Source organism: Brassica napus, chromosome C5 (assembly GCF_020379485.1).
Source record: "Brassica napus cultivar Da-Ae chromosome C5, Da-Ae, whole genome shotgun sequence".
NCBI classification, from domain to species: Eukaryota; Viridiplantae; Streptophyta; class Magnoliopsida; order Brassicales; family Brassicaceae; genus Brassica; species Brassica napus.
In genome coordinates, this window is record NC_063448.1 from 54,292,272 (window position 1) to 54,430,584 (window position 138,313).

At 32.5% G+C, this 138,313-nt stretch overlaps 23 protein-coding genes and 1 non-coding gene across 39 annotated transcripts in view; 14 read left to right on the plus strand and 10 right to left on the minus strand.

Moving 5' to 3' along the window:
* Positions 1–345, plus strand: part of LOC111206327 (long chain acyl-CoA synthetase 6, peroxisomal-like) — a 5,386-nt gene extending 5,041 nt beyond the window's left edge. The window contains exons 22-23 of the mRNA XM_022702929.2: positions 1–8; positions 121–345. The exon at positions 1–8 is cut by the window's left edge and continues 79 nt beyond it. Coding sequence (XP_022558650.2) covers positions 1–8; positions 121–210 — 98 coding nt within the window. The 3' untranslated portion in view covers positions 211–345. The remainder of the gene's footprint in view (positions 9–120) is intronic.
* Positions 346–767: 422 nt separating this feature from the next.
* LOC111206383 (sugar transport protein 6) lies at positions 768–4,115 on the plus strand. The gene is made up of 4 exons (XM_022703074.2): positions 768–1,920; positions 2,002–2,321; positions 2,737–3,363; positions 3,448–4,115. Exons 1-4 carry the CDS (start codon positions 1,791–1,793, stop codon positions 3,883–3,885), a joined length of 1,515 nt encoding a protein of 504 aa, XP_022558795.2. The 5' UTR covers positions 768–1,790; the 3' UTR covers positions 3,886–4,115.
* Positions 4,116–5,038: 923 nt separating this feature from the next.
* On the plus strand, positions 5,039–7,919 carry LOC106402116 (transmembrane protein 184A). 7 transcript variants are annotated; one of them, XM_048759418.1, is made up of 7 exons: positions 5,069–5,267; positions 5,359–5,491; positions 5,566–5,799; positions 5,864–6,013; positions 6,084–6,369; positions 6,447–6,680; positions 7,153–7,919. In XM_048759418.1, the coding sequence occupies exons 3-7, from the start codon at positions 5,567–5,569 to the stop codon at positions 7,522–7,524; spliced, it is 1,275 nt and encodes a 424-aa protein (XP_048615375.1). In that variant the 5' UTR covers positions 5,069–5,267; positions 5,359–5,491; position 5,566; the 3' UTR covers positions 7,525–7,919. The 7 variants fall into 7 exon arrangements, with proteins under 7 accessions (XP_013698233.2, XP_048615377.1, XP_048615375.1 ...); XM_013842782.3 differs by having other exon boundaries at positions 5,359–5,486; XM_022703642.2 differs by having other exon boundaries at positions 5,359–5,433.
* Positions 7,920–8,470: 551 nt separating this feature from the next.
* BNAC05G45890D lies at positions 8,471–9,266 on the plus strand. The gene has a single exon (XM_013840085.3). It carries the CDS (start codon positions 8,748–8,750, stop codon positions 9,066–9,068), a length of 321 nt encoding a protein of 106 aa, XP_013695539.1. The 5' UTR covers positions 8,471–8,747; the 3' UTR covers positions 9,069–9,266.
* A 591-nt stretch (positions 9,267–9,857) lies between these two features.
* On the minus strand, positions 9,858–10,748 carry LOC106399495 (germin-like protein subfamily 2 member 3). Its single transcript, XM_013839975.3, has 2 exons — positions 10,596–10,748; positions 9,858–10,507 (listed from the first exon to the last, which is right to left on the minus strand). The coding sequence occupies exons 1-2, from the start codon at positions 10,702–10,704 to the stop codon at positions 9,960–9,962; spliced, it is 657 nt and encodes a 218-aa protein (XP_013695429.1). The 5' UTR covers positions 10,705–10,748; the 3' UTR covers positions 9,858–9,959.
* A 2,544-nt stretch (positions 10,749–13,292) lies between these two features.
* LOC106400079 (heavy metal-associated isoprenylated plant protein 43) lies at positions 13,293–14,264 on the plus strand. Its single transcript, XM_048759421.1, has 3 exons — positions 13,293–13,454; positions 13,536–13,611; positions 13,746–14,264. Exons 1-3 carry the CDS (start codon positions 13,443–13,445, stop codon positions 14,066–14,068), a joined length of 411 nt encoding a protein of 136 aa, XP_048615378.1. The 5' UTR covers positions 13,293–13,442; the 3' UTR covers positions 14,069–14,264.
* Positions 14,265–15,871: 1,607 nt separating this feature from the next.
* Positions 15,872–18,734, plus strand: LOC106400606 (pectin acetylesterase 12). Its single transcript, XM_013840956.3, has 11 exons — positions 15,872–16,239; positions 16,673–16,755; positions 16,842–16,971; positions 17,062–17,135; positions 17,260–17,346; positions 17,436–17,560; positions 17,657–17,717; positions 17,805–17,858; positions 17,930–18,007; positions 18,087–18,338; positions 18,421–18,734. Exons 1-11 carry the CDS (start codon positions 16,050–16,052, stop codon positions 18,526–18,528), a joined length of 1,242 nt encoding a protein of 413 aa, XP_013696410.1. The 5' UTR covers positions 15,872–16,049; the 3' UTR covers positions 18,529–18,734.
* Positions 18,735–18,932: 198 nt separating this feature from the next.
* On the plus strand, positions 18,933–21,285 carry LOC106400605 (probable serine/threonine-protein kinase kinX). Its single transcript, XM_013840955.3, has 2 exons — positions 18,933–19,171; positions 19,628–21,285. Exons 1-2 carry the CDS (start codon positions 19,127–19,129, stop codon positions 21,200–21,202), a joined length of 1,620 nt encoding a protein of 539 aa, XP_013696409.2. The 5' UTR covers positions 18,933–19,126; the 3' UTR covers positions 21,203–21,285.
* A 4,168-nt stretch (positions 21,286–25,453) lies between these two features.
* LOC106397015 (hydrophobic protein RCI2A) lies at positions 25,454–28,219 on the plus strand. 3 transcript variants are annotated; one of them, XR_007324355.1, is made up of 4 exons: positions 25,454–25,641; positions 25,752–25,880; positions 26,216–26,224; positions 27,630–28,219. XR_007324355.1 is itself a non-coding variant. In XM_013837545.3 (3 exons), exons 1-2 carry the CDS (start codon positions 25,561–25,563, stop codon positions 25,833–25,835), a joined length of 165 nt encoding a protein of 54 aa, XP_013692999.1. In that variant the 5' UTR covers positions 25,465–25,560; the 3' UTR covers positions 25,836–25,880; positions 26,216–26,445. The 3 variants fall into 3 exon arrangements, 1 of the variants encoding a protein (XP_013692999.1); XR_002658473.2 differs by lacking the exon at positions 27,630–28,219 and adding an exon at positions 26,514–26,744; XM_013837545.3 differs by lacking the exon at positions 27,630–28,219 and having other exon boundaries at positions 25,465–25,641; positions 26,216–26,445.
* Positions 28,220–30,138: 1,919 nt separating this feature from the next.
* LOC106400110 (agamous-like MADS-box protein AGL80) lies at positions 30,139–33,074 on the plus strand. Its single transcript, XM_013840516.3, has one exon. It carries the CDS (start codon positions 31,924–31,926, stop codon positions 32,926–32,928), a length of 1,005 nt encoding a protein of 334 aa, XP_013695970.1. The 5' UTR covers positions 30,139–31,923; the 3' UTR covers positions 32,929–33,074.
* Positions 33,075–36,868: 3,794 nt separating this feature from the next.
* LOC106399108 (agamous-like MADS-box protein AGL80) lies at positions 36,869–38,785 on the plus strand. 2 transcript variants are annotated; one of them, XM_048759424.1, is made up of 2 exons: positions 36,872–38,386; positions 38,450–38,785. In XM_048759424.1, exons 1-2 carry the CDS (start codon positions 37,709–37,711, stop codon positions 38,615–38,617), a joined length of 846 nt encoding a protein of 281 aa, XP_048615381.1. In that variant the 5' UTR covers positions 36,872–37,708; the 3' UTR covers positions 38,618–38,785. The 2 variants fall into 2 exon arrangements, with proteins under 2 accessions (XP_048615380.1, XP_048615381.1); XM_048759423.1 differs by having other exon boundaries at positions 36,869–38,785.
* A 4,750-nt stretch (positions 38,786–43,535) lies between these two features.
* BNAC05G45990D lies at positions 43,536–44,371 on the minus strand. Its single transcript, XM_013840864.3, has one exon. It carries the CDS (start codon positions 44,042–44,044, stop codon positions 43,790–43,792), a length of 255 nt encoding a protein of 84 aa, XP_013696318.1. The 5' UTR covers positions 44,045–44,371; the 3' UTR covers positions 43,536–43,789.
* Positions 44,372–47,825: 3,454 nt separating this feature from the next.
* On the plus strand, positions 47,826–51,522 carry LOC125575222. 3 transcript variants are annotated; one of them, XM_048759427.1, is made up of 4 exons: positions 47,854–47,992; positions 48,082–48,131; positions 48,874–49,220; positions 49,376–51,522. In XM_048759427.1, the coding sequence occupies exons 3-4, from the start codon at positions 48,877–48,879 to the stop codon at positions 51,378–51,380; spliced, it is 2,349 nt and encodes a 782-aa protein (XP_048615384.1). In that variant the 5' UTR covers positions 47,854–47,992; positions 48,082–48,131; positions 48,874–48,876; the 3' UTR covers positions 51,381–51,522. The 3 variants fall into 3 exon arrangements, with proteins under 3 accessions (XP_048615382.1, XP_048615384.1, XP_048615383.1); XM_048759426.1 differs by having other exon boundaries at positions 47,856–47,992; positions 48,082–48,152; XM_048759425.1 differs by lacking the exon at positions 48,082–48,131 and having other exon boundaries at positions 47,826–47,992.
* A 2,397-nt stretch (positions 51,523–53,919) lies between these two features.
* Positions 53,920–57,060, minus strand: LOC106400130 (shaggy-related protein kinase gamma-like). 2 transcript variants are annotated; one of them, XM_048759428.1, is made up of 11 exons: positions 56,696–57,060; positions 56,042–56,233; positions 55,865–55,957; positions 55,719–55,778; positions 55,362–55,634; positions 55,157–55,288; positions 54,924–55,064; positions 54,687–54,833; positions 54,513–54,596; positions 54,315–54,417; positions 53,920–54,225 (listed from the first exon to the last, which is right to left on the minus strand). In XM_048759428.1, exons 2-11 carry the CDS (start codon positions 56,156–56,158, stop codon positions 54,143–54,145), a joined length of 1,233 nt encoding a protein of 410 aa, XP_048615385.1. In that variant the 5' UTR covers positions 56,159–56,233; positions 56,696–57,060; the 3' UTR covers positions 53,920–54,142. The 2 variants fall into 2 exon arrangements, with proteins under 2 accessions (XP_048615385.1, XP_048615386.1); XM_048759429.1 differs by having other exon boundaries at positions 56,042–56,160; positions 56,696–56,944.
* A 1,905-nt stretch (positions 57,061–58,965) lies between these two features.
* Positions 58,966–60,692, minus strand: LOC125587961 (nuclear envelope-associated protein 1-like). Its single transcript, XM_048759430.1, has 5 exons — positions 60,355–60,692; positions 60,109–60,216; positions 59,526–59,990; positions 59,352–59,453; positions 58,966–59,256 (listed from the first exon to the last, which is right to left on the minus strand). The coding sequence occupies exons 1-5, from the start codon at positions 60,520–60,522 to the stop codon at positions 59,089–59,091; spliced, it is 1,011 nt and encodes a 336-aa protein (XP_048615387.1). The 5' UTR covers positions 60,523–60,692; the 3' UTR covers positions 58,966–59,088.
* A 5,418-nt stretch (positions 60,693–66,110) lies between these two features.
* LOC125587963 (transcription factor bHLH150-like) lies at positions 66,111–67,101 on the minus strand. Its single transcript, XM_048759433.1, has one exon. The coding sequence runs from the start codon at positions 66,865–66,867 to the stop codon at positions 66,262–66,264; it is 606 nt and encodes a 201-aa protein (XP_048615390.1). The 5' UTR covers positions 66,868–67,101; the 3' UTR covers positions 66,111–66,261.
* A 4,994-nt stretch (positions 67,102–72,095) lies between these two features.
* Positions 72,096–74,900, plus strand: BNAC05G46040D. Its single transcript, XM_013840408.3, has 6 exons — positions 72,096–72,211; positions 72,547–72,633; positions 73,105–73,494; positions 73,596–73,708; positions 73,809–74,032; positions 74,293–74,900. Exons 1-6 carry the CDS (start codon positions 72,155–72,157, stop codon positions 74,679–74,681), a joined length of 1,260 nt encoding a protein of 419 aa, XP_013695862.3. The 5' UTR covers positions 72,096–72,154; the 3' UTR covers positions 74,682–74,900.
* A 206-nt stretch (positions 74,901–75,106) lies between these two features.
* Positions 75,107–77,291, minus strand: LOC125587962 (zinc finger matrin-type protein 2-like). The gene is made up of 10 exons (XM_048759432.1): positions 77,164–77,291; positions 77,007–77,087; positions 76,892–76,916; positions 76,734–76,816; positions 76,145–76,177; positions 75,958–76,036; positions 75,782–75,834; positions 75,633–75,693; positions 75,459–75,541; positions 75,107–75,332 (listed from the first exon to the last, which is right to left on the minus strand). Exons 1-10 carry the CDS (start codon positions 77,179–77,181, stop codon positions 75,240–75,242), a joined length of 609 nt encoding a protein of 202 aa, XP_048615389.1. The 5' UTR covers positions 77,182–77,291; the 3' UTR covers positions 75,107–75,239.
* An 18-nt stretch (positions 77,292–77,309) lies between these two features.
* TRNAP-CGG lies at positions 77,310–77,381 on the plus strand. Its single transcript has one exon. It is a non-coding gene; the product is annotated as a tRNA-Pro (tRNA).
* Positions 77,382–116,146: 38,765 nt separating this feature from the next.
* LOC106397104 lies at positions 116,147–119,481 on the minus strand. Its single transcript, XM_048759434.1, has 5 exons — positions 119,062–119,481; positions 118,742–118,870; positions 118,466–118,524; positions 116,882–118,384; positions 116,147–116,813 (listed from the first exon to the last, which is right to left on the minus strand). The coding sequence occupies exons 2-5, from the start codon at positions 118,866–118,868 to the stop codon at positions 116,214–116,216; spliced, it is 2,289 nt and encodes a 762-aa protein (XP_048615391.1). The 5' UTR covers positions 118,869–118,870; positions 119,062–119,481; the 3' UTR covers positions 116,147–116,213.
* Positions 119,482–120,735: 1,254 nt separating this feature from the next.
* Positions 120,736–124,465, minus strand: LOC106397655 (ATP-dependent DNA helicase Q-like 1). The gene is made up of 10 exons (XM_013838280.3): positions 124,273–124,465; positions 123,852–124,186; positions 123,072–123,323; positions 122,767–122,930; positions 122,539–122,635; positions 122,392–122,435; positions 121,909–122,023; positions 121,357–121,710; positions 121,054–121,278; positions 120,736–120,937 (listed from the first exon to the last, which is right to left on the minus strand). Exons 1-10 carry the CDS (start codon positions 124,385–124,387, stop codon positions 120,833–120,835), a joined length of 1,806 nt encoding a protein of 601 aa, XP_013693734.1. The 5' UTR covers positions 124,388–124,465; the 3' UTR covers positions 120,736–120,832.
* Positions 124,466–128,176: 3,711 nt separating this feature from the next.
* BNAA05G31540D lies at positions 128,177–129,961 on the minus strand. The gene is made up of 3 exons (XM_013840633.3): positions 129,680–129,961; positions 128,702–129,474; positions 128,177–128,613 (listed from the first exon to the last, which is right to left on the minus strand). The coding sequence occupies exons 1-2, from the start codon at positions 129,906–129,908 to the stop codon at positions 129,329–129,331; spliced, it is 375 nt and encodes a 124-aa protein (XP_013696087.1). The 5' UTR covers positions 129,909–129,961; the 3' UTR covers positions 128,177–128,613; positions 128,702–129,328.
* Positions 129,962–132,799: 2,838 nt separating this feature from the next.
* LOC106402295 (importin subunit alpha-7) lies at positions 132,800–136,716 on the plus strand. 4 transcript variants are annotated; one of them, XR_007324356.1, is made up of 12 exons: positions 132,800–133,094; positions 133,416–133,494; positions 133,600–133,694; positions 133,779–133,910; positions 134,138–134,323; positions 134,470–134,633; positions 134,708–134,786; positions 134,922–135,050; positions 135,149–135,276; positions 135,584–135,998; positions 136,275–136,335; positions 136,578–136,716. XR_007324356.1 is itself a non-coding variant. In XM_013843001.3 (11 exons), exons 1-10 carry the CDS (start codon positions 132,876–132,878, stop codon positions 135,993–135,995), a joined length of 1,623 nt encoding a protein of 540 aa, XP_013698455.1. In that variant the 5' UTR covers positions 132,800–132,875; the 3' UTR covers positions 135,996–135,998; positions 136,275–136,531. The 4 variants fall into 4 exon arrangements, 2 of the variants coding, with proteins under 2 accessions (XP_013698455.1, XP_013698456.1); XR_007324357.1 differs by having other exon boundaries at positions 136,280–136,335; positions 136,578–136,593; XM_013843001.3 differs by lacking the exon at positions 136,578–136,716 and having other exon boundaries at positions 136,275–136,531.
* The window catches only part of LOC106402296 (syntaxin-43), a 2,186-nt gene continuing 334 nt past the window's right edge, over positions 136,462–138,313 (minus strand). The window contains exons 1-8 of the mRNA XM_013843003.3: positions 138,167–138,313; positions 137,800–138,076; positions 137,629–137,718; positions 137,393–137,464; positions 137,247–137,324; positions 137,105–137,170; positions 136,943–137,023; positions 136,462–136,864 (exon numbers count right to left, since the gene is read on the minus strand). The exon at positions 138,167–138,313 is cut by the window's right edge and continues 334 nt beyond it. Of these exons, the coding sequence (XP_013698457.1) occupies positions 136,757–136,864; positions 136,943–137,023; positions 137,105–137,170; positions 137,247–137,324; positions 137,393–137,464; positions 137,629–137,718; positions 137,800–138,076; positions 138,167–138,313 (919 nt within the window). The 3' untranslated portion in view covers positions 136,462–136,756. The remainder of the gene's footprint in view (positions 136,865–136,942; positions 137,024–137,104; positions 137,171–137,246; positions 137,325–137,392; positions 137,465–137,628; positions 137,719–137,799; positions 138,077–138,166) is intronic.

The following is a 138,313-nucleotide window of genomic DNA, read 5'->3' on the forward strand; positions in this document are numbered from 1 at the left end:
CGTTAAAGGTAAGTAGATCAACAAGTTCCGAATTATATAATATACTTCGTTCAAACTTAGCTATTAAAGGTGAATTCAATTAGGAATGTGAAAATGAACTGATTGAAATGTTTGCTGCAGATTAAGAGACCACAAGCAAAGGAATATTTCGCAGAAGCAATAACAAACATGTACAAGGAGCTTGCTGCTTCTGATCCCACCCACCGCTAATAAAGCTTTGTGATTCCAGAGTGATTAATAACAACAAGTCCACCCAAACTGTATTCTTTTTCTTTTTTTATTCTTGCTACATATTTATTAAATGCTCGTTAACGTAATAAAGGTGCTACATTATATACATACTAATAAGTTTTTCTGTGTAATAAAGAAGGCAATGTTATAAGATAAACTTTGAAATGATCCTCCACCCCTTTACCAACTCAAGCACTATGATCATCTACTCATCAAGTACTATGATCATCTACTCATCAAGCACTATGATCACCCACTCATTTACCAAATCAAGCACCATCTTTGATATTTTATGCATTGTTGTTCACTATAAATACCATCACTCATCTCACTCTTTTGTACACCATAAACAAGAACAAGAGTTTATAAGAAAAGAACCATTACATCTTCTTCTTCTTACTTATAATAAACTCTCTCACTTATAGTAGTGTTATTTGCTTCCTACGGGTATTAAATTCTACTCTTATTTAAATTTCTCGATACTATAAATTATAAGTTATTTCATAACAGGCAAAACATTCTGAATTCGTTTTTTTTTATTGCAGATTCATCGAACCTATCACGAAACAACGTTCTTTATTAGCTTGCTATGTTTTGGGTCTTTTCTTTACCACAGAAACCGCTCAGAACAATGTAAAACGTTGTCTATAAGTGGATGTGATAGCAAATTAGTAAAGCCCAAATGATAATCTCTGCATCTAGTCATATCCAAATAAATCTGTTATGTAACAATACATCCAAAATCGATTGTGATTTTGGAGAATAGGCTCAGATTTACACGCAATGATGGTGCTAGTTTTTTTAGCTTTGGTAAATACTGTTATGCTGCTTTACTATTTTAAGAAATTTAAATGTTGTTTTATCTTAAGAAAGTTAAATTATCAAAGCCTAAATGCTGATCTCTGCATCTAGTCATATTCAAATATATCTGTTCACATCTGATATCCAAAATCGATTGTGATTTGGAGATTAGGCTCAGATTCACACGCAACAATAATACTAGTTTTTTTTAGTTTTTGAAAATACTGTTATGTTGCTTTACTATCTTAAGAAAGTTAAATGTTGTTTTAATTTCGGGTATAACAAAATAAAAACCGAAAAAAACAAATTTAGGATCCGGTTAAGCTTTGATATATGGTTATTGAGTGGATCGGTTCGGTTAACCGGGCTAGACATCCCTAATCTGATGGTAAATGAAGATTTGACTGTGTAATCCAAAAAAATAAGTTGGTAAAAGAGAAAATAAGATTATGATCTACAGTTACAACTTAAAAGCCATACGGTAACCGTGGAACTCGCATGTGCTATTTCGGAACCACGATCCCATTTTTAGACAAGACTGGATCACAGTTTGGTCTGTGATTTTGTCGTGTCCTATAAATACGTGATCTGCTTCATCCTCTATCCAACAGAGTCTGTCATTTCAAGCAGGGTCTCTGTCTCCTTCCTTCAGTTTCTTCATGTTTCATCTTTAGTTAACACACAAAAAAACTTTTGTATATATCTAACTTTACATATATACTTTTGAGTGGTGGTGTCTGATCGAGATTCACCAAACCATGGCTGTTGTTGTAACATCTAACGGGAACGCTCCGGCTTTCGAAGCCAAGCTGACTGTCTATGTCTTCATCTGCGTTGTCATTGCTGCTTTCGGCGGTTTGATCTTCGGTTACGACATCGGAATTTCCGGTTTGCTCTCTTTCTTGTGTCTCACGTTATCTAGATTTTCCTTTTTTTAGCTAATGTTAATGACATGTGATTTAAAAAAAGGTGGAGTGACGGCTATGGATGATTTCTTGAAAGAATTTTTCCCGGCTGTGTGGGAGAGGAAGAAGCACGCTCATGAGAACAATTACTGCAAGTATGATAACCAGTTCTTGCAGCTATTCACATCGTCTCTTTACCTAGCCGCGCTCGTGGCCAGCTTCTTCGCTTCAGCCGTTTGTTCTAAACTCGGAAGGAAGCCCACGATGCAGTTCGCTTCTATCTTCTTCTTGATCGGTGTGGGGCTAACCGCAGGAGCCGTTAACCTCATCATGTTGATCTTTGGAAGAATCTTGCTTGGCTTTGGTGTTGGCTTTGGTAACCAGGTACACATATAATGAACTCTCTGGGACATAGCCGTAGTGGAGCAGTTTAACAGGATTTATTAAAAAAAATTCAATTTTTTTTAAAAAAAAATTAAAGATATAAATTCGAATATTTTTTAATGCTGATTTATTATGATATTACAATTATGAGCAAAATTACAAAGACGATTACAATTAGAATTTAAAACTTTAAAAATTTTAGATATATTTTTAAATTTAAAACTTATAATTTTTTTTAAAAAAACTTTAAATACAAGTAGATGAGACTAATAACTTTTGAAAATACATCATTATTTTATCAAATATATTGTTATTATTTTTTCCTGAACATGGTCTAGAAATAATTTGAAACAAAACTGCTCTGATAGATCTCTACAATTGACTTAACGTTTTTGCATGCACCTTACATTTTCAGGCAGTGCCGCTTTTCTTGTCGGAGATTGCTCCAGCACAGCTCAGGGGAGGTCTCAACATTGTGTTCCAACTCATGGTCACAATAGGAATCCTAATAGCCAACCTCGTCAATTACTTCACTGCCAAGGTACACCCTTACGGTTGGCGTATTGCTCTCGGTGGAGCCGCGATTCCCGCCGTTTTCCTCCTCTTCGGTTCACTGATCATCTGCGAGACTCCCACGAGCCTCATCGAGCGCAACAAGAACGAAGAAGGCAAAGAGGCACTAAGGAAGATCAGAGGAGTTGAAGATATAAATGAAGAGTATGAATCTATCGTCCATGCTTGTGACATTGCGAGTCAAGTCAAGGACCCTTTCAGGAAACTGTTGAAGCCAGCGAGTCGCCCACCGTTCATCATCGGAATGCTTCTCCAGCTTTTCCAGCAGTTTACAGGAATCAATGCTATTATGTTCTACGCGCCTGTTCTGTTCCAGACAGTTGGTTTTGGAAGCGAAGCAGCTCTTCTCTCTGCGGTTATCACGGGAACCATCAACGTTCTGAGTACGTTCGTGGGGATCTACCTCGTCGACAAGACTGGTCGGAGATTCCTTCTTCTACAATCTTCCGTTCACATGCTCATTTGCCAGGTCTTTAAACCTATCTATTGTGTCTTCAGTATAGGTTGCGTGCGCCGCAAGTAATCGTCTAAAACTAACAATTTTGTAAAACAGTTGATAATTGGAATCATCCTAGCGAAAGACTTAGGCACGACAGGGACACTCGGGAAGCCACAAGCGCTAGTGGTTGTGATCTTTGTGTGCGTTTACGTGATGGGATTCGCGTGGTCATGGGGACCTTTAGGATGGCTGATTCCTAGCGAGACTTTCCCACTAGAGACACGAAGTGCAGGGTTCGCTGTTGCTGTCTCGTGCAACATGTTCTTCACGTTCGTGATCGCGCAGGCGTTCTTGTCGATGCTTTGCGGGATGAGATCGGGGATATTCTTCTTCTTCAGTGCTTGGATCGTTGTCATGGGACTGTTTGCGATGTTCTTCATACCGGAGACGAAAGGAGTGGCGATTGATGATATGAGGGAGAGTGTGTGGAAGCCGCATTGGTTCTGGAAAAGGTATATGCTTGATGAGGATGATGTGGAGAAGAGAAACTGATTGAAGTCAATATGTCTCTCTTGTGTGTTTTTTCCTTTTCCTTTTCATGTTTCTTGTTGATGTTTGTATAAGTCTTTCGTTGCTTGTGTTGTTTTCATGGGAACAAATAGTGTAATAATACCAACCTGTTGTTTCAGGTTAGGTGTTTTTATCAATGAAATTCCATGAAAATTTAACAATTTATGATAAGAATCCTATGTTTTAATAGTATAGGTTTCTTGCTGCACAAGTAAACCTCTAAAACTAACAAACCTGTTGATTCAGTTTGGTGTTTTTATCAATGAAAATTTCTTTAACAATTTATTATTTACTTATATATGTTTTTTTTCTTGAAGAATGTTAAATTTATTCACTCAAAAAAAGATGTTTTTACAACATGTGTTAACACGTGATTTAGTACTTTGAAATATAGAACTTTGCTTATACTATGTTTTGATAGTATAATTCTATGAAAGTAAATAAGATATATGTTTTGGTGGAGAGCAAAGATTTATAGTCAGGAAATATCTGCTCGTTGTCTGCATCTCCTTCTGTCTCAGTAGTAGGCTTTGAAGAAGGTCCAGCTCCAGGAGCTTGTTTCTTCTTGATACCACTAAACTATATCAATCCTCAAAAGCATACATGCCGCTTCAATCGCTGTCTTAAACGTCTGCGCCTTCACATTGTAAGCATCCCATATCTAATCACAAAGATTCCAAGTGTTAACAAAAGGTCACTAGATTCAAACCAGAAGAAATGGAGACTGGGCTAGTCCAGCCCAGGCCCATCATTATTTTTTTTTATGTTTTGCGTTAGCTCTGCGTTTTACCATAACCCTCAAACATTCATTTTTTTTTTCCTTAAACATGAATTAATTGTAGTAAAGGTGTGAAGTGGTGATTGTTCGTTGACAACAACAAAACATGTGAATTAATTGATTGTTCGTTGATAAGAAGCAAGCGAGATAGGTGTGGTGACCTACTATGACTTGATTGTTCAATTTTGGTCGTGGAGACTGGAGAGTTAGTTGTAACTTTTATGCCAAAATTACTAGTAATATACTAGTATTACTGATAAAATTTACTTATTAATGTTTCATATTGGATAATCAAATTATTGCTAACCTCTTTTTGGTTAGAAACATTATATAAACAATCATCATTGAATTGTGGTGGAAGGGAAGGGACAGTTGTATAACAAAAAAAAAAACTTTAAATTAATTTTATGGTTTGAACATCTCAGGCTGTATTAGGCTGATAAAATAAATAAACATTCCTTAATCTCTCCGCGTCTTCTTCTTCTTCTTCTTCTTCTTCTTCGCGTCGACTGCTTTATTCACTTGAGACAACAAATTTGAATTCCACAACATCCTCAAAGTTTCCTCCTTTCCTCTTCCCGATCAGGTATAGCGTAAAACCCAGATCTCAAAATTTTCGATCTTTGTCCTTAACCCATCTCTCTCGCTTTCTAATTGCGTCTACGATTCTCTTGAAGGTACGCCCTTGTTGATTGCGTTTCAATCACTCTCAGATTCAACAACAACCCCACTTAGCTCAAACCCTGATCAAAGTCTAAATCCTTGTTTCCTCTCTCTTTAAAGCTTCGATCTTTATCTCCTCTGGGCAGGGTTTTGGCTCTTGGCTCCTTCACCTTGTTTGAAGTTTGCTTTACTCTAAAGTGTCTCTCTTTTCTTGTTTGCAGAATGGCGGCGGATATGCTACCTGTCTACCTCATTATATTGGCGTTTATATGCACCGGCGGAGCCATTGCTTTGGCCTTGTTCCATATCTACAAGCACCTCTTGAACTACACGGAACCCATTTACCAGAGATATATAGTTCGCATTGTCTTCATGGTCCCTGTCTACGCCTTGATGTCTTTCTTGGCTCTCGTCTTGCCCAAAAGCTCCATTTACTTCAACTCTATCCGAGAAGTGTGAGTGCTTTTGTGCTTTGGTTTCAACAAATGCAGACCTGATAGGTTTATGTTTCTGTGGCAGTTACGAAGCGTGGGTGATTTATAACTTTCTTTCCTTGTGCTTGGCATGGGTTGGAGGACCAGGTTCAGTTGTAATAAGCTTAACTGGCCGCTCTTTGAAGCCTTCATGGCATCTCATGACTTGTTGCTTCCCACCTCTACCACTAGACGGGTTAGTTTTATATGACCATCTTCTTAGCTAATATGTGTTAGCTTATACGTGGTTATTGTATAATGTGTAGGCGTTTTATTCGACGGTGCAAGCAAGGTTGTCTGCAGTTTGTAATCCTGAAGCCAATCCTAGTTGCTGTCACACTTGTGCTCTACGCAAAAGGGAAGTACAAGGATGGAAACTTTAGCCCTAATCAATCCTATCTCTATCTTACCATCATCTACACGATCTCATACACAGTAGCTTTGTATGCGCTGGTTCTCTTTTACGTGGCTTGCAAAGATCTCCTGAAGCCGTTCAATCCAGTCCCCAAGTTTGTGATTATTAAGTCTGTTGTCTTTCTTACATATTGGCAGGTAATAAGGTCTCTTATCTTCCACAATTTTTTAACACATTTTTTTTCTGGTTATTGAACTTCTTTTTGGTGTTACAGGGTGTTCTAGTTTTCCTTTTTGCTAAATCTGGATTTATAAGGGATGAAGAAGAAGCAGCGCTGTTTCAAAACTTTATAATATGTGTGGAGATGCTTATTGCTGCAGCTGCACATTTCTATGCATTTCCTTACAAGGAATATGAAGGTGCCAATGTTGGAGGAGCACACAGTTTCTCAGCAAGTCTAGCACATGCTGTTCAGCTAAATGATTTCTACCATGATACTGTTCACCAGGTAAACTGATTGTTCGTTTGTAAAACAAAACAATTGGAATGGTTAAAAGTAGGCATGTGGGTTCGGTTAGCTTGGTTTATTTGGTTTGGGTAGTTTGGTTTTCAGTTAGTTCGGTTCAATATAAATCTTACCAAATTAATCCGAAATAAAGTTTGTTTCTGTATTGGGTTAGTTTGGTTTTTGAAAATCCTACCGAAGTTTTGATTCGTTTAGATTTTGGTTTAATTTTGTTAGAATTTTGGATAAATTTGGTTAAATTCGGTTCGAAATTTGGTTAGTTCGGTTCGGTCAGTTTAGTTCAAGTTTTTGGTATGGTTTGGTTATAATTTTAAAAGAAGAAATTCGATTTTTTTATAGAAAACTACCAAATAAAACGAAACTCTTAACTGAAATAATCAAAATTTCGGTTCGGTTCGGTTCAAAATCCTAGGTCTACTTAAAACTGTGTGTTGATGAGTTTGATTTCTTACAGTTTGCACCTGCGTATCACGATTATGTGCTCTACAACCACAATGATGGTGGTGAGGAAGGGACGACGAAGTATCGAGTACGAACATTTGTGCCAACTGGTCAGGAAATGGATGCTGTTAGAAAGAACAAACACATGTTTGGAAACAAGATAGAGGGTGTTTCACCCTCCAGTCACTCGTCCTCGGGAACAAGCACACCGAAAACTTCAGGTGCAACTTCTGATCCTGCACGCCCTGAGACCATGAAATCTTCGTTGCTGGTAGATGCCTCGGACTCTACTTCCACAATGTATGACATGTCCCTCATGGACATTGATATATCGAGCTACCCAAGTAAAGTACCTTCTGCAAATGTAAGTGGAGGGCCTAGATAGTGAGGAGGAAGATGATGATGTAGGATCCACCATTAACAGTGACAAGAGTGTTAGATTCAGGAGTTTCTCAAGTGTGTTGTTAAAACGGGAAAATATTAATTGGAGATTAAGATATAACTTGTTGTTCTTATGAGTCTTCCGCTGGACTCGACTCAGCTTAGTTCTCTTGTTCTTGCTTCCTTCACTATCTTTTAATTTGTAGATATAAAATGATTACACAATTTCAAAAGTTGTGAAACATTTGGTGTGCAATTAGAAAGAGTTAGATAATGTTTTGAGCTCTGTGTTTTGAGTTTGTATGGAGTTAGGCCATCTCTTTTTATGTTCCTTTCAGACCGCAGAATAATATTATCAACTCTTTTGTTTGTGTTATTATTATGATAACATTGTATTAATTCTGCCTTCGACCTAAACTTTTTGTTCTTTTTAGCATATGCTTATACAAAAACAAAATAAGTAGATTTTAAATATTGATACACCTAAGACCCTAGCAAACTATACACTATACAAAAATACATTTTACGATTAAAATGTCAATATCATTTTGTCATTCCAGTCTTTTTTTAATCAATCAACTAATTCTGCAAAAAGACGTAATTCCGATTGTCTTTATATTTGATGAATCCACATATCTTTATATTTTCCATTTCATATTAATTGTTGTTTTAAAATTTAAAATTTATTTTATTGAATTATTTTTCTGTTTTCAATGAATTTATTTAATTATTTTTTTTCCAATTTTGCATCTATTCTTTTATTTCATTAATTAACATAATCAAATAAACTTAATTTGTATGAAACTGAGTGAGTATAATTTTTTGTTTTGCCAAAGCCAGAACGTGAACTTTTATCCTTTTTATTGAATTTATACTAGTTGGGAAGTTAGATTAAAGTCCCACCTACATAAGTGTGTTTGATTTGACGAGAGACTTTTTTTTTTTATGTTAGTCCAAAAAAAACACAGAGACGACATTAAAAGCAGAGTAGTATAAATACGTCAAAAGTTGTAGAAAGCCAAAACCAAAAGACATATTTAAAGCAACAACGTGAAGCACTTGAAACGAGCACTTGATACGAAAACGTTATCAGCGTTTTACGACGCCGTTTTTCGGCGGCGGCTGAGTGTTTTAGTGTTTACAAGTTAACCAAACTAAACCTCTCCATCTACCCTTTTATATTCTCCACAACGCAAGAAACTTGATATCGCGTTTTCTCTTATCAAGATGAGCAGAAACGTCAGCAGCAGCGTCGGCGTTTGGCAGAGCAATAACGGCTACTATGGATATGGCTACGGAGGAGGATACGTGGAGAAGAGACAGCTGTTCCTCAAGAGCTACCAGTTCTCTAGAAAACAAAGCTTAACGGAGAAGATTAAGAGGTCTGTGAGGAGAGTGGTGAAGAAAGTTGTCTGGATGAAGTTGAAATCCGCTCGGCGGATGAAACGCGTCGTTTGGTCGCGTCTCAAAATGGCGTTCTTCTACCGCCGTAGACGCTTCTTTCGTCTCCTTCACCCGAACAAACCTTCCTCTTACTGCTTCTACTAAGTCTCTCTTTCTCTTTGTTTCTTTGTTTTGTGTGTGCATAGTTCGCTGCTTGCTTTAAGATTAATTATGTTGTTAATTCACTAAATGATCTTGTTATGGATGCTGGTTAGGCTTGTGTTTAACTTTATTGTGATAAAATCTTCGATATTATTTCATAGTTTCTGGAAAAGGGTTATATATCAAGATTTTGTTTTTAGATTTGAAAGAGACTTTCGGACACGAAAGATCATGCAGACAGAAAGCGTTAAGTCAGCGTCGATTCTGTTTCATGCTCGTTAATATTTTTTTATTATTTATGTCACATAACGTAAGCGAGTCAGGTTCCTCTTTTCTCGTCTCTTTCACAACAAGTCAGTGAAACGTTATCGTAAGCGAGTCCTTGTCTCACCAAATTTTCATCACTTTTTAAAATAACCCTATATTGGGCCTGATATGGGCCTAAATGTGGGTTCACAAAACGTAAGCGAGTCAGATTCTGAAAATTTTGAGCATGAGTTAAGGCGGAAGAAACACGACATGGTTAGTTCTAAACGCAGCTGATAGTTCAGCCTATATAACCTAGTTGAGACATGATTTGGCTCTATACACACGAATCTACTGCATCAATACATAACACCTAGAGACTGCTGCAGCAAGGTGGGTTTAAACAAGATTGGCAATGCATTCCATTATTTGTTTCAAAATGTCCAAAGATACATAGACTCCAGATATAGATTATTAATTAGAAGTCTAGTTGAAACTGGTCTTGTTGTAATCAATGGGCCAAAAATATACGAGTATCTACAACAATTAAAATAAAATAAAATGTACAAGTTTTCTTTGCTTTTGCTTAGTAATTTGCAGATTTTATGTTCATTATTTGTATTAATGTGTATGGTCTGAAACCTATGTTCATTTCTTGGGTTGGAACTTTCCCTTAATATTCTGAATATCATTTGTTCCAAGCGAGAACGCCTTGGCAAGCAAGTCATCAGGAATGGGAGGGTTAGCGCCAAACAGAGACGGTCCAACACTTTGCGTCCCAGGGTTCTGACTATCGAAAGCAGCGATCACCGAGGCAGGAGTTTTGTTAGGGTTCTGCTGGAAATGGAGGAGAGCTCTGGGGAATGCAAAGACGTCTCCTTTGTTGACGTGTTTGGAGATGAGTTTTCCAGAGGTGGTCAAGAAGCCGACGAAGAGGCTTCCTTCGAGGACGAATATGGCCTCTGAAGCTCGGGGGTGAAGATGCGGCGGGTTGAGTCCGCCTGGTGCGTAGTCGATACGAGACATGGAGGTACCCATCATGTTGAGGCCAGGGATTTTCTCAACGTTGCCTGCTGTGACGGCTGAGCCCATTGAGGTGTTGCTGGTGTCTGCAGCATTGGCTAAGCCCATGTAGTAGAAGTCCTCTGGTGTTACTTGTGATGGGTCTTTGCATGGGTATCCGTTGACTTTTGAACCTAATAAGAACGTGGTAAAAGTCAACGACATAAATATTGAAATATTTCAGAATATAAAATACTAGATCAAGAGATAGAGATGTGATACCCTTGAGATCAGCAACACACAAATCTTGAAGCATGTTTGTTTCTGCGAGGGCCGTGTGGGCGGCTAGAAGCATGATGGTAACAAAAAGATGAGTCATGGAAATTGCCATTGTTGGTTGTTGTTGATGAATTTGAGAACATCCTTTGACCTGTTTCTCAATTTATATATCTATGTTGAGAAGATCTAACCAATGGAAAAACCTATGAAGAAGAGATAAACATGGAGGGGTTGATTTTAAAATTTTGCCATAATTAAGTTTAGGTGTATCGTTGGTTAATATTTGGTGATTAAAAGTGGATTTGTTTGTTGGAGACATCGATTAGCCTATGGTTATAGAATGACACACACCATAAACACACATCGAACTCTAATTAATAATCACCAAACTCGAAATGATTAAAAGAAAGGATAATGATTTTGGTTGTTTATTGGTTCTAGTTCTAGAACTCAAGTGGTTTGTTTGGTTCAATTAAATACAAACCGGCCCTTCTGTTTTGATAACCCAAACCACAAATCGGCTAGAAGTGAACCAAAATCGAATTTCTCTATCCATATAATGTGAAGATTAGTTGGGGTGAAGTAAGTACAGATGATAATAGAATATGGACTAAACAAATTCATAAAATGCAGGAATATTTAACAAATTCGTTCTTCAATAATGTCACAAGTAGAGTCAATATATAAAATGATGGCTGAATACCAAACTTAGCAAATTCCCAAAAACCTCTATTTAATTATTCAGAATCTATCTTTATATATATAAAAAGTTTCCTTCTGTCATCCACATCAGATTCCATGTCACCAATTCGGAGTATGTAGTGACGATACGTGTCACGGTCAATCAAAAGTCAATGTTTCATTAATTCTTGAATTTAATGGGTTTTATGTGTTTACAACGGTCTAAATACATATTCTCTAAAAAACGGTATACGAAACTTAGAGAAAGTGCCGTCGAGCAACAATTCCCGTTCAGTCAATTGTCAATAGAAATCCAACGGTTTCACCGGTGACGAACGATTCCGATCAATGTCAGTCGGAAGCCGAATAGACTTCTTTAATCTGGAGCCGTTAAGGAAATTAACTTGGTTCATGCATCTTCATTAACATTCAAATTAATACCTACTATCTACTTCTCACACGTTCTCACATTCAATGAATCTCTTCATTCATTCCTTTGTGTTAATCCTCCATTATAAATATAAAGTTTTTCTTCTAAAAAAATTATCAGTTCATTTCTTTTAATAAACAACACAAAAAAGTGATGAAAAAAAATTTGTTAAGCTCATCGTTGTACCCGACGGATTGTGACAGAAAAATGATAAGAAACATAAAAAATGAGATGAGAAACATAATAAACAGAGAAGAAGAGAAAAGATGAAGACGATAGAAGAGGGGAGATAACTTTTTTTAGTGAACCTTTTTTTTAAAGATCTATCTATCTTTAGCTCATAATAATTTCCAACATCTTGGTGTTGATTTTTCATTATTGTGGCTCCCTAAAATGTTGTTGTCCCTGATCTCAAGGATACAACAGTTAGTACATACACTTATGGATATAGAATCATGTGTAAGTATGCATGATTGTGATTTGTGAGTATATTTCAATTACATCTTTTCCATACCGACTACTGGATTGTGAATTCTATTTAACTTGGCTGCTTCTGTGTCTCTAAAATTGGCTGAGTTTTGATATATACATAGAATGCATTTTTCTTATTATACTTCCAAGTTTGAGTCTGCATATATCACAATAAAATGAGGACGGTGGACAAATTAGCTGAGTGTGGAATACTAAAGATGTTCTTACATTAAATTGAAGCGTTGTAGTTTTGTCCAAACACTAACTTATGCCTTATTTAGAACACTCATTTCCGATAACATATGTACTTTATTCTCGACAAATGACACCTGCTAACCTAATAAAAAAACAATCACAGCGTTGACACATTTGAAAGAAAATTCGTCCAACCGCACCTCCTATTTCGGATAAAAACAACTAGAACTAATACGATATGAAAAACAATAGTTTCAAATATATATATATATATATATATATATATATATGAAAATGTTTCATTGGACATCAACTTAAAATAATATTTTAGCACATAATTAATAATATAATATTAACGACATAAATTTTAAAAATATTCATAAGAAAAAATATAATCTAAGATTTTTGTATTAAAAATTATTTTATTTATTATCAAAATTATCATAATCACAGTAGAATAAACAAAGAAAATATGTAAAACTATTATGTATTCACGAACATTTTAATATTAAGATGATCATGATTTATAACAAGAATAACAAAACATACACAATAAAAGTTAATATCACCTTAAATTTTAAGTAAGGTAAACATTTTGAAATACTCTTTAACTGATATATTTATGTATTTTTGGTTCACGATTTTTGGTTCCCGTAGCGTAGAGAGAGAGAGAGAGAGAGAGAGAGGGAAATTATGGTAATAGTAAAAAATAGTTTTTTTGTTAATTTTAAATTAAGAAAATAGTATATCTCATATACATCTCTTGCAAATGTAAAACTAAAACACAAACCACAAATCATATAAAAAAATAATAATCTTGATTACAAGTAAATTATATCCCGGCAGCGGGCGGAACCTAGTATATGTAATAAATATGCATCTAGAACGTAAATACTGTACTCTCTTGATTGTTTAATCGCCGATACTGACCAAAGACGACCTCAACTGCTTCACCACATTATTCCAACCTGTCATCTCTTGTCTTCACATGGTTTTAATAACCTTCTTCTCTTATTTCTTCATCCTCCAATATCCCACCGATAATCCATTTCTCTTTCTTGGATTAACCCATCATGACTGTTAAGGTATACATCACATTCTAGTACATTTTTTTTTCTCAAAATGATTCCATTTATGTTGTGTGTTTTCTATTTGGTTTTGAGCAGAAAGTTGAGATCAAGGTGGATATAAACTGTGGTAAATGCAATAACGCAATTTTGGAAGCAGTCACGGAGATAGAAGGTAATCATTTTTTTTTAATCATAAAAACAAACAAGTCTTAAAGTAATATGTTCATTAACATTTTTTTTGGATAAAATATGTTCATTAACATTTCCTACTATTACTAAAACATGAGTTTTGAATCTGTGATGCAGGTGTAAATCATATTTCACTAGATGAGGGGAAGAGCGTACTTACCGTGGTGGGGACAATGGATCCGGTCTGCGTTGCATCACGTCTTAGGAAGATTAAACAGAAACCTGTAATCATCAGCGTCGGACCACCACCTAAACCTCCTGAACCGCCAAAGCCTCCAGTAGTGCCTGAGCCACAAAAGCCTCCTCCACCAGCACCCGAACCACCAAAGCATGTATGCAAATGCAAGCCTATGTCTCCTTACCCACCTCCTTACTGCGCCAGATGCGATCTTGTATCTGTTACTACCTATGAAAGTGGAAGCGGCTGCACCATTGTTTGAGTCTTGTATTTCTTGCATTAGTCACCGCTACTTTTACGTACCATATATATAATATAGTCTTCATGTCAAGTCCTGTAATCTATATGTTAACCAGGACTACTTTCTTATATATGTATGTTGTTGTTTCTCCCTCCTCTGTTTCTTACTAGTAGCTCCTTTCATGTCTCGTAAACACTAAATCAATATGAATTTTGCATAAGCATGTGAAACATAAGATTCATAGACCTTTCCTGATCTTCAAACTGGAGCACACTACCCGAGGCTCACACTTGTTTGTCTGTGTCTTTTTCACATGATTAATTCAGGCCCATTAACTTTGTTGAGCCCATTTTAGTTTTGAGTAAATCCATAATATCGTACATTTGAAAGACTGGGGTTCTTATAGTATAGTGAAGGGACCAGTAAACAAAACAAAAATCGAAATAGAAACAAGTGGACGACCGCAGCGCATATATAATACATACATACACATACATGTATTTTAAGAAACTAGGAGCAAAAAACCCTCAATAAGACCATGATTATTGGGAAGTTCTGAGGGTGTAGTTCTTAACGGAATATAATAACCCGTCTCTTAACTTTTAACTAAAAAAAGCTAAGAACCGGTTCTTAAATAAAAGTTTTAAGAGCCGGTTCTTAACTTTTTTAGTTAAAAGTTAAGAGACGAGTTCTTATATTCCGCTAAGAACCTCACTCTAAAAACCTCCCGATAATCATGCTCTAAGGTTACTCTAAGATCAGCATGTGGTGATGTGCATGCGACCATGACCGCAGTTTCTCGTTCTCCCACACATCTTTGTTTTTGTTGCATCTCTTTAATGCGATAATATAAACCAACTTTTAGGCCTCTGTTATAGTTTATTAGAGCACCTCCAACTAAAGGTTCTTTCCATTGAAATTCTTAATATAGTAATTGTGGAGTCTATAATTGTGGTGGAACCCCGTAAATAAGAGTTCTTAAAGACGAAATCCATCAACATGAGCTATATAACTAACCATGAAGATGAACCTACTTAAATGAGTAAAACCTTCTTTTTTTTCTCTTACAAAAATCGTTAAATTCAATCATAGCAAGTATATCCTGTTTAAAATGGATGAGATCAATCCAAGCATATAGATGGTGTCTTAGACCTTACATAACATGTAAGTCTTTGACCTTACATAACATGATAACAATCATCACTCATAAATATCTAATAAGTGTGTTTGCATCACTCAAAGATGACTTCCCTAACTTCCCACTATATAATCAACACTTGTTTCTTCACCGCATGCTTCTGCCCAAAGTGGAAAATCTTCATCATTCAAGGGGTTCGTTATGCAAGCCATGACGTCAATGTTACGTAAACCATGACCGTGAATGTATTAAACCTTACATAACAAAATGTTTTCAATAATTATATACCTAGAAAAAAAACTACAAAATAAGTCACTTTTGCTAATAAGAGATGGCTATTCTTTCCTTATCAGATTAATACATCATCCACTTGGTAGTATTGATATATAACGAGAAACGTAGAGATAGAAACGTCAGGCTACTAGAGTCTAGAGCCAATAGAAATCAAAATCCTAAATGGACATATCTTCTCCTCCATGTGCTATATATTATCAAGCACATCAAAACTAATTACATCTGTTTTTGACGTTACCATTTGATGCTGAGCGTTTCAAGTGTGAACTAAGATCCATGTAACATAAAAGATGGTCTCTGTCTTTGTCATAATAAGAGACTGAATTAATTTTTTTTTTTAAAAGGGAATTCAAAAATAAACGTGAATCCAGCCATGAAACATTTTTCAAATAATTATATACAAAAAGAAACTCAGAAAAGCTTATTCCTTTTCTACAAAGATCGGTTCTTTTTATTATAACACTTGAACGTGTCTGGCTTTAAAGTTTGTTCCTTTCTTCTCTATCTCTCACTCCCAGGGATCTGTTTCTTTGCTTTCACTCTTCTCTTCTAGTAAGAGAGTGAGAGACAATGAGCAAGCTTCTGTTGTTGGTAGACTTTATTGTAGTGCTAGGAACTCAAGCAAATGAGTATTTAGATTTCAATGTGACAGAGATAGACCGCATTGAGGAGCTAGAGTTTGGATTCTCCAAATACAGCTCAAATTTGAACCCTTTATTAGTTGGTCTCACTCTCATCAGAGGAGCTGATTCTGGAGCTGGTACTCTCTCTCTCTCTCTCTCTGCTTCTCTCATTAGATCTCTCTCTTTATTTACTTTTTATGAGTTTATCTTCAACTAACATTCTTCTCAGCTTGTTTCTCTGTTGTTAGATTTTAACTTTGTCTTTACGTTTTACTGTTATGTATTATTATTCTTCACGGTTCCTCTAATTGTTTATTTTTCCTGTTTTATTGCTTAGAAAAATGTAATTTATATGTTATTGTTTTTGATTTAGAGCTTAGCAGCAGTGTATCTGTTATATTGTGATGTGTTTACTAGAAAAAAATCATATTTTTTTAATGAATGTTAAATTTTTCAAGACAAAAAAAACACTTTTGTACAATAGATGTGTCATTCTTTTACTTTTAAGAAAAAAATCATAACAGCAAATATAATCTAATTTTTGTTTTACTTGGTTATATCTTATCACAGTTTGTTTGGATGGAACATTACCTGGATATCACTTGCACCGTGGGCGTGGATCTGGAGCTAAAAGCTGGCTAATTCAATTAGAGGTTTAGTGAAATGCTTTTTTTTTTTTGTCTATGAAAGCTACTGTTTATAGGTCTTCATTGTTAAAATGTTTTATTATGATAAATAGGGAGGTGGATGGTGCAACAATGTTAGGACCTGTGTATACAGGAAGAAGACTCGGCGTGGTTCATCTAACTACATGGAGAAGCAGCTTCAGTTTACAGGAATACTGAGTGATAAAGCTCAAGAGAATCCTGGTTTAGTCTCTCAAATCTTTTTTCTTGTGATGTGACCAAATATAATGTAATTTTGAGGATTATTGATCCTCATTTTTTTTTTTTTTGTAGACTTCTTTAACTGGAATAGAGTTAAGCTTCGTTACTGTGATGGCGCTTCTTTCAGTGGAGATGGTCAGAATCAGGTTCGCATCAATAGACTATTGAGTTCATGAATTGATCTTAGTCTTTTTTATATTTGAGCAGCTTTGTGTAACATCTGTGAACTAATGCATATGTAACTCTTTACCTTATAACTTTTTTTCTCAGGCTGCACAGCTTCAGTTTAGAGGAGAGCGTATCTGGAGAGCTGCCATAGCTGATCTGAAAGCCAAAGGAATGCGATACGCCAACCAGGTTTTTGACACTTAACCTTCTCTCAGGATCCAAGGCAAGAGCTGTTTTTATTTTAATTCTCTGAACTGTTTTTTATATTCTGTTAAAAGGCACTTCTCTCTGGATGTTCTGCTGGTGGTTTAGCAGCTATTTTACGCTGTGATGAGTTTAGGAACTTGTTCCCTGGTTTCACCAAGGTCAAGTGCTTGAGTGATGCTGGCTTGTTCTTGGACACGTTAGTTTAATTTCCCCTCCCAAACTCAAACGCTGTTTCTTTTGTCCTTGATTCTTCAGTAAACCATTACTAATGGTTTGTTTTTGTTAATTGTAGAGCTGATGTTTCTGGTGGCCGCACAATCAGGAACTTATACAACGGTGTAGTAAATTTTCAGGTGAGATTCAGCTTCTTTTACTTTTTAACATTTGAAGAGGATAAGAAAGCTTCTTGACACATTCTTGGACTTTACCATAATATGCAGAGTGTGAAGAACAACCTGCCGCGTATGTGCACAAACCATCTCGATCCAACCTCGGTAATCTTTTATTCTTTCTCTCATCTTGATGCTGTTGCAAACCACAAACTTACTAAGATTTGTCTGTACAGTGTTTCTTCCCACAAAATCTGATAAGTCAGATGAAAACTCCACTTTTTATTGTCAATGCAGCATATGATACATGGCAGGTAATGTTCTCTTTTTCTTTTCCTCTTTTGACATTGGTGGTTTTGGCTCACTCACACAACAAGTCTTTTTATTAATCAGATACAAAGCAGCATAGCTCCAACATCAGCTGACCCTAGTGGCTTTTGGCATGACTGTAGACTAAACCATGCAAAATGCACACCTTCACAAATCCGGTTCTTGCAAGGGTTCAGGGATCAGATGCTGAGAGTAGTGAGGGGATTCTCAATGTCTAGACATAATGGTCTGTTCATAAACTCATGCTTTGCTCACTGCCAAACTGAGAGGCAGGACACTTGGTTCGCTGATGATTCTCCTGTCATAAGAAAAAAGGTTAGTAATAAACCTCAAATCTTATCCCAACACAAACAGAAAGCAAAAGGCTGTTATTGACTTTGAATATGGAATCATGCAGGCTGTGGCAATAGCTGTTGGAGATTGGTATTTTGATAGAGCAGAAGTGAAGTTAGTTGATTGTCCTTATCCATGTGACAAGAGCTGCCACAACTTGGTGTTCAGATGATTTATCTACTTGATTCTTCCTTATATACATACTTAGAAAGCTTAGCTTCTCTCAAATGGAGAAGCTTACTATTTTACCAATGCCTCATTGGAAGAAAATGTATGATTGATTTGGAAAAACCATAATAAACTCCAAAACAAATACATAAGTTGGCTCATAAGAGTTCAAAATGTAATCACAGAGTAATGATTCCTTCTTCCTTTGTTTTTCTTCTTCTCTACTTGCCACTGCAAGTAGTTGATAAATGTCAACATATTGGTCCCACACAGAATTTGATTTCACAAGTATCCAAGAAATGCAGGTAATGGATAAGAATAAAAAAGCAATAAAATAGTAAAAAAAAAAGGATAAAGAAAAAAAGTGAAAAGAGAAGAATATTACAGAGTGGTGTTGATGATATACTTTGACACCCTGGTATTAGGGTGAGTGACAGCTATCTAGTGTTCCCCACTTTGTATGGTTTTTTCCTTTCCACCTAATCATTTCCTTTTTAAGTTCTCTCTCAGTCAAACTGACTTCTTCAACAACAACTCAACAAGTTTTGTGAACTTGAACCCTGTCCATTACTTTTTTTTTTGTTTTCTTGAAGCTTCTTATCATGGCTTCTGATTCTCAGACCGCAACTGCAACTACATCTGAAAAGGTAAGCTAGCTCAGATATTCTCACTATGTTCCATAGAATCTTTATTACATATGTTTTATATGTTATTTATGCTTTTAAGCTCCATAAATAGATTTTCTGTATCATGTTTTGGTTCTAGTAAGAATCAGTATGCTTGTTTTGTACCTGAAACTAGGAACGTTAAGTTAGAATAAATAAAAACTTGTTTTGGAATGTTCAAACATGGTTTTAACCCTCTTGTTCTGTAAGAATCTGGAGAATTCTTGAGCAATAATTAGAAGAAACTTTTTTTTAAAAAAAAGTTGTAGATTATTATAGAACATATGGATGTTAACAGAAACCATCTTTGTCTGTCGTTTTCTAGAAAACTGTTCTGACACTATTACATATGATTAAAATTCCAAAATAGTTAGTTAGTGGCTTTTTTCTATCTAAGAAGAGAATAATAAAGAGGGGTTTTACTATTATCTGATGCAGCCAGTGGAGAACGAGGTGAACGAGGAGGCTAAGTTGATGGAGAAAGAGATTGTTTTGGAGGAAACTACTGATGTTGTGAAGGATAAACCGGTTTCAGATTCAAGCCTGACTGTTACTAAGGAGGAGAGCATCAGTCAAACTCCTGCTGCAGACGTAAAGGAGGTTGCAGCAGTTGTGAACGAAGAGGAATCTACACAGAAGGGGGCAGATGAAAATGGTGAGAAGAAGGTAGCTGAACAAGTGGAAGTTAAAGAACCAATTCTTGTGAAAGAGGGTGTTGAAGAAGTTAAGGTTGAAGCTGGTGATGCAGAGAAAGGAAAAGATGAAAATGGTGAGGAGAAGATAGCTGAAGAAGTGGAGCTTAAGGAACCAACCCTTGTGAAAGAGAGTGTTGAAGAAGTTAAGGTTGAAGCTGGTGATGCAGAGAAAGGAAAAGATGAAAATGGTGAGGAGAAGATAGCTGAAGAAGTGGAGCTTAAGGAACCAACCCTTGTGAAAGAGAGTGTTGAAGAAGTTAAGGTTGAAGCTGGTGATGCAGAGAAAGGAAAAGATGAAAATGGTGAGGAGAAGATAGCTGGAGAAGTGGAAGTTAAAGAACCAGCCCTTGTGAAAGAGAGTGTTGAAGAAGTTAAGGTTGAAGCTGGTGATGCAGAGAAAGGAAAAGATGAAGATGGTGAGGAGAAGGTAGCTGAAGAAGTAGAGCTTAAGGAACCAATACTTGTGAAAGAGGGTGTTGATGAAGAAGTTAAGCTTGAAGCTCTTGATGCGGAGAAAGCAGAAGAGAAGGGAACCGTTGAATGTGTAGCTGAAGAAGGCAACAAAGATAAGGAGGAGAGCAAGGTGGTTGATGTTTCTGAATCAGCCGGAGTCAAACAAGTTGATGATGTTCAACTTGTTAGAAAAGTACCTGAAGAGACTGTAGAAGACAAGATCAAAGATGTTGAGGTTCTTGAAGTCAAGCCAAAGCCAGATGAAACCACACCTGAAACAACAGAACAAGCTAAGGTTGAGCTTGTGGGAAAGCTGGAGGATACCATTGTTGTTGAGACCAAAGACTCCAAGGATGAACAGACTTCTATGATAAACCAAGATTCAGACACTGCCCCCCAAAAGGAGACAGAAGGAGACGCTTCTTCTCCTGCTGATGTCACTGAGAAAGCCATCACCGAAGAGAAGCATGTAGTGGAAGAACCATCAAAGGATGAGCAAGAGAACGTAAGTGAAGCAAAAGATGTCGCCACTAAAGTAGCCACAGAAGAAGAAAACATCAAGAAGGACACTGAAGATGTCAAGAGTGAAGAGACTTTGAAAGAAACTGAAGGAAACAAACAAGAGGAATCAGTCACAGAGAAAGTAGCAGAGGCTGTAGAGACAGCACCACCTGTTGTTAAAGAGATCGAAGAGCCAGAAGTCACAACCAAAGAAGTTGTTGTTAAGCAAAAAAGTTCAAACAGCCTCATGTCAAAGGTGAAGAAGTCTCTTGTTAAGGCAAAGAAAGCAATCACTGGTAAATCTCCAAGCTCTAAGACTATCTCAACTCAAGAAGCCAAAGAGACATCAAAGCCAAGTGATTAAAGTAAAGAGTCATGGATTCCTTTAAAGTCTTTTCAGGTATTTTAATTTATTTTGTTGGTTTTTTGCTTCTTTGTGTTGGGGGGGGGGGGGGGAAGAACAGAACATTCTTTTTGTTTTGTGTTTTATGGCTTTGTGTGGTTATAACTTATATGACCTACAAAGATTTGGCTTTTGTTGTTATGGATGTGTTTGAGAAATTTCTTCAACATTATTGTATTCATTATCCTTATATATTAAAATAGGAACATTGTAATAAATGCAGTAACATTGTAATAGACACGTGGCACCCTCGTAATGATTTGATAATAATTTATTATCCGAAAAAACCGGTCTGAATGTCCAAACTAATATACAATGTAATTATATAAAACATGAATATATACTTCAAATATGCAATTTCATATTTATTTTGATATGGTATCTAACAATAAATATTTAAAATTTAAAATTTAAATAGCTACTTTAAATACTTAATTATATATAAAGAAGTATATACTTATGTTTTGCTTTTAAATTTTAGATTTTATTTCGGGTATATTCGAACCGATCCGATATAACCTGAATTCGAATGATATATGGTTACTTTATGGGTTCTATGATGTGATACAAAACCGACATGAACCCGATGTGTTATATCCGAACCCGACCCGTACTTGCAAATTTACTAGAATGAGACCTATGAGGTGTTATCAAAAAGTCCGAAATCCGAAAAACCCGACCCGGAACGCCTAGGCCTAATAATAAGTATGCTACCGCGTTCACACTATATTCATAAATATGTTCACATTATGTATTTTGCGTCTTTTTAAATATAAAACTCACATACATAGTTCCAATAAAACTCCGAATTTTTCGGTTCGAATAAAAATAGAAAATGAATCAAAAGCCAAACTATATATATATTATTTTAATTGTTTACGGATAAAGTTGAGCAAAATATTCATAAATTTTGATTCGATTCGTTATCCGTTTTGATTTGAACAAAAAAATATGGATATCCGTAACTCTACGAAACAAATAAAATACTAAAATACAATATCCAAAAAAGAAGCAAATCACAAATACCAATATTTTTAGGAATATATATCTAATTTGATCTGTTATATGCATATATATACATATATGTAAAGAATTATATATATATATATGTTATATATATTATACTTTATATCAGTTTTACAATATTTTTATGAATTAAATTTATTATATTAGGTACTAAAATTTAAAAAGTTAAATAATGTTTTATTTTTGTAATAAAATTTTATTATTAAAATTTTCAATTATTTTATTTACGGATCAAATCAGATATTCTTTAAAATTCTAAAACATTTCGGATATCCGAGTCACCGAATATCTAGGTGGCTAAAGATCGAATCGACATGAATGCTTTCAAATACCTATATATTTGATTTGTGTCCATCCCTATTTACGAATACAATTTTATTTTCTTTATATGAAAAAATGACTAACGTCAATGCCTTTTTTATTTTGAATTAATTTTAATTTTATCTTTCATTATTATTTTGAACAAAAATGTCATCTAATATTAATTAACAATATTTTTATATATTTGTCAACTATTTTTATATACTTTTTACATACACATACATGTGCACCTTGATGTGAGCACCTTGTAACTAAGTATTCACCACAACTGAAGTATCTAATTTTTTTGAAAGTCGAAATATTTTTTCTTAATGCTTCTTTCACTACCGACCAAATTGTATTAAAATGATTTGTCTTAATAATTTTTTTTCTTTTTCTTAAGCTATTATCTGTTTAGAAACTATAATATGAAACTATTGGTTCGACATCACGACTATCATAACATGAAAATAAATAAATAATATTAATTTTTGGTGTTTACCGGAAAAAAACCAAAAGATCAAACATTTTAACCGAATAAACTAAAATGAATATTAATTTAAAATAATAGTTATATTTTAGAAGATTAAAAGCCAAAAAACTTAAAACCGAACTAATATCTAGATCAAACAGATTTAATGTCTTTTTATTAAAAATAACGAAACTAATAATCATATTTTGCACTTGTTACCTAGGTTATTAGTATTTTTACGTTACGTTAATATGGTGGAAAGGCTATGACCCCCGTTTAAACGATCTTTTGAAAATGGGCCGTAATGGTCTCATATTGATTCCCATTCAAGATCCAATAAATATTGTATAGAGTAGATCCAAGTACCCAACGTCGGCAGAATAGTTTTTTTTTTTCTTATAATTTCAAATGAAGAATTTTTCTTTTACAATAATTGTTTCTTGACATTTTCTATCAAAGAAAAGAATAACACCAAAAGTGGAACGAATAAATTTTGAGAGATATTAAAGTGAGGTTTGAAAGGATGAGAGCAAAATATAGGTTTTAAAAAGTAAAAGATATACCACATATTTTATAACAAGAAAAAAGGAGATAACGACCATTTTGATTAAGACATCATATACAAAGTAGATAGATCTCTATCTAATACTATTTGTGGTGTCGGTACGATGCCACGGTTATGCATTAGCGTCGGCCATAATATTTTATAGTTCAATAAAAACAATAAATAATTAAAGTAGTAATGGTTTTGTGGAAAGTGTGTTTGCGAGTGTGTCAAGAAAGCAACTTTAGGAAGAACGAACATATGCTTACTATGCTGTCAGACGATGCCAGAGTAGGATGATCCACATTAAAGAATCTTAAAATATCGTGCTTTGCTCCAAATATTTTATTTTATTTCATGACAGCTAAGCTTTATTGTCATTTATATATTTAATGGTTGATTGGTTTAGCTAAATAACTCTTTACGCTAGTTCTCTCCAGAAAAAAAAAGGAAGTTGAATATGAAGCCTAAACAAGTAAAGGATACGTACGTATACGTCAACACACCACAATTTCTTGATTTTAGCTTTGGATAATTATACTTAATTACCGGTTATTAAGACGTAGACCGACCAATAAGTCCATATTTTTCATACTAAATACAGTATCCAGCCAAGCATGCATGTATATTGATATGAATTCATGCGATAACGTGGATAGTCGGTTTACAGACCTGAAGACATGTGCGTGTGGTTCAGGTGTCATGTTCTTGGAAGAAGGTGTGAGAGTTATATATGTAGCCATACCTCTCGCCTGCCTCCACGGCGGAGATTGGTCCATATAATTACACCAAAGATCATATCTCAAATAGCATTATTGATTTAGCAAGTTAATTCTACGTCAAAATGTAGTCGAACACGCCTATTGATCTATCTGTATCCATGCCCATATCACCGTCCGTTTTATAAATGATATTGTTGTAAAATAACTTATGATTCTATAGTGTCGAGAAATTTAAATAATGACGAAAAATTTTCCTGCAAAAAAAAGATATACGATAAATATGCAAGAGAGAATATTTACTATGAAGAGGGAGAAGAGAGATGAGATGTAATGATTCTTTGATTATAAACTCTTGTTCTTGTTTTTGATGTACAAAAGAGAGATAGTATTTATAGTGAGCAACAATACATAAAATAATAGAAATGATGATTGATTTGGTAAATAAGTGGGTGATCATAGTGTTTGATGAGTAGATGATCATTTCAATGTTTATTTTATAGATATATAATTTTTCTTATTTTTTTTGTTTTTCGGTGTGTAATGGATAAATCCAAGAAAATTGGTGTATGCCATCGTCACATGACACAGGAGTCTCAAATCAATATTGCGACTCATTCCTAATATTTCAGGAATTTTATTTTTTTCAACCACAATTTTTAGGAAAATATTGATGAATATGATATACTGTTTTTTATCATTTGGCCTGATTCAAACATAAGAGTAAAACTAAAAATATAAGGAACAACTTCATCTTAGAGAATATACATTTCAGGAAATAGTCAAATTATTGATTTGAGAGTTATCATCTACTTAATTTGTTTTTAAATGTAAAATAAGTGCTACATAACTACATAAGTGAATGTAACTTAATAATTTACATAAAACGTTTTAATGCCGGTTACAACATTACAAAAAGGGATCATAATGTTTGAAACTGATTACATGTATTGCTGCCGACATCACATTAACACGATTATGCGACGCGCAAAGAAAGACGGACGCGCTAATGCTAATCAGTAATTACGAAATTTTAGGAACCTAAATCAAAATGGAAAAGTTTCTCAATTTGCTTTAAGTAAAAGAAAGACGAATAAAAACAAAAAACGGTAAGCACCACGTGGGTCATACATATCTCAAAAAGTTGGTCTATATAGTGCGAGATAAATGAAGGCGAGAGTAAACAAGAAAACACAGAACACACACATATTGAAGCTTTAACAATTTTCACAGAAACTTCAAAAGAGCTTAAACGAGAATGGGAACAGCTACTTTCATAGATATTCTTCTTGCTATCCTCTTGCCTCCTCTTGGCGTCTTTCTCAGATATGGTTGCGGGGTAATTACACTTTTTTCATTTCCTTTGATCAACTCACATGTAGTTCTGTTTTCACATTTATATATATTCTCAAAAATAAAAGTTTGGAATAATTTTTTTTTTGTTGCTAGGTTGAGTTTTGGATATGTTTGGTATTGACGCTGCTTGGGTATCTTCCTGGGATCCTCTACGCCCTTTATGTCCTCACCAAATGATCATGAACCTCCATCTATCCTCTCTTCATGTATCCTCATCTCCTTGTAAGTTTTTTTTCTAGCTACTATGTTACATACGTACATGTCCATGGAAACGAGACTTAAGAAGTCATCTTTTGGTTTAGTTTTTTTTGTTTGTATTAGTAAGATTTTGCATTGGGAAAATGAAGTATATGTTAGGTGGTGAACCTACACTAAACTAAATTCTAAAAAGTAAAAAAAAATTATTATACGATCGTTTCAAGTTAATTCAAGTTAAGATATTGTTTCTACTTTATAGTACTCAACTTGGTAGCGTTTTCGGAAACTGACTAGCGTTAAAAGTACTGATAAAGATTAACTTCTCTGGGTTAAAATAGTTTCGTTGTTATTTTGTGCAGGAACAACAGGTTCGTCGTGTTTTCGAATCTTAGTGTGCCTGATTCATCGTTTCTTTCATCAGAGTTTTATTGTTGCTGTGTTTTGCATTGTTATTATACAATTTCTCTCAATCCTTCTTTTGCGTGAAGTTCTTGTTTATTCGATTGTTTTTTCTTTTTTTGAACACAAATTTACTTTCATTCATACTTAGTGTTTTTCGATATAATAGATAGAGGGAAAATTATCCATACTCTTTGACAATAAACATAAACTACAACATATAAATAAGCTAAGAAAGATAGATCTTCAAGATGACAGCGGATTCAAGACAAGGCTTGAATGCGTCGGGTTAGCTTTCATGACAAAGTCGGACAACTGGAGAATAGTCATTACAAGGTTTATTTGATTGTTTAATTTGTGTTTATAACTAGAAATTATGTTGTCTTGGTGGGTCGCATAAGACCACCATGAAATATCTGAACCTCACGTTATAAGATCCATGGCCGGTCCTGGACAAAGCCTAATGAAACATTCGTTTTAGACCCCAAACTTTTTGAAAAATTTTATATGTAAATAGGTCCCCAAACTTTTTTAAAAAAAAATTTTAAGCCCCTAAATTTTTTAAATCTTTACTAAATGGTATAGAACACCCAAATTCTCAGTGCCGCCCCTTATAAGACCATCATCACACTTGTGGCACCATCTGGGATAGCCATGAGACACACCAAACAAAGCATTCACCCACCGGTTATTATTATCTGATAGCACAATTTTGATATACCAACATAAATAATCTTAATCGAAATAATCCACTTGAATCAAATTGAATTTGCCCATACCGACAAGCACTTTTGTTTATTTATTTTACTATAGGCAAGTAAAATAACTTAGCAATACATATATAAAGTGAAGACGTGAAAGAACAGAACTTCACTTAGGCATTCATCCTCAGGAAGTCTGCAATCAAGGCAACAACCATGAAACGCCATCCGACATATCCCACGTGTTTCATCTTGAGCATTCCATGTCCATGAAGCAACTTCATGGTGCATGTCATCTGTTTTTAGAGCCAGTCTTAAAATTTTGAGGAATACATATATACAATTTGGTAAAAAAATTGTATAACTTTCTTTTTATAAATTTAGAGATCTGCATATACAATTTTAATATTTTTTTTGGAACTATAGATGACTACTTCATTAGCCCATGCTTATGATCGACCCTACCTAAGAAACAATTCGTTAAAAATAAAAGGCACTCCACTTTATTGTAAGAGCTCATGTGTAGGAGCTGATGTTGTATATATAAGCTAAATGGATGAGGAACTTACTCTTTTTTTTAGGGATATGCAGGATACAAGTAGGCATAGGAAAGTCATTAACAACAATTTTCATTTTACTCTCACTACTTGTGCAACAAAATCCATAATTGCAGGCATTTTGAACACGATCTGGTCTAGTCTATAAGCATATTAGTTATGCCGGATCCTTAGCAGCAGGCGGCAGACTACAACTACATGAAAAAAATTCAATAGAAAATGCAAAAAGTGATCTTCCTCCAGAATTAGATCTGCCCGGTTCTACAACTTAACCAAGCTCCTGGTTTATTTAATTGGTTCAATTAGTTTCTCTAAGATTTGACAAAACAAAACTGAAAATATTGGGCCTATGTTAGGCCTGCTGTAATAGTTAATTTATTCGTCAAAACTAAAAACGTTGGGCCTATATTGGGCTTTCTGTAATAGTTGATCTATTTTTCTAATGGTCTAAATTGAGTACCCCATTGGAAAAGAAAAGACAACATTGTGAAAAAATGCATATCAAATGCAAGTCGTCAAAATAATTATGTTCTATAATTAATTTACACATATCGGTTATATCACTTTTAAGTAATATATATTTTGTTTTAAAAAAAGAAGAAGAAGTAATGAATACTTTAACAATCTGTCATATATGTATATTGTCTTTACAGTCATCATCACCTTTTTTTTTTAACACATCAGTCGTAGTCATCCATATCACATATATAGATATATATATTTCTTTTGTTGACTGAAAAATATCATTATATTTAGAAAAAAATCTCCACTTATCAAGAAAAAAAATATTATTTTAGAGAATGATGATTATATTATCCAAAATACAGTCGTCATCACTCTTTTTTTTTAAACATATCAGTCGCCGTCATCCAACTCTTTTTTTTTTAAAAACATATCAGTCGTCGTCATCCACATCACATATATAGATATATATATTTCTTTTGTTGACTAAAAAAAAAATGTCAATGTATTTAGAAAAAAATCTGAACTCATCCAGAAAAAAATATTCTTTTAGAGAATGATGACTATAATTTTATTCATTTTCTAGCACATAAAACTTGTTTGAAAATGCTAATGTTAAAAAATGGAAATATTTAAAAAGATTTGAACATATCAGTTATTCAAAATGATGAACATATCAGCAACCTATCATACATGCATACTGCCCACAATATATACATATATCCTTTTTTTTGCCATATATGTTTCCTTTTGTTGACACAAATAATATACCACCATATTTAGAAAAAATCCGTCTTTATCCTAATAAAATATATTATTTCAGAAAATAATGGATAAATCTTATTTTATTTTCTAACACATGTAATAATTTAAATTCTTGTGTTAAGAATATATTATAGACACAATAACAATCATAAATTATAGACACAACAAACAACTGGTAATAATAATAAGCATAAACATTATAATTTTAATATATTTATTTTGAGATATATATATATACGAATATATTAAAAATAAATTTTTGATTTATAATCGTATATGTATATTATTTTATATTCATTTTGATATATTATATATATATAAATAATGTACATATTCGAACATGACAATTTAAAATGTACAAAAATTTAAACTAGATAATAAATAAATAAATTATAAATAAAATGTTAAATATTAAATTTTATTTATACTAGATAATAAATAAATATATTATTTTTATTTAAACTAGATAATAAATAAATATATTATTTTTATTTAAAATTGTTATAATTAAATTTTATGTTCAAATAAAATAAATAAAATTTGAGCATAAAATTTAATTATAACAATTTTAAATAAAATAAATGTTAAACATGTTCTCTTCTTTAATTAATAAATCAAATCTTTCAATATGTTTCTAAAAATAAATTGATTGATGGAGCCTTGTTGTATTTTTATTTTTAAAGTTATGTTAATGTTGAATATTATAAAAATTCATTGGATTCTTAATAACACCTGTTTCAAATATAAATTAGTCTAGTATTGTATTACCATTAAAAAAATATAATTATATTTTTGTGAAGATAATCATATTCTATAATATTTGACTACGTAAAAATAGTAAAACTGTATTAGTTACCTAAAGTTTATTCAAAGTTAATATTAGATTTTGTTGGTAAATGAAAGTAATGACACGTTTCACTGTTTTATAACGAAAACATTATATATAGTGATCACTTTAGAAGTCTACGTTACGATTATAAAGCCAAAGCAAAACATAAGAGATTAACGTTGCCGAGATCAAATGAAAGGTAAAGCTTATTTACATCACATTTTAAATAATTTAATGAAATTTTTTTATTAGATTTTAAAAATAAGAGATTATCGTGTCAAGGTGAAACTTATTTACACTGCATTTTAAATAATTTAATGAAATTTCTTTTGTAGAGATTTTGAAAATAAGAACTCGTTACAAAGTTAAATTTTATAAAAAAATCGTGACAAGAATGTTTTTTTGATACAAGTTATTAGAAGTCACTGAACTCATATCTCTACAAATCAAGAAGATGTTCAAACAGTATACAAATTTAGGAATCTAATTTTCAAATCTTTGGTAATCAATATATTTTATAATTAATTATGATTTTGATTAATTACATGTATCTTTTTTTAAAAAGAATTTTTATGAACGTTATCATCATTTTGTTTTGAAATATATATTTCAGTATATTTCAATTCATTTTAACTATGTTTTGGATATAACGATTTTTAAAAAATAGCTACAAGAGTTGAATTTTGTTTGTTACTTTGAATGTTTTCTCTTGAGATCCCTAGTTCGAAACAAGTTTATATGATTATCGTATATTTGGTTTTGTTCACTGTTTAAGAAAACATAAAAAGTGTTGTCATTACTTACAAAGCTACATTAAAATCGTTTAAATAATTAATTTTGTTTTATTTATATCAAACCATATTAATTTAATATTATCATATTTTCTAAAAATTAGTTATTGTTAGGCATGAGCATGACATATATTTTAATCACTGCAAAACTTACATAAAGACTACAAATTTAGTGTTGTAATTTCGTTTTCAAGATAAATATTTACTTTTTATTTTTATTTTATTTTCCAAAGAAGAGAATAATTTAATAGTAAACATAAATTGTATAAGATTTGTTTGCATTGCGTTTCTTAGTATCGATACATAAATATATGTATTTCTTTATGACCAAATCTTAATTTGCGTTCTGCAAAATAATAGTGAGAAATTCGTACTTGAGAAAGGGAAAAAAACTTTTTCATATGACTAAGAAATATTAGACAAATGTATTTAGGAAAAAAAATACTGGTAAATCTTGAATTCTTTAACATAATATTTTACTGAAGTAAATTATATATTTGGTTCATTGATTAATAGATAATTAGATTTACATGCATTTATGTATCGAGAAGGTAAATTTTTTTATTATCTATTAATACATAAATACATGTATATCTAATTTTCAAAGAATCACCGGACCAAATATAGAACCAGCTTCAGTAAAATATTATGTTAAAATTTTTAAGATTTACCAGTATTTTTTTCCTAAGTACATTTTCCTAATATCTCTTAGTCCTATGAAAAAAAAAAGAGTTTTTACCTTCTCAAGAACGAAAACACGTCAATGCATGTATAGGATAGTATAATCTTATTAAAAATTGTTATAACCTGAAAAATTTAATAAAAATAAATTTATATTTATTTGAACAAAAAACTAATGTATATGTATTTTAGTTATCTACTTGAATTTTAACTAAATTTACAAATTATAATTGAAAACCAAATCTTAGAAATTGCCCACGTGTTTGCAATGATTTGTTTCAAAATAGCTATAACATTTTTGCAAATACAGTATATGATCCTGAAAAATAAATAAATAATCAAAAATAATAAATATTTTAAAAGTAAAAAATAATAAAATATTAAAAATATTTTGTCTTTCGAGAATATTTTTTAGATTTATAACCAGTAGAAAAATAAAAAGATATTAATCACCGTCAAGAAAAATATTATCTTATATTTATTGACCGGTGGTTAATATTTATTATTTTCTTACTAGTCATAAATCTAAAATATATTCTCTACCTAAAAGACAATTTTTGTGTGTGTGTGTTTTTGGGTGTTTGTTGTTGTGTATTTGAGTTCATGGATGTGTGTGTCTTCTTATAGTGATGGATGGGTATGAAAATTAATCACAGTAAAGAAAATAATTAATCTTATCTTTATTGACCGGGGATTAATATTTTTTATTTTTTTACTGTCATAAATCTAAATATATTCGCTACCTAAAAAGATAATTTTTTTTTTTGAAGACAAATTTTTCATACCCCTCCATCAGGACCATCACTATAAAAAGGCACACACAACCATGAACTTAAACACAACAACAAACACCACAAACACACAAACAAACAAAAAAACACCATGACAAGGAAGAAGGTGAAACTTGCTTTCATTCTCAATAACGCCTCGAGAAAAGCAACCTACAAGAAGAGGAAGAAAGGCTTGCTCAAAAAAGTGCATGAGCTATCCACTCTATGTGGGATTCCCGCTGGGGCTATCATTTACAGTCCCTACGATCCTACCCCTGAGGTGTGGCCTGATGCTGATGGCATCCAGCAAGTGATTGCTGCTTTCCGGAGCTTGCCGGAACTAGAACGGCACAAGAACATGGTCAATCAAGAGGAGTACCTCAAACAGAGGATAGAGAAAGCCGGAAAAATTCTGAAGAAGCAGACGAGGGACAACCGTGAGGTTCACTTCACCGAAGTCATGTATCAATGTCTCATGGGGAACATGGGAGTGGCGGGTGCTAGAGCCATGGATCTTAACGATCTAGGCTTTCTTATTGACCAGTATCTTAATTGTCTTGATCGCAGGATTGAGACTTTACTAGGCTCGTCAAACATGGAGATTGGTGAATCCTCCAATGCTGTTGCGGCTATGGATCAGGATCCTTCTGAGCCGGCTGGAACATTGCCCCTCGTGGAAGGTGCAACCGCTCCAGCCTCTGCTGTCCATGGGGTGGGTTCTTCTTCCTCCTCTGCTGCTGGTGGTGGTGGTGCATCTTTCAATCAAATGTACCCGTTTCCTCAGAATCAGCAGATGTTTTATCAACCATCTGCTCCATTTGCTGGATACTACGAGCAACCTCCTAGCCAGAACCAGTTTATGGAGATGATGAACCGTCCTGAGCACATGCAGGCTTATGCTGCTAACCAAATGGGGTTCCCATTTATGGAAAATGCCCATCACTACCGTCAGCCTAACCAGCCTCAGCCGCAGCAGTTCTTCCCAGGTGAGTCCTCCACTGCTCCGCAGCGTCCGTTCTTCCCAGGTGAATCCTCCGCTCCTCCACCACCCGGCACCTCAGGCAGTGAGCCACCTGCTACAGCTCCATATCCTCCCAATAATATTTGGTTTCGTTAAGGTTTGGAGCGACGACGTTCACGTTATGATGAGACGACAAAGCTATGATTACTCTCACGTGTTTTCTTTGTGTTGCCGTTTTATTTGATGTTAAACGTTATTGCATTTGTTTTTTCTTTTAGTTTTTATTGCACTACATTTCTTGCTGTTGTTGTTTGTTTACACAGATATATTTATGTATCATCTTTGATCAAAAAAACAAAAAAAATTATGTATCATCTTTTTAATTCAATGAAATTAATTTTTCTCTAGTAAATCTTTTTTTTATATATTAGACTAGAAGAATTGACGTGCAGTACATATAATAGTTCACATGAAAAAATAATAAGTAATAAAATAATAGTTTACATATTAGACTTGAAGAATTTACGCGCAGTATATATATTGTCAAAAAATTAAATAAAAATAAATAAAAAAATAAGAAAAAATAGTAAAAAACAGAAGAAAAAAAACAAAAGGAAAATGTCCAAATCATTTGATTTTTTAAAACAAAACATAAATACAAAAATTTAGTTCACATGATACTAGATGATTGGATTCAGGGTTAGAGACATTTAGTATCAACAACATTTTTGTTGTTGTTATTGTTTTACACAGATATATTTATGTATCATCTTTTTAATTCAATAAAATTTAAATTTTCTCTAGTAAATCTTTTTTTATATTATACTTGAAGAACTAACGTGGAGTACATATATGAGTTCACATGAAAAAATAATAAGTAATAAAATAAATAAATAATAGTTCATATATTTGACTTGAAGAATTTACTTGCAATACATATATTGTCAAAAAATTGAAAAAAAATATAAGAAAAGATTAGTAAAAAACAGAAAAAAATAAAAGGAAAATGTCAAAATCATTTGATTTTTTAAACAAAACAGAAATACAAAAAATTAGTTCACATGATCCTAGATGATTGGATTCAGGGTCAGGGGACATTGAGTAAAAGGCGGCTACCTAATATATTACCAAATTCTTGTTAGTAGACCTGAGTTTTACATAGCATTTTAATCCCTGAATAGTCTTAATCTATTTAGATAGTTTCTTGAAAAATTATACTTTTATTAAATTTTAACAATTCCTAGTATATACGTTTATTTAATAACATAATAGTTTAATCTATTTAGATAATTTTTGAGAAATGAATATTTATCTATTGAATTTTAATAGTTCAAAATTATATACGTGTATTTAAACTTGAGCGTGTTATGTTATCCTTTGACATATGTTTTGAATTACTTTAACTTTGATTTGAATACAAATATACGTTTCCTTGTAAATAGTAAACTTTATACAAACTTTAATTAGTGGGTTAGTGGTAAGTAGTTGTTACTCTTTTGGGGCCGAATCCAAAAATAAATTAACATGCTTTAATTTCTTAGATTATTAGATCCGGTCCCATAATTTATTTTATCGAAAATCCATTTTATCTTTATAATTAGTTAAATGGTACGACGAATCAAACAACCTTTATCAAAGATTTTTCTTTAATAAAATATTGTTTTGAGAATCAAAAATAATCATAATTTCAGAGATTGAAACTGGCTTCATAATGTTGTTCTAAGAATAAAAAATAAAGAACTATTATTTTTTCAATAAACTATTTGGCAACCCGTAAAACTTATTAAACATCTGAATAAAATTATTATCCCGAGAATTTATTTATTAAGAAAATATAATTTATTAATTATTATTCCGAGACGCAATGTATGATAGATTATAGATATGATTTCATAAATAGTCATTTAATCCTAAAGGCTAAGAATAGGTAAGTGATCTGAGTGAATATATTATGAGTCATTCTAGCTAAGGTGATGAATGCCTATAAGTTTCATACTTATTCGTATACACACACGTCACCAGCAATTCGCCAACTTTAGTTACGATGTATCTTCATAAAATAAGAATTTTTTAACTGTTATCAAATTACATTTTTAAAGACATTAAGATGGTATTATCCGAATTATACAAGTGATTACATCCTTAGTGATGAAAAAGTCTTACTAGCCTTTTATGTTATTTGAGAAATAATCTCACGGTGAGGATTCACCAATAAATTTTCGTTACTGATTACATACGACGTGGCATTACGCACATATCATATAATTAATAAAGGATTTTCATGTAATTAATACACAATTTGCCAACTGGATGTCAAAACACTATTTCATTTCAACCACCTATTCACAACTATATGAACAGACTCCTGACAAGAGGGAACACATAATACATTACGATAAGACGACAAAGCTATTTTACCAACAACAAAAAAGACGACAAAGCTATGATTACTCCCACGTGTTTTCTCTGTGTTGCCGTTTTATTTGATGTTAAACGTTATTGCATTTGTATTTTTATTTTCTTTTTTATTGCACCACATTTCTTGCAGTTGTTGTTTGTTTTACACAGATATATTTATGTATCATCTTTGATAAAAAAATATATATATATTTATGTATCATCTTTTTTAATTCAATGAATTTTTTTTTCTATAGTAAGTCTCTTTTTATATTAGACTTGAAGAATTGATGTGCAGTAAAGTTCACATGAAAAAGTAATAATAATAAAAAAGTTTGTATATTAGACTTGAAAATTTACATGCAGTACATATATTGTCAAAAAGATAAAAATAAAAATAAAAAATTAGTATTGAAAAGCATAAAAAACAAAAGGAAATGTCAAAATCATTTGATTTTTTTTAAAAAAACAGAAATACAAAAAGGAAATGTCAAAATTAGTTCACATGATCCTAGATGATTGGATTTAGGGAACATTGAGTAAAAGGCGGTTACCTAATATATTTAGAACAACAACAACATTTTTTGGTGTTGTTGTTTTACACAGATATATTTATATATCATCTTTTTAATTCAATGAAATTTAAATTCTTTAGTAAACCTCTTCTTATATTAGACCTGAAGAACTAACGAACAGTATATATATATTAGTTCACATGAAAAATAATAAGTAATAAAAAAATAGTTCATATATTAGACTTGAAGAGTTTACGTGCAGTACATATATTAAAGAAAAACAAATAAGAAAAATAGTAAAAAAACAGAAAAAATAAAAAGAATATGTCAAAATCATTTGATTTTTTAAAAAAGAAAAAAAGAAATACAAAAATTTATTTCACATGATCCTAGATGATTGGATTCAGGGTTAGGAGACATCTTTTTTTTTTGTTCTTGTTTTACACAGATATATTTATGTATCATCTTTTTAGTTCAATGAAATTTAGATTTTTTTTAGTAAATATCTTTTATATTAGACTTGAAGAAATGACGTGCAGTACATATATTAGTTCACATGAAAACATAATAAGTAATAAAAAATAGTTCATATATTAGGACTCGAGAATTTACGTACAGTACATATATTGTCAAAAAATAAAATAAAAATAAAAAATAGTAAAAACAGAAAAAAACAAAGTAAAAATGTCAAAATCATTTGACTTTTTTAAAAACAAAACAGAAATACAAAAATTTAGTTCACATGATCCTAGATGATTGGATTCATGGTTACCTAATATACTACCAAATTCTTGTTAGTAGACCTAAGTAATCACGGAATAGTCTTAATCTATTTAGATAAATTTCTTGAAAAAATTATACTTTTATTAAATTTTAACAATTTTCAATATATACGTTTATTTAATAACATAATAGTTTAATCTATTTAAATATTTTTTGAAAATTGAATATTTATCTATTGAATTTTAATAATTAAAAATTAAATATGTTTATTTAAACTTGAGCATGTTATGTTATCCTTTGACAATTTTTTGAATTACTTTAACTTTGATTTGAATACAAATATGCGTTTCCTTGCAAATAATAAATTTTTATACAAAGTCGCTGTTACTCTTTTGGGGCTGAATCCAAAGATAAGTAACATGTTTTAATTTTCTGGATTATTAGATTCGGCCTCATAATTTATTTTATGGGTTAGATAATATATTTTTTCGGAAACCCATTTTATCTTTATAAATAGTTAAATGGTACGACTAATCAAATAGCTTTTATCAAAGCCTTTTTTAATAAAATGTTGTTTTGAAAATAAAAAGGAATCATAAAAAGGAATCATATTTTCAGAGATTAAAAAATGGTCCCATAATGTTGTTTTGAGAATGAAAAATAAAGAGCTGTTATTTTTTTCAATAAACTATTTGGCAACCTGTAAAACTGATTAAACACCGAAATAAAATTATTATTCCGAGAATTTATTAATTAAGAAGATATAATTTATTAATTATTATTCCGAGATGCAATGTATATAGATTATACATATGATTTCATAAATAGTTATTTAATCCTAAAGGCTAGGAAAAGGTAAATGATTTGAATGAATATATTATGAGTCATTCCAGCTAAGGTGATGAAGGCCTATAAGTTTCATACTTATTCGTATACACACACGTCGCCATCAATTCACCAACTTTAGTTACAATGTATCTTCATAAAATAAGAATTTCTTTACTGTTATCAAATTAGATTTTTAAAGCCATTAAGATGGTATTATCCGAATTATACAAGTGATTACATCCTTAGCGATGAAAAGTCTTACTAGCCTTTTATGTTATTTGAGAAATAATCTCACGGTGAGGATTTCACCAATAAATTTTCGTTACTGATTATATACGACGTGGCATTACGCACATATCATATAATTAATAAACCAACACCTCCACAACTATATAAACAGACTCCTGACAAGAAGGATACATACAAAAAGCACAAAATATAATACATACAAAAACATTGTTGTGGTCATCATTATGACGAGGAAGAAGCTAAACATATCTTACATCACCAATGATTCATTGAGAAAATCAACCTTCAACAAGAGGAAGAAAGGTTTTTTCAAGAAAATCCACGAGCTCTCCGTTCTCTGCGGAATCCAAGCATGTGCTGTTATCTACAGTCCGTTCAGCTCAACCCCGGACGTGTGGCCATCGAACTCGGAAGCGAAGAAAGTAGTGGAGAAGTTCGAGGAGATTCCAAAGATCGACCAAGAGAAGAAAATGGTGAACCATGAAGGTTTTCTCAGAGACAGCATCACAAAAACAAGGGAGAATACCATCAAGAAGATGATGGATAATACGGAGAGCGCGATGAACGAGACCATGTTCCAATTTCTTCGTGGGAGAGAGGACATGTTTCAGCTGACTAACAAACATCGTGACGACTTGTGTAGGCACATTGATCAACATCTTAAGGAGCTATATCACCATAGGAAACTAATCCTAAATCAATCCCATCTTGAATATGGAGAATCTTCTTCAGCTGCTAATGCCATGATACAACCAGCAGCTATAGCTGAAGAGGGTTCCTCACCTTTCCCAAATCCTGATGCTTTCAACACTGCTCGGCCAGTGAATGAGTTATGGGCTTTAGAAAATAATTATCCTCCTGCTGCCAGTGACCAACAAGGTTATTACCAAATGACGAATCCGGTATGTGGTTATCATCAGCATCCAAGTTTAAATTTAAATTTTAATCCTAATCAGTATCAGCAGAAGTTTGTAGGATACCCAAATGTAGCTCAAGATGGAAATTACAATCGGACTCAAAATCAGAATCATCAGCAGGAAGAAATGTTGGTTAGTCAGATGATGAACAATTCTAACCAAGTGCGTTTCCCTATGATGGATGACAACAACCGCTACAACTACCACCAGCCCTAAAAAACATCTCCATTAAAGACATTTGTTGTGATGTATGCTGATTAATGCATGTTTTATTATGATGTCTACTTTCGTCTGCCAGATTATAATTCTCTCTTTCATGTTTTAGAATTTAATTTGATAAAGTGTCCTTTATTTTATTGCAGTTTTTATATAAAGTTTCAGTTTCATCCATACTATATATTTTAAATTAAAGAGGAAATTTTATAATAAATATTTTGCATGTACATCTATACTAATAAAAAGCTCCATGAGGTGTCAACATTACGAAAAAAAAACTTCTTCTGAAAAGTGTCACGTGACATTATTAGTAAAATAATAATAATAAGTAAATATACAATAAAAAAGAGTAAATATATAATATAAGAAATAGAAATGTTACATTAAACATCTATCATAATATTATCATTTGATATAAAAGAATAAAATTAGAATAAGTAAATATATAATATAAAAAAATAAACAAAAAGTAATTTTTTTTAAATTAAGAAATGAAATAAATAAATATAAAATTAAGAAATGAAAAAACTAAATTATACATTTATCTTAAAAATGTATAGTAAACTAAATATAAAATATACAAAATAGAAATATTATATTAGACATTTATTTTAATATTAGAATAAGTAAATATAAAATATAAGAAAAAATAAATAATAAGTAAATATACAATACAAGAAAAAATAAGTAAATATACAATAAAAAAAAAGAAAAACTAAATTAAACATCCATCAAATAAAAGTATAGTAAAACAAATAATAAGTAAATATACAATATAAAAAATAAAAATATTACATTAAACATATATTATAATATTAGGATACGTAAGTATAAAAAAAAAATAATAATTATAAGTAAATATATAATATACGACATAGAAAAACTACATTAAACATCTATCTGAAAAATGTATAATAAAATAAATAATTAGTAAATATATAGTATAAGAAATAAAAATATTACATTAAACATCTATCATAATATTACAATTTGATATAAAAGCAAAACAATTATAATAAGTAAATATACAATATAAGAACAAATAAATAAAAAGTAAATATATGATGTCTACTTTCGTCTGCCAGATTATAATTCTCTCTTTCATATTTTAGGATTTAATTTGATAAAGTGTCCTTTATTTTATTGCAGTTTTTATATAAAGTTTCAGATTCATCCATACTATATATTTCAAATTAAAGAGGAAATTTTATAATAAAAGGGTATAATAAATATATGATTAATATTTTGCATATACATCTATACTAATAAAATGGACATTTTGAGATTCCATGAGGTGTCGACATCACGAAAAAAAAACTTTTTACGAAAAGTGTCACGTGGCATTATTACTAAAAAAAATAAAAAAATAAATAATATGTAAATATACAATATAAAAAAAAAGTAAATATATAATATAAGAAATAGAAATGTTACATTAAACCTCTATCGAAATATTATCATTTGATATAATATAAATAAAATAAGAATAATTAAATATATAATATAAGAAAAAATAAACAAAAAGTAAATATAAAATTAAGAAATGAAAAAACTAAATTATACATTTATCTTAAAATGTATAGTAAAATAAATAATAACTAATATACAATATACAAAATATAATATTATATTAAACATTTATTGTAATATTAGAATAATAAAATATAAAATATAAGAAAAATAAATAATAAATAAATATACAATACAAGAAAATAAGTAAATATACAATAAAAAAAACTAAATTAAACATCCATCTGATAAATGTATAGTAAAATAAATAATAAGTAAATATACAATATAAGAAATAAAAATATTACATTAAACAGCTATTTAATATTAGAATAAGTAAATATAAAATATAAACAAAATAAATAATAAGTAAATATATAATATACGAAATAGAAAAACTACATTAAACATCTATATAAAAAATGTATAATAAAATAAATAATAAGTAACTATATTGTATAAGAAATATAAATATCACATTAAACATCTATCGTAATATTTCAATTTGATATAAAAACAAAACAATTATAATAAATAAATATACAATATAATAACAAATAAAAAATAAGTAAATATACCATATAAGAAATGGAAAAACTACATTAAACATCTATCTGAAAAATGTATAGTTTTACATATTATTATTTCCAAATATTTTAATAAGAAAATATACAAAATAAGAAAAACAAGCATACAATATAAGAAATAGAAATATTATCATTTGATATAAAAGCAAGAAAATTACAATAGTTAAATATTCAATATAAAAATATACAATAAATAAATATACAATTAAGAAGTGAAAAAAATAAATTAATCATCTCTCTGAAAAATGTATAGCAGAATAAATAATATGTAAATATACAATACAGTATAAGAAATAGAAATATTATATTGAACATCTATCATAATATTGGAATAAGTAAATATACAATACAAGAAAAACTAAACAATAAATATATAATATAAGAAATATAAATATTACATTAAACATCTAACGTAATATTATCATTTGATGCAATAGCAAACAAATTGGAATAAATAAATATACAATATAAAAAAAAAAGATAAACAATAAGTAAATATTCAATATCAAAAATGGAAAAACTAAATTAAACATATATCTGAAAATTTATAATAAAATAAATAATAAGTAAATATAGAATATGAGAAATAAAAATATTACATTAAACATCTATCAAAATATTAGAATAAAAAATAAATAATATATAAATATACAATATAAGAAATATAAAAACTACATTAAACATCTATCTGGAAAATGTAAAGTAAAATAAATAATAAGTAAATATAAAATATAAGAAATGAAAAAGTACATTAAACATCTATCTGAAAAATGTATAGTTTTTTATTATTTCCAAATAGTTTTGTAAGTAAATATACAATACAGGAAAAAATAAATAATAAATAAATATACAATATAAGAACAAATAAATAATAAGTAAATATACTATATAAGAAATAAAATATTACATTAAACATATATTGTAATATTATCATTTGATATAAAAGTAAGAAATTTAGAATAAGTAGATATACAAAATAAGAAAAAATAAAAAATAAGTAAATATACAATATAAAAATAGAAAAACTGAATCAAACATCTGTCTAAAAAATATATAATAAAATAAATAATAAGTAAATATATAATATAAGAAATAGAAATATTAAATTAAACATTTATCACAATGTTAGATAAGTAAATATACAATATAAGAAAATAATAATAATAAGTATATATACAATATAAGAAATAGAAAATCTATATTAAACATGTATCTAAAAATGTACAGTAAAATAAATAATAATTTAATATGCAATATAATAAATAGAAATACTACATTAAACATCTATCGTAATATTACCATTTGATATAAAATCAAGAAAATTATAATAAAAAAAACTAAATAATAAGTAAATATACAATATAAGAAATAGAAAACTAAATTAAGTACGTTTTGATATATGTTATTTCTTGTGTCACCATTTATATTTCCATAAAAAATAAATGGTTAAACACCAATATCACTTAAGTTAAGCACACGAACAACAACAAAATTAATTCAAACATCACAAAAAATGATAACATCAACATTACCATAATTTTAACATACAAATATGAAAAATTTCTATCAAGCAAACCATAAATACAAAGCATTCATGTATTCACACAAACATACAATTCAGAATACAACGTCCAATCGAATAGTTATATAATTAACATTTGAAAATCAAAATTGTCACGCGCATAGCGCGGATTAACCCCTAGTATATGTAAAATTAAATCTTGAAGAATTTGTTTTACAATCTACCCGTGTGGTTTTTTTTACAATGGAATTATCAGTTTATATATGTTTTATTTTGTTTTTGTTCCTTGTAATTTTATTTTGGGGTGCGAATCGGTCATTGTGTTGAACAAATAGAAGAGTGGAGATGCATGTTGGGTGCAAATAGATGGTATGCATTGATCTCAAATTAGTCCAGCCAATAGAGACCGATGAGTAGTTGCCATTAACGAGTCTTCCAGAGATTCCACATAATACTCAATGACCTTTTCATGAGTGAGAATTATTAACCAAAATTACATACGTATATGAATTAATCATATCCAAATGTTCATGCGTCAAGCAAGTGTCAAGCTGCGGTGTTACTTCTTATTCTTCTTTGTATTGTGAGTGATGTTTTGCTTTTGTGTTGATCGAATCCTGAAGACTGATACACTCACAAATCATAAGTTACATAGGCACCACTACGAGATCACTAGACTTGCAACCATTTAATAAAATTAAAGGGAATATTTTGGTTGATAGTTGGCAGTAAAAGTAAAGAGAGTGTGAACCAAGAAAAGGCTCAAAGCGAAGCAAAAGACAAGAAGAGGAATCAAAGTACTCTTAAGATGTACCTTTTGTACAAAAAAAACTGGAGCATTATCTGAGGGGAAGACCCAAGCAGGAACCTCCCGTCCATGCAAATAATAGCAATCATATAAAGTTCTTGATTCTACAGCTGGCTACAAACCTATGCTTTTTGGTTATTTTATCTTAAATGGATATCGATCTTCTCTGCTAAAATTAATATAATCAATAAATACTCATACTTGTAAATAAGATTTAGTTATTAATGTCAAAATTCATGGCTTTCTACATTGATCTAAATTACGTATATATATGCGCGTTTTGGAGCCTCATCAAATATTGTCGTCCCATTTCATATATCATTCTGGTAAATCTTGGTGTGTAAGTTTGGATTCTGTAGAAAAAGCTTTAATTGTTACTCTTAAAGTTAATTATCTTTGTTATGTAAATTTAATAGTATTTATTCTCTTCTGTTCATCTTTATATGCTTACATGACTTTTATGATGATTTTGCGAGCAACAAGAACTATACAAAGTCGAATCTGGTTATTTTGTATTCGTCTATTAACCGACACAACAAAACACATTCCCAATGATTTAAGTCAAATTATTTAACTAGCTAGATATGAAAGCAACAAGGAAAAGAATGAGAAGCTAGACGAAGAAAATTGTAAGGAAAGATCGATTATTAATTACAACTAAGACAATCAATACACTCTCATAGAACATTTCAAATCAATAAAAACAATTTTCATAGAATCAAATTAGCCCTTGATCATCATCATCATCATGCCTTCTCGGATTGGTAAGGAGAGAGAGATTGGCGCTGGGACGCAGAGACACGAGTGGCATGAAACTTGGCAATAAAAGCAGACGCTTTGCGATCAATACCTGGCTCAGCCACCCAGTAACGTTTGTCTTCATCACTAGCCAATGCTTTGCGAGTATAAACGACGTCATCCCAAGAGGCGTCTACTTCCACTCTTTGAGATCTTCGTGTTTTAAAGAAGCTGAAGAGACTGTGTGACATGTTTCCTCCCATTAGTATGTGTTCTTGAACAGAACAAGACGAGACACGAAAGACAAGAAAGAGGTTTTTAATTAGAGGTTGTTTCGAATGTGTTGGTGACCCTTAAGTGGAGATGTGGGTTTGCTTATGTATTTATAGGGAATATGGCTCACCAAACATTAACGAGTGAAGAACCATTAATATAATATAGTTAAACGGTCAAAAAATGTTAGATATTAGCAGTACGTAGTCAATTGAAACTAGTTATATTATTTCTTAACGTTTGTTTTTTGCATGCAGCAACCACAAGTCTAGTACCGAGTTTTTTTTCCCTCCAAGTCTAGTACTGAGTTTTTTTTTCTCTAATTGTATTAGTAAGGAAATTGGCGAATTTTTATTCCACATAGTTTTTCTTTTTGATTTGGACGTATTGTGTTTACAAATATGTTTGAGGTTCTTTATTTTTTTGTCAACTATATGTTAGAGGTTTAAATAAAACAAATTGCCATTGATATTTTCTTTCGTTTATTTTGATTCTAGTGAGTGGTATGTCTTTTGAAATATATAAAAAAAGTTTGAATGACAAATTAAAGTTCGGTTCGCTTTAGATTTTGGCATAGCTCGAACAAAATTATGCATCTTTTGGTCAAAATTATATCAAGAACCTGGAAATTTCTAAATGTTTTATCACGAAATGTTCCTCAGTTGGAATTCAGTATTGGTTAGGCATTTAAGTTCTCTGTGTTTGTTTGGTCTTTTCTCTCATACCTTCTTCAATGTCTTTTTTTCCTTTATAGTATTCTTTTTCTACAACCTATTTTCAAAAGATTTTTTTTTATTATTTGTTTCTAGTTACATGGAATTTTCTTTTATTATTATGAAACTCAAACATACTCTCACTTTGTTCTCCTTCTTTTCCTTCCCAACCAATCTTAGCAAACTCTTGCCTAACTAAGGGCATAATTAACAGGGAGATTTAAGTAGGTTTCTTAGTGGTGGGTCCCATTATTTTTGCAAAAATCGGTTCTTATAAGTGTGAAATAAAGACCGATTTTGGAAGGGTTTTTGCACTGTTTGTGGAACCCCATCGACACGTGGCGGTCCGCGATTGGTTCGCTTTTTATTTTTTATTTTTATTTCAGACAAAAAAAAAATTAAAATAATTTCCTAAGAAACCGGTTCACGGTTTCAGCGTTAATTGATCGTTTAAGGCCACTTTCATTTTTTCAGAACGCTTTTTTATTTTACTCGCAGTCATACACGTTAGGATTATGAGCAGTCCTACACGTTAGGAAGATAATTCTAACGTGAACCCTAACGTTCAGAAGATAATTCTCCACCACTTCAATTATTTATTCATATATTTGGATCTCATACATTTCAAATTGTTTTGTTTATATATAGGTAATCAAACTAAACCATCGTGAATGCGTCCGAATTTCACAATGGCTAACCATTAATAAGAAGTGCAATACATTTATCGAGTATGGATTGAATGACTCTGTTCAAAGTTGATGTATGACAATCATGTAACTTGAATCTTTCTATCATCTCTTGTAAGCATTTTATATATTAATTTCTATCCAAACTGCAAATTAGCAATTATACGTACTACGCATGACTGATCTATATTATTGTGGAAATTTAAGTTAGGTTTGCTTAATTTGTAGTAATATTAAACTGAACGTATGTGGGGGAACTAAAAATCGGTTTTACATTAGCATATATAGATTTACCATAGTAATTGCATATACATTACGCGAAGATGAAATACTATATGGATCTAAAAAGTATATAATTTGGTAGGAATGCAGTATTATTATTATATATAATTGTACAAACAAAAATGGGGAGGAGAAGCGCACACAGTCAAAAAGAGAAGTGAAAAGAATCTGTTGGAGAATAAAATGACTCAATATTTTAATGACAATTAGAGTAAGCTACATATATAATCACTAATTAATATTTGTTGGGTCACTTTACGTGAGAAAAATATCCTAATCTTCTTTCGTAATTCTGCACCCATAAACTGCAATTATCTAGCTGTAAACGGAGCTAAGTAACTCACCTCCATCAGATGGGTTGGTAATAGGAATATATATAAGATAGGTTTGTCACTTGAAATTACTTAAAACGGAATAATTGGAGATGGTCTAATATTGGTCTCTAATTTTGTAATAGGAATATAAGATGGGTTTTAACTTGTACGTAAACCGTAGATATAGAAGATAACAAAGATAATTAGCATTATTATTATATTGGTAAAGAATGATGAGATTGAAGACTATAATTTAGTCTATACGTAAAGTTTAGTTTTGTTTAATATAATAGGAACGTAGCTATACAGTTTTGGAAATCTAAGACTAATGGTGTGGTTTGTTGTAAAAAATATTGAAGATCAGAGTTTTAACATGATTTTGAATTGTAATCCTTCATTTCTTGTAGTAAAACTTAAATCATACTCCCTTAGATAGGGCAAAACAAAGAGAATGCATGAAGTTAGTCTCAAATGATGACTGCATTTTTTTTTTTTTGACGAAAGACTTTCCAATTAAAAATTAAAAATGCAGAAAATTTACAGATATAAGATCATAGGGACCTTAGAGTTCAAAATAAAACCATCGTACACAAGAGTTTAAGTCTTGAGTGTTAGGAAGCAATCCCGTAGTGTAAAGTCGACACTTAACAACTCATAACGATGACTACATTGTTATGAAGACAATTAATTGTATAATTAGCACACACTCTAACTCGAAGCTCGAAAGAACCTTTCTGGCTACTGCTGCATGTTGATGTTGGTAACGAGTATAATAAAACTAATCAAATCGTAGAATTGAGTAGCATAAACACGTGAATAACATCTAAATCCGATTAAAGTATAAAAGCTAATTAATTAAGTATATGATATGTTCGAGAGTTAAAATTCTCCACTCAACTATTCTTTTTCATCACGTGAACCAAATTAATCATCAGAAGACGTACTCAAACGATAGCCAACAGATTGATAAAGCTCTAACTTTTTTTGTAGAATAATTTTTATTCATATTGCTAATATATTGGTTCAGTTTACGATTATATATTAACATTAATTAGCTGTAATCAAATACAATGACTTTTAGTAATATTTTTCTCTTATACGAAATGAATCCATGGCATAATTATACACCGAAAAATAAAGAGAAAAAGACAAAAATAGCACTAAATCAAGTTTTTGTTTCCAAACTAGCATTCAAGGTCAAAAGTAACAAAAATAGAATTTAATGTTTTATCAAAAGTCACAAATTTAGGGTTTAGAGTTAAAGGGTGGGGTTTAGGATTTAGGGTTTAGGGTTTAGGGTTTAGAGTTTAGGGTTTAGGGTTTAAATTTTAGGGTTTAGGGTTTAGAGTTTAGGGTTTAGGGTTTAGGGTTTAGGGTTTAAAATTTAGGGTTTATGGTTTAGAGTTTAGGGTTTAGGGTTTAGAGTTGAGAAATGAGGTTTTGGGGATAAGATTTCAAATTTTGAAGAATAAAAAATTAAAATTTTCAAAGGATAAACTTAGAAAGGTGCTATTTTGGTCATTTTAGTTTTTGAGTGCTATTTTTGTGATATAAACTTATAAAGGTGCTATTTTGGAGATTTGCCCAAAAATAAAACACAAATCCATATTCCATAACATATTGCTTTTTGATAAAATCGTAAACAATTAAATTTGTTTTGCGTTGCATAGGGGAGAAACGTTATCAACTTTAAGACAGCACGGTGTTTCGAATGAATCAACCCATCCGCCACACTGTTTACGTAAGAAGCAGTCTTACAAAACGACGCGTAGTTTATATTACAAGCACCGAACAACAACAGGCGCATGGATTTTAGGGATGGTGATTGCTAACCAGAGAAGGTTGTAACTTGTAACCGCACAGACTCTTCCCTCTTCTCCTCTTCCTCATTAAAAAAACTTCAACATCAGATTAGGGTTTCTGTGGCTCTCCGCAATTCCGAGGTAATTCAATCTCTCATTCTTAATTTTAGGGTTCATGCAAGCCCAGTTCCCAATTTTGAAATTCCGACCAAAGTTACATGTTCGGTTAGGTGGCGGATTGTATCTGTGTCTCGAGGAGAGGTTATCATATGACGATTAGGTGTTCTGGAATTTGAAAAAAGTTGAATCCTTTCGTCTCCTTACCCTCTGAATCTCTCTCGCTTTCTGTATTGAATCGAAGTGTTTTGTTAATTGCCCTCTGTTTCCACGAGTAGTGGATTCATGTTTCTATAGCCAAATGCTTTGATTTGGTTCGGTTATAATCCGAAAGTTTCAGCCTTTTTTTGTCTGAATGTGCCTTCCTCATTGAAATGACACTGCTCTGCATTGCAATAATAGTTTTGCTCGGTTTGAATCCGAAAGTTTCAGCTTTTTTTTTTTGTCTGAATGTGCCTTCCTCATTGAAATGACACTGCTTTGCATCGATTCACTTGTTGCATTAATAGTTATTAAGTGATTGTGTGGTTGATATTCTTGTCTGTGATAGCTTAAAATCAGAAACTGAGAGCTTAGACTTGTTGTTTTCGTTTATGTGTTTGGTGTTACAGAGTTTTGATTTATTAAGCTTAGATTGTCACATCCTATACAATCGAATTGAGCTTTGACTACAATAACTAGAGACTTGATGTCTGTGGTTTGTGTCTGAATGTGCCTTCATCATTGACATAACATTGTTTTTTGCATCGCAATAGTAGTATCTAGGTGATGGTGCGGTTGATTTCTTAAGCTTAGGAGCTTAGATTGTCACATCCAATAGAGGAACCATGCAGTTGCATTGAGCTTGGACTACAACAATTAGAGATTTTGATATTGTAGTTTGTGCCTTCCTTGTTTGTTTGCAGGACATGTCAGGGAAACGGGTGATAGCAATATGCATGTCCGGTGGAGAGTTTCTGACGGAGAAAGGCGGAGCGTTAACTTACAAAGGAGGCGATGCTCACGCGATAGACGTGGACGAGGAGATGAAGTTCAAAGACTTTATCTCAGAGATAGGGGAGATGTTTAACTGCGACGCTAGGACGGTTTCTCTCAAGTACTTTCTCCCTGATAACAAGAAGACGCTCATCTCCATCTCCAACGATAAAGATTTGAAACGGATGATCAAGTTCCACGAGAACTCGAACAGCGCTGATGTCTATCTCATACCTGAAGAGCCTTCTCCAGACATCTCAAACATGCCTGCTAGCAGGTAAGCAAATCCATTTCTATCATCAGGGCCGGTCCTGGACAAAGCCTAATGAACATTTTCGCCGCCCCCACATTTTAAAAAAAAATTACATAGATAGGCCTCCAAATTTATAAAAAAAAAAAAAAATTAATTGAAATCTTTTTCTTTTCTTACAGATCAAGCAGAACTACATTGTCTGAAGCAGTTCCTCTGGAGGATATGATAGATGACATAGCAGGACCAGAAGATCTCCCCCTCTCAGTCTCAGTCTCAGCTCCTCCCGTTGTGACCATGGAGCAGCAAGTAGTGAACCGACCCGAAGACACACAGATCGTCATCACTACTCCACCCGACATAATGTCAGCCATCCTCGAAGCCCCGAATCCGAAAGGAGACATCCTCACAAAGGCTAGAACGCAGCAGTGGCAGAACACGATCACAGGCGTCGGGCAGAGGTTCAAAAACGTGAGCGAGTTCCGGGAAGCCCTGCGCAAGTACGCGATCGCGAACCAGTTCGGGTTCCGCTACAAGAAGAACGACAGCCACCGCGTGACGGTCAAATGCAAAGCCGAAGGCTGTCCCTGGAGGATCCACGCCTCCAGGCTGTCAACCACTCAGCTCATCTGCATCAAGAAGATGACTCCCTCGCACACCTGCGAAGGCGCGGGAGGCGTCAACGGCCTCCAGACGAGCCGGAGCTGGGTGGCTAGCATTATCAAGGAGAAGCTGAAAGTGTTTCCTAACTATAAACCGAAAGACATCGTCAGTGACATCAAGGAGGAGTATGGGATCCAGCTGAACTACTTCCAAGCGTGGCGCGGGAAAGAGATCGCGAGAGAGCAGCTTCAGGGATCGTACAAGGACGGTTACAAGCAGCTTCCGTCCTTCTGCGAGAAGATCATGGAGACCAATCCAGGGAGCTTAGCTACGTTCACCACCAAGGAGGATTCGAGTTTTCACCGCGTCTTCGTGTCCTTCCACGCCTCGGTTTACGGTTTCCTCGAGGCGTGTCGACCTCTAGTGTTTCTCGACAGCATGCCGCTGAAGTCGAAGTATCAAGGGACGCTGCTAGCCGCGACTTCCGTCGACGGTGACGACGAAGTGTTTCCGCTAGCGTTTGCAGTTGTTGACGCGGAGACGGAGGATAACTGGGAGTGGTTCTTGCTTCAGCTGAGGTCTGTTCTCGCTCCAGATCAACAGGTTTCTAGCCAGATCACGTTCGTTGCGGATAGACAGAAGAGTCTCCAAGAGCTCATCCCAAAGGTGTTCGTTAACTCCTTCCACGCGTACTGTTTGCGTTACTTAACCGACGAGCTCATCAGAGACTTGAAAGGACCGTTCTCGCACGAGATCAAGCGTTTAATCGTCGACGACTTCTACTCGGCGGCCTACGCGCCGAGGCCCGATTCGTTTGAGAGACACGTGGAGAACATCAAAGGCCTCTCACCGGACGCATACAGCTGGATCGTGCATAATAGCCAGCCGGATCACTGGGCCAACGCTTACTTCCCCGGCTCTCGTTACAACCACTTGACATCGAACTCGGGCGAGCCGTTCTTCAGCTGGGCCTCGGACGCCAACGATCTCCCGATAACTCAAATGGTGGATGTGATCCGAGGGAAGATAATGGGGTTGATTCACGTGAGGCGTATCAACGCAGCTGAGGCCAACGGGAGATTGACTCCTTCGATGGAAGTAAAGCTGGAGAAAGAGTGTTTAAAAGCGCAGAGCCTCCACGTGGCGTCCTCCGCGGATAACAACTTGTTTCAAGTCCGCGGAGAGACGTACGAGCTCGTGAACATTTCGCAGTGGGACTGTAGCTGCAAAGGCTGGCAGTTAACGGGGTTGCCGTGTCACCATGCGGTTGCGGTTATCAGCTGTATTGGACGCAGCCCTTACGAGTTGTGTTCTAGATATTTTAGCGTTGAGAGTTACAGGGTGACGTACTCTGTGTCGATAAACCCGGTGCCTTTGTTGGAAGGAGGGGAGATGTGTTGTAGAGAGAGCTCTGGGGGGTCTGCGGTGACGGTGACGCCGCCGCCGACAAGGCGGCCACCGGGGAGGCCGCCGAAGAAGAAAACGCCGGCGGAGGAGGTGATGAAGCGGCAGCTGCAGTGTAGTAGGTGCAAGGGACTTGGGCATAACAAGTCGACTTGTAAAGAATATCTTCTTGAATGTTAGTTGTTTATGTATCGTTCGTTTTCATTATGTTTAATTAACTTTCATCAACTTTTTATGATCAATCTGTAAGAAAGGAGGATTGGTTTTTTTACTTTAAAACACTTTTGTATTTTAGTTTCATTCAATAAAATTTCTTGCCAAAGTTCTTTGTTTCAGTGCTAAGGATAGTCTTAGAGAAACACATAACAAATAGAAATGGATTCGAATTTACAATGTTTCTTTTTTTAATTTATTGCCATCCGACTCACATTTAAGGTATAAACTATTTTTCTTTGATAATTGTAGAAACTTGGGAAAATTGTTTTTTCAGAGCAAGAAAATGATAATTAGGTTCCTTTAGACTAATCTCATATACTTTATGTCCCATTAGGCTAATTATTTTCAAAATGGCAATAATGCTCTTAAAATTGTAATATTGTAATTTTTATATATAATAAATAATGGGTTCGATCAAGCGGGATCGATCGATCCGAAATTACAAGGTCAAACGGATTGATCGATCCTGATCATTATGCAAAACAAAAAAACGCGGAGCATATACTGATCGACCTGGTCCATTTAACTCTATCGGCAAAGGTCGATTTCATACAGATCGACCGATCTCGAATTATAGACTGATCGATCTGTGGAAGCATAGATATGAATCATGGTAGAAATAATGTGAAACTTTTGTGAAAATTTTGTAAACAATCAATGGAATATAGAAAACGGCGTGAGAAGAAGGTTACCACTTTTTTTTTGTTTTTTTTTTAAATCGATTTTTTCAAAGTATGAAAGTGAATATTCCCAAATATTTTGTTTTCATATTTTCAGGAACTGATTTCTTATCTGTAGAATACATCTAATATGTATAAATCGGTTTCTACATGTTTTTATAATTATAGTAATGTGTAGATTTTGATTTTACATGTTTTAGATTTACAGTAAATCTGTAGAAGTCGGTTTTTACGTGTTTTAGATTTATATTAATGTGTAGATTTTGATTTCTAAAGATTTTAGATCGGTAGGTTAAGCGCGGAATGTGTATTCTAAATATTTTTAGAATACTCTTATTTATGTAGATCACGTATTCTAAACATTGTAGATTCAATGAAAAAAGTGGATTTCGTTTTCTACTTCGTAGAATGTCATTTCTACTTTATTTAGAACAGAATCTGAAAATTATGATTTAAACATTTTTAGAACTGAAAAAAATACCACTAAGTTCATATAGGTATTTTATCAATAGTTACTATTTTTCCAATTTTTTCTTGTTTGTAAAACTATTTATTAAATTTATTTTCAAAAATATTAAAAAGTATTATAAGCAAAAATGCCACAAAATAGATATTAATATAAAAAGATATAGTTATCATTTTTTTGCTATAAAAAACATTTTTTCCTAGAAACTTTCACCGACCTTTATTCACTTCAATTTTCACTTTTCATGGATTTTTATTTTATGTTTGTAGAGAATGAGATCGTAAACTCCAAACTCTCGAAACTAGAAAGAGAGAAAGAAGAGAGAGAAACTATATCTACTTTGGGACCAGCGTACGGCCGGCGCGTGAGCGCCTGTGCCGTCGTCGGAGCCCTTCTCTTTCGCCGAAGTTGTTCCTCTTAGCCTCTTCTCCGTCGTCCTGTCAACGACCGCCTTGTCCGAGCTCTGGTACCGCAACCATCTCTATCGGTGGCTCGGCTCTTGGAGTAATGACGCGCTCGATTGGAGGTCCACGGTGGAGAGGGAGCGCCTTGCATGCTCAATTGTGGTGTTTTTCCGGGAGATGGAAGCTAATCTAGATCCGTCTTCGTCGGTTTTATGCGAGAGGTGGAGGCTTGCTCAGATTCACCGTCGCCGACTTTAGCTTCCAGGAAGGGGAGTCTCCTTCAGCTCCGCCTTCGCCAGCTTTAAGTTACGGAGAGTGGAGGCTTGCAAAGCTCCGCGCTGCCGCTTAGAAACCCGGTGTCTTTTGGGTTAAGGTTACTAGTTCGATTTGTGTCAAGTTCTGTGAGGTTGCCGTTAAGGTGGGTGTTTGGGTGGGTCACTGCGGATGAGATATCGTTAGACGATGAAGCTCTCCGGCGATGGTGACGACTTTCACGGGAAGAAAGCAGTGGTTCTCGGTTCGATTGTCTAGGGTTTGAAGTGATTCAAAGTCGGTGGAGATCTCGGTGATCGATGGAACTCGCCGGCGTGAAGACAGTGCGGTGAAGAACGGTTATGGATTTGTTGGAGCTTGTCTGTTTCCAAGCTCCGACGAACACAGGTTTACATGGTGATGCTACGGCGGCGTAGAGGCGGAGGCAGTTAAGTTGAGACGGTTGCGACGCGTGTCGCGTGAACGGAGCATATCTCTCCACGTATCTAGCCTCCTTGACTTGCTATCCGACCAGGTCGTCCGTTTTATGGGTCTGGGCCGAGGGCTCATTTAGTCTTTTGTTTAGCCCGTAGTCTCTTGAGCTTTAAGCCATTTTTTGTTGTATTCGGGCTTCAGCCGATTACTGGGCTTGGCCCGTTTATTTAATATAAAAAAAAAACATTGACGGAAAAAAAAAAAAAAACTCCAAACTCTCTTACAAAATTATTAAAAACTTTGTTGACTTTTACAAGATCATAACCCCCACAATGATTCACTCTTTTCTCTACTCACTACAACAAACAAGGGGTTATATAATCATCATATTGAGATTGAATAATAGTAACAAAACTGAGAAGGCAGAGAGAGAGATGTGAATTTCTCAGACTGTTCCCTCTAGTTTTTGTGTTTTTAACAGTAGATAAATCACAAACCGAGCCAGGGACACTGCTTCCTTGCATGTTCGGGTACTAACTTAGCCACCATCTCCACAGGCACACCTTTAAGCTCTGTTCTCACCCAACAAATTAAGAAAACATGAGTTTTAAGTCACTAATCTTTATGTAAAGACAAGGGCGAATGGGAAGTAAGTAAGTACCATGAGGCTTGAAGTTGAACAGTGGTGGAAAGAAACGTCCATTAGGCAACCTTGCATTCGGATCTCTAAGCTCGTCAAAGAACGGGTGGACCAATGCATCAAGCTAATTTGTCAAGATCACAAAAGTTTCAACAAAAATAAGATAAGGAGAACTAGTGATTTTGCAAGGAAAGTGAGAGAAGTTGCAAAAATACTCACAGCACCGCAACGGAGACTAGGAGAGTATTGAAGAAGCCTTGAGACCAGATCAACGGCTTCTGGAGGCATCCTCTTGTGGAAAATCTGGAATTTTTTAAATTACAAAAAATGTTTCTGTTAACAACTACTCAAAAGAAGACACTGAACTTGTTAAACTTGATGGTTTCTTACTACCTTATGCCATGGATGAGCTTTAATCTGAGGGAACTTGAACTCAGTGTAGTTGGGGTTCATGCATTTGATCTCTTCCCTTGTTGGTGTTCCCAATACCTTAATAATCTCTACAAGTTGATCAACGCCACTCTCACCAGGGAACAGTGGCTGCCATGAACAAAAACAACAGCTTAGGATTTGAAACAGAGCAAAACAGAGCAAAAACAGAGTAAAACAGAGCAAAAAAAATGACATTACCTGACCAAGAAGAAGCTCCGCCATAACACATCCAGCAGACCAGACATCAATGGCTGTAGTATACTCCGTAGCTCCAAAAATAAGCTCAGGTGCTCTATAATACCTAGAGCAAATATACGAAATGTTTGGCTCTCCTTTGACCTGTTTCAAGAATCAAACATTGATCAACAAATGGTTTGAGCTTATCTGCTTTCAAAGAGAGTATTATCATCATTCATCAACACAAAACTCACCAATACTTTAGCACTTCCAAAATCACACAGCTTCACTTGATGAGTGTGTGGGTTCACCAACAAGTTCTGAGGCTTTATGTCACGATGACACACGCCTATACATCTGTGAATGTAACATAACGACCTGAAAATCTGCCCAAAAAAACATAGAAAAAGAGTTAATAAAAACATAGACAAATCCAAAAAAAAACTAGTATTGTCTTACCTGATAGGTGTAGAGTTTGACGTAGACGATAGGCATGCGTTGGTTGAGTTTGTTGTAGTGTTTGATAACGCGGTGTACTGTCTCCGGAACGTATTCGAGGACCAGGTTGAGGTAAAGCTCGTCTTTCTCGGTTGTTGAGAAGAAGCAGTGTTTTAAAGAGACAACGTTTGGATGGTCGAGGAGTCTCATTGTTTGTAGCTCACGGTTCTTGTACCTGCGGTCTTGCAACACTTTCTTTATCGCTACGGTTTCTCCAGTCTCTAAACATTTCGCCTGAGAAAAAAAAATGATCATGTCAGTGGCAAAGACAGTTTGATAGAGAAGGGAGTAATAAAAAAAAAAAACTCAAAAACTCACTTGGAAGACAACGCCGAAGGAGCCGTGTCCAACAACACGCTCTGCCATGTAACTTATTGTCTGCAATTTAAAGGAAAAATCAATTAGCTATTAAAAATAAAATCAAATAGAATGAAGTAATAAAGGATCAAGAAGTGTCACAAAACCTGCTTTGGTTGGCCGTTTCTTCCACCTATGGTTGTTACTATTATGTGACCAGTCTCTGTGACATTGCCGTTTACTATTGTAGCTTCCATTTCCTGGTGAGATCATCAATCAACCAAGTCAGTTAACAAAAAAAATAATAATAATAAATGGAAGCCACAATAGAAAAGAGGCAATACTTTATCATCTTGAATTTTCATGTGATTCATCTCTTCAGGTAACCTGTCAACGTCAGTAGCAGCGTTTGCAGTAGAGTCTCTAACCGCGGCACTAGGCTCTACGCCCACCGTGGCCATATCTGGAACAGAAGAATTTGTTTTTTTTTTTTAAATATAAAGATTCTTCCTTTGTCACTCTTTCAAATCTCAACCCTGCAGCAAAAAAAAAAGTGATGGGGTTTAGCAGTTGATCCATAAAACCATATCTGTAATTACAGTTGCTTGGTCTTTAGTTTTAAATGAAGTAATCTCAAGACTACTCAACAAAACAAATCTCAAGACTTATATGGATCCTATGAACATTCAAAGTTTTGATTTTTAACAGAGAAACTGGAAACAACCATCACCTAAACAAAGCAAGAGCTAGCAAAAAGAAGAGTATAGAACCCTAATAAAGAAAAAAATATGGGAAAAGTGATAGATCCATAAACATACCAAACAAGATAGCAAATTTCAATTCAAAACAAGATAATTTAAAACTCAGACAATCTAAATAGTAAAATGTGAAGATGATTTATGAAAAGCTAAAATCATGAACTTTTTAGGTGGGAAAACTTTAAAAAGATCCAGAAGAATGTTAGATGAGAAACATAAAAGGAAGAGATAGAAACGTACCCAAGAAAGTTTGAGATTGAAGAAAACAAAGAGATTGGAGGATAGAATCAAGAAGGGATGATTAGATCCATAGGAAGGAAGATGGTTTGATGATGAATGTCTTTCTCTATCTCTCTCTTCTCTTCTGTGTCTCTTCCTTTTTTGGATTTTGGTGTGATGAATAATAATAGTTTTGTAAGAATAAAAATGCTGAAGCTCTCTGTGGCTGTGCTTTTTGATGAGAGAAGCATATGCTATAATGCGCTGGTGACAGTCATATCTTAAAAATGAAAATCCAGAAAATCTATTACAATAAGATAGTCTTTTTTGGAGTTAGTAAAGTGAAAGAAAGTACATTGGGTTTGGTTTTACCTCTTTTTTAGTTTTTGACCATTCAAACTTTGTTTACCCCACTCTCTGTATTTATATTAAGTCATTAACCTTGATGAATCCATCTTCTCTGTTTTTTTATTGTTTTTTTTTTTTAGTTTTGTGATTGGTTGGACTGACATACTAACAAAAACAATCTCAAAACAATGCTGGATTTAGTGTCAAGTATCAAGATTTATTCTATTTAATTCTTTTTGCATTCAATTAGTGGTACATACAAAAAAATAGTTTAATTAAATAATTTTGTATTTGCTCCTTTTTAGTAGCTACATTCTGAGAACCATTTATTTCCCAACTTTTTTTTAAAAAAGGAGTCAAACTCATAATTTCAAAGTTGATAAAGCTAAAATGGACTAAACTGCACTGATTCATTTATGAATTTTTATTTTATTTCTTTGACAGACGTCCAATAACTATTTCCTGAATGTCATACAATTGTCTGCCATAAAATTAAAAATTTAAAGAGTATCTAGATCAACAACCAACAGCCATAAAATATAATGACATTTTCCAGCCAAGTGTATAAGTTTTTATAATTGTTTCTTAAATTTAGTCGAAGAACCGAATATTATAATAATAGTAATAAAAAAAGGATGACGACATTTTGAAAATTTGGACAAAGCTGGAATGGTGGGGTCGGTGAGAAAACGACAAGTAGGGGTAATTTGGTATTTACTCGACATCTATCAGAATATTCCAAGGAGTCAACAGTACAGGCTGATCTGGGACCACGTGTCGGAAAGGCATGAAAAAAAGAACAAATATAGATTTAATTGGGCTTCCTAATGGGCCTTAGAAAACTATATCTAATAGTAGTAATGGGCCTAAAGTTATTTAAATTTAATAATAGGAGGAAAGTATGGTCCCGGTGGGCTTCAACCCGGACCTGCTCAGACCACCTCCATCGGGAGGCTTTAGTTAGGGTTCCTTAAGAAAAAAATAAAAAAAATACAGAAAAGAAGAGAACCGGTGCTAAACACAACACTTTAAGAAATGGTAAAGACCCCATACGTGTCTATTTCTTATTAGGTGATGCCTTTTATGTCTGTTCTAGATACAATATGCAAGTAAATGGAGGTGACTAGAGGAGAGAGTACTCTGGCTTAGGTTTCAAGTGTAAGGAAGATCCTAGAATCTTTCCTGGACTGATGATGCATTGTATTGCCTCCTTAATTAGTTATGTACTTATGTTTGTATGAATCGTTGGTTCAATGAGTTCTTAAGTAAAATTTTACTTTGTTTCTGTGAAAGGTACCGTTCGTACTAGGCCAAATGAATCAACAAGAAAATGAAAACTGGAGTCCTTGAGGTATGTATGCTTTCTCTTCTCACTCAGCTTAGCCGTATGTGTATGTATCCTTTTCCGTTTTCCCGAAATTTGATGCGTATGTAATCATTAGGTAGTTGCAGAGCATGTTGAAATATTGAGTCCTGTGAGGTCAAAGCTTGGTGTCAGGACTAATAAGAAGAAGAGAGTCGGTCCGGTTCCGGGAGTGCAAGTAGGATGGTTGCAGAGCATGTTGCCACAAAGTCTGCAGCTCTTCAAACAAATGTTGATGGTCTCTGGTTTTGACAAATATTACCAGATAGCAAGGTACATATACGATCTTTGGCTAAGTCAAGTGTATAACCTCAAATGGATTTATTTTACATTAACTTGAAAAGCTAGGAAGATAATATAGTTTAAATTTAATAATTCACCTTCTAAAAAAAAAAAATTAAGAACCTCTCTCATTAGACCTTCATAAAACTAATTATATTAGCAAGGATTCTTAGCTTCATAAAGTACACAGTTAACAATTAAACTAATGGTTAGAACCCATCAAAGGTTCTAACCATCGGACATGCTCCCATAAGCCCGGTTCGTGATAAAAAGTTAATTTCTTTTAAAAAATTACTAATACGGGTTAAAGACGATTATAGTAGAGGATGGTCGTTCTAAAAAAGACTACACATACAAACAAACACCTACACTTCTTTTGTCTTAGATTTTCGTCAACTACATCTTTTATACAAAAAGAGACTCATCTCTTGGAGACTACCACTAACATCAACATAGACATTGATACAACGATCTTGAATCCTGAATTGTCCCAGAACTTCTGTTTCCCCCAAGATTCTTCGTTACCTTGTTGTTTCCCTGACATCAGATCTCTTATCTCTTTAATCTCCATGTCCCTTCTTTCCTCTTTCTATTCCATTCATCCACACAAAGAAAAGAAGTTTTGGTATTTATAAAAAAACATTTGACCCAAACAAGCTACACAGTAATGAACTTAACACTTACCCTCTGCAGCTTTCTGGTCTGGCTTCTAGTTTCTTGAAGACAGAACTCTAGCTTAAGTATCTTCTTCTTCAAATCTTGATCAGTTCTTCTCTGTTTCTCCAACTGTTTAAATCAAAAAAATTAACAGATTGTTTTAAGTTTAACCAAATAAAAAATAATAATATGGATATTCACCTGAGATTCAAGTTCCTTAGTCTGATGCTTCCAATGACCTGACATCAACCTAATTTCATCTTTCAGTTTCTTGACCTCCACGTCATTCACTTCAACTAATCTATTCATCCTCTCAAAATTCACAGGAGAGACATCTTCTAGAAACTTCTTCAGCACGCAATCATTCCTGTCTATCCCAGCCTTTGCAATAGACTCTGTAACCTCGCGCTCGATTCTCCTAAGCTCCTCCCTTAGCTGCCTCTCTGAGCACTCTCTCAAACTCAAGCCTCTCTGTAGATCATCAAGCTGGTGCCCGAGCTGAGTCACACGGTGCTCGTGTTCTCTAAGAGAACGTGTTTTGTCGTCAAGTTGTTGTTTAAGCACTGAGCATTGGATCTTTGTAGATTCAGCGGAGTCAGCACTTGCTCCTGCGGTTTGATTAGTTGCATCCAGCTGTGATCTAAATTCCTCCAAGTCTTTAATAAACTGTTTACTCAAAAGAAAGATTACAAAAAAAAAAAAATCTTTTAGCAAAAAATAAAAAATATTACATAATTAAGAAAGTGTAAATTAAAAAAAAAAAGTGGTTTAATGGAGAATAAACCTTTTCAGCAGCAGATGCAGAAGCATGAAGCTGAGAGTTCCTTTCTTCTAATCTCTTATGCAATTTACACATCTCCATTTCCATGTTCTTTGCTTTTTTCTCTGCTTCCTAAACAAAGCAAAATCATTTCTAATCATTTTAATAAGAGACCCCACCACTAATAACACAAGCAAAAGGAAGACTCAATTTAGGAGAATAATTGATTATCAGAAGAAAAAGAAAAAGAAAAAGAGAAAGACTTTTTACTTTTCTAGTTTGGGTTTCTTTAAGGAAAGATTGTTCTTGAGAAACCAAACGGCCCCTCACTTGCTTCAGCTCAGACGCCAAAGAGACGACGTTCTTCCGGAAACTCTCTTTCTTTTCGTCCAAATCTTTCAGAAGCGGATCCACAATGGTTTTGTCGGAAAAAGACATCTGGTTGTTTGGTTAGTTTCTCATCCAAAGTCTACACCTTGATGATTTGGTCTGTTCTCATAAATCTGAAAAGAGGAAAGAAGATGGGAACAAAAAAATTGTAGCATGTGAACATGGGTAGTTGACCATTAATACAGAAGTTAAAATGAAGAAGAGTCATAAACAATTAAAAAAAAAACTATAATAATAAATACAAAGATGGTGACTTTACATGAGCCTTGCGTGGGAGAAAGTAGGTGTAGTAACTTGTAGTTTAAAAAGAAAATTCAAGATCTTCGGATAAATCAGATCTCTCTGGTTTTGGCATGAATCTAACAAGGGCAGAGGAATGAGAGATAGAAAAAAAAAAAAGGAAATGGAATAAATGGATTGGAGAGAGAAGAAAGACTTTGAAGTTCGAAAAACCAAACTTTCCCTCCAAAATCCTCGGTAAACACTACCTATGGCCATGTAATATTTAAAAAGTTTTGAGATTTATGATTCAAGTGGAATATAGTATGTATTAACAAAATTTAAGATCCAAATGGAATATTATGTGCTTCAATCAATGGATAATAACAAATGTGACAAAGAACGGTTTAAATTTGTTGGTTTATTATTAATATTGAATTAGGTAGAGCTAAAGCTGTGATTAAGGGACATGTGTGGATTGGAAAGAGACAATAGAGATGCCATGGTGGTAGAGACCGAAGCTGATCTCATTGTGGCTATATAGTCGTTGGATCTCTGCCTCGTGTATATTATTAAAGCCTTATGAACCTCATCATGGTCAATACACATTTTGCTTGAATAAGAAAGTATTTACCATCAACACTCCATATTTGAATATTACCGAAACATATGGAATGTCTGAAGTTGTTATGTATTAATAGAAGAGTTATTCTTGGGTTCACCCCTAGGTTCACCAACCAATAAGATTTCATTATTTCAAATTTGATATCTTTTAAAAAAAAAAACAAAATATTGTCAAGTTATATTATGTTTTTAAAATAAAAAGATAAAAAAAATAGTAGTTACAAAAAAAAGTTTTTTTTAAAAAAAATATTGTTAACGTCGTCAGCAAAACACTAAACCCTAAATCATAATCCCTAAACCCTAAATCCGAAACCCTAAACCCTTGGGTAAATCCTAAACCCTTGGGTAAACCCTAAACCCTTGAATAAATCATAAACTTTAAATCAAAAACACTAAACACTAAAATCCTAAACCCTTGAGTGTTTTAGTGTTTAGTGTTTTTGATTTAGAGTTTATGGTTTATCCAAGGGTTTAGAGTTTATCCAAGGGTTTAGGGTTTCGGATTTAGGGTTTATGGATTAGGATTTAGAGTTTAGTTTTTTCCTGACGATGTTAAAAATATATTTTTTTTAATTACTACTATTTTTATTTTTTATTTTTTATTTTTTAAACATAATATAACTTGACAATATTTTATTTCCTTTTATAAAAGATATCAAATTTGAAATAACATAATCTTATTGGTTGGTGAACTTAGAGGTTCGTTAACCCAAGAAAAAGTCTTAATAGAATCCGTGATGCGAGCAAATTAGCCGCAACCTAGCTTCCATCAAAAACCGTGAACACTCGCAAATGGCCATGATCACGGACTCTTGGTAATGCTGATGTAATGGACCCGGAATAGTTAGTTAATGGGCTGGGCCCATCAGAAACTAATAGTAGAGGATTTAGTATTTTTTTTTTCTCCATCGAACTTCTATAGAATTATCTGAATTGAGTATGTTAGATTGTTCAGATTCATTTTTAAAAGTCAGTGATTCGGTTCTTGTGTATAGTGTTGCAGTGAATATTAGGGCTATGTAAAATTGTAAACCCAAGGCTGATACTATCAAGGCCTGATCAAGTCACTATATGTTGAACTAGTCGTTGCGAGTCTCTCTTTGAAACGAGTTGTACTCTTAAGGATCATTAAACTCACTTCAGTATTGGATAATCTAGACACAGTTGTAGTAATGTTAGTATATAATAATGGTGTGGCAGTTCATTGAAAATTCGCTTTTGAGCTTCTTTGCCTCCAGTTGATCAAAAAAAAAAAAAAAAAAAAAGCTTCTTTGCCTCCTCACCAATATGGATCCAACCGGTGGATATAGAAAATAAGAGAAAAGCTATCACTCATCAACACTAAGATCACGGTTTTTGGAGAGACAACAAAGTCATGATGAATGTGTTAAAAAGTTTCACCATCAAAGTCGTGAACTTTTAGCTTCGTATAGAGATTGTGACCATTGGATTCAAGGACATGATAAGTCAACAATTTCGGATGTAGAGAAGCTGGTATAATAGTATTGTATTAATTAGTCGAAAAACATTGACTCTAAAACAAGGCAAAAGCTATTAGGGATATATATCCCATACCGAAAATTTCCAAGGGACATTAACTAATATATAAAGGGTTAGGGCCAATCCACTAATCACCAATTGGTTTTAAGTTGGAAGCCCATAATAAACTCAAATCTAACATGGTATCAGAGCCCAGATCCTAAATATCCTAAACTCCTAATTAAAATTAAAATTAACTTTTCTGACCGGGTATAAAGATCGTCATTAACCCTTCCAACCGGGTATAAAAGTTGTGTTAAACTCGTTCGACCGAGTATTAGGGATATATATCTCACATCTGGAATTCTAAGGGACATTAAGTAATATATAAAGGGTTAGAGTCAATCCACTAATCACCAATTGCTTTTAAGTTGAAATTCCATAATAAACCCGAATCTAAGAAAAGCCGGTCGGCTGCGTCTGGGGTCCAATGGTAAGCGTTAAAACAAAGAGACAAATATCAGATCATGTCCAAAAGTTCTTATGGGTCGAATTTAAGGGTCAACGTGTATACACTGATAATGACACTTAATTTGCCGATGCTATAAGAAAATGACCACTCCTCCATACTATTGGGGGCGTTTCTGGTATTAATATATGATACTTGTTATTACAAAAAGGAATCCCTAATATGACAAAACATATTGACATGCCTAAAGTGGGTGTGGGGGGGGGGGGGGGGGGGGGTTATTGGTTTTAGTAGTTAGTGGATTTAGAAATTCTTTTGATTTAGAAATCATTGACTAATCCATTGATTCTAAAATCAGACAAACAAATTTCAAAATTAACTATATAGATTTCAAAATCAAAATAAGTGGATTATTATAAATCAATGAAATGGATATATAAAGTTCTCATTGCGTAATTATGCATCTCATTCATCATTTTCATGCGATATATATATATATATATATATTTTTTCTTCTTCTAAAGTTTCTTAATGTCTAAAAAAATTATGTATTCATGTTTGATGATGTATACACTTGATAAAAAAGCTTATCAAAACACTCACAAACACATTGCTTATGTTATTTGAATCACAATAATGATAACTAATTCAGTATTTTCGTATGCGAGACACGTTTCGTTTGCACCTATCAATTTGAAAGTTGAAGAAGTGTCAATAAGTTCTCTCTTCGCAAGAGAAAACAACTCGAAAAACAATTCATCATCACTTTTGTAACAACAAGATAAGTAATAACACCAATTTCGTTTTTATATGTATTATACAATATGTTTGTATGCAAGACATGTGCCTAATGCATGTTTTAAAAATGAACAAAAGACGTAATATTAAGGTTCTTATCAACTACGTTTATTAGGATACACACAAAAAAACAAGGAATTGGAAAAACTCAATAATATAAATCCAGTCAAAATAACAAGGTTTAATTCAACATTTGCTCCTTTGTGTTTTACTCTTAAAATTATTTATAAATCCACTCAAATCTAAGTTAAAATAAAATCCTCAAAAAATCATTAATATTGAATAACACATGATTTTAAAATCCATTTTTAAATTATAGAACCAATAACAACAGATTTGAAATTGAATTTTAAAATGATAAAACCAATAACACTTGATTTGGCTTGGATTTTAAAATCCATTAAAACATTTAAACCAATAACACCCCCTAAGATTCACATAGATTATTGTCGATTCTGTAAATGACTTAAATCTTAATGCACAAAAACACTACATTCAGGCGGACAAAGTCCATATTAGTTATCAAGATTGAAAAGCTCATTTTAGTAGATAAGAAACTTTTTTATAAAGCAAAAATGAATATCATAGTTTAAAACTATATAAATACAAATATAAATTATTTATTTATATAATCAATCTATAAATCTTAAAATGTGTATTCATTTCAATATTTTCTTTTAAAACGGCCATGCTTTTTTGTGTTTGATTCGTGTTTGTCCACAATGCATTATCAACAATATGCAAGCAAATTTTATCCAAAAAAAAAACAATATATGCAAACACTTTGTTTTGTTTATTCTTTTTGGCATCTTCAATGGAGGCTTGGCTTGAGTTTGCATGTATTGTAGCATCTCCCTAATCTCAATTTAGAATGTTATAAAAGCACGAGGATAATTATATCATCAGAACGCGGTGTAAGTGTAAGAGGTGAGAAAGTGGTGGGTGGTCCTTGAGCCTTGAAGGAATCAAAGAAGACATCTCATACTTGACCCCAATTATTATGCCACCTTCTCTCTCACGTCTCCATCCGTTCTAGTTGTCATCTCTCTTTTTCTTGAGGATCACCTCTTCAAACGTGTCACCTCTTTAATGGCCTTTCATCATATAATTGTTTACGTGATCTGTATTCCCGATTTTTAGCCATAAACACATCGTATTTTCTAACATGGCTATCAAGCATCACTTAAGAGAGTCCTATCAACATTTCAACAACAACATAAAATTATAATCAGCGTCTTATTTTTTTCCCTAATAGGCTAATAAGTTGGATCTTCATTCCATAATATTAGTTAATTACAACATAAATCACAGTTGATCATTGCAAAATAATTTTGAAGCGTGTATAAAGTCGCCGTTTATCCGTCCTCAATAGTGTTTTTAATGGTTAACATGCAAAAATGGATAATGATCAGACACTTTAATTACTATATAAAATTCTTGCTCTGACACCTATTAATCAGTATATAGACGTAGCTCCGATTAATTACGAGTTGATTTCATAACTTTTTCTAATTAATTAATTGCTCTAATATTGTTAGCATTCATAGGTCACCACTAGAAAAATACCACATTCTTGTTTGGCCTTCAGCGGAAGATATCACATTATTACTAAGTCGACGAAATAGACAAAACATGATATATGCACTCATTTTGTTTAAATGTAGGACACACGAAAGTTTATTTTAACTTGTTATCATTTCATATGAATTTTAAATTTCCATAAAGAGAAAATAAAAAGCTGTTCGAGAAGAAACTAAATTCAGATAAAGAGGTTCTCACATGCGACGCACTTTGAACAAAAGAGTCGGACCGTAGGGTCTGCATGCACATGCCTTCTCGTAGACATTTATACTTTATTTTTTTCATTTTTTGCATACAGCTTATGATACCAAAGTAAATTTTCTTAACCAATATATTGATTTTGGGTGAATGAGAGCCATTGATCGTATACTTTCTATTTTTCTAAAACATATCTTGAAATTTCAAGAATAAATTTACCGCTCAAACTTATGAAATAACACCAAAACACTTAAAACAACAACAAAAATAGGCAATATTTTCGTCCAATTGGTAATTAATTTTGACTTTTGTTTCAATGGCAAACAATTGATAAATAATAAGGCACTCGGATAATAAATTCGTAGAAAAATTAATCAAAACAAATACTATTACACACCATCGGCTCATGCACTCGGCTATTAGGCAGAGCCAAGTTTATCGGACGGCTGAAACTCAGACATAATTTTCGATAGAGCCGTCATGGCTCGGACTTGCATTTCCAACGCCGCTATGTAATCAGCCGTCTCGTCCAAAAGCTCCGGCAACGCCGTTCTCCGGCAACCTGGCACCAAACCACCCAACACTCGGACCCGATTTCCCACCGCCGACAACTTCCTCCTCCCTCCTCCACCTCCCCTGACCGCCGACGCCGGCTTTGTCTTCTTGTGTCGCCGCAGACTCCTCCCGAGTCGACTGACCAATATGGCTCGGCTCCACCGAGTCGTACCACGAGCTGTAGCCGCTAGCACTTTGTCGGCCGTGTCTCGGACCGTTGTGCTCCGCCGTGATCGCTGGAGAGCGTCGTAGAGCTTCAAAGAATAAACCTTCTGCGCCGTCGTATCTCCCCACCTCCGACTAATATGGCTCGCCGGGCCCTCTGAACTTCTTCTTGATCTACGAAGAGCCTCCAGTAGCTTTGGAGCGAAAACTCTTTGACCTCTTTGAGCCGTTACCAATCTCCGGCGAAAAGGAACGGTTTCAGTTCCTTCTAACTCCGGCGACTTCGATGGATTCGTTCCAGACATTCACAAGAACTCTAACAACACCACAAAAGAACGCTATTGACGTTTTTTTCTTTTGTTCAAGAAAGTTTATATTATGGCTTTAGCAAAAAAGAAAGATTTATATTAAGGAACCGTCGGAGAAACAAGCCGAGCTCTTTCTTATTTTGATAATAATGATTCAGAGTTGTTGGAGGGATCTCTATATATAATAAACATCTGCGAGAGGCCATTCTCAATGCAATTATTTTCTATATTTATTTGTTCATTTTCTTTTGTCATTTTCGAATTAAATACCATGATTCAGATTACTTTTTCTTAAATCATTCTACCTCTAATTTCACGTTGGTCAATTATGATTTACCTGGTGAATGAAAAATCAGTTTCCTATACTAAATTCAATACATTTTCTAGGTTGAAAAACATAATCAAAACAACAAAAGACCTTTTTATCTGTTTGACGGCTGACAAAAATATCTATTGTCAATATTAGATATTTTTACACAGAGACTAAAACATTTATGCTTTTTACATACCTATTTATGATGGTGAGCGGCGTAAATTTGTATTATGACGTGGAATTATTGAATTTGTAAAATTTTTAATTATAAAAAGACAACATTGGCGATGGAATATATGGTAGAGTTTTATTTTTATATAATGGCGTGGAGGGCAATGATTGGTAGCAATATAACCAATAGATAGGAACACGTAGCTATAAAACAAAACTTAACATAAAGAAACAGCAACAATTTGGAAAAGAATAGGAAAAAGAGAAGATGCATGTGATGTTGTTTTCTTTCACGACCTCCTCACCTTAGGTTTAGTATTGTGGCTATTTATCATCCACAAAATTTCGCTCACGATTTCTCTATATTTAAATTTGATTCTTTTCAATATTTGGTGTTTGCTGAAACATATAACATGTTGTTTATTCTTTTCTCTTCTTTGAAAAAAAAATATTTGATTAAAGTTGATTTTTTTGAAAACATGAAATTTAGATTTTGGATTGCACTTGTCAATACGAATTGTATATATGCCTACTACATAACGTTATGTTTTTCTTAAAATGTATATTTTATATCCGGCCATATGAAGAAATTACTAGTATCATGCTACAACAAAAGAGGACACACATAACTCTCTAATGGAAAACCGACCATGCATTTGGTTTGTTCACCACTCCGACCAGCTCATTAGCATCAATGGCTAAAGTAATGTGGCTCATTTTATGTGTGTACTAAAAAATAATACTAGTCTTCTCGGCGTGCCATGCAATGTATTATGTACTCGTAAATTTTCTTAAGACCATGTTTATCCCATAAAACCCTTAATGGGTTTCTTAAATTTTTTTTTTTTTTTTGATTAAAAAAAATGTACCAATCGTGGGCCAGCACGTGTCAGTGGGACCCGCGAACAGTACAAAACCCCAACAATAGTCGATCTTTAACCTGAGCTTTTTGTTACCGACTTTTGTGTGTTTTGTGGGATCTCCTCCCCTAAGAAACTCCCTAATAACCCCCAATAAACTTGCCCTAAGTATCTATATCACAATAGATTCAAAACCATAGAGAAAATAATTTATACATGAACAAACAAGAAAACATTCTAAGGAAAAGAGTTAGGCTTGTCGAATTTGGGCAAAACACGGGAAAAATTTAGTCGGTAGATGTATGTAATTGAAGCTGTTAAATTAAACTAATAAAACGAATTAAGAAACAAAAGTATCTAATTTGCAATACAAATGTGGGGTGTTTGGCAATAAAAGGTGAGTCATGACTCATGACAGAGAGATTTGCCTCCTTGCGTCAGACACGCTTTAATATAATCTTCTTAATTTTTTCCTTTTTTTGTTTGTTTATTATTCTCAAATCAAATGATTAGTTGTTATCCTCATTGATTATTTGTTATACTTATAGCATCTTTATCCCTAAAACCCCAATTGGATTTTTAATTTTTAATTTTATTTTTTTTCTTCTGATTTAAAAAAAAAAAAAAATTAAAACCGAACCAATCGTGGACCGCCACGTGTCAGTGGGGCCCGCGAACGGTTCAAGGGGCGCCTCTTATTTCACGACTTATAGTAACGGTTTTTGTTTTTTCAGTGGGGCCCACACCCACTTTTTGTTAAAAACTCTTCCTAAAGACTATGGATAAATATGCTCTTATCCCCCATTCCAAACAAATGTATTACTACTAATGATGACAATGATTTGTTTCAAAGACAAAAGAAATACTATCAGACTTGTTTTAATTTAAAACTAGATCTTGATCCGTGCAACCACGCGGGTTTTTGTTTTTATTTATTTTTATATAAATATTTTGTTTTCAATTCTAAATTGGTATATATTATAATATATATGTGTCTATCAATTTTTAAAACATAATAAGTTTACTGTACATTTTTTCATTGAATAGATTGTTTCAAACTTTCACATGTATATGTATCTTCTTATATATATATATATATATATTTTTTTTTGGATTATTATTTATTATTAAAATTGTAACTATATATATAAAGATTAATAAAATATTGTTTTATTGTCATATTCAAAGATATTGTAACATTTCACAAATTTAGAATTTTTTTAAAAATTAAACTTTTCGCTTCATAGATTTATATTATCGAGTAAATAATTAAACATTTAGTTTTTGTTTAATTTTTAAAATAAACTATATAGTTTAAAATTTGTTTTCATTGGTTTAAAGTAGTAAAGATTAATCATTTTTAGATAATATTATTTTTGTTATTTAAATTTTTTTTTTTATAATTTTAAAAGTTAACATCGATAAATATTTAAATATTTAAATATTTAGCATATAGAAGTATAGTATTACAACATTAAATTATATATATTTAATTTATACTATCTATAAATCCAATGAATCATCTATTGTTTGAATCCAATTATTGATAGCCCAATAAAAATTTCTGGTAGGTTCAAAATTTAAATGATAAGATCAGATATTAAATGTAACATGACTTTCTAGGAATAGGTCCATTAGATCTATTTTTAAAAAAATCACATATGAATCAAGGACGTGATTTCTGTTTTAATATATAATATAGAAAACAAGTGTCAACATAAAAGCCCATGATAAATTGGCCCAAACTCTGACCGGTCCGGTATGGTTTTGACGACAATATAAGAACATGAACATATAAAGAAACGACGTCGTCACTATATTTCCATTTTTGGGGGTTCCCTTATTTTTCAAATTTCCTTTTTAATACCTTGGAAGTGGGGGTTATGACACACCAAGGCTCAGATCCACATTCGTACGGTTTCTTATCTTTCAGGCAACAAATCCTAAACCCTAAACTCTCGAACTTGAGACTACTCAAAAATCATCCTTTCCCATCATGCTAAAGCTCTTCACTTCAACTGCTTACGGTGGCCACCCGATTAAGAGCCCACTGTTCAAGACTTTATACACGATTAGGACCTTTATTTTTCAAATTTCCTTTTTAATACCTTGGAAGTGGGGGTTATGACACACCAAGGCTCAGATCCACATTCCTACGGTTTCTTGTCTTTCAGGCAACAAATCCTAAACCCTAAACTCTCGAACTTGAGACTACTCAAAAATCATCATTTCCCATCATGCTAAAGCTCTTCACTTCAACTGCTTACGGTGGCCACCCGATTAAGAGCCCACTGTTCAAGACTTTATACACGATTAGGAGGGTTATATTAATTAGGGGTTTAAGGTATTTAGGATCTGGGCTCTGATATGTTAGATTCAGATTTATTATGGGCTTACAACTTAAAACCAATTGGTGATTAGTGGATTGATCCTAACCCTTTATATATTATTTAAGGTCCCTTTGAATTCCCGATGTGGGATACTTATCCTTAATAAAAACATTGAATCAGCTAACCGGATCAAACCAACGAATTGGGTCGCCATGCTTTCTGCTCCAATCAAAGTGACTATGCAGTCGATTCCAAGGCAGCTAAGTCGGATTCTTTCACCTAATCGTCGTCAGGGGTTGTCTCAAAGGCCCCTAACCTCGACGATTATCAAACATTTTATAGAAACCTTTACTTAAAATTCACTTTTCTTAGTTTAATTAGTCATGAGAAGGCCTTGTGGTCTAGTGGTAGTGGACGGACCTTGGATGCAAACACATTCCGGATTCGATCTTCCTATTGCGGAAACTAAGTCAGCTCACCGCGGCTGCGGATAATTCCGTATGATACCAGGGAGAGGACTTGTCGTGGGCTGCACCTCTGATGGTCGATCAAGGAACATTTAGGGTTCTAGAGACCTGTTCTTGGATCAATCAAAGAGTTTCTTGCGATAGTTTCTTTAAGACCAACTTCTTAATAGATTAATTTAATCGAATCACAAAAGGGAATAATCAAAAACTCTATTAATAATTATCAAATTCTTAATACAACACTAGGCATAAAAATCCTTTTTATATGAAAACTAAATAACTTTAAAACTATTAAAAATCATGAAAGATAATTCTAACTAATTAATATAAATATTAAAATAAGTAATAAACTAGATAATTAAGATATTTGGAAATATTCCAAATATTTCTCTGCATCAACTTCTCATCCTGATGTTAGGTCTGTGTCTTTAATAGATTCGGGTTTAATCCTTTTTTTCAAAAGTTTTATTAGTCATGTAAATACCATTCTCTCGGCTCTGTTTATGTTGTTTAATTTCCAGGTTATAGCATTGCCGATGCTTAACAAGCCTCTCATCAGTGTTGTGACATGCCTAAAGCCAAAAGATGTGCCAACCTGACACTGATGATGGAGTCTTTCGCTTTCCTTTTCAATCTAGTGATCATAAATTTTAATTAATGTCCGCGTTTACAAAATCCTTATTGTAATATTTTTATTATATCAAATTAATTAGTAAATTGTGGAAGGAATGGGAGAACTCGCTTTGTTTCGTGGATCCTAATTACACCCGGAATACAAACTCTAACAAAATATCGTAAAATAAATAATTATAATTAAGAAAAACGTGTATATATATATATATATTTTCTAAGCAAGGCAATATCTGCAATTTAAATTATTGGTAAATTTAATAAACTCTTGGTTTCAAATTTCAATATACTTAGAGAATATTTAATTATTCGTCAACAAACCATTTGGTTTCAGTTTATTCAGTTAAAAATAAATATTATACATATAGATATATGTCCTTGACAAAAAAATACATATAATATATGAAAATATATATATGGATATATATAGCGAGACAATATATCTGAATACGCTGTGAGAAACCTAAAGCAGAGCCAAAACAAAACCTGAGAGGTTTTGATTGATATAATTCGATGATGAATAGATGGGGAGAAGAATCTCAAGGTGGCCCTAGCCAAATAACTCCAGAGGTCTCTCTACTTGCTTTGCTCTTCCTATGCATTATTACTATATGTTTCTACTTGGTTATTGCCGTCTCCTCATGTTTTATGATCCGCTATGTCTCTCGTACTCTATCTTTGTTCTTCTATGCAGCGTTTTCAGATATATTTTATGATTTTTCCCTGATCTGGAGGACAGTCAGGATTTAGGTTTTAAATCATTACAAATTGCTTTTTTTTACTAAAATATTACAAATTTGTTTCTCTAATCTAACTATCTAAGTTATTGGTTTTGTATATAGCCTTTATGTCCACTCACAACAAAAGTTTGCAACTGCTCATAGACTTTAAATTTTCTATGACAGATGGCTAATAATCTCCCTGATGAATTCCATGGAGCAACACCGATCTGGTTTGTAGGTTTGGGAGGCGAAGACACCCTGGTCCAAGAGGTATGTAACTTTTCTGTATGAACTGAGGTTTGTAGTTTAGTCATCTTTATCAAATCTTATTTAGAGAGACTCATCCAAACTTATCAAATCTAGTTTTTTTTTTTTTGAGAAAGAACTTATCAAATCTAGTTTCTATGAGTTATCTCTTAATAGAATATTGAACAAGATTACTCTTGTATATCTTGTGTTTATTTAATTATATTATAATTTATTATTTTAGTTAGGAACAAAATATTTATTTATCCGTAAATGTAACTTCTTTGTAAACCACTTTCAATCTTTGTGATGTTTATTTTTTACACTTTATTCTTTTAATTATGTATTATCTTCTTTCATATATTCTAACATTAACTTAGAAACTATGTTTTATGGTATATATTTGTCTTACCTATTTATCTTAGTTTTTAATATACTTGTATAAATTTATGATTTACTCTCTATAATTTTTTTTTGTTTTTTTTTTTTTTTCAGGGTCTATATCCACCTTTAAACTTGACTTACACACCAACTCAGGAACATTTCAACAAAATTGAATCCAAATTTCAAGAAGAAAGGCAAAAGCAACTTTATTCCACAGAGAACACAAAGACCTTAACGACTCATGACACTCCTACAACTACTGAAAAACTAAAGGCTATGAATTTCGAAATCTCCAAGATCATAATTGGTGAATGGACTCACAAGTCGGTCTACCCTGATGATCTTAAGGCCAAATTCTACTTTGCAAAGAGGAGACTTATGTGGGAGATTCTCGATGAAGATTCAAAACTTAAGAGAAAGATTGAGATGCAATGGTCTGATGTCTTGTCTTTTAGAGCTAGTTATCCTCCACAAAATGAAACAGGAACACTAGAAGTCGAGGTAGTATACAACACTTCTTATATATATATATATATATATCATATCGTTTACACATTTTATCTCAAATCTTGAGCCTAATGACTGTGAGATGTTTTTTTCAGTTGGGAAAGTGTCCAACGTTCTTCTTGGAGGCTGATCCACAGCGAGGAAAGCACACTCAATGGGAACAGTTGGATCAAGACTTTACCCCAGGTCAATCTGCTTCTAAATACAGGTTTCATATTCTATATCTTTGACCCTTTTATTTTGTTTTAGCACCATATTGAAATCCACTTATTTACAGCCTCATGTTTATATATATATATATATAACAGGAGACATACACTTCATATTTCCCCTGGAGATCTGAAGATGAACTTGGAGAAGCTTGTGTCCGCCGTTAGCTTCTGGTCAAAACTCGCCAAAGCCAATTTCCCAACTCTACCACATTCTCTTTACTTCGATAATGGAAACAGTAACAACAATGATAATAGCAACTTGTGTCCCTACGGAAACAGCAGAACACCTGGCATCAACGGCAATCATCACTATCCTCAAGGTACTTAACTTTGAACCTTATACGCAAATCATTTTATCTTAGTATATGCATTAAACAAGATAAAAACGTTTTTATGTTTGATTTTAGTTATTAGGGTTTAAATTTTATTATTCAGAGAATGGATTAGGTTAAGAATTTTGGATTTGGTATAAATTATTCATTTTACTCTTTAATTAATCATGTTTACATAAAAATTATCACTATGTTATTTTGTCATCTTTTTATATTTATTCTATCTAAAAAGTTTGCCATTTTTATAGGACTTGGTCATGTGCCAGTGGAGAACGTAAACTTCAACATGGCAACTGAGTTCTGCCCGAATAATCAAATGAACCCAATTTTTCAAGACGATCACCAGGATGAAACTATGAGTCAATTACCTGGGATGCAAGTTACACATCCATCATCTCAGCATATCAACATGGGAAGGTACATTATTAGCGAGTCACATTTTAACAATCCGATGATCCCAGACGATCGCCACACGAGTAACACAGGTGAGTTACGTGGACCGTATCTACAAGTCATCTTAGCTCAAGAAGAAGTGATACAGAACATGAAATGCATACGTCAGTTTCAGACCAACGGAGAATGTTATTGTAATCAATGCTTCAACAACATCAATGGTTCACTGCCTCCTGATTCGTAGATATAATTCTGTATATTATTAGAGATTTAGCTTCCTCTTTCTCTGCTTCATCTTCCTAGTAAGTTCTTCCTCAAGTTTTTCTTTAATTTTCTTTTCCAGTACCCCTTGGCGGTTGTAATGCAGTTGCACCCTAGTTTGGGAGATTGTTTTATTTGTGGACCATTAATTTATAGTGCTTGCAAAATCTGATGATTTTTTTTTTTTTAATGTATGGAGATGAATTTTGTACAATTTATTCAATCCAAATAAATAAAATAATTCAATGTACCAATAATAACATTCCATGTATACATCACAATAATACAACTAAGACTATCTTAGAAGCTGAGATGTTTTATGTGACACAATGGGTCTCAGGTCACAGAGTTAACTGTAGTCAGTAATATGTAAATAACGCTTTTGTCAGAGCCTCTAAAAGAGAGTTATACGATGCAAATTGTTTTTCTTAGTCATAATGAAACAAAAGATGTCGTTATGCGATGTTAGATTACAATGTATCAAACTTTTGGATCAAAAACGTTACAACATAAGAGACACAAAATGATTAAATGATGATCCTCATGATTTTTTGGAAGATCCAAAGCCCCCAAATCCCATCAGCTCTGCAACCTCAGGGTCCATCTCAGGCTCCTCCTCTATCACCTTCCCTTTCTGAATCCAGAAATTTTGAGAAACCATAAGTCAAATTTCCAAAAGCCAATCATAATAACCAATCAAAGAAATAACAAAAAAAAGCAAGAAGGGAGCTCAAGGAGACATTTATATATAGAAACTTACCTTCTTCTCTTTCTTTTTCTCCCGCCGCAGCCGTTTATGTTCCTCCTCTTCTTCTTGCTGTTTCCGGATCCGTTCGTCCAGGTCTGTTTCCAGTTCATGATCAAAATCAGTTATCTGAATTCTACTATGCAGCAGGCTACTTAACTACAAGAAGGTTTCTCTCAGAGGTCTTACCTTGTTCTGAGAAAGTTCCTGGCGTTTTCCGTTTCTTTAACACCTCGAACCGCTCCTGTACCTAATGCATTCAAACAAGAGCCACTTCATGTCATATGTGAAACCCCATGAAAGCATTATATACAATGCATATGAGAGAAGAAGTTTACTTGTTCAAGAGACGATCTCTCCACCCGCATAGACATTCCCAACGCTCTTTGATCTGTATGAAACAAAAACAAACCCACCTACTTCAGTACAAACTGCAAACAGACTGAATATTCCATCCAACAATTTAGTGGCTTCAGAGTTAAGAATTGAATCCGAGTAAAGAGGCACAACATACGTTTTTTCCCATTAATGTGATCCAAGTAGTTAGCTGAATCTTTAACAACACAGTCACAAACGCGACAGAAATAACCAGCCTGTGTGAAGAATACAAAGATTCATTAGCAGATAACCATGTGGATCACCAGTTTTTTTTTTTTTTGCTTAAGGTCATGTACGCGAATTAAGCTAGAAACAGCCATTACCTGCTGACTTAGAGGCGCTACCGGTGTAACAACCTGGTGATACAAACAACAAGAGCATTAGAATATCGAGAAGCCCTCAAAAGTTGACAAAATTTCCAAATCAGAAGAATACATTAACTAAATTGATAACCAAACCAGCTAATTTTGATTCAGCTCTTTTATATATAAAAAACACTTGCGCAATAACCAACTCAAGCATCAATGCCATCCCTATAACAGTAAACAAGATAGTTGCTAATCATTCACAACCCTTCATCTGTTTTCCATGGAATATAAGAACTGAGCTACCAAACTTGTATAATCCAAATAAAACACCAGCTACTCTCAACAAGGATTCAATACAAGTTTAACACATTCCAAGTCAAAAACCTCTTAGAGTGGGACTTCTCATATAAAAGAGACCCAAGGTAAGGGATCTCATCATCCGTAACTCACCTAAGTAGTCCAAGAGCAGGTAGATAGATAAATGTTACATCCATAAGTTCTTTATCTTAAGGATAAAACAAAAAGCTAAGCTTGCAAACTTCTACACAATCCAATACAACTACAACACAATAAAAGAGGGCTAAGAGAGAGAGATGAAACTCACCTGGGTCTTGCCCAGGCGAGACTCTAGGTCCACATGATAATCTCTATGCTTCAAAGGAGCTCTTTGCACAGGAGGACCTTTAGCTGCCAAAAACAAACAAAAAAAAAATAAAAATCAAAACTTTGATCATAAACTGAATCAGAGAAGTAAAACCCTACGCTGAGATTTAGACCGATCCGCCTCCTGCAATCCACAAACAAAAACCCCTTTTCAATAAAATTGAACAAATCAGAGATTGTAAAAATCTGAACTTTGGAAGAAAGAACCCAAAACCTTCTCTTCGCGTTTACGTGCACGTTCCCGATACTCTTCCGTATCGAACTTCTTCCTGAACGTGTTATCAACCCCTGGAGTCTACACAATTCGAACCAAACACACACAAAATCAATCTCAGAATCGTATCTAAGCAGAGGATGAAGCATAAGCTTACGGTGTTGCTAGAAGCCATTGGAGATCAGAAGACGATGAATGAGAGGAAAGCACTGGTGATGATTCGAATTGATGAAGAAACATATAGAAAGGCAGCACAATGGTGAAGTTAGTTTTGGGTGTTAATGTTAATGGGTAACCGACGTAGGGTGTTTGGTCTAGTGGTATGATTCTCGCTTCGGGTGCGAGAGGTCCCGAGTTCGATTCTCGGAACACCCCTTTAGTCTCTTTTTTTAAATCTTTTTCTCATTTTCACAGAGACGCCTTCCCGTTCTCACATTTTGAACTAGAACTCCATGCTGTTTCAGTTCCCCTTGCAAATTCTGCATAATGTATAGTAGATTTTGAAAAGCACGGGATTAGTTTAGTTAGTGAAATTATTAACATGTTTGTTAGTTCATAATAGAAATAAAAAATTTATTTGTTTAACCTGTTTTTACTTGATAAATATTTTGTATATTCGATGAAATAAATCTAAAAACGTAAATTGTAAAAATGTCTACTTATTAATCATATATTTGTTTAGAAAAATTAACTTTATTTTAAGTTTTTAAATATTAATTTAAAGATAATTATAAATTGTTAATTAGGATTTATGTGAAATGTTAGTTTTGTAAGCGCATATATTTATGAAATTTATGTAACATCATTAGAAAAGAATTACATTTAATTTAAAAATATATCAGATAAAACTTATTCTATTATCACCATCAACGGTTAGAATATTAAATCTTTAAATTAAATAAAAAGTATAGATTGCATAGAAATTAAAATTATTACCATTTACAAAAATATGGAAATATTAGTTACCATAAATATAGGAAATATTCAGTTATCTATTTTAGATAAATAATAATTATATTAAAATTAAATACAAAGGCATATCATTGTAAAAAAGTTAAAAATCAATGGTAGAATGTTAGTAGGAATTTTGCTTTAATAGTATAGATTAAACTATCTTTCATGGTACATGTGCATCGTTTTAATTTTTTATCAATTAATTTAGTAAAAATTTATAATACTCCCTAAATTGGTGGACTAACCACTATAAAATCGTTATTTTCTAGGGAAACTGAGACAACAAAAGTTCCAAACTTCTTTGACATTCATCATATGTTAGTGAATGATGCAACTATACATTAAAACAATATTTTCATATTTTTGATTTTTTCTCAAAATCTATGTGTTAACCCCTACAAAAATATTGAGTTTTTCGGTAAATGTTTTATATACTGAAGTCTATGATATTTAGTGTTGTTTTGAAATTTCTAAACATATTCTACATTTGTATTAATGTATATTAAACTTTCTTTCATGGGCATCGTTTTAATTTTTTATCAATTAATTTAGTAAAACTTCATAATACTCTCTAAATCGGTAGACTAACACTTATAAAATCGCTATTCTCTAGAAAAATGGAGATAACAAAAGTTTCAAACCTCTTTGACCTTCATTATATGTTAGTGAATGATGAAACTACGCATTAAAACAATATTTTCATATTTTTGAATTTTTCTCAAAATCTACGTGTTAACCACTACGAAAATATTGAGTTTTTCGGTAAATGTTTTATATACTGAAGCCTATGATCTTTAGTGTTGTTTTTATATTTCTAAACACATTCTACATTTGTATTAATGTATATTAAACTATATTTCATGGTACATGAACATCGTTTTAATTTTTTGTCAATTAATTTAGAAAAAAATTATAATACTCCCTAGATTACAAACCACTATAAAATAGCTATTTTCTAGAGAAACGGAGACAAAAAAAGTTCCAAACCTCTTTGACCTTTATCATATGTTAGTGAATGATGCAACTATGCATTAAAACAGTATTTTCATATTTTTGATTTTTTCTCAAAATCTATGTGTATTTTTCGGTAATACGAAAAATATTGAATTTTTCGGTAAATGTTCTATATACTGAAACCTATGATCTTTAGTGTTGTTTTGAAATTTCTAAACACATTCTACATTTGTATTAATATTAATGTATATTAAACTCTCTTCCATGGTACATGGACATCGTTTTAAATTTTTGTCAATTAATTTAGTAAAACTTCATAATACTCCCTAAATTGGTGGAATAACCACTATAAAATCGCTATTTTTTAGAGAAACAGAGACAACAAAAGTTCCAAACCTCTTCGACCTTCATCATATATTATTGAAGGATGCAACTATGCATTAAAACAATATTTGCTTATTTTTAGATTTTTTTCTCAAAATCTATGTGTAACCCTACGAAAGTATTGAATTTTACGGTAAATGCTCTATATACTGAAGCTTATGATCTTTAGTGTTATTTTAAAATTTCAAAACACATTCTAAATTTGTGTTAATATATATTAAACTATCTTTCATGGTGTATGGGCATCGTTTTTATTTTTTGTCAATTAATTTAGTAAAACTTCATAATACTCTCTAAATTGGTGGACTAACCTCTTTAAAATATCTATTTTGTAGAGAAATAGAGACAACATAAGTTCCAAACCCCTTTGACTTTCATTATATGTTAGTGAAGGAAGAAACTATGCATTAAAACAATATTTTGATATTTTTGAATTTTTCTCAAAATCTGTGTGATAACAACTCCTACGAAAATATTGAATTTTTCTGTAAATGTACTATATGCTGAAGCCTGTTATCTTTAGTGTTGTTTTAAAATTTCTAAACACATTCTACATTTGAATTAATGTATATTAAACTCTCTTTCATGGTACATAGTTACCGTTTTAATTTTATGTCAATTAATTTAGTAAAATTTAGTAAAACTTCATAATACCCCAAAAACAGTAAAAGCTTTTGAGTTCGCCCTAATTTCAAAACCTCTCAGGCCCAGGTTTCGAGGCGCCGTCGGAAAACGTTCAATATGAACGGTAGCCTTCGGTGGTCTGACTCCGACCTGGGCTCCGTTCCAATCAGTGCATCGTTCTTATCTCTCGGGTCACGCCAAGCTCTCTCGAAGAATCATGTCTCGCCTTCTGCCGGTGGCCTGTTACGCCGACAAGATCTTTTCCGCTGTAACGGTCATGCTCCCATGGGTTTCTCAAGCGAGTCTATTTACCTGCTCCCGTACTCATCTTTCGACCTGGTTCCTCCGACAGTTATTTGCTCTCTCTTGCTCGAGAAGACTCAACTGTTGCAACCGAGCAATCTTTCTCCACAAACGCAGGCAGACCCGCCGGAGCTCAAGCTCAACTATCTATCAACCGTCGGATCTGAAATCTTATACTCCAAAAATGGTGTCCCGTCGCGGTTCGTCTCCTGCGTTTCTAAACTCTGTTGTCCCACTGGTGTTTTTCCCTCTAGTTGTTCTCTCTGCTTCAGGGACCTTTCTCCCTCTCCGGGAAGATCTGTAACCAAAACTACGCAGTTGACTTTGACTTCCAATCTCAGACCATCGACTAAATGGTATCCTTCACTTCTCATGTTTTCAATCCCGTCGGTGTTAAAAGCCAAAGCTCTTCTCATCTGGGCCATGTCACCATCGGAGCCGCTTCCACCACCGGATCCACCAGACCCCCCTGACCTTGTTCCAGGTTACTACCCACCTGAGATTGATATGCTCCAGCCTCACATTCAATATCCTCAGTCTGGATCAGAACAAAGCTTCATGGGGAAGCTAAATTTGCTTGGTCTGTCCAAAAGCATCAACGAGTGTTATTTGTTATGCAGCAGGGAAGTACAAGCGAAGTTTCCTGTTGATTTTTCTGGTCTTTGGACGGAGGTCATATCGCTCATCAAGCAACCATCCATGACTACTACATTCACAAGCTCAAGCACTCCTTTGGTTCAAAATTCAGAAAGACTAAAGCTTGTCTCAAACAGCCCAGTAACTTTAACCATTTTGGTTAAGTTCATTCAAACTTCCTCTCGTCAGGGCCGAGAGAGATCGTTATCCACATCCTCCTTCTCCAAGGAGAGAATTGTTCCATCAAAATCCCTCTTTACAAGAGGTGATCCTCTTCCGGTGTTAACCGGGAAAAGTTACCAATTTCCTAACCGTTTGTTATCTTATGTGATGGTCCACTTGGGGCCGGTAGATACAACGACCCTCTCTCCGATGAGAGTCGAGGTTTTGGAAGGTGTTGCGACGTCATATGCTATTGTGACTAATCGTGTGTTACTTGAAGATTTAGAAGTACGGTTTGAGTCTTCCTTAGATTTGATCGTAGGTGGCAACTTCTATATCTTTCATAATGTTTTATCAAACTTTTTTAAGTTTGTGTATCTATCCTTGTATTCCTTTGAACTAAATGTCGGGGTTTTATTTGATCAGTTCGCACATCGTGGTTTGTACGATGCTGTTTTTATTCTTGTAACGGTTTGAATCTCTTAATGAAAACATTGGTGCACAAAAAAAAAAAACCACTATAAAATCTCTATTTTCTAGAGAAACGGAGACAACAAAAGTTTCAAACCTCTTTGACCTTCATAATATGTTAGTGAATGATGAAACTATGCATTAAAACAATATTTTCAAATTTTTGAATTTTTCTCAAAATCTATGTGTGAACTCGTATGAAAATATTGAGTTTTTCAGTAAATATTCTACATACTGAAGCCTATGATCTTTAGTGTTGTTTAAAAAAATTTAAACACATTCTACATTTATATTAATGTATATTAAACTCTTTTTCACGGTACATGGGCATCTTTTTAATCTTTTTGTCAACTAATTTAGTAAAACTTCATAATAATCCCTAAATTGGTGGACTAACCACTATAAAATCACTATTTTCTAGAGAAACGGAGACAACAAAAGTTACAAACCTCTTTGACCTTCATAATATGTTAGTGAAGGATGCAACTATGCAGTAAAACAATATTTTCAAATTTTTGATTTTTTCTCAAAATCTATGTGTGAACTCATATGAAAATATTGAGTTTTTCAGTAAATATTCTATATACAGAAGCCTATGATCTTTAGTGTTGTTTAAAAAAATTTAAACACATTTTACATTTATATTAATGTATATTAAACTCTCTTTCATGGTACATGGACATCTTTTTAATTTTTGTCAACTAATTTAGTAAAACTTCATAATAATCCCTAAATTGGTTGAGTAACCACTATAAAATCGTTATTTTCTAGAGAAACGGAGACAACAAAAGTTACAAACCTCTTTGATATTCATCATATGTTAGTGAATGACGCAACTATGCATTAAAACAATATTTTCATATTTTTGATTTTTCTCAAAATCTATGTGTTAACTAACCCTACGAACATATTGAATTTTTTGATAAATGTTCAATATACTGAAACCTATGATCTTTAGTGTTGTTTTAAAAAAACTTAAACACATTCTACATTTGTATTAAATGTATATTAAACTCTCTTTCACGGTACATAAGCATCGTTCTAATTTTTTGTCAACTAATTTAGTAAAAATTTATAATACTCCCTAAATTGGTGGACTAACTACTATAAAATCTTTAATTTTTAGAGAAAGGGAGAAAACAAAGTTCCAAACCTCTTTGACATTCATCATATGTTACTGAAGGATGCAACTATGCGTTAAAAAACTATTTTCATATTTTTGAATTTTTCTCAAAATCTATGTGTTAACCCCTACGAAAATATTGAATTTTTGGTATATGCTCTGTATACTGAAGTCTAAGATCTTTAGTATTTGTTAAAGATTTCTAAACACATTCTACATTTCTATTAATGTATATTAAACTCTCTTTCATGGTACATGGACATCGTTTTAATTTTTTTGTCAATTAATTTAGTAAAACTTCATAATCCTCCCTAAATTGGTGGACTAACCATTATAAAATCGCTATTTTCTAGAGAAACAGAGACAACAAAAGTTCCAAATCTCTTTGACATTCATCATATATTAGTGAATGACGCAACTATGCATTAAAACAATATTCTCATATTTTTGAATTTTTCTCAAAATCTATGTGTTAACTAACCCCGACAAAAATATTGAGTTTGTTCGGTAAATGCTCTATATACTTAAGCTTATGATCGTTAGTGTTGTTTTAAAATTTCTAAACAAATTCACCATTTGTATTAAAGTATTTTAAACTCTCTTTCATGGTACATGGGCATCGTTTTAAGTTTTTGCAATTAATTTAGTAAAACTTTCTAATACTCCCTAAATTGGTGGACTAACCTCTGTAAAATCGTTATTTTCTAGAGAAACAGAGACAACAAAAGTTCCAAACTTCTTTGAAATTCATCATATGTTAGTGAAGGATGCAACTATGCATTAGAATAGTATTTTTCATATTTTCCAAATTTTCTTAAAATCTATGTGTTAACCCCTACGAAAATATTGAAATTTTCGGAAAATACTCTTTATACTGAAGCCTATGATCTTTAGTGTTATTTTAAAATTTCTAAACACATTCGACATTTGTATTAAAGTATATTAAATTTTCTTTCATGGTACATAGACATCGTTTTAATTTTTTGTCAATTAATTTAGTAAAACTTTATAATACTCCCTAAATTGGTGGACAAACCACAATAAATCGCTATTTTCTAGAGAAACGGAGACAACAAAAGTTCCAAACCTTTTTGACCTTCATCATATGTTAGTGAATGATCCAAATATGCATTAAAATAGTATTTTCATATTTTTGAATTTTTCTTAAAATCTATTTGTATTTTTTTCTGTAATACGAATATATTGAATTTTTCGGTAAATGCTCTATATATTGAAGCCTATGATCTTTAGTGTTGTTTAAACATTTCTAAACACATTTTACATTTTTATTAATGTATATTAAACTCTCTTTCATCGTACATGGTCATCGTTTTAATTTTTTTTGTCAATTAACTTAGTACAACTTCATAACACTCCCTAAATTGGTGGACTAACCACTATAAAATCGCTATTTTCTAGAGAAACGGACACAACAAAAGTTCCAAACCTCTTTGAACTTCATCATACGTTAGTGATGGATGCAACTATGCATTAAAACAGTATTTTTATATTTTTGAATTTTTCTCAAATGTGTTAACCCTACGAAAATATTGATTTTTTCGGTAAATGCTCTATATACTGAAGCCTATGATCTTTAGAGTTGTTTTAAAAACTTTAAACACATTCTACATTTATATTAATGTATATTAAACTCTTTTTCATGGTACAAGGGCATCGTTTCAATTTTTTTGTCAACTAATTTAGTAAAAGTTCATAATAATCCCTTAATTGGTAGACTAACCACTATAAAATCGTTATTCTCTAGAAAAATGGAGACAACCAAAGTTCCAAACCTCTTTGACCTTCATCATATGTTAGTGAATGATGCAACTATGCATTAAAACAATATTTTCATATTTTTGATTTTTTCTTAAAATCTATGTGTTAACCCCTACGAAAATATTGTGTTTTTCGGTAAATGTTTTATATACTGAAGTTTATGATCTTTAGTGTTGTTTTAAAATATCTAAACACATTCTACATTTGTATTAATGTATATTAAACTCTCTTTCATGGTACATGGGCATCGTTTTAATTTTTTGTCAATTAATTTAGTAAAACTTTATAATACTCTCAAAATTGGTGGACTAACCACTATAAAATCGACATTTTCTAGAGAAACGGAGACAACAAAAGTTTCAAACCTCTTTGACATTCATCGTATGTTAGTGAAGGATGCAACTATGCATTAAAACAGTATTTTCATATTTTTTTATTTTTTTTCTCAAAATATATGCGTGAACCCCCTACGAAAATATTGAGTTTTTCGGTAAATGTTCTATATACTGAAGCCTATGATCTTTAGTAATGTTTTAAAAAACTAAAACACATTCTACACTTTTATTAATGTATATTAAACTCTATTTCATGGTACATGGGCACCATTTTAATTTTTTTGTCAATTAATTTAGTAAACCTTCATAATACCCCCTAAATTAGTGGACTAACCACTATAAAATCACTATTTTGTAGAGAAACGGAGACAACAAAAGTTCCACACATCTTTGACCTTCATCATATGTTAGTGAAGGATGCAACTATGCATTAAAACAGTATCTTCATATTTTTGAATTTTTCTCAAAATCTGTGTGTTAACCCCTACGAAAATATTGAGTTTTTCGGTAAATGTTTTATATACTGAAGCCTATGGTGTTTAGTGTTGTTTTAAATTTTCTAAACACATTATACATTTGTATTAATATATATTAAACTATCGTTCATGGTACATGGGCATCGTTTTAATTTTTTGTCAATCTATTTAGTAAAAACTTCATAATACTCCCTAAATTGGGGGACTAACTATTATAAAATCGTTATTTTCTAGAGAAACAGAGACAACAAAAGTTTCAAACTTCTTCGACCTTCATCATATGTCAGTTAAAGATGCAACTATGCGTGAAAACAATATTTTCATATTTTTGAAATTTTCTCAAAATCTGTGTGTAACCCCTACGAAAATATTGAAATTTTCGGTAAATGTTTTATATACTGAAACTTATGGTGTTTAGTGTTATTTTAAAATTTCTGAACACATTCTACATTTGTTTTAATGTACATTAAACTCTCTTTCATGGTACATGGGCATCATTATAATTTTTTGTCAATCAATTTAGTAAAAACTTCATAATACTCTTTAAATTCGTGTACTAACCACTATAAAATCACTATTTTCTAGAGAAACGGAGACAACAAAAGTTCCAAACATATTTGACCTTCATCATATGTTAGTGAAGGATGCAACTATGCATTAAAAACAGTATTTTCATATTTTTGAATTTTTCGCAAAATCTATTTGTTAACCCCCTACCAAAATATTGAATTTTTCGGTAAATGCTCTATATAACCCCCTATGATCTTTAGTGTTGTTTTAAAATTTCTAAACACATTTTACATTTGTTTTAATGTATATTAAACTCTCTTTCATGGTATATGGGCATCGTTTTATTTTTTTGTCAATCAATTTAGTAAAAACTTCATAATACTCCCTAAATTGGTGGACTAACCACCATAAAATCGTTATTTTCTAGAGAAACGGAGACAACAAAAGTTCCAAACCTCTTCGACCTTCATCATATGTTAGTGAAGGATGCAACGATGCATAAAAACAGTATTTTCATATTTTTGAAATTTTCTCAAAATCTGTGTGAACCCTACGAAAATATTGAGTTTTTCGGTAAATGTTTTATATACTGAAGCCTATGGTCTTTAGTGTTGTTTTAAAATTTCTAAACACATTCAACATTTGTTTTAATGTATATGAAACTCTCTTTCATGGTACATGGACATCGTTTTATTTTTTTGTCAATCAATTTAGTAAAAAAACTTCATAATACTCTCTAAATTGGTGGACTAACCACTATAAAATCTTTATTTTCTAGAGAAACGGAGACAAAAATAGTTCCAAACCTCTTCAACCTTCATCATATGTTAGTGAAGGAAGAAACTATGCGTAAAAACAGTATTTTCATATTTTTGAAATTTTCTCAAAATCTGTGTGTTAACAACCCCTATGAAAATATTGAGTTTTTCGGTAAATGTTTTATATACTGAAGCCTATGGTCTTTAATGTTGTTTTAAAATTTCTAAACACATTCTACATTTGTATTAATGTATATTAAACTATCGTTCAGGGTACATGGGCATCATTTTAATATTTTTTCAATTAATTTAGTAAAATTTCATAATACTCTTAAAATTGGTGGACTAACCACTAAAAAATTGTTAATTTCTAGAGAAACGGAGACAACAAAAGTTCCAAACATCTTTGACCTTCATCATATGTTAGTGAATGATGCAAATATGCATAAAAACAATATTTTCAAATTTTTGAAATTTTCTCAAAATCTGTGTGTTAACTAACCCGTACGAAAATATTGAGTTTTTCGGTAAATGCTCTATATACTGAAGCCTATGGTCTTTAGTGTTGTTTTAAAATTTCTAAACACATTCTACATTTGTTTTAATGTATATTAAACTCTCTTTCATGGTACATGGGCATCATTTTATTTTTTTGTCAATCAATTTAGTAAAACTTTATAATACTCTCAAAATTGGTGGACTAACCACTATAAAATCGACATTTTCTAGAGAAACGGAGACAACAAAAGTTTCAAACCTCTTTGACATTCATCGTATGTTAGTGAAGGATGCAACTATGCATTAAAACAGTATTTTCATATTTTTTTTTTCTCAAAATCTATGCGTGAACCCCCTACGAGAATATTCAGTTTTTCGGTAAATGTTCTATATACTGAAGCCTATGATCTTTAGTGTTGTTTTAAAAAACTAAAGCACATTCTACATTTTTATTCATGTATATTAAACTCTCTTTCATGGTACATGGGCATCGTTTTATTTTTTTGTCAATCAATTTAGTAAAAACTTCATAATACTCCCTAAATTCGTGTACTAACTACTATAAAATCGTTATTTTCTAGAGAAACGGAGATAACAAAAGTTCCAAACCTCTTTGACCTTCATCATATGTTAGTTAAGGATGCAATATGCATAAAAACAGTATTTTCGTATTTTTGAAATTTTCTCAAAATCTGTGTGTTAACCCCTACGAAAATATTGAGTGTTTCGGTAAATGTTTTATATACTGAAGCCTATGGTGTTTAGTGTTGTTTTAAAACTTCTAAACACATTCTAAATTTGTATTAATGTATATTTAACTATCGTTCATGTTACATGGGTATCGTTTTAATATTTTGTCAATTAATTTTGTAAAACTTCATAATACTCCCTAAATTGGTGGACTAACCACTATAAAATCGTTATTTTCTAGAGAAACGGAGACAACAAAAGTTCCAAACATATTTACCTTCATCATATGTTAGTGAATGATGCAACTATGCATTAAAATAGTATCTACATATTTTTGATTTTTTCTCAAAATCTGTGTGTTAACCCCTGCAAAAATATTGAGTTTTTCGGTAAATGTTTTATATACCGAAGCCTATGGTCTATAGTGTTGTTTTAAAATTTCTAAGAACATTCTACATTTGTATTAATGTATATTAAACTATCGTTCATGGTACATGGACATCGTTTTTATTTTTTGTCAATTAATTTAGTAAAACTTCATAATACTCCTTAAATTGGTGGACTAACCACTATAAAAATGTTATTTTCTAGAGAAACGGAGACAACAAAAGTTCCAAACATCTTCGACCTTCATCATATGTTAGTGAAGGATGCAACTATGCATAAAAACAGTATTTTCATATTTTTGAATTTTTCTCAAAATCTGTGTGTTAACCCCTACGAAAATATTGAGTTTTCCGGTAAATGTTTTATATACTGAAGCCTATGGTGTTTAGTGCTGTTTTAAATTTTCTAAACACATTCTACATTTGTTTTAATGTATATTAAACTCTCTTTCATGGTACATGGGCATCATTTTATTTTTTTGTCAATCAATTTAGTAAAACTTTATAATACTCTCAAAATTGGTGGACTAACCACTATAAAATCGACATTTTCTAGAGAAACGGAGACAACAAAAGTTTCAAACCTCTTTGACATTCATCGTATGTTAGTGAAGGATGCAACTATGCATTAAAACAGTATTTTCATATTTTTTTTTTCTCAAAATCTATGCGTGAACCCCCTACGAGAATATTCAGTTTTTCGGTAAATGTTCTATATACTGAAGCCTATGATCTTTAGTGTTGTTTTAAAAAACTAAAGCACATTCTACATTTTTATTCATGTATATTAAACTCTCTTTCATGGTACATGGGCATCGTTTTATTTTTTTGTCAATCAATTTAGTAAAAAACTTCATAATACTCCCTAAATTCGTGTACTAACTACTATAAAATCGTTATTTTCTAGAGAAACGGAGATAACAAAAGTTCCAAACCTCTTTGACCTTCATCATATGTTAGTTAAGGATGCAAATATGCATAAAAACAGTATTTTCGTATTTTTGAAATTTTCTCAAAATCTGTGTGTTAACCCCTACGAAAATATTGAGTGTTTCGGTAAATGTTTTATATACTGAAGCCTATGGTGTTTAGTGTTGTTTTAAAACTTCTAAACACATTCTAAATTTGTATTAATGTATATTTAACTATCGTTCATGTTACATGGGTATCGTTTTAATATTTTGTCAATTAATTTTGTAAAACTTCATAATACTCCCTAAATTGGTGGACTAACCACTATAAAATCGTTATTTTCTAGAGAAACGGAGACAACAAAAGTTCCAAACATATTTTACCTTCATCATATGTTAGTGAATGATGCAACTATGCATTAAAATAGTATCTACATATTTTTGATTTTTTCTCAAAATCTGTGTGTTAACCCCTGCAAAAATATTGAGTTTTTCGGTAAATGTTTTATATACCGAAGCCTATGGTCTATAGTGTTGTTTTAAAATTTCTAAGCACATTCTACATTTGTATTAATGTATATTAAACTATCGTTCATGGTACATGGACATCGTTTTTATTTTTTGTCAATTAATTTAGTAAAACTTCATAATACTCCTTAAATTGGTGGACTAACCACTATAAAAATGTTATTTTCTAGAGAAACGGAGACAACAAAAGTTCCAAACATCTTCGACCTTCATCATATGTTAGTGAAGGATGCAACTATGCATAAAAACAGTATTTTCATATTTTTGAATTTTTCTCAAAATCTGTGTGTTAACCCCTACGAAAATATTGAGTTTTCCGGTAAATGTTTTATATACTGAAGCCTATGGTGTTTAGTGCTGTTTTAAATTTTCTAAACACATTATATATTTGTATTAATGTATATTAAACTATCGTTCATGGTACATGGGCATCGTTTTAATTTTTTGTCAATCTATTTAGTATAAACTTCATAATACTCCCTAAATTGGTGGATTAAGTACTATAAAATCGTTATTTTCTAGGGAAACTGAGACAACAAAAGTTCCAAACCTCTTCGACCTTCATCATATGTCAGTTAAAGATGCAACTATGCATAAAAACAATATTTTCATATTTTTGAAATTTTCTCAAAATCTGTGTGTACCCCTACGAAAATATTGAGTTTTTCGGTAAATGTTTTATATACTGAAGCCTATGGTGTTTAGTGTTGTTTTAAAATTTCTAAACACATTCTACATTTGTTTTAATGTACATTAAATTCTATTTCATGATACATGGGCATCGTTATAATTTTTTGTCAATCAATTTAGTAAAAACTTCATAATACTCCCTAAATTGGTGGACTAGCCACTATAAAATCGCTATTTTCTAGAGAAACAGAGACAACAAAAGTTCCAAACCTCTTCGACCTTCATCATATGTTAGTGAAGGATGCAACTATGCATAGAAACAGTATTTTCATATTTCTGAAATTTTCTCAAAATCTGTGTGTTAACCCCCCTACGAAAATACTGAGTTTTTCGGTAAATGTTTTATATACTGAATCCTATGGTCTTTAGTGTTGTTTTAAACTTTCGAAACACATTTTAGATTTGTATTAATGTATATTAAACTATCGTTCTTGGTACATGGGCATCGTTTTAATATTTTGTCAATTAATTTAGTAAAACTTCATAATACTCCTTAAATTGGTGGATTAACCACTATAAAATCACTATTTTCTAGAGAAACGGAGACAAAAAAAGTTCAAAATATCTTTCACCTTCATCATATGTTAGTGAAGGATGCAACTATGCATTAAAATAGTATCTTCATATTTTTAAATTTTTCTCAAAATCTATGTGTTAACCGCTACGAAAATATTGAATTTTTCGGTAAATGTTCTATATACTGAAGCCTATGATCTTTAGTGTTGTTTTAAAATTTCTAAGCACATTATACATTTGTTTTAATGTATATTAAACTCTCTTTCATGGTACATGGGCATCATTTTATTTTTTTGTCAATCAATTTAGTAAAAAACTTCATAATACTCCCTAAACTGGTGGACTAACTACTATAAAATCGTTATTTTCTAGAGAAACGGAGATAAGAAAAGTTTCAAACCTCTTCGACCTTCATCATATGTTAGTTAAGGATGCAAATATGCATAAAAACAGTATTTTCATATTTTTGAAATTTTCTCAAAATCTGTGTGTTAGTTAATTTTGTAAAACTTCATAATACTCCCTAAATTGGTGGACTAACCACTATAAAATCGCTATTTTCTAGAGAAACGGAGACAACAAAAGTTCCAAACATCTTTGACCTTCATCATATGTTAGTGAATGATGCAACTATGCATTAAAATAGTATCTACATATTTTTGAATTTTTCTCAAAATCTGTGTGTTAACCCCTGCGAAAATATTGAGTTTTTCGGTAAATGTTTTATATACTGAAGCCTATGGTCTATAGTGTTGTTTTAAAATTTCTAAACACATTCTACATTTGTCTTAATGTATATTAAACTATCGTTCATGGTACATGGTCATCATTTTAATATTTTGTCAATTAATTTAGTAAAACTTCATTACACTCCTTAAACTGGTGAACTAACCACTATAAAAACGTTATTTTCTAGAGAAACAGAGACAACAAAAGTTCCAAACATCTTCGACCTTCGTCATATGTTAGTGAAGGATGCAACTATGCATAAAAACAGTATTTTCATATTTTTGAAATTTTCTCAAAATCTGTGTGTATTGAGTTTTTCGGTAAATGTTTTATATACTGAAGCCTATGGTCTTTAGTATTGTTTTAAACTTTTGAAACACATTTTAGATTTGTATTAATGTATATTAAACTATCGTTCATGGTACATGGGCATCGTTTTAATATTTTGTCAATTAATTTAGTAAAACTTCATAATACTCTTTAAATTGGTGGACTAACCACTATAAAATCACTATTTTCTAGAGAAACAGAGAGAATAAAAGTTCCAAACATCTTTGACCTTCATCATATGTTAGTGAAGGATACAACTATGCATTAAAACAGTATCTTCATATTTTTGAATTTTTCTCAAAATCTATGTGTTAACAACCGCTACAAAAATATTGAATTTTCCGGTAAATGCTCTATATACTGAAGCCTATGATCTTTAGTGTTGTTTTAAAATTTCTAAACATATTCTAAATTTGTTTTAATGTATATTAAACTCTCTTTCATGGTACATGGGCATCATTTTATTTTTTGGTCAATCAATTTAGTAAAAACTTCATAATACTCCCTAAATTGGTGGACTAACCACTATAAAATCTTTATTTTCTAGAGAAACGGAGACAACAAAAGTTCCAAACCTCTTCGACCTTCATCATATGTTAGTGAAGGAAGCAACTATTCATAAAAACAGTATTTTCATATTTTTGAAATTTTCTCAAAATCTGTGTGTTAATCCCTACGAAAATATTGAGTTTTTCGGTAAATGTTTTATATACTGAAGCTTATGGTGTTTAGTGTTGTTTTAAAATTTATAAACACATTCTACATTTGTATTAATGTATATTAAACTATCGTTCATGGTACATGGTCATCAGTTTAATATTTTGTCAATTAATTTAGTAAAACTTCATAACACTCCATAAATTGGTGGACTAACCACTATAAAAACGTTATTTTCTAGAGAAACGGAGACAACAAAAGTTCCAAACATCATCGACCTTCATCATATGTTAGTGAAGGATGCAACTATGCATAAAAACAATATTTTCATCTTTTTGAAATTTTCTCAAAAATCTGTGTGTTAACAACTCATACGAAAATATTGAATTTTTCTGTAAATGTACTATATGCTGAAGCCTGTTATCTTTAGTGTTGTTTTAAAATTTCTAAACACATTCTACATTTGTATTAATGTATATTAAACTATCGTTCATGGTACATGGTCATCAGTTTAATATTTTGTCAATTAATTCAGTAAAACTTCATAACACTCCTTAAATTGGTGGACTGACCACTATAAAAACGTTATTTTCTAGAGAAACGGAGACAACAAAAGTTCCAAACATCTTCGACCTTCATCATATGTTAGTGGAGGATGCAACTATGCATAAAAACAAAATTTTCATATTTTTGAAATTTTCTCAAAATCTGTGTGTTAACTCCCTATGAAAATATTGAGTTTTTCGGTAAATGTTTTATATAGTGAAGCCTATGGTCTTTAGTGTTGTTTTAAACTTTCGAAACACATTTTAGATTTGTATTAATATATATTAAACTATCGTTCATGGCACATGGGCATCATTTTAATATTTTGTCAATTAATTTAGTTAAACTTCATAATACTCTTTAAATTGGTGGACTAAACACTATAAAATCACTATTTTCTAGAGAAACAGAGACAACAAAAGTTCCAAAAATCTTTGACCTTCATCATAAGTTAGTGAAGGATGTAACTATGCATTAAAACAATATCTTCATATGTTTGAATTTTTCTCAAAATCTATGTGTTAACCGCTACGAAAATATTGAATTTTTCGGTAAATGCTCTATATATTGAAGCCTATGATCTTTAGTGTTGTTTTAACATTTATAAACACATTTTAGATTTGTATTAATGTATATTAAACTTTCTTTCATGGTACATGGACATCGTTTTTATTTTTTGTCAATTAATTTAGTAAAACTTCATAATACTCCTTAAATTGGTGGAATAACCACTATAAAATCGTTATTTTCTAGAGAAACGGAGACAACAAAAGTTCCAAACCTATTCGACCTTCATGATATGTTAGTGAATGATGCAACTATGCATAAAAACAGTATTTTAATATTTTTGAAATTTTCTTCAAAATCTGTTTGTTAACTGAAGCCTATGGTCTTTAGTGTTGTTTTAAAATTTCTAAACACATTCTACATTTGTATTAATGTATTTTAAACTATCGTTCATGGTACACGGGCATTATTTTCATATTTTGTCAACTAATTTAGTAAAACTTCATAATACTCCTTAAATTGGTGGACGAACCACTATAAAATCGTTTTTTTCTAGAGAAACGGAAACAACAAAAGTTCCAAACCTCTTAAACATTCATAATATGTTAGTGAAAGATGCAACTATGCATTAAAACAGTATTTTCATATTTAGGAATTTTTCTCAAAATCTATGCGTGAACCCCCTACGAAAATATTGAGTTTTTCGGTAAATGTTCTATATACTGAAGCCTATGATCTTTAGTGTTGTTTTAAAAATTTTAACACATTCTACATTTGTATAAATGTATATTAAACTCTCTTTCATGGTTCATGGGCATCGTTTTAGTTTTTTGTCAATTAATTTAGTAAAACTTCATAATACTCCCTAAATTGGTGGACTAACCACTATAAAATCGCTATTTTCTAGAGAAACGGAGACAACAAAAGTTCAAAACCTCTTTGACCTTCATCATATGTTAGAGAATGATGAAACTATGCATTAAAACAGTATTTTATTTTTTTTTGAATTTTTCTCTAAATCTATGTGTTAACAACCACTACGAAAATAATGAATTTTTCGGTAAATACTCTATATACCGAAGCCTATGATCTTTAGTGTTGGTTTAACATTTATAAACACATTTTACATTTGTATTAATGTATATTAAACTTTTCTTCATGGTACATGGACATCGTTTTTATTTTTTGTCAATTAATTTAGTAAAACTTCATAATACTCCTTAAATTGGTGGACTAACCACTATAAAATAGTTAATTTCTAGAGAAACGGAGACAACAAAAGTTCCAAACCTATTCGACCTTCATGATATGTTAGTGAAGGATGCAACTATGCGTAAAAACAGTATTTTCATATTTTTGAAATTTTCTCAAAAATCTGTGTGTTAACCCCTACGAAAATATTGAGTTTTTCGGTAAATGTTTTATATACTAAAGCCTATGGTCTTTAGTGTTGTTTTAAAATTTCTAAACACATTCTACATTTGTTTTAATGTATATTAAACTCTCTTTCATGGTACATGGGCATCGTTTTATTTTTTTGTCAATCAATTTAGTAAAAACTTCATAATACTCCCAAAATTGGTGGACTAACCACTATAAAATCGTTATTTTCTAGAGAAACGGAGACAACAAAAGTTCCAAACCTATTCGACCTTCATGATATGTTAGTGAATGATGCAACTATGCATAAAAACACTATTTTAATTTTTTTTTGATTTTTTCTCTAAATCTATGTGTTAACAACCACAACGAAAATATTGATTTTTTCGGTAAATGCTCTACATACCGAAGCCTATGATCTTTAGTGTTGTTTTAACATTTATAAACACATTTTACATTTGTATTAATGTATATTAAACTTTCTTTCAAGGTACATGGACATCGTTTTTATTTTTTGTCAATTAATTTAGTAAAACTTCATAGTACTCACTAAATTGGTGGACTAACCACTACAAAATCGTTATTTTCTAGAGAAACGGAGACAACAAAAGTTCCACACATCTTTGACCTTCATCATATGTTAGTGAAGGATGCAACTATGCATTAAAACAGAATCTTCATATTTGTGAATTTTTTCTCAAAATCTGTGTGTTAACAACCCCTACGAAAATATTGAGTTTTTCGGGAAATTTTTATATACTGAAGCCTATGGTGTTTAGTGTCGTTTTAAAATTTCTAAACACATTCTACATTTGTATTAATGTATGTTAAACTATCGTTCATGGTACATGGGCATTGTTTTAATTTTTTGTCAATCTATTTGGTAAAAACTTCATAATACTCACTAAATTGGTGGACTAGCCACTATAAAAACGCTATTTTCTAGAGAATCGGAGACAACAAAAGTTCCAGACCTCTTCGACTTTCATCATATGTTAGTGAAGGATGCAACTATGCATAAAAACAGTATTTTCATATTTTTGAAATTTTCTCAAAATCTGTGTGTTAACACCCCTACGAAAATATTGAGTTTTCCGGTAAATGTTTTATATACTGAAGCCTATGGTCTTTAGTGTTGTTTTAAAATTTCTAAACACATTCTACATTTGTATTAATGTATACTAAAATATCGTTTATGGTACATGGGCATTGTTTTAATATTTTGTCATTTAATTTAGTAAAACTTCATAATACTCCTTAAATTGGTGGACTAACCACTATAAAATCGCTATTTTCTAGAGAAACGGAGACAACAAAAGTTCCACACATCTTTGACCTTCATCATATGTTAGTGAAGGATGCAACAATGCATTAAAACAGTATCTTCATATTTTTGAAATTTTCTCAAAATATGTGTGTTTAGTGTTGAGTTTTTCGGTAAACGTTTTATATACTGAAGCCTATGGTGTTTAGTGTTGTTTTAAAATTTCTAAACACATTTTACATTTGTATTAATGTATGTTAAACTATCGTTCATGGTACATGAGCATCGTTTTAATTTTTTGTCAATCTATTTAGTAAAAACTTCATAATACTCCCTAAATTGGTGGACTAGCCACTATAAAAATGCTATTTTCTAGAGAAACGGAGACAACAAAAGTTCCAGACCTCTTCGACTTTCATCATATGTTAGTGAAGGATGCAACTATGCATAAAAACAGTATTTTCATATTTTTGAAATTTTCTCAAAATCTGTGTGTTATCCCTACGAAAATATTGAGTTTTTCGGTAAATGTTTTATATATTGAAGCCTATGGTCTTTAGTGTTGTTTTAAAATTTCTAAACACATTCTACATTTTTATTAATGTATATTAAACTATCGTTCATGGTACATGGGCATAGTTTTAATATTTTGTCAATTAATTTAGTTAAACTTCATAATACTCCTTAAATTAATGGACTAAGCACAATAAAATCGTTATTTTCTAGAGAAACGAAGACAACAAAAGTTCCAAACCTATTCGACCTTCATGATATGTTAGTGAATGATGTAACTAAGCATAAAAACAGTATTTTCATCTTTTTTAATTTTTCTCAAAATCTGTGTGTTAACCCCCTAGACACATTCTACATTTGTATTAATGTATATTAAACTATCTTTTGTGGTACATGAGCATCGTTTTAATTTTTTGTGAATCTATTTAGTAAAAACTTCATAATATTCCCTAAATTGGTGAACTATCCACTATAAAATCGCTATTTTCTAGAGAAACGGAGACAACAAAAGTTCCAGACCTCTTCGACTTTCATCATATGTTAGTGAAAGATGCAACTATGCATAAAAACAGTATTTTCATATTTTTGAAATTTTCTCAAAATTTGTGTGTTAACCTACGAAAATATTGAGTTTTTCGGTAAATGTTTTATATACTGAAGCCTTATGGTCTTTAGTGTTGTTTTAAAATTTCTAAACACATTCTACATTTGTATTAATGTATATTAAACTATCGTTCATGGTACATGAGCATTGTTTTAATATTTCGTCAATTAATTTAGTAAAACTTCATAATACTCCTTAAATTGGTGGACTAACCACAATAATATCGCTATTTTCTAGAGAAACGGAGACAACAAAAGTTCCACACATCTTTGACCTTCATCATATGTTAGTGAAGGATGCAACTATGCATTAAAACAATATCTTCATATTTTTGAATTTTTCTCAAAATCTGTGTGCTAACCCCTACGAAAATATTGACTTTTTCGGTAAATGTTTTATATACTGAAGCCTATGGTGTTTAGTGTTGTTTTAAAATTTCTAAACACATTCTACATTTGTATTAATGTATATTAAACTATCGTTCATGGTACATGGGCATCGTTTTAATTTTTTGTCAATCTATTTAGTAAAAACTTCATAATATTCCCTACATTGGTGGATTAGCCACTATAAAAATGCTATTTTCTAGAGAAACGTAGACAACAAAAGTTCCAGACCTCTTTGACTTTCATCGTATGTTAGTGAATGATGCAACTAAGCATAAAAATAGTATTTTCATATTTTTGAAATTTTCTCAAAATCTGTGTGTTTTTCGGTAAATGTTTTATATACTGAAGCCTATGGTGTTTAGTGTTGTTTTAAAATTTCTAAACACATTCTACATTTGTATTAATGTATATTAAAATATCGTTTATGGTACATGGGCATTGTTTTAAAATTTTGTCAATTAATTTAGTAAAACTTCATAATACTCCTTAAATTGGTGGACTAACCACTATAAAATCGTTATTTTCTAGATAAACGGAGACAACAAAAGTGCTAAACCTATTCGACCTTCATGATATGTTAGTGAAGGATGCAGCTATGCATAAAAACAGTATTTTCATATTTTTTAATTTTTCTAAAAATCTGTGTGTTAACCCCTACAAAAATATTGAGTTTTTCGGTAAATGTTTTATATACTGAAGCCTATGGTGTTTAGTGTTGTTTTAAAATTTCTAAACACATTCTAAATTTGTATTATTAAATATTAAACTACCGTTCATGGTACATGGGCATCGTTTTAATTTTTTGTCAATCTATTTAGTAAAAACTTCATAATACTCTCTAAATTGGTGGACTAGCCACTATAAAAACGCTATTTTCTAGAGAAACGGAGACAACAAAAGTTCCAGACCTCTTCGAATTTCGTTATATGTTAGTGAAGGATGCAAATATGCATCAAAACAGTTTTTCCATATTTTTGAAATTTTCTCAAAATCTGTGTTTTAACCCCTACGAAAATATTGAGTTTTTCGGTAAATGTTTTATATACTGAAGCCTATGGTGTTTAGTGTTGTTTTAAAAATTCTAAACACATTCTACATTTGTATTAATATATATATTAAACTATCATTCATGTTACATGGGCATCGTTTTAATATTTTTGTCAATTAATTTAGTAAAACTTCATAATACTCCTTAAATTGGTGGACTAACCACTATAAAATCGCTATTTTCTAGAGAAACGGAGACAACAAAAGTTCTACACATCTTTGACCTTCATCATATATTAGTGAAATATGCAACTATGCATTAAAACACTATCTCCATATTTTTGAAATTTTCTCAAAATCTGTGTGTTAACCCTTATGAAAATATTGAGTTTTTCGGTAAAAGTTTTATATACTGAAGCCTATGGTGTTTAGTGTTTTTTTAAAATTTCGAAACACAATCTACATTTGTATTAATGTATGTTAAACTATCGTTCATGGTATATGGGCATCGTTTTAATATTTTGTCAATTAATTTAGTAAAACTTCATAATACTCCTAAAATTGGTGGACTAACCACAACAAAATCGTTATTTTCTAGAGAAACGGAGACAACAACAGTTCCACACATCTTTGAACTTCATCATATGTTAGTGAAGGATGCAACTATGCATTAAAACAGAATCTTCATATTTTTGAATTTTTTCTCAAAATCTGTGTGTTAACCCCTATGAAAATATTGAGTTTTTCGGTAAACGTTTTATATACTGAAGCCTATGGTGTTTAGTGTTGTTTTAAAATTTCTAAACACATTTTACATTTGTATTAATGTATGTTAAACTATCGTTCATGGTACATGAGCATCGTTTTAATTTTTTGTCAATCTATTTAGAAAAAACTTCATAATACTCCCTAAATTGGTGGACTAGCCACTAAAAATGCTATTTTCTAGAGAAACGGAGACAACAAAAGTTCCAGACCTCTTCGACTTTCATCATATGTTAGTGAAGGATGCAACTATGCATAAAAACAGTATTTTCATATTTTTGAAATTTTTCTCAAAATCTGTGTGTTACCCTACGAAAATATTGAGTTTTTCGGTAAATATTTTATATATTGAAGCCTATGGTCTTTAGTGTTGTTTTAAAATTTCTAAACACATTCTACATTTTTATTAATGTATATTAAACTATCGTTCATGGTACATGGGCATAGTTTTAATATTTTGTCAATTAATTTAGTTAAACTTCATAATACTCCTTAAATTGGTGGACTAAGCACTATAAAATCGCTATTTTCTAGAGAAACGGAGACAACAAAAGTTCCACACATCTTTGACCGTCATCATATGTTTGTAAAGGATGCAACTATGCATTAAAACAGTATCTTCATATTTTTGATTTTTTCTCAAAATCTGTGTGTCCCCCTAAAAAAATTAATTTTTTTCGGTAAATGTTTTATATACTGAAGCCTATGGTGTTTAGTGATGTTTTAAAATTTCTAAATACATTCTACATTTGTATTAATGTATATTAAACTATCGTTCATGGTACATGGGCATCGTTTTAATTTTTTATCAATCTATTTAGTAAAAACTTCATAATATTCCCTAAATTGGTGGACTAGCCACTATAAAAATGCTATTTTCTAGAGAAACGGAGACAACAAAAGTTCCAGACCTCTTTGACTTTCATCATATGTTAGTGAAGGATGCAACTATGCATAAAAATAGTATTTTTATATTTTTGAATTTTTCTCGAAATCTGTGTGTTTTTTCGGTAAATGTTTTATATACTGAAGCCTATGGTGTTTAGTGTTGTTTTAAAATTTCTAAACAAATTCACCTTTTGTATTAATTTATTTTAAACTCTCTTTAGTGGTACATGGGCATCGGTTTAATATTTTGTCAATTAATTTAGTAAAACTTCATAATACTCCTTAAATTGGTGGACTAACCACTATAAAACCGTTATTTTCTAGAGAAACAGAGACAACAAAAGTTGCAAACCTATTCGACCATCATGATATGTTAGTGAAGGATGCAACTATGCAAAAAAACAGTATTTTCATATTTTTTAATTTTTCTCAAAATCTGTGTGTTAACCCCTACAAAAATATTGAGTTTTTCGGTAAATGTTTTATATACTGAAGCCTATGGTGTTTAGTGTTGTTTTAAAATTTCTAAACACATTCTAAATTTATATTATTATATATTAAACTATCGTTCATGGTACATGGGCATCGTTTTAATTTTTTGTCAATCTATTTAGTAAAAACTTCATAATACTCCCTAAATTGGTGGACTAGCCACTATAAAATTGCTATTTTCTAGAGAAACGGAGATAACAAAAGTTCCAGACCTCTTCGAATTTCGTCATATGTTAGTGAAGGATGCAAATATGCATAAAAACAGTTTTTTCATATTTTTGAAATTTTCTCAAAATCTGTGTGTACTCCTACGAAAATATTGAGTTTTTCGGTAAATGTTTTATATACTGAAGCCTATGGTGTTTAGTGTTGTTTTAAAAATTCTAAACACATTTTAGATTTTTATTAATGTATATTAAACTATCGTTCATGTTACATGGGCATCGTTTTAATATTTTGTCAATCTATTTAGTAAAACTTCATAATACTCCTTAAATTGGTGGACTAACCACTATAAAATCGATATTTTCTAGAGAAACGGAGACAACAAAAGTTCCATACATCTTCGACTTTCATCATATGTTAGTGAAAGATGCAACTATGCATAAAAACGGTATTTTCATATTTTTGAAATTTTCTCAAAATCTGTGTGTACTCCTACGAAAATATTGAGTTTTTCGGTAAATGTTTTATATACTGAAGCCTATGGTGTTTAGTGTTGTTTTAAAATTTCGAAACACATTCTACATTTGTATTAATGTATGTTAAACTATCGTTCATGGTACATGGGCATCGTTTTAATATTTTGTCAATTATTTTAGTAAAACTTCATAATACTCCTTAAATTGGTGGACTAACCACAACAAAATCGTTATTTTCTAGAGAAACGGAGACAACAAAAGTTCCACACATCTTTGACCTTCATCATATGTTAGTGAAGGATGCAACTATGCATTAAAACAGAATCTTCATATTTGTGAATTTTTTCTCAAAATCTGTGTGTTAACAACCCCTACGAAAATATTGAGTTTTTCGGGAAATTTTTATATACTGAAGCCTATGGTGTTTAGTGTCGTTTTAAAATTTCTAAACACATTCTACATTTGTATTAATGTATGTTAAACTATCGTTCATGGTACATGGGCATTGTTTTAATTTTTTGTCAATCTATTTGGTAAAAACTTCATAATACTCACTAAATTGGTGGACTAGCCACTATAAAAACGCTATTTTCTAGAGAATCGGAGACAACAAAAGTTCCAGACCTCTTCGACTTTCATCATATGTTAGTGAAGGATGCAACTATGCATAAAAACAGTATTTTCATATTTTTGAAATTTTCTCAAAATCTGTGTGTTAACACCCCTACGAAAATATTGAGTTTTCCGGTAAATGTTTTATATACTGAAGCCTATGGTCTTTAGTGTTGTTTTAAAATTTCTAAACACATTCTACATTTGTATTAATGTATATTAAAATATCGTTTATGGTACATGGGCATTGTTTTAATATTTTGTCAATTAATTTAGTAAAACTTCATAATACTCCTTAAATTGGTGGACTAACCACTATAAAATCGCTATTTTCTAGAGAAACGGAGACAACAAAAGTTCCACACATCTTTGACCTTCATCATATGTTAGTGAAGGATGCAACAATGCATTAAAACAGTATCTTCATATTTTTGAAATTTTCTCAAAATATGTGTGTTTAGTGTTGAGTTTTTCGGTAAACGTTTTATATACTGAAGCCTATGGTGTTTAGTGTTGTTTTAAAATTTCTAAACACATTTTACATTTGTATTAATGTATGTTAAACTATCGTTCATGGTACATGAGCATCGTTTTAATTTTTTGTCAATCTATTTAGTAAAAACTTCATAATACTCCCTAAATTGGTGGACTAGCCACTATAAAAATGCTATTTTCTAGAGAAACGGAGACAACAAAAGTTCCAGACCTCTTCGACTTTCATCATATGTTAGTGTAGGATGCAACTATGCATAAAAACAGTATTTTCATATTTTTGAAATTTTTCTCAAAATCTGTGTGTTATCCCCTACGAAAATATTGAGTTTTTCGGTAAATGTTTTATATATTGAAGCCTATGGTCTTTAGTGTTGTTTTAAAATTTCTAAACACATTCTACATTTTTATTAATGTATATTAAACTATCGTTCATGGTACATGGGCATAGTTTTAATATTTTGTCAATTAATTTAGTTAAACTTCATAATACTCCTTAAATTAATGGACTAAGCACAATAAAATCGTTATTTTCTAGAGAAACGAAGACAACAAAAGTTCCAAACCTATTCGACCTTCATGATATGTTAGTGAATGATGTAACTAAGCATAAAAACAGTATTTTCATCTTTTTAATTTTTCTCAAAATCTGTGTGTTAACCCCCTAGACACATTCTACATTTGTATTAATGTATATTAAACTATCTTTTGTGGTACATGAGCATCGTTTTAATTTTTTGTGAATCTATTTAGTAAAAACTTCATAATATTCCCTAAATTGGTGAACTATCCACTATAAAATCGCTATTTTCTAGAGAAACGGAGACAACAAAAGTTCCAGACCTCTTCGACTTTCATCATATGTTAGTGAAGGATGCAACTATGCATAAAAACAGTATTTTCATATTTTTGAAATTTTCTCAAAATTTGTGTGTTAACCTACGAAAATATTGAGTTTTTCGGTAAATGTTTTATATACTGAAGCCTATGGTCTTTAGTGTTGTTTTAAAATTTCTAAACACATTCTACATTTGTATTAATGTATATTAAACTATCGTTCATGGTACATGAGCATTGTTTTAATATTTCGTCAATTAATTTAGTAAAACTTCATAATACTCCTTAAATTGGTGGACTAACCACAATAATATCGCTATTTTCTAGAGAAACGGAGACAACAAAAGTTCCACACATCTTTGACCTTCATCATATGTTAGTGAAGGATGCAACTATGCATTAAAACAATATCTTCATATTTTTGAATTTTTCTCAAAATCTGTGTGCTAACCCCTACGAAAATATTGACTTTTTCGGTAAATGTTTTATATACTGAAGCCTATGGTGTTTAGTGTTGTTTTAAAATTTCTAAACACATTCTACATTTGTATTAATGTATGTTAAACTATCGTTCATGGTACATGGGCATCGTTTTAATTTTTTGTTAATCTATTTAGTAAAAACTTCATAATATTCCCTACATTGGTGGAATAGCCACTATAAAAATGCTATTTTCTAGAGAAACGTAGACAACAAAAGTTCCAGACCTCTTTGACTTTCATCGTATGTTAGTGAATGATGCAACTAAGCATAAAAATAGTATTTTCATATTTTTGAAATTTTCTCAAAATCTGTGTGTTTTTCGGTAAATGTTTTATATACTGAAGCCTATGGTGTTTAGTGTTGTTTTAAAATTTCTAAACACATTCTACATTTGTATTAATGTATATTAAAATATCGTTTATGGTACATGGGCATTGTTTTAAAATTTTGTCAATTAATTTAGTAAAACTTCATAATACTCCTTAAATTGGTGGACTAACCACTATAAAATCGTTATTTTCTAGATAAACGGAGACAACAAAAGTGCTAAACCTATTCGACCTTCATGATATGTTAGTGAAGGATGCAGCTATGCATAAAAACAGTATTTTCATATTTTTTAATTTTTCTAAAAATCTGTGTGTTAACCCCTACAAAAATATTGAGTTTTTCGGTAAATGTTTTATATACTGAAGCCTATGGTGTTTAGTGTTGTTTTAAAATTTCTAAACACATTCTAAATTTGTATTATTAAATATTAAACTACCGTTCATGGTACATGGGCATCGTTTTAATTTTTTGTCAATCTATTTAGTAAAAACTTCATAATACTCTCTAAATTGGTGGACTAGCCACTATAAAAACGCAATTTTCTAGAGAAACGGAGACAACAAAAGTTCCAGACCTCTTCGAATTTCGTCATATGTTAGTGAAGGATGCAAATATGCATCAAAACAGTTTTTCCATTTTTTTGAAATTTTCTCAAAATCTGTGTTTTAACCCCTACGAAAATATTGAGTTTTTCGGTAAATGTTTTATATACTGAAGCCTATGGTGTTTAGTGTTGTTTTAAAAATTCTAAACACATTCTACATTTGTATTAATATATATATTAAACTATCATTCATGTTACATGGGCATCGTTTTAATATTTTGTCAATTAATTTAGTAAAACTTCATAATACTCCTTAAATTGGTGGACTAACCACTATAAAATCGCTATTTTCTAGAGAAACGGAGACAACAAAAGTTCTACACATCTTTGACCTTCATCATATATTAGTGAAATATGCAACTATGCATTAAAACACTATCTCCATATTTTTGAAATTTTCTCAAAATCTGTGTGTTAACCCTTATGAAAATATTGAGTTTTTCGGTAAAAGTTTTATATACTGAAGCCTATGGTGTTTAGTGTTTTTTTAAAATTTCGAAACACAATCTACATTTGTATTAATGTATGTTAAACTATCGTTCATGGTATATGGGCATCGTTTTAATATTTTGTCAATTAATTTAGTAAAACTTCATAATACTCCTAAAATTGGTGGACTAACCACAACAAAATCGTTATTTTCTAGAGAAACGGAGACAACAACAGTTCCACACATCTTTGAACTTCATCATATGTTAGTGAAGGATGCAACTATGCATTAAAACAGAATCTTCATATTTTTGAATTTTTTCTCAAAATCTGTGTGTTAACCCCTATGAAAATATTGAGTTTTTCGGTAAACGTTTTATATACTGAAGCCTATGGTGTTTAGTGTTGTTTTAAAATTTCTAAACACATTTTACATTTGTATTAATGTATGTTAAACTATCGTTCATGGTACATGAGCATCGTTTTAATTTTTTGTCAATCTATTTAGAAAAAACTTCATAATACTCCCTAAATTGGTGGACTAGCCACTATAAAAATGCTATTTTCTAGAGAAACGGAGACAACAAAAGTTCCAGACCTCTTCGACTTTCATCATATGTTAGTGAAGGATGCAACTATGCATAAAAACAGTATTTTCATATTTTTGAAATTTTTCTCAAAATCTGTGTGTTACCCTACGAAAATATTGAGTTTTTCGGTAAATATTTTATATATTGAAGCCTATGGTCTTTAGTGTTGTTTTAAAATTTCTAAACACATTCTACATTTTTATTAATGTATATTAAACTATCGTTCATGGTACATGGGCATAGTTTTAATATTTTGTCAATTAATTTAGTTAAACTTCATAATACTCCTTAAATTGGTGGACTAAGCACTATAAAATCGCTATTTTCTAGAGAAACGGAGACAACAAAAGTTCCACACATCTTTGACCGTCATCATATGTTTGTAAAGGATGCAACTATGCATTAAAACAGTATCTTCATATTTTTGATTTTTTCTCAAAATCTGTGTGTCCCCCTACAAAAATATTAATTTTTTTCGGTAAATGTTTTATATACTGAAGCCTATGGTGTTTAGTGATGTTTTAAAATTTCTAAATACATTCTACATTTGTATTAATGTATATTAAACTATCGTTCATGGTACATGGGCATCGTTTTAATTTTTTATCAATCTATTTAGTAAAAACTTCATAATATTCCCTAAATTGGTGGACTAGCCACTATAAAAATGCTATTTTCTAGAGAAACGGAGACAACAAAAGTTCCAGACCTCTTTGACTTTCATCATATGTTAGTGAAGGATGCAACTATGCATAAAAATAGTATTTTTATATTTTTGAATTTTTCTCGAAATCTGTGTGTTTTTCGGTAAATGTTTTATATACTGAAGCCTATGGTGTTTAGTGTTGTTTTAAAATTTCTAAACAAATTCACCTTTTGTATTAATTTATTTTAAACTCTCTTTAGTGGTACATGGGCATCGGTTTAATATTTTGTCAATTAATTTAGTAAAACTTCATAATACTCCTTAAATTGGTGGACTAACCACTATAAAACCGTTATTTTCTAGAGAAACAGAGACAACAAAAGTTGCAAACCTATTCGACCATCATGATATGTTAGTGAAGGATGCAACTATGCAAAAAAACAGTATTTTCATATTTTTTAATTTTTCTCAAAATCTGTGTGTTAACCCCTACAAAAATATTGAGTTTTTCGGTAAATGTTTTATATACTGAAGCCTATGGTGTTTAGTGTTGTTTTAAAATTTCTAAACACATTCTAAATTTATATTATTATATATTAAACTATCGTTCATGGTACATGGGCATCGTTTTAATTTTTTGTCAATCTATTTAGTAAAAACTTCATAATACTCCCTAAATTGGTGGACTAGCCACTATAAAAATGCTATTTTCTAGAGAAACGGAGATAACAAAAGTTCCAGACCTCTTCGAATTTCGTCATATGTTAGTGAAGGATGCAAATATGCATAAAAACAGTTTTTTCATATTTTTGAAATTTTCTCAAAATCTGTGTGTACTCCTACGAAAATATTGAGTTTTTTCGGTAAATGTTTTATATACTGAAGCCTATGGTGTTTAGTGTTGTTTTAAAAATTCTAAACACATTTTAGATTTTTATTAATGTATATTAAACTATCGTTCATGTTACATGGGCATCGTTTTAATATTTTGTCAATCTATTTAGTAAAACTTCATAATACTCCTTAAATTGGTGGACTAACCACTATAAAATCGATATTTTCTAGAGAAACGGAGACAACAAAAGTTCCATACATCTTCGACTTTCATCATATGTTAGTGAAAGATGCAACTATGCATAAAAACGGTATTTTCATATTTTTGAAATTTTCTCAAAATCTGTGTGTACTCCTACGAAAATATTGAGTTTTTCGGTAAATGTTTTATATACTGAAGCCTATGGTGTTTAGTGTTGTTTTAAAATTTCGAAACACATTCTACATTTGTATTAATGTATGTTAAACTATCGTTCATGGTACATGGGCATCGTTTTAATATTTTGTCAATTATTTTAGTAAAACTTCATAATACTCCTTAAATTGGTGGACTAACCACAACAAAATCGTTATTTTCTAGAGAAACGGAGACAACAAAAGTTCCACACATCTTTGACCTTCATCATATGTTAGTGAAGGATGCAACTATGCATTAAAACAGAATCTTCATATTTGTGAATTTTTTCTCAAAATCTGTGTGTTAACAACCCCTACGAAAATATTGAGTTTTTCGGGAAATTTTTATATACTGAAGCCTATGGTGTTTAGTGTCGTTTTAAAATTTCTAAACACATTCTACATTTGTATTAATGTATGTTAAACTATCGTTCATGGTACATGGGCATTGTTTTAATTTTTTGTCAATCTATTTGGTAAAAACTTCATAATACTCACTAAATTGGTGGACTAGCCACTATAAAAACGCTATTTTCTAGAGAATCGGAGACAACAAAAGTTCCAGACCTCTTCGACTTTCATCATATGTTAGTGAAGGATGCAACTATGCATAAAAACAGTATTTTCATATTTTTGAAATTTTCTCAAAATCTGTGTGTTAACACCCCTACGAAAATATTGAGTTTTCCGGTAAATGTTTTATATACTGAAGCCTATGGTCTTTAGTGTTGTTTTAAAATTTCTAAACACATTCTACATTTGTATTAATGTATATTAAAATATCGTTTATGGTACATGGGCATTGTTTTAATATTTTGTCAATTAATTTAGTAAAACTTCATAATACTCCTTAAATTGGTGGACTAACCACTATAAAATCGCTATTTTCTAGAGAAACGGAGACAACAAAAGTTCCACACATCTTTGACCTTCATCATATGTTAGTGAAGGATGCAACAATGCATTAAAACAGTATCTTCATATTTTTGAAATTTTCTCAAAATATGTGTGTTTAGTGTTGAGTTTTTCGGTAAACGTTTTATATACTGAAGCCTATGGTGTTTAGTGTTGTTTTAAAATTTCTAAACACATTTTACATTTGTATTAATGTATGTTAAACTATCGTTCATGGTACATGAGCATCGTTTTAATTTTTTGTCAATCTATTTAGTAAAAACTTCATAATACTCCCTAAATTGGTGGACTAGCCACTATAAAAATGCTATTTTCTAGAGAAACGGAGACAACAAAAGTTCCAGACCTCTTCGACTTTCATCATATGTTAGTGTAGGATGCAACTATGCATAAAAACAGTATTTTCATATTTTTGAAATTTTTCTCAAAATCTGTGTGTTATCCCCTACGAAAATATTGAGTTTTTCGGTAAATGTTTTATATATTGAAGCCTATGGTCTTTAGTGTTGTTTTAAAATTTCTAAACACATTCTACATTTTTATTAACGTATATTAAACTATCGTTCATGGTACATGGGCATAGTTTTAATATTTTGTCAATTAATTTAGTTAAACTTCATAATACTCCTTAAATTAATGGACTAAGCACAATAAAATCGTTATTTTCTAGAGAAACGAAGACAACAAAAGTTCCAAACCTATTCGACCTTCATGATATGTTAGTGAATGATGTAACTAAGCATAAAAACAGTATTTTCATCTTTTTTAATTTTTCTCAAAATCTGTGTGTTAACCCCCTAGACACATTCTACATTTGTATTAATGTATATTAAACTATCTTTTGTGGTACATGAGCATCGTTTTAATTTTTTGTGAATCTATTTAGTACAAACTTCATAATATTCCCTAAATTGGTGAACTATCCACTATAAAATCGCTATTTTCTAGAGAAACGGAGACAACAAAAGTTCCAGACCTCTTCGACTTTCATCATATGTTAGTGAAGGATGCAACTATGCATAAAAACAGTATTTTCATATTTTTGAAATTTTCTCAAAATTTGTGTGTTAACCTACGAAAATATTGAGTTTTTCGGTAAATGTTTTATATACTGAAGCCTATGGTCTTTAGTGTTGTTTTAAAATTTCTAAACACATTCTACATTTGTATTAATGTATATTAAACTATCGTTCATGGTACATGAGCATTGTTTTAATATTTCGTCAATTAATTTAGTAAAACTTCATAATACTCCTTAAATTGGTGGACTAACCACAATAATATCGCTATTTTCTAGAGAAACGGAGACAACAAAAGTTCCACACATCTTTGACCTTCATCATATGTTAGTGAAGGATGCAACTATGCATTAAAACAATATCTTCATATTTTTGAATTTTTCTCAAAATCTGTGTGCTAACCCCTACGAAAATATTGACTTTTTCGGTAAATGTTTTATATACTGAAGCCTATGGTGTTTAGTGTTGTTTTAAAATTTCTAAACACATTCTACATTTGTATTAATGTATGTTAAACTATCGTTCATGGTACATGGGCATCGTTTTAATTTTTTGTCAATCTATTTAGTAAAAACTTCATAATACTCCCTAAATTGGTGGACTAGCCACTATAAAACGCTATTTTCTAGAGAAACGGAGACAACAAAAGTTTCAGACCTCTTCGACTTTCATCATATGTTAGTGAAGGATGCAACTATGCATCAAAACAGTATTTTCATATTTTTGAAATTTTTCTCAAAATCTGTGTGTTAACTCCTACGAAAATATTGAGTTTTTCGGTAAATGTTTTATATATTGAAGCGTATGGTCTTTAGTGTTGTTTTAAAATTTCTAAACCCATTCTACCTTTTTATTAATGTCTATTAAACTATCTTTCATGGTACATGGGCATAGTTTTAATATTTTGTCAATTAATTTAGTTAAACTTCATAACAATCCTTAAATTGGTAGACTAAGCACTATAAAATCGCTATTTTTTAGAAAAAACGGAGACAACAAAAGTTCCACACATCTTTGACCGTCATCATATGTTAGTGAAGGTTGCAACTAAGCATTAAAACTGTATCTCCATATTTTTGATTTTTTCTCAAAATCTGTGTGTCCCCTATAAAATATTGATTTTTTCGGTAAATGTTTTATATACTAAAGCCTATGGTGTTTAGTGATGTTTTAAAATTTCTAAACACATTCTACATTTGTATTAATGTATATTAAACTATCGTTCATGGTACATGGGCATCGTTTTAATTTTTTGTCAATCTATTTAGTAAAAACTTCATAATACTCCTTAAATTGGTGGACTAACCACTATAAAAACGCTATTTTCTAGAGAAACGGAGACAACAAAAGTTCCACACATCTTTGACCTTCATTATATGTTCGTGAAGGATGCAACTATGCATTAAAACAGTATCTTCATATTTTTTGACTTTTTCTCAAAATCTGTGTGTACCCCTACGAAAATATTGAGTTTTTCGGTAAATGTTTTATATACTGAAGCCTATGGTGATTAGTGTTGTTTTAAATTTTCTAAACACATTCTACATTTGTATTAATGTATATTAAACTATCTTTCATGGTACATGGCCATCGTTTTAATTTTTTGTCAATCTATTTAGTAAAAACTTCTTAATACTCCCTAAATTGGTGAACTAGCCACTATAAAATCGCTATTGTCTAGAGAAACGGAGACAACAAAAGTTTCAGACCTCTTCGACTTTCATCATACGTTAGTGAAGGATGCAACTACGCATAAAAACAGTATTTTCATATTTTTGAAATTTTCTAAAAATCTGTGTGTACCCCTACGAAAATATTGAGTTTTTTGGTAAATGTTTTATATATTGAAGCATATGGTCTTTAGTGTTGTTTTAAATTTTCTAAACACATTCTACATTTATATTAATGTATATTAAACTATCGTTCATGGTACATGGGCATCGATTTAATATTTTGTCAATTAATTTAGTAAAAACTTCATAATATTCCCTAAATTGGTGAACTAGCCACTATAAAATCGCTATTTTCTAGAGAAACGGAGACAACAAAAGTTCCAGACCTCTTCGGCTTTCATCATATGTTAGTGAAGGATGCAACTATGCATTAAAACAGTATCTTCATATTTTTGAATTTTTCTCAAAATCTGTGTGTTAACCCCTACGAAAATATTGAGTTTTTCTATAAATGTTTTATATACTGAAGCCTATGGTGTTTAGTGTTGTTTTAAAATTTCTATACACATTCTACATTTGTATTAATGTATATTAAACTATCGTTCATGGTACATGGGCATCGTTTTAATTTTTTGTCAATCTATTTAGTAAAAACTTCATAATACTCCCTAAATTGGTGAAATATCCACTATAAAATCGCTATTTTCTAGAGAAACGGAGACAACAAAAGTTCCAGACCTCTTCGACTTTCATCATATGTTAGTGAAGGATGCAACTATGCATAAAAACAGTATTTTCATATTTTTGAAATTTTTCAAAATCTGTGTGTTAACCCCTTACGAAAATATTGAGTTTTTCGGTAAATGTTTTATATACTAAAGCCTATGGTGTTTAGTGTTGTTTTAAAATTTCTAAACACATTCTAAATTTGTACTAATGTATATTAAACTATCGTTCATGGTACATGGGCATCGTTTTATTTTTTTGCCAATCTATTTAGTAAAAACTTCATAATATTCCCTAAATTGGTGAACTAGCCACTATAAAATCGCTATTTTATAGAGAAACGGAGACAACAAAAGTTCCAGACCTCTTCGACTTTCATCATATGTTAGTGAAGGATGCAACTATGCATAAAAACAGTATTTTCATATTTTTGAAATTTTCTCAAAATCTGTGTGTACCCCTACGAAAATATTGAGTTTTTCGGTAAATGTTTTATATACTGAAGCCTATGGTCTTTAATGTTGTTTTAAAATTTCTAAACACATTCTAAATTTATATTAATGTATATTAAACTATCGTTCATGGTACATGGGCATCGTTTTAATGTTTTGTCAATCTATTTAGTAAAAACTTCATAATACTCCCGAAATTGGTGGACTATCCACTATAAAATCACTATTTTCTAGAGAAACAGATACAACAAAAGTTCCAGACCTTTTCGACCTCATCATATATTAGTGAAGGATTCAATTATGCATTAAAACAGTATTTTCATATTTTTGAAAGTTTCTTAAAATCGATGTGATAACCCCTACGAAAATATTGAATTTTTCGGTAAATGCTCTATATACTGAAGCCAATGATGTTTAGTGTTGTTTTTAAATTTCTAAACATATTTTATATTTGAATTAATGTATATTAAACTCTCTTTCATGGTACATGGACATCGTTTTAATTTTTTGTCAATTAATTTAGTAAAACTTTATAATACTCCCTAACTTGGTGGACTAACCACTATAAAATCGCTATTTTCTAGAGAAACGGAGACAACAAATGTTCCAAACCTCTTTGACCTTCATTATATGTTAGTGAATAATGCAGCTATGCATTAAAACAGTATCTTCATATTTTTGAATTTTTCTCAAAATATATGTGTATTTTTCGATAATACGAAAATATTAATTTTTCGGTAAATGCTCTATATACTGAAGCCTATGATCTTTAGTGTTGTTTTAACATTTCTAACACATTTTACATTTGTATTAATGTATATTAAACTCTCTTTCATGGTACATGGGCATCGTTTTAATTTTTTGTCAATCAATTTAGTAAAAGATCATAGTATTCCCTAATTTGACCTTCATCATATGTTAGTGAAGGATGAAACTATGCATTAAAACATTGTATTCAAATTTTTGATTTTTTTCTCAAAATCTATGTGTTAACCTTAACCCCCTTACGAAAATATTGAGTTTGTTCGGTAAATGCTATATACTTAAGCTTATGATCGTTAGTGTTGTTTTAAAATTTCTAAACAAATTCAACATTTGTAGTAATGTATTTTAAAACTCTCTTTCATGGTACATGGGCATCGTTTAATTTTTTGTGAACTAATTTAGTAAAACTTCATAATACTCCTTAAATTGATGGACTAGCCACTATAAAATCGCTGTTTTCTAGAGAAACGGAGACAACAAAAGTTCCAAACCTCTTTGACATTCATCATATGTTAGTGAACGATGCAACTATACATTAAAACAGTATTTTCATATTTTTGAAATTTTCTCAAAATCTAAGTGTTAATACCTACGAAAATATTGAATTTTTTGGTAAATGCTCTATATACTTAAGTTTATGATCTTTAGTGTTGTTTTGAAATTTCTAAAACATTCTATATTTGTATTAATGTATATTAAACTTTCTTTCATGGTACATGGGCATCGTTTTTTTTTTGTTTTCAATTAATTTAGTAAAACTTCATAATACTCTCTAACTTGGTGGACTATCCACTATAAAAACGTTATTTTCTAGAGAAACAGTGACAACAAAAGTTCCAAACCTCTTTAACCTTCATCACATGTTAGTGAATGATGCAACTATGCATTAAACAGTATTTTCATATTTTTGAATTTTTCTCAAAATCTATGTGTATTTTTCGGTAATACGAAAATATTGATTTTTTGGTAAATGTTCTATATACTGAAGCCTATAATCTTTAGCGTTGTTTTAACATTTCTAACGCATTTTACATTTGTATTAATGTATATTAAACTCTTTTTCATGGTACATGGGCATCGTTTTAATTTTTTGTCAATTAATTTAATAAAACTTCATAATACTCCATAATTTAGTGAACTATCCACTATAAAATCGCTATTTTCTAGAGAAACAGATATAACAAAAGTTCCAAACCTCTTTGAACTTTATCATATGCTAGTGAAGGATGCAACTATGCATTAAAACAGTATTTTCATATTTTTAAAATTTTCTCAAAATCTATGTGTCTACAAAAATATTGAATTTTTCGGTAAATGCTCTATATACTGAAGCTTATGATCTTTAGTGTTGTTTTAACATTTCTAAACGCATTTTACATTTGTATTAATGTATATTAAACTCTATTTCGTGGTACATGGGCATCATTTTAATTTTTTGTCAATTTATTTAGTAAAACTTCATAATACTCCCTAAATTCGTGAACTAACCACTATAAAATCGATATTTTCTAGTTAAACGGAGGCAACAAAAGTTCCAAACCTCTTTGAACTTCATCATATGTTAGCGAATGATAAAATTATGCATTAAAACAGTATTTTAATATTTTTGAATTTTTCTCAAAATCTATGTGTTAACCCCTACGAAAATATTGAATTTTTCGGTAAATGCTCTATATACTGAAGCCTATGATCTTTAGTGTTGTTTTAAAATTTCTAAACACATTCTACATTTGTATTAATTTATATTAAACTCTCTTTCATGGTACATGGGCATCGTTTTAATTTTTTGTCAATTAATTTATTAAATCTTCATAATACTCCTTAAATTGGTGGACTAACCAATATAAAATCGCTATTTTCTAGAGAAACGGAGACAACAAAAGTTCCAAACCTCTTTGACCTTCATCATATGTTAGTGAATGCTGAAACTATGCATTAAAACAGTATTTTCATATTTTTAAATTTTTCTCAAAATCTATGTGTATTTTTCGGTAATACGAAAAATATTGATTTTTTCGTTAAATGCTCTATATACTGAAGCCTATGATCTTTAGTATTGTTTTAGAATTTCCAAACACATTCTATATTTATGTTAATGTATAATAAACTCTTTTTCTTGGTACATGGCATCGTTTTAATTTTTTTGTCAATTAATTTAGTAAAACTTCATAGTACTCCTTAAATTGGTGGACTAACCACTATAAAATCGCTATTTTCTAGAGAAACGGCAACAACAAAAGTTCTAAACCTCTTTGACATTCATCATATGTTAGTGAAGAATGCAACTATGCATCAAACAATATTTTCATATTTTTGAATTTTTCTCAAAATCTATGTGTTTAACCCCCTACGAAAATATTGAATTTTTCGGTAAATATTTTATATACTGAAGTTTATGATATTTACTGTTGTTTTAAATTTTCTAAACACATTATACATTTGTATTAATGTATATTAAACTCTCTTTCATGGTACATGTGCATTGTTTTAATTTTTTATCAATTAATTTAGTAAAACTTCATAATACTCCCTAAATTGGTAGACTAGCCACTTTAAAATTGTTATTTTCTAGAGAAAAATAGACAACAAAAGTTTTAAATCTCTTTGACCTTCATCATATGTTAGTGAATGATGCAAGTTATATATAAAACAATATTTTTATATTTTTGAATTTTTGTCTTTTGTCTTTTGTCTTTTCCTCACTTTCACAGAGACGCCTTTCTGTTCTCACATTTTGAACTAGAACTCCATGCTGTTTCAGTTCCCGTTGCATAAGCATGTGGCTCTTGTAAAGTTTTTTTGTCTTTTCCTCAGTTTCACAGAGACGCCTTCCCGTTCTCACATTGTGAACTAAAAATCCATGCTGTTTTTTAGTTCCCCTGCATTTCCATACTTGAGTGCTTTAGGCGCCAACACCTGAAACGAAGAATGTCTACAACTATTTGCTACTTGAGATATATTCAGTGAATGATATTTTTCTAAATTAATAGAAACAATTCTTTCTAGAAGAAGACAACAAGGTCGTTAGAAACACAAGAGAAGATCATTAACTAACTCATCAACTAAATCAGACAAAATCTCTTCTTCAATCTCACTCCCTTCTTCATACGCCTCTCTCTTGTAATCAAGCCATCTCCCTTCAAAGCTACTCATCTCACTGTCAACGAGCTCATCCACCATCATCATCTCTCTCATCTTCTTCAACCTCTCAATCTCCCTCTTCATTTCCTCAGCTAAAACCTCTTTCCTTCCAAACAAAAACAATCCTCTGCAGCTTCCCATGAACGTCTTCTCGCATCTAACTGTTAACCACTCGTTCACAAACTCAAACAGCGTTTTCCTCTCCAGGTTTCCACGTGGATCTCTCTTGGATTCGAGTTCATCGAAGAGGCTCCAAGGTAATATATCAGTAGCCATGCCCAAGGAGATTTCTTTCACCATCAGTTGGTTAGAGGATATGATCTCGGTTATGTACTCTAGCTCCCAGTCATGATGGCCTTCTTCTTCAGCTTCTGCTAAAGCTACTGATTCTGAGAGTTCTGTTTCTTCAATCTCATTGTGTGAATTTGAGATTTGGAGATCCTCAGCTTCTGTTCCAAAGCTGTTTACTTCCTGCTCTTCTGCCTGTATCAAAGTTTCAAAGATCAGTGGGAAGCTACTAAGAGCTTTGTGCAAAGAGATGCATGACTGACCTGAAATTTTCGGTTATTGTAGAAAGAAGTACAGTCAGAGACAGATTCATTCTCTGATGAAACTTTATCAAGATCATCAGACGGCAAAGATATGGTCCCATTCACCCAATCCTTTGAAATGGAGCCTGAAGACTCTCCCTCTTGTGTTAGGCCACTGCTAGATGACTCAATCTTAGAGGTTAGCTCCCTAAGCTTCTGTTCCAATAATATATTTAGAGAATCACCGTTGATTGCACTCAAACTAAGTGCAGATTCTCTTTCTTGATCGGTGGTCCTTTTAGTAGATGATATGCCCTTGATGGGGGATGAGAAAGTGAACGAGATCACATCCATGTCCTTCTTTCTATCACTTTCAACACTGATGTTACATTTCTTCAACTTTTCACCCCTTTTGATCAGTTTCTCACTGATCACTCCAGGCTCTTGCACCCCATTTGCCGGTTTTTTGTTGCGAGGAGGATTCTTCTTAGGACCAGGCTTCTTAGATGAAGTTCCGGTTTCCACCAACACCTTGTTTACAACTTTGTTCATCACTTTGCTGCTTTTCTGTTTTGAAACAGACGTCACAGCGGGTTGGTTCTGTTTCTGGTTATTCTGCTTAGCCAGAGCTTTCCCAGTGCTGTTAGCAGAAGATTCTTTTGGATCTTTTTTAACTATGCGGTTCTTGGTTTGTACCTTCTCCTTTTGAGCTTTGTTGCTGCTACTTGAGGGCGTTGAGCTCTCTTGCTTGTGAATATTATTAGCCTTTGTGTGTGCAGCAGATACAGAAGGCGGCTTCACTTTACTGGTTTTGCCCAATAACTTATTCGTCTCCTGTGTCTTGAGTGATGATGTTTCATTCTTCCCTCTTAAACACTTATTGTTGCGGGTACCATTGGAGATTTGTGGAGTTTGTTTTTTCTGTGAAGCCTCTAGCTTCTCTCTCAACTCTCTGATTCTCATTGGAATCGATGAAGAGGAAGCCTCAGACGATGAAAAACGTGCTTTAGCAGCAGCTATCCGAGGACTTGGCTCGATCATTCTCGAAGCTGCTTCCATAACTTGAGCAGGGTTCCTAGACTGAACAAAACCAGGACTCCGGATAGGCGACAAGAGCCTGTTGTGAGTGACGGAGATTGGTTTAGCCGACTTTGGAGGCAACGTCTCGGTTTGAAAGCGGTTAATAGGTAACCGGTGAGACTCGTTGTTATTCGTTCTTGAATCCAAATGATCCCAAGAAATGCCATCATAGTGACTGCGGAGATTCACATAGCCCAAACTCTCGTACGCATCCCATGTGCTTGCCTTGCGTGAGGAACTGAGGAAGAAGGGATCAAAATCAGGATTAGACCGAGGTTGTTCCAGGGAGTTTGCCACAGGTAGAGACTCCAAACCCATGAGCCTGGCGACCACACTCGGGGCTCTGGACCCTTGTCTATCATCGCTAGTGACAGTGGATGTTGAGCAGCTAGAGTCCCTTCTAGGACTGTAAGTTACACTCTTTCCTGTCTCCTCAAGCTCAATCTGTTACAAAAAAAAGATCAGATCATAGACTATTGCTTCCTGTATTCACTAGAGTAAAAAAAAGGAACTGAGAATGCTTACAGAGGGGGGTGATGACTTTGAGAGGTTTTGAGCATTTTGTTTCTCTTGCTTTGGTGCTTCTGATACAAACAAAGAAGACAAAACCTTAAGTCTACTAAAAAAGAAGCCAAAGTAGATTTTTTAAAACTGAACTTTGAATTAATAAGTGCATTGTCATCCACACATATATATATATACATAGGACTAGGCATCAAAGTAGCAACCATTTTACAGTTAACACAAGACATTTGGTAAAAACTGATAAAGAGTGACTTTTGGTTGTGGAGACATTATTACCGGAGGGTCCAGAGGTGGTGGTGGTGGTAGAGGAGAGAAGCTTCTTCCGGGATTTGCCAGACCAATCAAAGAGAGTTAAAAAGCCTCCTCTGGATCGTTTCCTCTCAACAGCCTCCGTTTCTATCATCTCTACACATCACACCAATTGAATTAGATTACTTACAAGGGAATGCATCATTTTCAGACACAAGGACAAAAAAAAGGACCAAACTTTAGACAGCAACAGGATAAAGAAACAGGAATACAGACAAAGCAAATGATTCATAAGACCCAAACAAAACAAAACAAAAAAGATTTAGAATTTGAGCAGAAAATGGTACCGAATTCAAAATTTTCTAAACGTTCAGAAGGTAATGCAGGCGTGGAGAAGATAACCCAGCAGCTGGATGAAGAATGGAACCCTAAAATCAATTAAAGTCTTTAACTTTATATATCTCTCTCTCCTATAAAAACGCAATTGGGCAAAATCACGAACAAATCGATGGAAGATGGGTTTTTTGAGAAATGGGTCGGAGGAAGAAGCTAGAACAGAGAAGAGAGTGAGGACGAAGAGGAGAACGGATTCGTCGATTTGGGATTTTGGGATTAGAGTAAGGGAGAGAGAGAGAGACGTAAAGGAGAAGCAGCGGGGAGAGCGCTTGTGAAGAAAAATTAAAACGATGCTCCTGTGTGTGTGTTGTGTGTGAATTGATGTGACCTCTTGAGTGAGTTAACTTTGAATTTTCCCCTCTTTCTCACTCCACCTCTGGAATATTAAATGTGTCATTGTTTTCTGTATTAAAAGTCAAGACTTTTTTAGAGATATGATGATTTTTTTTTTTTTCTTTTTGGCTTACGGGTGAGAGTTTTTAATGTTTTCTTGAAACAATACGTATTGAAATGTTATTATTGAGCTGTCAAACAAATGTTATTATTGTAAAAAGAGAAAAAAAGTAATTCAGGAGTATATTAGAGTTTTGATACTTGTTTGTATTTCATTTTGGAGATACCCAGAAAAATGTTATTATTTTTGTTAGTTAGTATTTCCTCCGATGATTTGTTGTTTTAGATTTTGACACGCTGATTAAAAAAAATATTTAATTTTGTATATTTACTGGATAAAAATATTATTACCGGTACATTTAACCATATTTTAATTAATTGAAAAATAGATTAAAATATAAAATCAATAAATTTTGCATAAACGATATTTGTTTTGAAACAAAAATTTTATCTATAAACTAAACGGAGGGAACCAATAAAAAAAAACGAGACCGAGTTTAATGTTTATCGGTATAAATGAATTAGTGTTTTACATGAATTATAAATGCTAAAAATGATTTTTCAGAATCTTACAGCATAAAAGTTGACTACTGACCAATGAGTCAATGACGTAATAGTTGATAAAACTGTTTGGACTGTTATTTATATACACAGAAAGTTTAACCCGCGTACTTTTTTCACCCAGGTTGAAACCACCAATTCAGAGTTTTGGTACATTTATTGTGTATTTCAGTATGTAACAGGTGAAGCTTTTTTGTTTTTGTTTTTGTCGTCGTAACAGGTGAATTTAACTCGGATCACATACGCAGGGCATTCAATATTTTTGTCGTGTTTGATTTTGATTTACAGACAAAATAATGATCCAAAGAATGTTGTTAGTGCTGAACGCAATCATCACCCTTCTAAACCACGATAGTAGTATTATAATACGGTCGAAACTTCATTTTACAATTTTCTTTTCAGAAAAGACAAGAGCATTCACGTAAAGTAATATCTTCCTAAATTTTTGTCGGTGTAGAAATTAAAAGAAACCGCAGATACTAAAACGACCTCAATGAACAACCTAGCACTGATGAACGACTTTGCAAGAGGCTCAGGTAATGACAAGCAATTGATTAACGCTTATGAGCGATGTGCGAATAGTTGTGGCATAGCGACCAAAGAGCTTGAGGGAGCTAAAGAGTTGTTAAGAAACAGCTCATTCCAATAAGCATTCTACGCAGCTTCCAAAGCAATTGATTATGCTTATGCAAGCAAACGCTAAGGTCATTTTAACAAAACTATACATCCATAACAGGTTAAGTAATCAAAGATGTGACTAAGATTATTTCAGCTCTTTTCACAGTTATCACACGGATGTAAACTGCTTTTACAAATCCTTCGGTCGAATGACTCTCCAAAGTAGTCTAGTAGCATCTGTCTTCTGCATTCAGTCTGAAACATTCATTGATTAAGACTTAGTGAAGGATAAATTAACATATATACTAGCCACAATAGATATAAGCTTAGCAGCATTTGCTTTTTCAGTCTTGTGTTTCTTGAGAATTTACCTTAAGCTCACAGTACTGCTGCATCTTCTTGGCCTGAGCCATGGCTGACTTGAATCTATCCATGTTTCTGCCTTGTCCGTTACGCAGCATGCAGACGACTCTGCTAAAATCTTTCTTCTGGTACAAGCAAATGCACTGCGCTTGAAGCCCGTCCCTTCCTGCTCTCCCTGATTCTTGGTAGTAGCTTTCTATCGCTTTTGACAATGTGTTGTGTATAACAAAACGCTGCACTGAAATAAATTAAGGAAACAGAGGAAAACGATAACAAACAAACTGCAACAGCTAAGAACAGGCTTGACTTACCACGTCTGCTTTGTCTATTCCCATCCCAAATGCAATGGTCGCACAAACAATCCGAACCTCCCCTGTTTGCCATTTCCTCTGAACATCAACTCTCTGTTTCGCAGGCATACCAGCGTGGTAGTAAACAGTCTTCACTTTGCATTTCTCGTTCAGAAACTTTGCTACATCAACACATTCGCTTTTGGAGAGACAGTAAACGATCCCAGACTGATCCTTGAACCGGTCTTTTAGCAGCTCTTGCAGCTGTTTGAGTGGCTCCTTGGTCTTGTTGATCACCTCGTACTTTAAATTGGTTCGGTCAAAGCTCATCTTGAGAACCGGAGCCCTGGGGATTCTCAGACTTTTTAGTACGTCCTGTCGTGGGGAGAAAAAATAATTCAAAATGGTGAACCAATGGCCTTCAGGTCATGCATGATGAACTATGCATATCTTACAAAATTGCTGGGAATATTTTCTAAAGTTCAATTAAGAACCGAATCAATGGGAATCCTCAAAGCTCTTAATCTGTAAAAATGAATTTCTAGAGAATCTTGTCATGGTGATGGTTGTTACCTGACAGACTGATTCAGTTGCCGTGGCTGTAAGAGCCATCACAGGAACACGGGGGAAGTTCTGTTTAAGACATCCCAGTTCCCTGTAGTCTGGCCGGAAGTCATGTCCCCATTGACTGGAAACAAAGAAAAATGTAGCACTTTTCAGATTCAGAAATCGAACAGTCAGTGTTTCTGATGCAGAGTGAGTTTTCACATTTTTCATCAAGCTTATTGGACCTATGGTATTAAAATGAAACTACTGGCGCTCAATAGATTCCAACCAGTTCCAACATGCTCGACCAGAATGCTATAACAAGGTTACCAGAAAATGATTTTGTAGATGTATTATTTCAAGAAAAAAAACTCTCAGGCCCGAGTCAGAAATCAGGCCGAAGCCAGAAATCTAATTTTGATGTTGAGGTGTTGGTGACGGATAATCAGAGAACACTCATGTAGATCACAAAATTATAATGTCTGAGAGAAGGATAGAACGATAGTGTACCTCACGCAGTGAGCCTCATCAACCACAAAACCTGCCAGCAGGCCCTGTTGTAAATAGAAAGAGATGCTTATTATTTTCTTAGAGCTGGAAACTTGTTGATCAGTTATGCTTATGCAACAATAATAAGAAAAAAACTCAACAAAATACCTTGCGGTCTAAGCATCTTAGTGTCTCCAAAAAGGATGAACTTCCAGCGATTTTCTCAGGTGTCACATACAAGAGTTTACATGACGGATTATCTCTTCTGCAAACACAATTTCAATGGGCATATAAGTTTATTAAAACCATTTAGATTAGTAGATATCCATTCGAGAACATAAATAGATTATGCCTGGGATATTAGGAAAATGAAAGAAACGGTGAGATGACTTTCACCTGAGCTCTTGTAAAACAATTGCTGCTTGGGAAGATGTTTGCTGAGAGTTCAGAAAAGTAGCTGGTACACCGAACTTAAGATTCAGTGCAACTATCTGATCCTGGATGAGGGATAACAGAGGAGATATAACTATGGTAACTCCAGTTTTCAGTGCTGCAGGAAGCTGTGGAACAAACAAACAAAAACATGAGTTTTACTATGCAGCCTGTGGTAATAGAAACTAATGGTAATGGGACTAACTAATCCTAGACAGAATCCAGATTACTCCTAGATAAACCTAGATGTAGAGGTAAAGGATCATAACCTGGTAACACAAACTTTTCCCCCCTCCCGTCGGCATTAGAACAAAGCAATCCTTCTTTTCCATAGATGCTCTACATGCTTGATGCTGCAGGGGCCGGAACACCTTGTTCCCAAAAATAACCAAGTTCGCAAATTCCAGATCATCCAACGCCTGCAACTCTTCGTAGCTTGGAGTTTCATGGTCCTTGCCTGATGTCAGTACAGAAGGTTTTCTGCCTGAAATCGTTGAGACTGAATCTTCCATGGAATATTCCTTCAAAGCAGAACAGTTCATAAGTTTCAGTACATACTCGTTACTGGAAACACTGTCCAACAAATGAAGAGAGATAGCAAACCCAGAAACTGTTAAACGACATCCAAAGCACAATTCTTTTAAGTTTATGCACCAAACCCAAACGAATGAAAAGCTGTTCTTTCACAAACCATTGACCTCACAACTAAATTGGTCTGTTTTGTTTGTCCACCTAATAACACTGGTTTCTTAGGACCATGTTCAAGATACAGAGAGACCATAGCAAACTTATAAAGGACTTGTCGTTAGAGATTAAGATTTACTTTCAAGTTTCAGCTTGCATTCACAAGCAGAGATAGCTACCCTCAATGGCAACATGTATGTAATGTAAAACGAGTCTACCATGAAACAGTTTCATTGAAAGTTTCTTATTCATTCACAGGGGTGCAGGGTGTTTGAATGCAAATGAAGCAGGAAGGTCTTTGCCAAACAATGATTAATCTTCCTTCCCAAAACCATGAAACAGTAAATGTAGTGTTGAATCTTTACCATGGATCTCAAAGAGTGACTTCTAGAACCTGTCTGCGTATCCTCATCATCTTCAAAATCACTAGAAGAATCCAGCTCCATCACGTCAGGTTTATTCTTCGACTCAAGAGAATCCTCAATAACATGAACTTGGACACTCGACTCACCATCATCAGTCTCGAATCCGTTATCACTAGTGTTAGCTCTATTAAACATCTCAGCCAACGTTCCCTGAGCTTCGGTCTCCAAAGCCTGTACGTCATCCCATTCCTCAGTTCCTTCCTCGAAATCAGCCAACGCCGCGAGAAAATCGTCTCCACATAACTCAACAGTGATGAAATCTCGACCATCATCGCCTTTTTCAAACCATAAAATTAAATATATTCAGATAATAGCGATTCAATTCGATTAGATAAATTTCTCTAGAAATCGGATTTGGTACCGTAGAGATCGACGAATCGATCCAAGCATTTCTTCGCGGACTCTTCGTCGAATCCGAGTCTGGTAGCTAGGATCAGCAATCGAGCTTTCTCCAGTTCGAGATCCTGACCTTTCATCTTCCAAGGCGGGTTCTCGAATCCGGTAACAACGGAAGCTGCGAATTTTTCTTCCCCCGGCGGCGATTAGAAATTTAATTAAATGTTGAATTTTTTTGCGCAAAAAAAAAAGCCTCAAACTGAGTTTTCCCGCCATTTTTGAAACGCTGCCGTTTTAGTTTCCGTTAGATGGCCTTTTAGGCCCAACTATATCGCTTTTTAAAAACCCAACTTAAACGGTTGCTGTGAATCCATTAGTAAAACGTATCATGGTCGATCTCTATTAAATTGATTGGTGAGAATTGAGAACAGAAAAAAAGCCCATATCTCTGTTGAATCCAAACTCATTTATCAGTCCATAACATTTTATCCCACATTTTAATTTTCACGGTTAAATCAGCACATTGGATTTTTTTTCAGAAGAATGTCTCTATAACTTTAGTTTACAATAAACTCAACGTAATACAGCAACAAAATTGGTGTTAATGATGTGACGAAGATTTAAAGCTCGCAAAAAAATTATTAGAGTCCTAGCAAAAAAAAAATATTATAGTTGATACTTTATAGATTTTTGAAGGAAAAGTGTCTACAATTATTTCACTTGATCTATTGTCGTCTTCTAGTTACTTTCATTATAATATTTGTTGTTTTTAATTTTCATATGTGTTATCTATGTATTTGTATCACACTATAATTAATAAATTTAAGTTGATAAAAAAAAGTATCTGCTTTCTAGTTATAGAATTAGGGTTTGTTAGATATCATCAGGGGACTTAGCAAAAAGGTGTCTAGGTGAAGGTTTTAAACGCGAGAGAATATAGATGAAGGTCCTTTTAGATATTATGGTAAAGATGCGGCATTATTATCCGATTTTTCCTCAATTCTGTAACGAGGCTTAGCTGTGTGGGGGTGAAAGAAGGTCCAAATTAAAAGGCATGGTCCCAACTTTTCAATTTTATTGGGGGCAAAGTTTTAAACTCAACGGTGTAAATTAAGCAACTCTTTGGTTTTGCTATGGATATCTGCCTACATTTATAGAGGTCATCTGGTCCCATTCATAGCTTCTTAGCCCGGGCCTTGCCCACTTGATTCTTAAAGGATATCCACTACTATAGAGTCAAATCTTTCTCAACTTTAGTTTTGTCTAGTCTCTTGTTTAACCAAACACAAATGTATTGCTTTATAAGATTAATATTTGGAGAAAAATAAATTAGTATACATTTATACAAGAGATAACAAGTTCTTTTTGGATTTTGTGGGTATATAATTAGTGCATACGTATACGAGAGCAACAACTATCTTTGATTCCCACTAGGCTGAATCCTACATATTACTTGTCGGAAAATAAGTAGTTGACAAGACTAATGTAGACAAACAATCACAATTCATTCCCTATCTGCATGGAAATATATTTGGACAGAAACCATTCCATCAATCTTACTTAAGAGTGAAACTTATCAACCAAGTGAATATTTTATGCACTGTACTATTTATACTTCCATTTTCGAATAATATAGTTAGCATTTTTTTTTTTAAGAATCAACGTGAATTATTATTTTTTGTGTCCAAATATTATAAATGATGTGAGCAAATTATGTTAAAGATACTTTAACTGGGACTGACAATGGCATTTGTTGCCAAAAAAACTCACATTGTTTTTTTTTATGTTTTGTCAGATTTGATTAGCTTAGAGCATCTCCAACAACACTCTTTATTCTAAAGGAGAGATCCACGTAAAATAAAGGGATAAAAGGGTGGTTTTCCAACTACGGCCATTTATATATTTTTTTAAAAAATTTAATATATTACATTTTACTCCTCAAAAGTATAATAACTAAATATCATCATCATTAAACTTTCAAAAATCAATAAAACATACTATTTGATAGATCTTAAGAGAAGGTATTTTTGAAAAAAATATAATAATATGTAGTCAAACATAACTCTAGATGATATAAAAATGTTAATAGTGTATTTTTAATTGAAATAGTTTTAATAAACTATAATGATAAGTACTAAAATATGATATATAAAAAGTTATCATGCAATTACGAGACATATATAATTGTAGGGACTAAAGTGAAACACTACAAGAAAACGTTTCTGTAACAACGAAGATTTACGAGGAAAATATTTCCTCGTAAATTTACATGGTGTTTACCACGCAATTACGAAGAGTCCAAAATTCGTCGTAAACTCCATGTAACTTTACGACGAAAATGTTTCGTCGCAAACTCAATGTAAGTTTACGACGAAAGTACGTGGAAACAGAAATTTGTCGTAACCGTTACATCGACATTACAACGAAACATGTTACAGTTATATTTAGGTGAAAACGTGTATTCAATGTGCTTTAACTTACCTAAATTCGTTGTAAAGTGGTTGTAAATCATATGTTAAGGACATGTAAAATCCATGAAAAACATTCCTTGTAAAATCGTTGTTATATTTCAACTACAAATTTCTCTATATATGTCATTTCCCACAACTCTCTTCCTCACAACACACAAACGAGAAAAAAAATCAGGAAAAAAAAATTTCAAAACAAAATCTAAGAAAAAAATGGCTGGTGGCGGTAGTATTTACGAGTTACGGAGTTGGATGTATTTGCACAAAGATTCCGACGGGAGGGTGACGAACGCATTTGTGAGCGGGCTAGAGACATTCATGCACCAGGCGGGCTGTACACCGATCATGCAGGAAAGCGGTAAGATGTTCTGCCCCTATCGGAAATGCAAGAATTCAAAATTTGCACGTAGTGAAACTGTATGGAAGCATTTAGTAAACAGAGGATTTACACCACAGTATTACATTTGGTATCAACATGGAGAGGGTTATGGGGGAAATGAAGCTTGTAGTAGTAATAATAATTTTGAGGATGCTCATCATAATGAAGAACCGAATCATTTGCATAATGAATATAATTATCATCAAAAGGAGCAAATGGTAGATCATGATAAGGTTTACGAGTGATTAACATCGAAAGATTTACGAGGGTTTTACATCGAAATGTTTATGTGTTCTTTACAACGAAATTATTTATGTGTGCTTTACATCGAAATCATTACGTGGGCTTTACCACGAAATCTTACGTGTCGTTTACGACGAATTCTTTCCTTACGCTTTACGAGAAATATATTTCATCGTAAACGTAACGAGTCGTTTACGACGAAACCTCTGTTACGACGGACGTTTAACAACGAAAGGTCTTTCGAGGTTAATTCGTCGTAACACCCCGTTTACGACGAATTTACAACGTTACGACGAATTTACAACGAATACTGCTCTCATAAATAATATGTTTTCTTGTAGTGAAAATTAAATAGTATTTAAAAGACCTGAATAGTGACTCTTTATATTTGAAGGTATACTGTTCACCTCTTAAAAAAAATAAAGATATAAAGAGTTGTTGTAATGCAAAACTCTTTAAAAAATAAAGAGATAAAGAGCCGGCGGAAATGATCTTAGATAGAAATGCAATTAGTGTTTTAGAGTTTTTTTTTTTGGAAAATCGCTATACTAGTTGACTCAAGTTTAAAATGTTTATCGGTTAATGCTAGATGGTAGATCGCATGTGACAGGGCTAACAGATAAACTGTTTTAACCAAAACCAATGCTCAGACTTCCCACACAGTGTAATTTTGTTTTAAAGAAAAACTTAAACCTGGAAGAGAGTGTTTAATTTATTATATTCCCATGTCTCAACTATCACTTGATCACAATCATGAGGACACAAAGTGATATTGTGAACGTACATAAAACTTCAAATCGACGAATTCGTGTCTTTATCTATGCGGTTAAACAAATACGTAGACAAAACACAGAAAAACTTTATTATTATTATCAAATCGAAATAACATACAACATGATCTTATAATAGATGTAGAAGGAAAGTCATTAGCTTCGTCCTACGTACTATTTTGTTTTATTATTAGAAAAAAGGCAAACAACACTCACACATGACACTTAAATCGAAGGAAACCACCACGCTTACATTCTTGTTTTATTTAATACAATACGAATTTAGTAAACTTCAGCAGCTTAATAACGACCGTAGCAGTGGCAATGATCGTCATGGTCATTTGTTAAATGCACTCCGTGGTGGTGATCATGATCCTCACACTCTCCTCTGCATGACTCGTGGTAAAACTCAGCGCATTTTGCTTCACAGTAGCTTTCCTTGCATGGATACGCCAATATGGCTTCGCCTAAGTACTTCGTACACGTCGCCTCGCTCTTCGGGATTCCTTATAAATATCCAAAGACAAATTCATTTTTTAGATCATATATATGCATGCATATGCATTTTTTTGAAAACATTAGAACCAAAATTACCAGCTGAAATCAACAAGACAACGAGCAGGAGAGTGGTGAACCAAAATTGCTTTCTTTCTGTTTTCAGAAACTTGGGTGATACTAAATGAATGGGGGTTGTAGTCTATTTATAACAAAAACATAGTTGACTTCTCACTCGATTCGCGACGTTGTGGTTTCATTCTTACATCGATTCGCCCCAGTTCTCAACTTTCACATTTGAAAAATTCTTTATCGAACAACTTTTTGTTATCGAACGCATTTGTCAATTTGTATTACGATTTTCTTACTAAAAGCGAGTTAGATAACAACGCTATAAGTGGTAAAAAAACAAGTCATTCTCATATAACATGGCACGATAATAACAAGTATATATAGTCTTATGAACATTTAGATATTTATGGATCCTACTATAAAGTTATCTCCTAACAGGTTCTAGTAATTTTATAATTTTTGAAATTAAAATAGTTTATTTGTTTACTGCATTTTCAAGTTAATTAGAGTGAATGTAACGTCATCAAAATACACCATTAACACAATTAACAAAAGGAATTAAATAAATGAAATTGAATAAAATACATATATGCATGCATGGCTTTAGTTTCCCTTTAAAATCAAACTACTGAACAGATGATATACATTGGAGAGCTATATTCCATGAATAATCTTCGAGCATTGGACCTTAATCCACTTGTAGCTCTTTCTCCAAGATGTCTTCATCTTTCCTTCGACTGAATAAATCTTGTACTTCGCCACTCGTCTCTTTCTCTTCATCTCCGGATCGTTCCACCATCCTCCGATTATTACATTTATTAACAGACCCACATATAATGTTAGAAACATTTAAAACTCTATTAAAAATATTGATATACTGTAAAACCCGAAATATGTGTACATTGTACAACTAGACTCGTCATTGTAAATGTAGCAATAGAATGTTGTCAGAAGATTTGTTGTAGTCTATAAATCATATGATTCATTTTTTTTAAAGAAAATTACCTTTTAACGATGTTGAATGAGAAGAAGCTCTTCTCGGTCTAACGGGCAGGTCTTTGTAAGAGATCTTGCGCCATAGATCCGATGTCATGGGAGATCGGTTGCGTTTTGATTCCCTAACAACGTAAATCCCTCTCACCGGTTTTAAATCGGCAGGATCAACCAATTGGAGGTTCCGATCTCCTTCATACGATTTGTAAGATCGTATTCTAGGAGACTGGAAATCCTCCATCTCGGTATTGTCTCTCTCTTTTTCTACTATTGTTTTTTTTATGTTTTATATTCCGATGAATTAGAATCTCTATTAGTGTTTGGTTTAAAATCTTGTATTTTGGGAGAGGCTATATGTGGTGGAAAGTCATCCAACAATGAGAAAAAACCGTTACAACAAAATGATCAGAATAGAAAGAAAATAACTTTCAAACGAACAATAGTTTCTAGAGAAATGCCAATACAAAACATCAACCGTGGTCTTGACCTTAAATAGACATGGACTCCTTTTCTTGCCTAGCTAAGTGACTCTTTTTGTTTATGTTAGGTTTGAATATCATCAAGGGTTTGTTTTGTTGCCAGGGCATAGAGCTCGAACCATATTGCACTTGAATGTCCATCTTACAGAAATTCTCTAAACAACATCGCGCTCTAAATCGTTGTTTTTTGCAACTTAAATCATTTGTTCTGGAAGAAAATTTAAAGAATGTTCTTAAAGATTAACATGACAATTAATAGAAAGAGAGTGTATTTTTCTTTTGTTCAGTTAACTGAAGAACATGTTTAGGTTATCAACCCTTGCATCTCTCTATCTCTCTAAAGCTATTTATAGAGTTACAAAACACAAAACATGCGACCAAAAATCATGTCTTTCGACATCTCCTCACTTGGAATGACACTACAAGAATAAAGCTCACACTCCGACGGTAGTATTCATCGGTAGTTAGTCAGTAATGGGTATTTCCCACTATTTTTCCGACAATCCAACTTTAGTCAGAGTTTGGCTCTCAGTAAATACCATTTGTCGGAAAGTAGTTGATAAATTCCGATAAAAAATATCCTCGGAAGCATTCGTTGGAAGTTGGTCGAAACGTCCCGATATAGTTCCGAGAAACATATTCCTATAAACTTCCGACAATTTAATATTTTGAATTAAAAAAAAAAACAAAAATGAAATAAAAGAAATTTAAAATAATATGATATTTATCAAAAATTCATTAGCAATAAAGAAATTAAATACAAAAGTTCTAAAAACTAAAATAAAAAGAAACAGTAACGACAGTGGAAGAACTTCAGGCGGGCTAGTTTACGGTGCGGCTGTGGCGGTGTAGACTGCGGCGTTGACGGTGCTAGAGTAGAGTGTGATGATGTTGGTGTAATGCACGAAGTGGCCGTGATGGTGGAGTGTGAGCAGCAACAGCAGTGGAAGGAGTTACGATGATGGCGTAGGTTGGTGAGCGGCAACAGCAGTCGAAGGGAGTTGTGATGATGGCGGCGTAAGCAGTTCAAGCGGTGGTGATGTAAGGAATCTTTTGGTATTTTTTCAAAAAAACAGAGATCTGACAGAAACGAAAAGAAAGAGACCATGCAAGAAGGATGAATGAGGAAACGAAGAGAATAAATTGAATGATGAAAATCGAAAATAATTAAGAGAAGAAAAGGATAGCGGATATAGGATTTTAGATGCAGATCTGGAGAGTTGCTAAAAAAAAAGCAGATCTGGAGAGGAAGAAGAAAATGACAGGGTAGAAGAAAGGAAAATAAAGACTGAGACAGAAAAATAAATAAATAGGAATATTAATATACACGCACATTAAGTGGATATGGACTTTCGTGGACTAGAAATATTATTTCTTTATTGCGAAATATTATAATTATGTATTGTATCTTTTATTTCTTTATGTATCTTTTTTACTAAATTGCTTTGAAAGTCCCGATGACCATTGCTCTGAAACTTCCGACGACCATTGCTCTGCAGATTCACCCGACCAAGATAAAACGACGACAAATAAAACTTACTTTTAGAACTGTCAATTTTCCGATGATATCTCATCCAACTACCGAGAAAGCTCATATGTCGGTATAATCCGAGATTATTCCGATAAATTTACCGAGGATTTTATGAGATTATGTGTTGTCGGAACAATCAAAGCATCTTCCGACGAGTTTTCCTACAAATTACCGAGAATGCATGGTTCTCGGAAAATCCCGACAATTTTTCCGATAAGATACTGAGAAAACGGGTTTGTCGGAAATTTTCAAGCATCTTCCGACGAGCTTTCCGAATAATTACCGAGAATGCATGGTTCTGGGAAAATTCCGACAAGATTTTTCGAGAAGATACTGAGAAAACGGGTTTATCGGAAAATATTGACGACTTTCCGATCAATTTTTGCCTTTCTCAGTAAATTCTCGCTACACCATCGAAACTTTTGTGACAATTCATGTTGTCGGAAGTTTTTTGTCGGAGTACACAACGTTTTCTTGTAGTGTGAAGTCCCTCTGAATATTGACATCCCAATTGATTTATAATATTCATTTACTTATATTTTTATATTTCTTCCTCTCTTTCATAAGTCAGTGTGTTTATTTTATTTTATTTTTGATAAAATGTTAAATTTTATACCAATTTTTAATTTTTGGCAGGAATACAGAGACAATCCGAAAAAAAAAGACAAAAAAATAAAATCTAAAACAACAAATAATACACTAGGGATCAATGTGTTTATTTTTGTTTGTCCTATAGTCTTTAGCTCAATTGTTAGCATTAAAAATATTTAGATTTTCAACATGTTTAGTATCAATTTCAATCTGAATCATTTTTTACCACAAGAAAAAAAAATCTGAACTCATTTAGTACAAATGCATACTCAATAAATATTTGTGTGTCCATGTTGTTGTAACTTGCAATTGGGCCTTATTCGGTTGTATAGTCTATCCAGATTAACTTCTTAGCCCAACGATTAATAATCTGAAACGGACTTTAGGCGGGAACGAATCAGTTGCGCGTTTTTTCACCTGTGCTCTCCCCAAGTTATCTTACAAATTCGAATTTACACCCCTAATTTTTAAAATATTTATTTTGACACCCAAAAAATATAATTTTTTTTCCTTCATATATAGCGTGGGGCCTCCTCTCTCGTTTGCTTTTCCTGGAAAATTTGATTTTGATCCTCACCAAACCTTCAAAAAATCAGGCGATCGAAGAATGAAAGGAGGAGGAACAACGAGCTGGACGACGACGTCAGTGCGGAGGAGCGGGTACAAGGCGGTTGTCGACGGAGTCGGGGGACGGCGACGAAGAGAGGAAGACATGGTTGAGATCCGCAAAGCCAAGCGAGAGGAGAGCTTGCTCAAGAAGCGTCGCGAGGCTCTTCCTCTTCCTCATTCTCCTCCTCCCTCCGCCGCCGTTTCTCTCGATCAGAATGTTCGGTTTTGCTTATTTAACCTCTCTTATTAACGAGAAACCTGGAGATTGATTGATTGATAGATAGATAGATAGATGCATGCTTCTAGTGTTAGGATTCGTTCGCAATGGACCTTATCTAATTTTCGATCGATTCTCGTGTTTCTAGATCGTGATTGATGAATCATCTAAGTGATCTATGGCTTTGTTAGTGAGATCTGACCTGTGAACGATCTCCAATGCTCTGAAATTTTCGATAATGATTATTTAGTTTTCATCTGAAGTTTGAATCTCTAAGAATTAGTTTTTGAGTAGGTTCGTATCTTTGATTGGGTTATACAGTTGATAAGCCGTATCTGGTCTGACAAGAAGGAGCTGTTGATCGAGGCTACTACTCAGATCAGAACGTTACTTTGTGGTGGTGAGAGACAATCCCATTTAATTTATGAAATAAAGATGAATAAAGCTATAGCAATGTAATTGCTCTTTCTAATGCTATACATGTTTTTTTTTTTTTTTTTGGTAGAAATGTTTAATGTACATGTTGAAGAAGTTATACAAGCTGGTTTGGTTCCACGCTTTGTGGAGTTCCTTACGTGGGATGACTTTCCCCAGCTTCAGGTTAGCTTCCATACATGTGTACGTTGTTTTATCACTGCCTTCACAAGATCGATGTTTATTCATTTCATGGAATATTTTCTATAGTTTGAAGCGGCTTGGGCTTTAACAAATATTGCATCTGGAACGTCTGAGAACACTGAAGTGGTGATTGATCATGGAGCTGTTGCAATACTAGTGAGACTTCTAAGCTCACCATACGATGGGGTCCGTGAACAGGTATGTTATTGTGATGATAGATCATCATCACGTACTATGCTATGTGGGTACCTAATTCTTATGACTGCTTGGAGCCTGTGGTCGCTTCTGCAATTGAATAAAAGATAATAAAAAAAAATTACAAAGATCAATAAATGTAACTTTAATATATTTTGTTGAGTTTGGTTTTCCTCTCCCAGTTTTCAGTTGTATCTAAGATGTATTCTTCTGCATTCTTGGACGATCAGGTTGTGTGGGCATTAGGAAATATTTCTGGAGACTCTCCTAGATGCCGTGATATAGTCCTTGGACATGGCGCTCTACCTTCTTTGTTGCTACAGTTAAACAATGGAGACAAACTTTCTATGCTTGTAAACGCCGCTTGGACTTTGTCTAATCTTTGCAGAGGGAAGCCACAGCCTCCCTATGACCAGGTAAGTTTTGAACCAACTCTTCCAATACATCTTGAAAAACTTTCACGCTTAGGGTTGACTAGCAATTGTTTCTTGATTGGATTTGATGAATGTCGTATTCTTTCAGACATTTCACTTATTTACCATTGTGCACTATATGCCCACAGGTGAGTGCTGCATTACCAGCTCTTGCACAACTCATTCGGTTAGATGACAAGGAACTCTTGGCTTATACGTGCTGGGCGCTGGTGTATATCTCTGATGGTTCAAATGAAAAAATACAGGCCGTTATTGAAGCCAATGTTTGTGGGCGACTTATTGGTCTTTCGGTGTGAGTTTCAAGACTTTAGCTAACCAATAAAATCCTGAGTCATCATTCTGATGGGTTTTTTGCTTTCTGGACAGCCACCGTTCACCTTCAGTTGCCACTCCTGCTCTTCGCACCATTGGCATTGTTGTAACTGGAAATGATAGTCAAACTCAGGTAAATATGCAGCTAGAAATATAAATTTTGTATTAGAGCTGATATTTTGCTTACTTCCTTTGTTGAGTATTGTACTATTACTGGCTTTTTCTATTTCGTTTTGAATCAGAACTTTTTTCTGTGTGACTTCCCTAGTATATAATTGATCTACAAGCGCTCCCATGCTTGCTAAATCTTCTAAGAGGACCCTATAACAAGACCATCAGGAAGGAAGCTTGTTGGGTAGTCTCTAATATCACAGCTGGCTGTCAATCACAGATTCAGGTTAGTCAATATATGATACCTGAACTTGTCTTCTTAACCGTTTCTGATCAATATGTTGCTCTCAATGTATGTCTTCAATTCCTTATCTCCGTTGGTAGGCTGTATTTGATGCTGATATATGTCCTGCACTTGTTAATCTGCTCCGGAACTCTGAGTTTGATGTCAAGTATGAAGCTGCTTGGGCTATCTGCAACGCTATAGCTGGTGGCTCTTACAAGCAAATCCTGTACGTAGAAGAAAACTCAATACACCTTCTCACTATTAGATTTTCTTTCATTCGGTTGTCCATTCGGAAAGAAATTTTATGTACAAAACTAAAATCTATATAGCCAACAAGAAGACATATTCAGTAGTCTGAACATAGAGGCATGAAAATAATTCTAACATCAGAACCAAGCCTTAATGTTTTCACTCCATTTGATTTATTATAACTTCTTTTGGTAGAGTTCGCAGCAGGTTAATTATATATTTCTCAAACGTGTGCGGTTCAGTTCTTTCTTTCCGAACCTCATGCATATCTGCTAATGTGTCAGGTTTCTTGTAAAGCAAGACTGCATAAAACCTTTGTGCGATATTCTTACATCCTCGGATACCCAACTCGTCATGCTTTGTTTAGAATCACTTGAGAAGATACTGAAGGTGGGAGAAGCATGCTACACGAGACACGCTGAAGGTGTTTACCAATGCACTCAAACAAATGTAAACCCACATGCTCAAATTATAGAAGACGCCGAGGGACTGGAGAAAATAGAAAGCCTGCAATCTCATGAGAACAGTGACATCTATGAAATGGCGGTGAAGATTCTAGAAACATACTGGTTAGAAGAAGAAGAAGGAGAAGAGGAAGATAAAGGAAGACAAGACATGGTGTATTTCCCAGTTGAAAACTTTGCAAACATGCCAACACCCTCATGTACTCTCGGTGAGATGCACTGTGGACCTTAAGAGGTACAAGTCCTACCTTTCAGTAAATTCTTAATGCCTTTCTTTTTGCTTTCACATCAAGGGCTAAGCACGGATGTAGGTTTCCTATTCAGGGGTGACCATTTTGGTTTAGAACAGAGTCTGGTTTTGTTTTGTAGAGTTTGGGAGGAACTGGTCAAACTCAAGCCGAACAACTTTGATTTGATTTGGCTTAGTTTAGTTTTAGTGCTATTGGTATTTTATATCTGGTTTTACTTGGTTTCGTTTCATATCTTGTTTGGTATTTTTATGATGAACCAGGACAGGCGGCTTGGCAATCACACACTCAGCTCATTTGTCCATACACTAACAGAGAATCAAGGTTAGAGTTTATTACAATGCTTTGGATAGTAATGAAAATATTGGTCTTTGGTAGTTTATATTCTTAAACAAACTGTAATCCGTACAGTTCCTATATGCTGTCTTTTTCTTCATAGATTCTTGGACATTATAGTTAAAATCTTCTTTACATGTAAATAAGCCACTATAAAATTCGGTAACATCCAGAAACTTACAAAGACTCAATACAATAGACTAGTGATTACTGTCCTATGTGTACCTCAGGAAACATGCTTTGATATAACAGTGCGATAAGAAACTAAAGTATCAGAAAAATCTGTAGCAAAGCAATGGAACAAGAAAGACAACACAATCGAATTTTTTCTTCAGACCAATTGGTGCAAAAATGTGGGGTTCCCATCATAAAAGAATGAAAAAATGAGGGTTCAACCTTGTTTCTTGGTTCAGAAGATAATCTCCTTGAGGATTAAGAGAACTAACATGATGAAACAGAGTATGACAAGAACAGACGCACACTTAACCATACCTCCACTTCTCTGTGTACGTTCTGCCTGTGGAGATTCACAAAAAGAACCCACTTGAACATTTTAGTCATGAAACGTTGAGTGAGAGAGATGGTTGAGGTTTACCTTTTGCAGCTGTTTGAGACCATCTTCAACTGTACTAGCAACGTTCTGGATGTTATAGTCAATCCGATCAACTATCGTACCCTGTCACCAACGAGGTTTTAGTTTCAAATTATTTATATTTCCAGAACAAAGCTAGAGAACAGTTAATAGCAGTTGTTATACCTGGTCTATCACAAGCGCAGAGAGATCCTTCATTATCTGAGCCAGCTCATTTACTGATTCAACAACCTGTAGATTACACAAAACCATGAGAAAGTAACAAAAGGTTACTATGAAGAGCACTAAGAGTTGCAAAGCAATTGACCTGCTGAATCTCTTTCTCCCTCTCTACAGATATCTCCTCGCTCTTCTTGATCTTGCTCATCTGATGCTCACTAAATAACTGAAATGAAAAATGCATATAGTTACACAGCATATAGTTGCATGTAGATTGTAGAAAAGGAGTCATACTATATCATCGAAGTCATCATCTTCTGCTCTAGAACTGCTTCCGTTTAGATTCATCTCTAAATCCCCTCCATCCTGATCATACATCAAACGTCAAAGCTTACTTTTTACAAAACCGATCAAAGTAATAAGACAATCTATATGAGATGCACATAAACAAAAGCGCAGCTGCGGAACAGAGCAAGAAACTCTTAAACATGAGCAACTAGAGTAGAGAGCATCACAAAAAATGTACATACCTCTTTTTGTAGCCTCAAGCGTTTCAAATAAGTAGACTGTTTCTTGCGAAGCTCCATCGAAAGTTGTTGGAGATCAGTAGCAAGAGACCGCTGTTACAAAAAAAAAAAAAAACACATCAAGACTCAATCAATGTTCAGATAGTGATGGAAAACGAAGTTCAACCCTACTACCTGCACGTTCTTCCTAACACTTGAATCCTCAGAAGGTCCGCCTTTAGAAAGCCTCTGAAGCTGCTTCTCCGATTTCCTCAATAACAAAGTAACCTCTTGCGTCAAAGACTCGATCTGATGCTGATCCTCTTTACCATCCCCAAACGAAGGCATCAAGGCCTTCGCGTGAGCCTTCCCAAGCTCAGCCATTTTGGTCCTCGCACGCTGAATGTTCACCGAAATCTCCTCAGAGACATCAACCCAATCCGGTGGTAACCCCACCGTCACTGCTCCTTTACTATAACAACCAATGAAGACACAAAGCTTTCAGCTTTAACTATCTCAAGTGATTAAATTTTATTTTTTATTTTAACACAAAGCTTTGAACCTTGAGTTCGCTGGATCTTCGGTACTGACTGGAGTGTAGGAGCGTTTGGGATGCAATAGAGACGTGCTCGCCATCTCGATCACCGGACCTACGCCGGATTTCGATTCCGTCATCGGAGCACGGACGCTCCTCAGAGAGTTTCTGTAT

What these genes read in the sequence shown, in the direction of transcription:
- BNAC05G46040D (XM_013840408.3), top strand. Translation starts at nt 72,155, where the DNA reads ATGATGAATAGATGGGGAGAAGAATCTCAAGGTGGCCCTAGCCAAATA. An exon ending in AAGACACCCTGGTCCAAGAG is followed by an intron (nt 72,634 to 73,104) that starts GTATGTAACTTT and finishes TTTTTTTTTCAG; the next exon opens with GGTCTATATCCACCTTTAAA. An exon ending in CAGGAACACTAGAAGTCGAG is followed by an intron (nt 73,495 to 73,595) that starts GTAGTATACAAC and finishes TGTTTTTTTCAG; the next exon opens with TTGGGAAAGTGTCCAACGTT.
- LOC106400606 (XM_013840956.3), top strand. Translation starts at nt 16,050, where the DNA reads ATGAGCAAGCTTCTGTTGTTGGTAGACTTTATTGTAGTGCTAGGAACT. An exon ending in TAAAGCTCAAGAGAATCCTG is followed by an intron (nt 16,972 to 17,061) that starts GTTTAGTCTCTC and finishes TTTTTTTTGTAG; the next exon opens with ACTTCTTTAACTGGAATAGA. An exon ending in GCTGGCTTGTTCTTGGACAC is followed by an intron (nt 17,561 to 17,656) that starts GTTAGTTTAATT and finishes TGTTAATTGTAG; the next exon opens with AGCTGATGTTTCTGGTGGCC.
- LOC125587961 (XM_048759430.1), bottom strand. Translation starts at nt 60,522, where the DNA reads ATGTCTTTTTCCGACAAAACCATTGTGGATCCGCTTCTGAAAGATTTG. An exon ending in AAGAAACCCAAACTAGAAAA is followed by an intron (nt 60,217 to 60,354) that starts GTAAAAAGTCTT and finishes TGCTTTGTTTAG; the next exon opens with GAAGCAGAGAAAAAAGCAAA. An exon ending in AGACCAGAAAGCTGCAGAGG is followed by an intron (nt 59,257 to 59,351) that starts GTAAGTGTTAAG and finishes TGAATGGAATAG; the next exon opens with AAAGAGGAAAGAAGGGACAT.
- LOC106397015 (XM_013837545.3), top strand. Translation starts at nt 25,561, where the DNA reads ATGGGAACAGCTACTTTCATAGATATTCTTCTTGCTATCCTCTTGCCT. An exon ending in TTCTCAGATATGGTTGCGGG is followed by an intron (nt 25,642 to 25,751) that starts GTAATTACACTT and finishes TTTTGTTGCTAG; the next exon opens with GTTGAGTTTTGGATATGTTT.
- BNAC05G45890D (XM_013840085.3), top strand. Translation starts at nt 8,748, where the DNA reads ATGAGCAGAAACGTCAGCAGCAGCGTCGGCGTTTGGCAGAGCAATAAC.
- LOC106397655 (XM_013838280.3), bottom strand. Translation starts at nt 124,387, where the DNA reads ATGAAAGGTCAGGATCTCGAACTGGAGAAAGCTCGATTGCTGATCCTA. An exon ending in ATTGTTTTACAAGAGCTCAG is followed by an intron (nt 122,636 to 122,766) that starts GTGAAAGTCATC and finishes TTGTGTTTGCAG; the next exon opens with AAGAGATAATCCGTCATGTA. An exon ending in CAACTGAATCAGTCTGTCAG is followed by an intron (nt 121,711 to 121,908) that starts GTAACAACCATC and finishes TCCCCACGACAG; the next exon opens with GACGTACTAAAAAGTCTGAG.
- LOC111206383 (XM_022703074.2), top strand. Translation starts at nt 1,791, where the DNA reads ATGGCTGTTGTTGTAACATCTAACGGGAACGCTCCGGCTTTCGAAGCC. An exon ending in GTGTTGGCTTTGGTAACCAG is followed by an intron (nt 2,322 to 2,736) that starts GTACACATATAA and finishes TTACATTTTCAG; the next exon opens with GCAGTGCCGCTTTTCTTGTC. An exon ending in TTCACATGCTCATTTGCCAG is followed by an intron (nt 3,364 to 3,447) that starts GTCTTTAAACCT and finishes TTTGTAAAACAG; the next exon opens with TTGATAATTGGAATCATCCT.
- LOC106400130 (XM_048759428.1), bottom strand. Translation starts at nt 56,158, where the DNA reads ATGGCCACGGTGGGCGTAGAGCCTAGTGCCGCGGTTAGAGACTCTACT. An exon ending in GAAACGGCCAACCAAAGCAG is followed by an intron (nt 55,779 to 55,864) that starts GTTTTGTGACAC and finishes TTTAAATTGCAG; the next exon opens with ACAATAAGTTACATGGCAGA. An exon ending in CGGAGCTTCTTCTTGGTCAG is followed by an intron (nt 54,834 to 54,923) that starts GTAATGTCATTT and finishes TGTTCATGGCAG; the next exon opens with CCACTGTTCCCTGGTGAGAG.
- LOC106399495 (XM_013839975.3), bottom strand. Translation starts at nt 10,704, where the DNA reads ATGGCAATTTCCATGACTCATCTTTTTGTTACCATCATGCTTCTAGCC. An exon ending in GTGTGTTGCTGATCTCAAGG is followed by an intron (nt 10,508 to 10,595) that starts GTATCACATCTC and finishes CGTTCTTATTAG; the next exon opens with GTTCAAAAGTCAACGGATAC.
- LOC106399108 (XM_048759423.1), top strand. Translation starts at nt 37,709, where the DNA reads ATGACGAGGAAGAAGCTAAACATATCTTACATCACCAATGATTCATTG.
- LOC106400605 (XM_013840955.3), top strand. Translation starts at nt 19,127, where the DNA reads ATGGCTTCTGATTCTCAGACCGCAACTGCAACTACATCTGAAAAG. An exon ending in CTGCAACTACATCTGAAAAG is followed by an intron (nt 19,172 to 19,627) that starts GTAAGCTAGCTC and finishes TATCTGATGCAG; the next exon opens with CCAGTGGAGAACGAGGTGAA.
- LOC106400110 (XM_013840516.3), top strand. Translation starts at nt 31,924, where the DNA reads ATGACAAGGAAGAAGGTGAAACTTGCTTTCATTCTCAATAACGCCTCG.
- BNAA05G31540D (XM_013840633.3), bottom strand. Translation starts at nt 129,908, where the DNA reads ATGGAGGATTTCCAGTCTCCTAGAATACGATCTTACAAATCGTATGAA. An exon ending in TCATTCAACATCGTTAAAAG is followed by an intron (nt 129,475 to 129,679) that starts GTAATTTTCTTT and finishes TAATAATCGGAG; the next exon opens with GATGGTGGAACGATCCGGAG.
- LOC106402295 (XM_013843001.3), top strand. Translation starts at nt 132,876, where the DNA reads ATGAAAGGAGGAGGAACAACGAGCTGGACGACGACGTCAGTGCGGAGG. An exon ending in ATGACTTTCCCCAGCTTCAG is followed by an intron (nt 133,695 to 133,778) that starts GTTAGCTTCCAT and finishes TATTTTCTATAG; the next exon opens with TTTGAAGCGGCTTGGGCTTT. An exon ending in CACAGCCTCCCTATGACCAG is followed by an intron (nt 134,324 to 134,469) that starts GTAAGTTTTGAA and finishes ATATGCCCACAG; the next exon opens with GTGAGTGCTGCATTACCAGC.
- BNAC05G45990D (XM_013840864.3), bottom strand. Translation starts at nt 44,044, where the DNA reads ATGGGAGGAAACATGTCACACAGTCTCTTCAGCTTCTTTAAAACACGA.
- LOC125575222 (XM_048759425.1), top strand. Translation starts at nt 48,877, where the DNA reads ATGTCAGGGAAACGGGTGATAGCAATATGCATGTCCGGTGGAGAGTTT. An exon ending in TCAAACATGCCTGCTAGCAG is followed by an intron (nt 49,221 to 49,375) that starts GTAAGCAAATCC and finishes CTTTTCTTACAG; the next exon opens with ATCAAGCAGAACTACATTGT.
- LOC106397104 (XM_048759434.1), bottom strand. Translation starts at nt 118,868, where the DNA reads ATGATAGAAACGGAGGCTGTTGAGAGGAAACGATCCAGAGGAGGCTTT. An exon ending in CAAAGTCATCACCCCCCTCT is followed by an intron (nt 118,385 to 118,465) that starts GTAAGCATTCTC and finishes TTTTTGTAACAG; the next exon opens with ATTGAGCTTGAGGAGACAGG. An exon ending in ACAATAACCGAAAATTTCAG is followed by an intron (nt 116,814 to 116,881) that starts GTCAGTCATGCA and finishes ACTTTGATACAG; the next exon opens with GCAGAAGAGCAGGAAGTAAA.
- LOC106400079 (XM_048759421.1), top strand. An exon ending in AGCAGTCACGGAGATAGAAG is followed by an intron (nt 13,612 to 13,745) that starts GTAATCATTTTT and finishes TCTGTGATGCAG; the next exon opens with GTGTAAATCATATTTCACTA.
- LOC125587962 (XM_048759432.1), bottom strand. An exon ending in GGATCGGTCTAAATCTCAGC is followed by an intron (nt 76,817 to 76,891) that starts GTAGGGTTTTAC and finishes TGTTTTTGGCAG; the next exon opens with CTAAAGGTCCTCCTGTGCAA. An exon ending in TAGCGCCTCTAAGTCAGCAG is followed by an intron (nt 76,037 to 76,144) that starts GTAATGGCTGTT and finishes TTCTTCACACAG; the next exon opens with GCTGGTTATTTCTGTCGCGT.
- LOC125587963 (XM_048759433.1), bottom strand. Translation starts at nt 66,867, where the DNA reads ATGTCTGGAACGAATCCATCGAAGTCGCCGGAGTTAGAAGGAACTGAA.
- LOC106402116 (XM_013842779.3), top strand. Translation starts at nt 5,567, where the DNA reads ATGGCGGCGGATATGCTACCTGTCTACCTCATTATATTGGCGTTTATA. An exon ending in CCACCTCTACCACTAGACGG is followed by an intron (nt 6,014 to 6,083) that starts GTTAGTTTTATA and finishes TATAATGTGTAG; the next exon opens with GCGTTTTATTCGACGGTGCA. An exon ending in ACCATGATACTGTTCACCAG is followed by an intron (nt 6,681 to 7,152) that starts GTAAACTGATTG and finishes GATTTCTTACAG; the next exon opens with TTTGCACCTGCGTATCACGA.